We start from the raw sequence: 130,379 nt of genomic DNA on the forward strand, positions 1-130,379 counted from the left end.
TGATTTTGGCTCAGGCCCAAACCATCAGTCATATACCTTTACCCTCCTATGAAGGCTGCAAGTCCGGCTGAGTTTCTCCACATCTGATTTTACTGCAATTACAGCATCTGCAGACTTTCATGTTTCAGTGGATAGAGTGAGAATGGGACAACAGGTTTACAAGTCAATGGCAAAATAACTGCAAATGTTGATGAGGCAACGAAGGTGGAGAGATCATTTGGGAAAAATAACAGTTATTTAGGGTTAGGGTCAGATACAATGTTGAGAAATGTACAGTTGGAAGAGGAAATAAACAAGCAGATTATTATTTGGATGGGGAGAAAATTCAAAATTCGGAAGTACAAAGGGACTTGGGGGTCCGTGTGCAGAATACCTTAAAAGATAGCCGCCAGGTTCAATCGGCAGTGAAGAAAGCGAATACTCTATTAGCATTCATTTCAAGGGGAATAGTGTTCAAGAGTAAGAGGTGTTGATGAAGCTCTATGGAGTACTGGTGAGACCTCATTTGGAGAACTGTGTGCAGTTTTGGGCCACTTATCTTAGAAAGGATGTAATGATGTCAGAGAGATTACAGAGATTTACCGGGATTTAGCAGCTCTTGGACTGTATTCATTGGACTTTCGAAGAATGAGGGAATCTCATAGAAACATTTCAAATGCTGAAACGATTGAATAGATGTGAATAAGATGCTCCCCTTTGTGGGTGAATCCAGGACAAGTAGGCACAGTCTTAGAATGAGAAGGTACCCATTTAAAAGAGGAGAAATTACTTTAGCCAGAGGGTTGTGGATTTGTGGAATTCATTGCCACAAACAGCTGTGGAGGCAGGGTCATTGGGGAAATTTAAGGAGGAGATTGACAGGTATCTAATTAGTCAGGGTATCCAGGGATATGGGGAAAAGGCTGGAATTTAAACTAAATGTGAGAAAAGTTTAGCTCAAGGTGGATTTATGGAGCAGACCTGACAGGCCGAATGGCCTACTTCAGTTCCTTTATCTTGTGATGTGATCCACCTTTTACCAAAAGCCTCTGATAAATCTCACCCCTCAAATGGGAGGAACATGGACAATTAAGTGGAATGACACGTTAGTGCAATGAGATTTCTGCTTCTTCATGATGCTGCGGACAGAGCCCGAGCTGAGGATGACCAAAGGTGAACTGCAATTCAAGGCAGAGTCAAATCCTATTTTCGTATTTATTTTGCACGCTCAGACATACCATCAGCATCTAACTTAAGGTGCGAGCGCAGAACATTTCTGCTGTTTAAAATTAGTCAGGAACAATTCAGTTGATCAAAACATGTATAAAAATTACTTTATTACATCACAATAAAATATGTTTACATTGCCTCTATAACAGAAAAAACAATTAATTTCAGCACATCTGAAGAAACTTTACAAATAAATCAGATCATGAAAGCAAAACAGCAGAACAATTGAAATTGCATTGACATTTTTTCTTAAAAAAAGACATTTTTCACCACCATCTTTTATTCCGCAGTGAGCAGGAAGATGTGTTGCCGTTTTCCGATCTGTTTCTACTCCCCCTTGCATGTGAACGAGGGATTTACGAAGTATACTTTGATTAGAAAAGGGTTTTAAAGGAGAAAAAGGCAGAGGGTACATGGCTCCTCCTCTATCAACTCCCATCCAGTCCAGCAGCAGGTTCTGCTTGCATTCCCGGAATTGATGCATTTCCCTCTGCTTATCCCTGTGCATCCAAAGATGAAGAACATTTTCTCCAATGTTGGAGAAACTCATCACGTCAAACAGCACATTTTTCCATGGCTTGGCTTCGCGAATGAAGATTTAGGAAGGCGGTTGTTCACATCTGGTACAGGCTCGTTGGTGGCTGGCGAGACCAACATGGGACAGGTCAAACAGCATTTTTTATACAGCAAAGATAAATGTACATAACCAACGATTCAGGCTTGAGCCCTTGATCAAGGTATGGACAAAATGTAGGCAGGCACCCGAACAAAATGACGGGGGAGGAGGGGCAGGGGAAGGAGTACAGGCCAATAGGCAGGAAGTACTCACCCAGAGTCACTTCCACAGCCATGTGTCCTTTTTTCTTGACCTGCCTCCACTGCTATCTTATACACCGTGGCTCCCAGCTTCAGTTCTAGGGCTCCCAGTTTGGCCACTGCAACGGTCTGAGGTTCCTGCACAGCACTGAGAGCTGATCTCTTCGAACCTCCTGCCTGTGGGCCTGCGGACCTCCCCTTGCCCCTCACCCCATCATTTTGTTCAGACACCTTCCTACATTTTGTTCATACCTTGATGAAGGTCTCAAGACAGAAACTTGGGCTATGTAGCTTCACTCTATTAAGTGCACGGTTTGACCTGCTGAGTTTCTCTCGCATTGGGTTTACTTCAATCACAGGGTCTACGGACTTTTGTGTTTGACTCAAGAACATCTTCATTTTAACTGTTACCCGCAGGTGCAGTGGGACATTAAGTGGGCCTTTGAAGTTCTCTAATCTATAAATTCCAATCAAGTTCCTGATGCATTATTGGGCCACCAGTTTCATTCCATTTTTCCTATCCAGCAGGAAATGGTCATCAGAGAACAGCACTGGCAGCACCCGGACAGTATCCTTCAGCTGGAGTAGCCAAAAATTGCTTCTCTCGAGCAAGCTAGATACTTCACCCCTTTTCCTGTCTCCTTTCACACTCACACATAATCAAATCTCTCCTCTCCCCTTATCATATTCCCCAGCCGGAACTGTCTCCATTCTGAGATTTCCTGATTTTTGCTTATTCTGCTTCTTCCTTGAAGAAGGGCTCAGGCTCAAAACTCCTATGGACGCTGAAAGTCCGGCTGAGCTCCTCTAGCATTTTCATCTTTTCACTATGATCACAGTGTCTGCGGACCTTCATGTTTCACTCACATATTGAAAGTGTAATTTTGTTTGCCACTGATCACGATGCGAGTCGACCTTTGGTGTGCAAATGTGGAATATTCATAGCTGCTGAGATTCTAGTCTTCCAAAGGACAAGTCTGGCCAACAAATGCTCCATTCAATTTGATCATCTAGGTATTGTTGACAGGTTTGTGCAGGAAAGTACCTCTGACCACAAGCCAATTAAGTTGAGGCCTGTGGAGAAACGCTGAGGCTCTGTGTGAAAAGGAGATGATGGGCCTATTAGAGGCTCCTCGAGCAGATTGCCAAAATCATTGGTTAGAATCTCTCATCACCAAACCCTTCAAATCAAGCTCAAAGATGTAGCTTGGCAGTCAGATTGTTCATGCACCACCAGACGTGCCTTCGAAGGATTATAGCTATCATTCATCTTCCGGGATGTGTCTGCCAAGATCAGCAGTGGTCTTTGATGGGCTCATTGTACACAGCTCCATCACATGACCATTCCCAGGGACACAAACGGAGACAAATATCACCTGCTGCTGAAAGATTGCCAACTCAGTGACAGATGCACTTTGGTGAGCCCAAAACTGGTTCGACCATTACTGTGGAGAACTGGGTACAACTCAGTGTTGCAGCATGGCATGTTCCAAGGTCCAGAACTACCTGATAAGAGCAATGAGGAGAGTTTTGAGTGGCTCGGTCCAGTTGTTCATGGAAATAACGTGAGTCTTGTAAGCAAATGGAATGACACGTACTGTGGAAGGGAACATATGAACGAGCTATCGTACAGCTGTAAGTTTACTGGTGACTGTTCACCAGTATTTGTATTCAGTTTAAAGCAGTCAGAATCACTTCCATTGTTTAAGTGACTGAATTTTTCTTTTAAAAAATGTTCTGAAATTTTAATCATGGAGTATAAATTTTGACTTTAATAAAAATTTGCAACAAACTAATCTCCCATTTCCCAACTTTGTTTACTTAAAGTCCAAAATACATAAGTAGTTATATACAAAATGGCAAAAATACTTCAAGATTCAGTTCAAAAATCAAGTTTCTCAGATTGAGTTTTGCAGCTACATTTAAGTTGGAAAAATATAGTTTCATCATCAGTTTCCCAGCCATGTTAACCTACCATCTTTTCTTGATGGTCTTTGTACTCATTTCATACTGATTAGCACAGGCAAGAGTGGGTACACCATCCTTCCCATTTGAGATGTAAACAGAGCTCATTTCTCTTTGGGGGCAAGGGACAGATCGAGATAGCCTTTCCTCATCTCTCGTGCTAACATTTCTGACCTTCCCTAGTTTGGGGCGTTTTAATGGGTCCAATTCTGCAAAATATTTAGAAGATTGAACCATAATTTGAACATTTCAGAACACCTGGAAACATCACAGAGCAGCTATTTTATTGCCGCCGAGCTCTGAATTCTGAAACCTTTGTGAGACTTGCTCATCTGAACTTCCGTGTGGTCGAAATCAAAGAGAATTCTTCATATCAACAAAACAAAATACAAATGGTGGCAAGGTTCAATTTCACAAGATCCTGACAACATGCCAAAAAAGCAGTATTATAATAAGCACACACCCACACACAGCAACACATGCATGTAGTTAATAAAGATGTGTCAGGATTAAGACAGCAAATAAATCTCTCAACTTTAGCTGCCAGTATTTCCACATGTACTTCTGCTTATATCAGAAATGCTGGTTATATTGTTCCTTAGATTTGCTTTAGATTGAGAATTTAATCTTTGTTCTTGGTTTCTGTGATGTAACATAAAGAAATTACATGTGGTGGGAGGAGAGGAGGAAGGCAAGAGTCTGATCAAAGGAACCTAATGTGTCAAAATGCACTTGGAATTCAATGACAGCACACTGGTCTTGGGTCAAAAAATAAACATCATTAACCTTCGCTTAGAAATTCAAGAGAAAAGTGCACAGGTTAATGTTCATATTAAAATTACTTAATTTAACTCTATTCAACTTAAAATTTCAATGGAGAGAAAGAAATCTACTCAGTGACACCATGCATGGCTCCACAGCTACAATCCTGATGGAAGAGGTTGAATAATTCTGAGAGAGAATATCTGGTCCCTGCGTTCAAATGTGGCATCAACTGGTCAAGATCCAAACCAGTGGGTATTGTCCTATTGAACCCCATGGAAGAAGATACCTTTCATAGTTTGAAAAGGTGACAACAGAGGAATTCCAAATATTCTTCCTGATCTCTCCAAAATTGTCTCAATAAAACGAAATCTCTCTCAAAGGTGCTTCACAACTTGGGCCAAGCTGCTGCTCTAAGTGTGGGGAGTTGCTAATCTCAGCGTGGTTCTTTGCAGAGGTGAAATAAAGAGCAGAGGGATCAAAAGGACTGGCAGATGTTGGCAGAGGAGCAAAGGGTACAGGCAGAATCAGATTCTGGCACAGAAATGAATTAAATTCTATTTATTGATCTATTCAAATTGTAAATACCTCAACATCAATATGGAGATAATATTCTTATGGGGAGAGGTAACAGCAAGAGGTGAGGCAAGAATATGTACTTGTATCGCTGGCAAGCAGTGAGAAATTTAGCATTGTGTGTCACCTGCACAACACAATCCTATCAGCATTGAAACTCTAACTCTAACAAGTCAGAGCTCCTTTCAAACCAGAAACTGAACAAATCTTTGAGTGTTAACGCACATAAACAGAATAAACTTTAGATAATATAAAGGAAGCAAATCACTATTTTCCTTTGATATTTGATGGAAAGGCACAGAGCTGGTGGCAGGAGAACGATCACTGGTGAATCACGGAACTTGCCGTGTGCCGTAATGATTCATCGGCTCCGTTTCAGTCAAGGGAATGTTGGGTTTTCTCTCTGGTTCAGAAGCCTCCGATTCCTCCGAAAACTGGCGCCTCTGTTTGTAGAAATCTGAAACATAGCGGACCTGCCAAGTAAAGACATTCATCAGTGAGCAAATTCCAGGTTCATGTCAGCAAGGCCCCATTTTTACATCTCAAGAACAAATATGGACTTACAGACAGGAATCTTAGCTCATTTTGAGATTAAAATTGCAAGGGAATGCTGGAACATTACCAATTAATTACATTCCATTCTAAAGCCAAAAAGTTAATGATGCACAGAGGGGGGAGAGACAACACTGAGCAATGAACTGTATCTGAAGGGTGCAGCACCTGGCAAAGCTGAAAGGAGGCAAGGGTGGGGAGTGAAAGGACCATCAATAACAGGAGGCATGATTACTGTAGCACTTAGCACAATGCTGTTACAGTGCCAGAAACTGGGTCCAAGGTTCGAATCCCACACTGTCTCTAAGGAGTTCGTTCGTCCTCCACTTGTCTGCGTGGGTTTCCTCCAGGGGCTCTGGTTTCCTCTCCCCCCCCCTTCAAAACGTACTGGAGGTGAAGGTCAATTGGGTGTAATTGGCTCATGGGCCAAAAGGGCCTGTTACCGAGCTGCATGTCTAAATTAAATTTTAAACCCCGAGCCATTAATGGGTTCAGCATTCAAGACTCACAATTAAAATCGCCACAAGGGCTCCTTGGAGGAATCCTGCGAGAACATCACTCCAGTGATGTCTATAGTCAGAGACTCGTGTGTAGCCCACATATATTGCAAAAGTCAGCAAGAAGAACTGGATGGTTGGCCTCAAAAGCCTGGCCCATTTTCCCTTCAAACGTACCTGCAAATACAGCTGGGGAAGGGGAGCAGTGGAGAAGAGAATAAAGGATCATTCAGGTTTCATTTTCTTCTCAGCAGGAGTAGCACAGAATAATGTTTAAAATAAGGGTTTACAGAGGTGACTAACCCACACAAAAGGAATGGAATGCTTAAGCCCACAAACATGATAGCAGATGCCAGAGAAATGACCTCTACTTTGGAAGTATTCTTGTGCAGGCAAAACCTGGTCACATCAAACACAATGATGGAGAAACCAAACCGTGTACTTTATAGAGCAAAAATACAGAATCAACATTTCGGGCTTGAGGCCTTCATCAAGGTATGGATAAAATGTCGGCAGGCATGGTGGGGGAGGAGCACAGTCTCACAAGCAGGAGGTAATAGGTGGATAAAGGAGGGAGGGCTCACCAGCAAACAGGGGGAAGGGGGGGGAGGGGGGCTGCTCTGTGAATGGAGAGGGAAAGCGTTGGAGAGCTGGAGGAAAGAAGACAGAGGGACGGAGAAGAGGGGAGATGAATGGGGAACAGGCTAACAAAAACTAGAGAAATCAATATTAATGCTATCTGGCTGGAGAGGGGGAAGACTGATAATGAGGTGCTGCTCCTCCATTTTATGGATGGTTTTGGTTTGATAGTATACGAGGCCATGGACAGACATGTCAGCGAGGGACTGGGGCGTGAAACTTCAATCGCCAGTTTCTACGAGCCTATTCCTCGCTCTTCCTTTCTCTTCTCCATTCCTGTATCTTCATTCCTGATACCATATTGCAAGAAAAAAAACGTGGTCCTACAAAAGTGCAGTCAGTTCTTTTTGTAACATGTTGGTCTTCATTCTTCTGCACCTTCCCCTCACCCCCAAAGGTAGCAGAAGCTGGACTTAATGTTATGAACAGAGGCACATGTTTCTATATGTTATGTAGAGTCTATAAAAGGCAGAGCCTCAACAGAGTAGATGTGGCAAAGTTGTTTCCCCATGGTAAGGGAGTCAAGGACAAAAGGACACAACTTTAGAACTGAAGGGTGCCTATTTAAAAGGGAGATGCATAGGAATTTCTTTAACCAGAGCGGTGAACCTCTGGAATTTGCTGCCCCGGGGGGCTGTGGAGGCCGGGTGGTTAGATCTATTTAAGGTAGAGATTGATAGCTATCTGAATAGTCAGGATATCAAGGGTTATTTGGAGAAGATAGGGGCTGAGTGAGAGAATGGATCAGCTCATGATGGAATTGTGAGGCTGAATCAACAGGCCAATGGCTTACTTCTGCATCTACATCTCATGGTCTTAAATGAGAGATGATACCTCTGATAGAGTTAGCTCTCTGGTAGTCCTGCCCAAAACTGTTTCCATAGGCCAGGGGTCCCCGAACCTTTTTTAGACAATCGACCTCTTCATGGAATACTTGACCCCTCATCCACCTCTAGGCATGGAATTCTGGCATCCCAGTGCTGGACCAAGGGGGGCAGGAGGTGGGTCGGGAGTGCTGGACAGGGGTAGAGGGTGGTGGCGATGATAGACAGGTTGGGGGGTGATGGTGGTGGCACTGGATGGTGAGTAGTGGCACTGGATGTGGGGTGTGCTACCCAAGGTACAAAGAACACATACATCTTTCTTCTACACTCAGTGCATCCCCCTGTTCGCTCTGAACTTATTCAAAGGCCGAAGTCAAATACCACCTGGTGGCCACCAAGGCCCACTCTCATGAGAGGTTGGCCACTCCTGCCATAGGAGCCATTATCCGTTGATTCACTCGTGCTTTCCGCTGCAAAAGTTCAATTGACCCCTGCACCCCCCACCCCAGCGTTATCAACACCCTTTCGATCCTCTGGCATTTATTGACCCCTTGGATAGTTCCATCAACTGTGTCTGTGTTCAAATCTGGGAATGAGACAAACCAACTACCTTTGGATTCAGGAAAATTAGAACAATTGAATCCAGACTAAAACCTCTTCTTATTGCAATATACAAAATTCTACTGATCAAGTTCAATCTGCAGTTAACTTCAGAATTGTTAGGAGCAGAATTTAAGCAAGACACATTGAATTCACATGGCAAATAATGTGACACCTGATTTGCAGTGCTGTTCTCATGAGGGATCGCACAGATCCAGAGTTTGATGAAGCCATGGATTGGTTTCATTGCAGAGTTGGAAGACTTGAGAGTATTGTTTACCATGTGTTGAGGTGTTAGGCTCTACCGGGCCTGCATAGAAGAAACGTGGTCCAATAGGCAGAGGAAATTGGAATTAGTCAATCCAAAACTTCTTGACATTGTTAGAGGGAGTATCCATTTGTTTTCCTGCATACCTCAAGTATTGGTTGTCAATACATTCTACACTTTTAGGAATTTTTTTTTAAATTAAAGAAATTTTGGAAACAGAGTCTGTATTTACAAATTACTGCCAAGAAGGAAAGAGGTTGAACTTGGTGGAATACAATATTCTATTCTACTAAAAAAAGTACTATATTCAGGTGTACTCTGCAAGAAATTGTGAAAGAATTGCAGACCAATTGGTTGAGAATCTCACTAATATTTTGGAATTACCCAGTTCGCAAAATTGTTTGTAAAGAGGAAAAGCAACCTAACGAGGTTTTCAACAATGTATTTCACAAAAATTCCAAGCAATTGTTCCAATAAGTTAGGAGATTAGGAGGGGTTAGGGGAAGAGAGACCAAGTCCCATGTACTTCTAGCTCAATGGAAGATAATTATAGTAATTAATGTCTCCCTGTCAAACCCAAGGAGAAATTCTGACACTTAATGGAAGGGATAGGATAATTCATGGGATACACCAAAGCAAAAGAATTAATTCAAAAATGTGCTAAATTAAAAAAATCTCCCCCACCAATGGAAACAATGCATCTACCTCTACCTTATTCATGCCTTTCATAATTTTAAATGTTTCTATGAAATCCCTTCTCATTCTTCTAAATTCTAGCGAGTACAGTCCCAGGTGACTCAAGCTCTCATCATAGGCCAACCCCCTCATCCCTGGAATCAACCTGATGAACCTCTTCTTTACCGCCTTCAAAGCCTGTTCCTCAAGCAAGGAGGCCAGAGCTGCACACAGTCCTCCAGATGCAGCCTCACCTGTACCCTGTACAGTTACAGCAGAACCTCCCTGCTCCCAAATTCAATCCCTCTAGCGATAAGGCCAACTCGATAACTCTGCTGCACCTACAAACCGGCCATTTGCGATTCATGAACAAGCACTCCCACATCCACCACACTGCAATGGTTTTAATCTTCCATTTTTTGTAGGACAGAACTTGCCCATTTTAGGATCACAGATGTGAGGGTTTTTAACTAAACCACCATTCACAGGAAGAGGAAATGAGAACAGGATTATTGGGTTAAACATAACAATTTAAGGCCGAGGGGAAGCTGCAAAGAGGCAGTCAAGGAGCAAAAGATGAACATTGATACATTGGCCAGTTCACACTGACAAATTCAATTTTGTCTGGGCAAAAGATTTTTAACCGTAGCTGAAGTGCTCAAATCCTGTCAAGGTAACCAATCCCTAAACCATCTGCAGCCACAAACTACAAGATAATGGTGGTCAGTTGGCAAGATGGGCAGAACAATGGCATTTGGAATTAAACCCTGGGAAGTGTGAGGTGATGGCCTTTGGGCTCAGGGCTAGGTTGCAGAAAATGAATAGCAGGGCCTTAGGGAGTTCTGAAGGCAAAGGGATTCTGTGTGCAAACCCAAGAATCACTGAAGGTGGCAGCATCAGTGGAAATGTACACGAGATACATCCCTCCATTAGGCTTCCCAATAGATGCATGACTATGCAGGGAAGGGAGGAATATGAACATGTGCGGGCAGAAGAGATTTAATGATATCTGGCCCAACTATGGGCTGAGGGGCCTGTTTCATACTATTAGCTAAGGCACAGAACACAAGAGCAGGGAAACTATGATCCAACTTTACAAAACATTGGTTGAATCACAGTAAGAACACTGTGGACAGTTCACACTACACCAAGGACAACTTTTTATTAGGAGGGTGCAGAAGAGGTCAACAACTCATTGCATAGAATGAACTGTTTTGGACAATTTTTGATAGGCTGGGTTGTTTTGTTTGGAGCATATGGATTGTATGAGAAGTGTAGTTTGCAGAGGTATCTGAAACTTGAGAGTATGGGGTGGAGAGGATTTGAGGAACCCCCACCTAGAAGATGGCTTGAATCTGGAATGTACTGAGTGGTGGCGAAAGCAGACACTCTCACCACATTTAACTATTCAGATCAGCCCTTTCTCAGCTATGTCCCACTTCGGACTCTGCTCAAAGTTTACAGGCCTCCATCCCCGTGAAGCAGTGAAGTTTCGGTGCCTTCCATACTTCTCTCCCACTGACTGCATAAATTTAAAAAAAATTAGGTCGCATGAGGTGAAAGGAAACGAGGCTTTTACTTAAAGTGCTGTGGTCGATGTTGAAAACAGCTGGTCTAGATGACTACCTGAATTATCAAGGCATAGAACACACATGTCAAACTCTGGCCTGCGGGCCAAATTTGGCCTGCGATATAATTATATTTGGCCCGCAAGATCATTTCAAAAATGTATTAGAGGTGGCCCGCCCTGCAGCGAGAGCCGATGCTGTTTTTTGGTAATGTCACCCCCACCATCCTCCCCCTTCATTGCACATCCTTCCCCACCCCCTAACTATCCCCTCCCCCCTAAAACCACCCCCCTTAAAAGATGGCCAGAATATTCTCAAAAAGGAATCCAGAATGGTAAAGTTCCACAAACCTTCTGCTGGGAATCCTAACAACACCTGGGCATCAGATCCACGGGACGCGGAGGGAGCAAGAGTGTTGCAGGTTGACCGTGCAAACTTTGAGAACGGGGAAATCAAAATTGTAATACGAGAAGTCTGTCGATGTCATCAGCCGGCAAGCCAGTTGGAAGGCTCCCCGCACAACCAGTCACTTCTCCCACCTGTCGAGCAGTGCGGCGGATTGGCGAGCGCCTGTGATTTCCTGTCGGTGCGACGGACATGGCAGACTGCGCACGGTCCCCACTGTTCCGCAAAGGCTGATCGGCAGCGCACTGGGCCTGAGTGGGTGGGTAAGCAGGGGTGGGCAGAGGGTGTAGGTGAGGAGTAATGGGCAGGGGAAGTTATGGTGGTGCGAGGGGCAGTTAGAGGGAGGGATGAGTAGAAGTAGGGGTGGATAGGGAAGAGGTAAAAGGGGAGGGGCAGGGCGAGTAGGGGAGGGGTGATTAGAGGGTGAGAGATGGGTAGAGGGAGGAACAGGTTGAGGGGAGAGGCAGTAGAGGGGCGTGTATAGGATGGGGTGGGTAGAAGCAGAGCGAGTGGAGTGAGGGGTGAGTAGAGGTTGAGTAAAGAACTGGTCAGGTAGAGGGATGATGGGTCGAGGGTGAATAGAGGCCTAGAGCCTGGGGAGTGAGCAGGAAATGCTGAGTCCTGATGAAGGCCAAAATGGACACTGCCTGTGAATGCTGACTACATCTTCACAGGGACCAAATATGTTTCCCTCAGGTCAAGCAAAGGGTGAACTTGAGCTACCTACTCCTGACCTGTAACATTATCCTCCTAAAGTTATATCCTAAAGTTTAACATTACATATGTTGAAAGAAGAGAAAACATGCAGATGTTGTTGAAAATTTTCAATAAATATTTAGTTCAGCCCTCGACTTAGTCCAAGTTTTTAATTTTGGCCCTCCATGAATTTGAGTTTGACACCCCTGGCATAGAACGTTAAATGCCACGCACTGGAACACAGGATTAGGATAGATGATTTTTTGGTGTCGGCGTTACCATTTTGGTGAGCCAAAAAGACTTGCTTCAATGTTCTCTCACTCTCTCTCACTCTGTGTCTCAATATTTCCAAAGAATAAAGTTGCATATTTATCAATTAGTCACTAGAGGGAGGCCTCAGAAAATTAAACTTGCACATGAAATACAACTTGCCAAATAATTCTTTCTTTCAATATCCAAACTTCAAAACATAGTACCATATATCCTCCCTGTGATCAAGGCTACAAAGAATAAAATTGTTCTCTTTCTCGTGGCAAACGTAATATGGAGCAGCGGTTCTCTACACCAGCCATTCTCAACCTTTATTCAGCCATGTCCTTCCTAGGACTCTGCTCAAAGTTTATGGGCCTCCTTTCCTGTGAAGAAGTGAAATTTTAATTTCTTCCATACTTCTTTCCTAGCAACTACATAAAAAAAATTAAAAATATTTGTCGATGTCAAGTCCAATCAAGTTTATTGTCACCTGATTGCACAAGTACAACTCGACAAAACAGTGTTCTCCAGTCCTCAGTGCAAATCACGCAGACACATAACATACACATACAAACCATACACATGGGAGGATTAGCATCATACATTCAAATAAATATATTTTTTTTAAATTCTCGAATGGTTAGGGTGAACATGCAGACACACAACCAGACATAACACACAAACAGATAAATAATACATATGCAGGGCATGTATTTTAATCTATAAAAATAAATATTGTTTTGTACCAAAGAGAGTCTCGGATGGTTAGTGTGAACAGTTCCTTTGGTCGATCAGCATTCTCACTGCCTGTAGGAAGAACATGTTCCTCAGCCTGGTAGTGCTGGCTCTGATACTCCTGTAGCTATTCTCTGATAGCTGTAAGATGCCGTGTGCGAGGATGAAGGGGTCCTCAATGATTTTGCACACCCTTTTCAGACAATAGGCACTTTTACACAGCCACTGAACAGCAGAAAATTTCCACTCCGGTCGGTGGCAGTGTAAAAACGTCGGGATGGAATGTTTTAATGCAAATTCCATCCCGTAATTTTTCCACTTGTACTCCTGCACATTTTTATGGAGTGGCTGCAGTGTAAATTGACCACAGCCACTCCGTAAGAAACAGGGCTAACGAACACGACGTTCCCCCTTTGACAAACTCTACAACAGTGAGGCTGTGTAAAAGTGCCCCTGGTGTAAATGACCACATAGGGACACACCGGAGACAAGTATGCTCATTTCTTTTCAGAATAATTCTGAAGTTTCTGTGTAAAAGTGCACAATGATCACAGTAGATCACATTAATGGTGGGGGCAGGTTGGGAGGGAGACTTCACTACACTGCAGGTTCAACGAGTCAGGTTACCGCTCAGAGAAGCTGCAGGGATTCAGGCACAGTTCCCCAACCCCCAGCTTTGATAATTACTGCAACTTTGCTGGTAGTGTTTTCTCCTTCATTAAGCACAAAGTAAACCTTTTCTCTATTCACATCACAGATAAACCATTAAATTCATTTTTTTTTAAACTCAAGTTTTCAATTACTCATTTTCCAGTCCTGCTCCATCAATGCCATCCTCTCCTATACAGTTGTCTATTTCTTGCTATGTCAAACATAAGACATAATTGGCCATTTTCTTCATTAAAACCACCGCTATTGATGGTCACGTATCCTAAAACTGCAACATCATGTGGTGGAAATGAATTCAATCTTGGAAGCAGAATACAATGAACAGTCAATGTACATGAATACTTGGTACAAACACCTAATGTCAAATTTAAACCCAATATATTTACTCAAAATGTAAAGGAACGCAAGAGTCCATACAGTAAAAAAAAATCAGTGGACTCTCTTTATTGTAGATATTACTGTAGATCACAATCAAATACTCAGAGACATCTCAAAATAAATGCAAAATTAACCTACTAAATATAACATTTGGAAGTTATTCTGACCAGTAGCACAAAGATGTTTTTCAATTATCTACAATCTGCAGACTAAATACTCCTGCAGCTGTAATGGCCTATTTGGCTTCATATTATCACTGATCTATTACATTATACAGAACAACTTGTTTAAAAAAAATATCCAAATGCACCTTCCCTCACCATTCATAGCGGGAAGCAAATAATGGACCACAACTATTTGGTCAGATATTGCAGGCATTTAGGTGGGTACTTACTGAAAGAAACACCATGCAGTACATTCCAAATGACGAGTGGCCAGAATAAAATGATAACCTGCAAAATATTCAAAATTTAGATGGATAAAAGCACTTTTTTCGCATCAACACTGTACATCAGCCAAAGTACAACGCAGATCAAGGATTAAACTTTAACTTATTATTATACAAGATCGCAAAACGATTTCCCACTGTCACAAGCTGTCAGGTAAATGCTAGGGGAGTTGTGCTCTGAGCAGTACAGTGGGAAATAATTTTGATCCGACTTTGGAACAAAAGGGCTCTTAAAGATCTTGTTTCAATAGAGTTGGCCGCACTTCCACCTCTCAATCCAATGCGAATTTGCACGAGCAACAACACTTCTTTCCAGAGTAATGGATTTACAAAGGTGCCCAATCCGGACTGTGTAGAATCCAACAAGAGGGCCATCCAGAGATCAGGGTCAACATAAGAATTATTTTCACCCTCGTTATGACATCATGCCAATGGCATCATCACCATGGTCCCTTTCAGGCAAGTTTTATAGCTAACTTTTTTTCTGTTTAATCTTTCTCAGATGATTTGCTGATTTTAATTTTTTTAAAATTTAGACCTACAGCAGAGTTATCATGCCCTTGCAGCCCACAAACCCATGCCACCCAAATACCCCAATTAACTTACAAGCCACGTACGTTGTGAAGGGTGGGAGGAAACTGGCCCACCCAGAGGAAACCCATGCAGACATGGAATGTACAAGTACCTTACAGACAGCACCGTGCTACCCCTGTTTATATTTCAAGTCTTCAACACTGGCAATATTTTGTATTTTGAGACCTTAATTGATTCTCTCTTTCTGAGAAATAGCTCTCGGGGTTCACAAACATGCCTCTGATTACCGGTTTGGAAACAGTTTTCAGTGAGAATTGCAGCATGTTCCATTTAATTTGCAGAGGGAAAATATTTTAAGGACGGACTTGGGCTTTAGCTTGAGAGAACGGTATACATTCCTCAAAAGCTGGAAAATTTCAAAGGTTGTAGAGATGAGGTAAATCAGTGATTTTGCACAGCAACTGTCCAAAGCCATTCCCAACTATTTTTTTTGGTTATGGCCCCCTTAGGACTGTTCAAAGTTTATGGGTCCCCTTCCCTGTGAAGCAGTCATTTATTGGTTTCTTCCATACTTCTCTCCATTGACCACATAAAAAAAAATTTCATGACTTTTACAATGATTATTTATTGTCATATACAATGCACATATACAAACTTCTTACTTGCTGTAGCCATAGACTTTGTAAAACAGTACCCCATTACCCCATACAGAAAGAGATAAATAAATATTCACAGTTAACCTGGAACTTTGTTTCTCATTCCACAGATGCTGAATGACCTTCTGAATGTTTCCAACTTTTATTTCAGATTTACAGCATCTGCAGTTTGTGAAGATCGCTCACTTGTGAAAAGTTCACCCCTGACTTTGCTTTGCAAGTTCACGGTTACTCACTTGGATGCATTCAGCTATTGGCTGGTCACAGCGCACAGAGAGCAGCTGTTGGCTCCTTTAGTCAAGACACTACCAGCCTTGTAGAGGTGGTCAGGTTGTTCAATTAAATGACCAAATCCATACAGTTTCAAAAAGGAACTGGTTATACAAGCGAGTGCAACTGTTCTGTGGTATGAAAGGCAAATCTTTCACCAATGCAAAGGATGCAAATAAAATAACAGGATGCAGGTACTGCTGGTGAGGAGAACCTTCCCCAACAATGAGAACATCTACAGGGAACACTACCATCAAAGGGCAGCAGAAATCATCAAGGATCCACACCACCCAGCACACACTCTGCTCTCATTGCTGCCATCAGGAATGTCTATGAATCCCCTTCTAAGTTTGAGTTTGAGTTAACCTGGCGACCATTTATTCAATATTTTCATTTGTGGTGAGTTGATCTGGCTCTGTTTTCTTTCTATGATTATGTATGATAATTGGGCTGTAAGATGAGATCGGAGTGATCGGCGTGGTTTAGCTATACCTGTAGGTTTTTTTAAAAGTTTTTTTAAATTCAGATTTGTTTTTTCTTCTTTTTTGGGGTTTTTTTTTCTCTTTTTTCATATATTGTTATTAATTATATCTTTTTTTTAGAGATAGTTCACACTCTAAACTGATCTAAATTTTTTTTACGATATATTTTTATTCTGTAATATTATTGTTTAATATCTCTGTATTAATTCATTACTTACTATGTATTTTTTATATCTCTTTGAACTGTATGTGTTTATAAATTATAATAATAATAAAAAGATAGAAAAAGAAAGAAAGGAAAAATGTATCCATGCCACAAGGCTCTCACCACCAGGTTCAGGAACAGCTGCTACCCCTCCACCATCAGGATCCTCAACAACAAACTCAATCAGTACAGTTTTTAGCACGACATTCTCAGGGTTGTATGTGATGCCCATGTATTTACCCTGACAATAAATCTGAACTTTGAACTGAGAAGTCCTGATGAGTCACCATAGATATTTCAGAGGACAACCAAATTGTTGCGACTGAGGTATCACCTAGTAGGCTATTAATGGATATTAGTGAAGTAGATGGGATTTTACCTACAGTCCAGCAGTTAGATGGTTACTATTAATAATGATACCAGATTGATTTAATTTAATAAGATCTGGTTTCTCAGGAGTACCAGTCCTGAGTTAACCACAATAACCCCACAACCTACTGTTCAGCCATTAAGCAGAATCCTTCCAAGGGAACTTTAAGAATATAGTGAAGCTACGAGATAAGGAGTAAATGACATTTTATGCTACTTTGGAACATGTACCACTGCAAAAAGCTGCCATTAACTGCAGAGCCAGAACTCTGGTAGGTTTGCCATTCAGGCACCTGCCTACATTTTGTCCACACCTTGATGAAGGGTACAAGCCCAAAACATTGGTTATATATCTTTAACCTTGCTACGTAAAATACACGGTATGACCTGCTGTATTTCTCCAGCTTTGTGTTTTTACTTCAATCAAGGTATCTGCAGACATTCATGTTTTACATTGGAAAGGTGAAGCAGGATTATTTGCAAAAAAAAGATAGTTTTCTGTTTGGATAAGGTTTTTAAAATCAAAATAGTTCCACTGGGCCAGTGCCAAAGATTTAAGCATCTGTTCTCCACCCAATCCAGCAGAGCATCCAAATGCAACCAATGAAATCACAATGTTAGCTTATATCTATCTGACCCAACAAACTGTATTCTGCATGAAGACATGGGAAGACCAGTGGGGAAGAACATGGCCAAGAGTCACCAACGTTACCAGGATCAAATTAGTCTACAATTCAGGATCATCCCATATAACAAGCCTTAAATGAACGCGATGAATGGTAGAATGGGAATGTCACCCTGTTTATAAAAGGCACAAATTTGAACAATATTCATGCCAAATTCCAAAATCTCCCTCAGGAGGATTTACTTGGGCTAATTTGTCTAAAACATCACGATTTATTGAGTGTTAGCAAATAATACTGCCAAGTGTTCTCCAGAAAGTTTCAAACTCTTCTGAAAATGTGGGTCTCATTCCCTCTCTCTTCCCACCATTCTCCCCAATTGTGATTATGGATTACCCAAACATCCAGGAAATTCATCCCCACCCTCTCTCTTGACACAGAGGTCATGAATGGGAGATGCTCAGTCTTGAAGGTCCGAGACTTTGAAGCATAGAACATTACAGCACAGAAACAGGCCCTTTGGCCTTTCTAGTCTGTGCCAAACTATTATCCTGCCTCGTCTGACTGTCATGCACCTAGTCCATCGCCCTCCATACCCCTCCCATCCATGTACCGGTCCAATTTTTCCTTAAATTTCAAAATGGAGCCTGCTTCGGCCAGCAGCTCGTTTTACACTCCCACCACCCTCTGTGGGTAGAAGTTCCCCCGAACCTTTCCACTTTCACCCTTAATCGACGTCCTCTGGTTTGTATCTCGCCTACCCTTAGTGGAAAAGCCTAGATTTATTTACTCTGTCTATACCCTTCATAATTTTGTATACCTCCAAATCTCCCCTCATTCTTTTATGTCCCAGGGAATAAAGTCCTAACCTGCCTAATCTTTCCCTGTAACTCAGTTCCTGAAGTTCCGAGCAGCTGAGTCACAAAGGGTCACAGCAAGCAAGAACATGGAGAACAAATTGACGCAGGCACCAACACCAAACCCTTTGAGCAGTTAGTCTGTGCAAACTTGGAGCATGGTCCAGGCCTTCAACATCAAAAACATTAAGCAGCTGGAGTGATGCAAGTAATGTTGTTTGGATCGTTTAATCTAATGGCACTGTGAAGAATGCAGGTCGGTGCCTGAACTTCCTCTAGAGTTTGCAGAGGTTTGGTAGGACATCAGAAACTCTCCCAATTTCAAGATGTGTGGTGGAACATGTGCTGACTGGCTGCATCACAGTTTAGTACGGGGACACCAAATTCCCAGAGGGTATAGCCCTCCAAAAAGTAGTGGACACAGCCCAGGACATCACAGACAAAACTCTACCCACTATCTGGAACATCTGCAGGAAATGCTGCCGTCAGAGAGGCAGCAATCATCAAAGATCTACACCACCCAGCACACATGCTGCTCTTGCTGCTACCATCAGGAACGAGGTAAAGATACCACAAGACTCACACCACCAGGTGCAGGAACCCGCCGCCATCAAAATCCTCAACAACAAACTCAATCAGGGACTCATTTAAGGACTTTATTTAAATTTTTATTCTCTGATTTGTACAGTTTGTTTACAATTCTTTAATGGTTTACATGTATGCATTTTTTTCTGTGCTACCAGTAAGTGGTAATTCTGCCTCGCCCGCAGGAAAAAGAATCTCAGGATTGGTTGTGATGTCATGTACGTACTTTGAAAATAAATCTGAAATCTGATTGTGCTGAAGGCAGATGCCCATTATGTATGAGATAACAACATTCAGATTTGGTAAAAGATAGCAAAGAATAATTCAACAAGGACTGGATAGGAGAACAAGCGCTCACATGCAGGGCTGTAGGGCTCATATCCTGAACATAAAGACAACGGTGTGGGTTACAGTCAGGAAAATGTCTATAATAGATTTTGCTGATTACATTGGCACTCATGGGAAACCCCAGTGTCAACACTTGATTGGGTGAAAGCCAAATACTTCAGTGGCCTATTGATCAATTAGTGTTCACATGGCTAAAAAGTGATATAATTGTGGTTTATCACAGATGAAAGACCACATGGAGATTCAGAACTGTACTTCATATTCAGACATTAGAGTCAGGCACTTATACAATATTGCAAAGCCCAAATATGTGTGATTATTCTGGTTTACTAATTGAACCACATGGATACCTCTGCTGGGGGGGGGGGGGGGGGGTATAGCTCCAGACAACCCTGAAAGCCAATCTTATGCCAATGGGCAAGATGCCCTGTTCCTGTACCAGTCCATGATGCAGCGGGTCAGGCTGTGGGAGTGTTGGAGGCAAATTCATAGACACTCAATGTCTCTGTAGACATTGCTACGCTCAGCAAGACAAAGTGCACCAGGACAGGTACTTGTGCCAAAACCTCAAAGACCAACAGGGAGTCCTAAATTCAATAACAAGGTTTCTCCTCTTGGGAGGGGCTTTTTGAGTCAACATTCAGCCACTAATGCAGCATTTACAGAGAGTCAACATATAACAGGAGCAAACTGCAACAATTCATCCCAATACAGGATAGGAATTAATCAACAATTACATTTAAAAAATTTATGTGGATAAAGATAGGCATAAAATTCTGCATTGTTCCTATGTGCAATCCTGGGAGGGGGGGGGGGAAGGAAGAAAAAAAAATCCGCCCTCAAATGAGGCTGACATTTTCACTTGGCAGACAAGCAGGGTCAAAGATGACCAGCAATATTTTCTCACAATAGAATGTACCCGCTGTTCTACTGATGAGAAAGGAGGAAATAAACAGCACAAAAAACTCCATGGAGCTGGAGTTAAATTAATCTGGACCATGACAACGGAGGCTTTTAAATCTTTTTTTTCCACCATTTCTACACAATTTCTCTGCATTCTTGTTGAATACACAGCGAGCAATAACAGCAAAACACTTGAACCTATTGAGATTAAGGAATTCACTCCACTTGCAAGTTGGACAATAGCAGTTAATTTCAGGAAACTGGCAAGGCAAATAGATTACTGACAGTCATAATTTATAGTGAGGGGTCCATTGGGACTGAATTATTATTTATTGTGACATTTCCCAGTGCAAATTAATTACTAAATGCTCTTGTAAGACATCCAAAAAATTAAATGTTCAGCCTTTCATGGCTAAATGGTTTCCAGATCACACAATATTTAATAATGGATCAGAGGGATGGGGCAAGGTTAAGTGAGATAATAATTTAAAGTGTATCATTAACTTGAATGAACACTGTTGAAATATACCAAAACAGGGAAGAGTTTTTGACTAGTTATAGCAACCATCCAAAAACACGTTTTAAATGGATTTGTCAGGTGTTATTTAAATGGCAGAAAGTGAATGATAATGCACATCGAGTACCCGAGAAATAAATTAATCCTCCAATGACAAACACTAGATCAGTTTTGTCTGTCCACTGCAACCCCAGAGGCTTTTTTCACCTAATTAACCAAGAACAAATTTTGGTGCAAGATTCAATGACTCCAGATGCAGAGTCACAATTCCTCTGCTGTACTCTGGTAATCTGCGAGGGAGCCAACCTCAGAAAACCAGTCTTTACTGAGCCTGTAATTTTCCCAGAACCCCCTCCCCCCACCTCACTGACCTAGCTGAATAAATTCTGATAAATACATTTGAATTATTGCTCAGTATGGCACCGTTCTGCTCTATTAGTGCAGAGTTACTGGTAACAGGTGGCAAATAGAAGAGTTTTTGACCCAGATTTGAATACAAATCCAACACACTAGGACATCCAAGTTTCAAACATTACCTCATCCAAATTGGAAAGAACCACTATACTCCTTTTTCTGAGCTATTTTGATGCAGATTAACTTGTAATTAATTATTTTCAAAGATTAAAAGGGGAAGACAATAGACTTGTCTATCAGATGTTAAATTCATTATTTCAATTTCTAATTATTTATTGATTGGATTGGAATTCTGTAAAAACTACTTGAAGGGTTAATTGGAGGAATAACATAATCTCACAATCAGTCAAGTCTATCAAATAATATTTTCTTCTTCCAATGAGATAGCCTCCAAATGAACGGGTAAAGTAGGATTCAACAACATTGGGATCTCGGAGCAGAAAATTATACTCAAACTCATTCACTACTGAAATCCTCATCTGCACCTTTGCTACACCTCGATTTGATTATTCTTTATTCATTTACAGAAAACAAGTGTGACTGGCAAGGCCAAACACCCATTCCTCATTGGTCTGGAGATGACATGTAGCCTCCTCTGTGTCCACATGTTCAGAAGCAACAAGATACTTTTAAAACATTCTAATGGCTACTTACTCAATGTAAATTTATTACTACTGCCTGGATTGCGACCTGCACCAATCCTCATTCACTCTTTACCCCTGTTCCTTTACAACACCAAATCAAGAAATTAAAAATTTCTTATAAAGTAAAAACAAAAATTCTGGAGGAACATAGCAGGTCACGCAGCGTCCATGGGAGGTGAAGATTTAAAAGAAAACAATGTTTCAGACCCAAGACCTTGAAGAAGGGCTCAGGCCTGAAACATTGGTTATACATTTTTATCTATGCTGCGTGACCTGCCGAAATCTCCCAGCATTTCTTTGTTTTTACTACAATCTCAGTATCTGCAGAGTTCTGTGTTTCATATAACAATTACAGCACAGAAACTGAACTAAGTCCTCTCCTCTAGCCCCACCCACCTGCACCCTGCCCATAGCCCTCCATTCCCCTCCCATCCATATACCCATCCAATTTTTCCACCACTACTTCTCTCAGAAGCTCATTCCACGAAGCCACCACTCTCTGAGTAAAGTTCCCCCTCACGCTACTTCTAAACTTCTGCCCCTCAACTCATGTCCTCGTTTCAATCTCTTCTATTCTCAATGGAAAAAGCTGATCCACATCAACTCTAATTATCCCTCTCATAATCTTAAATACCTCTATCAAATCCCCTCTCAACCTTCTACGCTCCAAGGAACAAAAACCTAATTTGCTCAATCTTTCTTTGTAATCTAGATGCTGAAACCCAGGTAATTTTTTCGTAAATCTTCTCTGCATTCTCTCTACCTTGTTGATATCCGTCCTATAATTCGGAGAGCAGAACGGCACACAGTACTCTAAATTTGGCCCCACCACATTTAAAATTTCTTTACCTTTTTATCAAAACTCTTCATGCTGCTACTACCCTTCCCTGTTTTTAACTTCCACCGACTCTACAAACTGGAAATCATCTGTGGTCCACTCATTTTGCCCTCCCACTTGCTCCAGGATTTTATCACTCCCCTAACGACGTCCATCCTTTCAGCTGCTAAGACTCCCCCCTCCTTCACTGCTTATTTCCCTAAAATACCAATTTCATACTTTGCTTAACACAGTCTGAAAAGATGCAGATGCTACAAAAATAGAAGGTACAACATGCGCTGATTTATTTTTGAAAGTCAATATAAAACTCAACTCAAGCCATTTTGCATCTGAGGTCCCAAAATATATTATTTTTTAAATTCCTTTGAGAAATTACCAAAGTAAACCAACATAGAGTTATTGAAGGGATCAGATCTAAATGTCTTTTGGGTGCCTCAACCTCTTCAAAGGCACAAAACTGCTCCAAATTCAACATAAAATGGCTGATCACACTCCAAACAGAATGATATGAAACATGACTAGTCATGCAGGTTCAGTCAGAGGCAGTTTGGTATTTTGGTTCAAGTTACAGTGACCTTTACTCCACTTGGCTCCGCATAGATGAAAACTGAAAGAGTTCCATTTCTCTACACTAATCAACTGCATCACTATTCCTTGTTCACAAAACATTTACAAATATTAAGATTTGAGCAGTAATCCAAATGTCAGAAAGTCATTCATGGCTTGCCCATTAGTCGGCTACATACCTTGCCTCGGTGACATTGACATTTGACTCTGTGCACACATCCGATTGGACATACTGTGAACAGTCCACCAGCGACATATTGGGCCTGCACAACGCCAGAAAACTTGGCCGGAGACGCCCCACGGTGTACTTCGCAATGTCAGTCAATGATTGGCTCACTGCAGCACCAAAGATGAAGGTTCCCATCACCTTGTACAGGGCAGCAATGTAGTTGTTGAACGCTGATTTTGAATACAAGTGTTTCAGGCGAACCATAATGGCCTCTCCAACTGTAATCTAAAGAAAGCAAATAGGTAAAATGAGGGACAAAATCCTCAGCTGGATAAGGTGTGAACTAAGCCTTCCACCCAGGAAGATCCCCACTTAATATCCTTGATTCATTCGCACATGTATATTGGACTCAACACACTCAGTGCCTCTACTTCCTCAGGAGTTTGCAGAGATTTGGGATGACACCAGAAACCCTGGCAAATTTCTTTAGAATGTGTGGTGCTGACCCGCTGCATCATGGACTGGTACAGGAACACCAATATTCAAGTGTAAAGCCCTGCAAAAGGCAGTGGACACAATCCACGACATTGCAGGCAAAATTCTCCCCACTATTAAGAACATCTACAGGGAACGCTGCTGTCCGAGAGCAGCGGCAATTATCAAGGATCCACACCACCCAGCACACGCTCTGTTCTCGCTGCTACCATCAGGAAAGAGGTCTACCCCAGGTTCAGGAACAGCTGCTCCCCCTCCACCATCAGACTCCTCAACAACAAACTCCATCAGGGACTCTTCCTCGTGCACTTTGATTTTTAAAAAATTCTCTTTCTATATTGCAGTTTCTTTTTATTTGTTCACGTGTACAAATCCTGAGTACAGTTTTTCGCATGACCAAAAAGTGCTAATTCTGCCCAGCCCACAGGAAAAAGAACCTCAGGGTTGTATCTGATGCCATGTCTGTACTCTGACAATAATGTTGTTGGTGAGAGGGCATTTGCTGCTTCCCCTGACTGTCCAAACATCAAGGGTGGAAGGGCAGCCCGTGTCTGTCCATCTACTCAAAATGCAGCTAACCATGACTTTGTAAATGAAGAGTAGCATCAAGGCTAACACAGCACTCGACCTCAACCAGACTGTTGTGAGCCAGGAGTCGCACATCAATCAGATCAATCATGAATAGATTCCCTTTTAGGATCCTGGCCAACTTCCAGTCAATTAAGTTTTGTGAGCATCACTGGAGCTTTCTGCCCATCCTAAGCTGCCACTGAACTAGCAGAGGGTGAGCCTGCTGCACTGAAATGCTGCATTTCTGAAGTGGTGACTTCCAGGATTTAGACCCAGCGACAATGAAGGGCCAGCAATACTTTCTCCGAGCCAAGATGGTGAGCGATTTGAGAATAAAAATGCAGCTGGTGAGGTAGTCATCACCCACTGCCTTGCTAACAGCAGGCCAAAGGCTGCTCACTGTGCCATGGACCCCCAATCTTACAAACAACCCTCCACCACCACCCTCTGATTCCTACCACCAAGTTTGCATCATTCTTCTGGGATCCCATGCGATCCAACCTTCCAGACCAGTCTATCAGGGGAGACCTTGTCAAAGCACTTTGTAAATGTTCATGTAGACAGCATCTACTGCCCTGTGCTGTGATGGTCAACTCAAAGAATCAAATTTGAGAGACACTGACAGCCCAAAAATCAAAATGCAGGCAATTCCCACCTCAGAGTCCCCTCCAGTAACTTTCACGTCACTGACAAACCTATTGGAATTCCTTGAGGAAGTGATGAGCAGGCTGGATAAGGGAGATGCAGTGGATGTTGTGTGTTTGGATTTTCAGACAGCCTATGACAAGGTGCCGCACATGAGGCAACTTAACAAGATAAGAGCCCATAGTAAAAGAGAAACATACTAACGTGGGTAGACAGGAAGCAGAGTCAGAATATTCTGGTTGGCTGTCAGTTGCTAGTGGTGTTCCACAGAGGTCGCAATGGGGCCATTTCTTTTTATGATTTAGATTATGGCTTTGAGTCCAAGTTTTCAGATGATATGAAGGAAGGCAAAGGAGCAGGTAGTGTTGAGGAATCAGGGAGGCTGCTGAAGGACTTGGATAGATTCAGAGAATGGACAGAGAAATGGCAAATGAAATAGTCAGAAAGTGTACGATCATGAATTTGTTAGAGAAAAAAATAACTTGGCAGATTATTTTCTTAATGGGGAGAAAATCTGAAAATACCCAGATGCAAAAGGGTCTGGAGTTCTCGTACACAACTGAAAGTAAACTTGCTGGTTGAGGCGGTGGTGAAGAAAGCAAATGCAGTTCATTTCCAGAAAAATAGAATATGAGAGCAGGAATGTGATGTTGAGGCTTTAGGAGGCCCTGGTAAGACCTAGTGGGGTATTTTGAGCAGTTTTGGGCTCCTCATTTAAGAAAGGATGTGTTGACATTGGAGAGGGGTCAGAGAAGATCCAGAGGGATAATTGTAGGAATGATAGGTTTATCATAAGGGGTGCATTTGACAGCTCTTGGCTTGTACTCGTCGGAATTTAGGAGAATGAGGGGAATCTCACTGAAACATTTTGAATGTTGAAATGCACGGAGACAGTAGATGGAGAAAGGCTATTTCCCATGGTGGGAGAGACTAGGACAAGAGGGCACAACTTCAGAATTGAAGGATGTCCACTGAGAACAGAGAGGCTAAGAATTTCTTCAGCCAGAGGGTGGTAAATCTGTGGATTTTGTTACTAGAGGATGTTGTGGAAACAAGGTCATTGGGTGTATTTAAGACAGAGATAGATAGGCTGTTGACGAAGCCAGGACATCAAAGGTTATGGGGAGAAGGTCGGGCAGTGGGGCTGAGTGGGAAAATGGATCAGTTCATGATTAAATGGTGGGCAGGCTCAATGGGCTGAATGGCCTATTTCTGTTCCTATGTCTTGTCGTCTTAAGGAAACTCAAGTATCGATTAATGTTAGATTGTATTTTGATTTTAACAACAAGCTGAAAACCAAAATGGAAAATTCTGGAAGAAATTAGCATAATCATCTGTAGAAAGAAAATCAAGACAATGTTGGGTCTCTAACCTTTGCTCAGAACCAGATTCTTGGCCCTTCCACTTGTTGGTTACTCTTTCCACAGACTATGCTTGACTGGCCAAGTTCTTCCAACATTTCTGTTTTGATTTCAGATTCCATTATCTCCACCATTGCAAGTCGCAAAGCCGCGCCCATAATTTAGCTGCAAATAACATCCAACTTTCAGCATACTGTAAAAACACATAGAAATGCTGGAGGAAGTCAGCCGGTCTCGCAGTGCCCAGTGCTGGTAAAGATGTCTTACTGTTGTTTTGGGCCAGAGTCCTTCTTCAAGGTAGAAGCAGAAAAAAAACAGGAAGGTGTCTGAATGAGCTATGGAGAGTGGGGAGGAAAAAAGAGTCCAGACCAAGAGAAAAAGGTGTTAATTAGATATGATAAGAGGAAAGATGGGAATCAATTTCGGTTCTGTGAAAAAATGCAGAAACTGCAGTATCTTTACTTTTAGAAAAAAAACCAATAAATATTAGTGCCATGTTGGGTACGCTTAAAAATGAACTTTCTCTTGTATGCGGGCATTAGATTTTGAACAGTTAGTCTGACCTTACCCATAAAAGAGTTCCACTCTGAAAATGTATGATTCATCAGGGAGAGGCAATTCTGATCAGAGTCTGAATGACAACAGTCAACTGATTATATTAACAAAAGAGGGTGTCATTACTGAAACAAACGGTCATGTTACAATCAATCATTAAACAGCAGAACAACCAAGGCCAAAATGTTTATTCTCCCACAACCTTAAAGGAAATGTCTTACGATGCAAATGAGATACAAAGAGTTGTGCAATAACTTTTTTTTTGAACGTACATTTTAAAATGTTTGTTTTGGTCATAGAGAAATTCTTTCACTCACAATAATAATACAGGCTGGAATAATAACTGCTGCCATCATCCAGTGTGAAATGGTATCCTTCTTGTATGGATAGTTGATACTGTCATCATTGCAGTAGAATCCCCGTATCCTTGGCTTAGCTTGCAAGGTCAATATGACAAAGGGTAACGAGGCTGTGAAAAGTACACACAAACGTCAAAAGAAAGTGAAAGCAAATGGGTGAAACTGTACATTTTTGCATGGATCAGAACAAGACCATGCATTGTCAACTCTTCAGAAACCATGATGAGGTACACACTGAAGGCCCAAATGCACAAATGTAAAATAATTGTACAAGTGCTAAATCTGGGAGTGAGAAATGGGCACTCAGACCAGAGCAACGACAAAGCAGTGGAAGCTTAATTCTGCAGGGAAACTCATTCATGTTAATTTGGGTATCAGCATTGACTCTGATGCCAAATTTAATCCACATTTATTACAAAATACATTCCAATCAAAATCATACTGTTTCAGATAAATTTGGGGCAGTAAACTTGAATTGAGTGTTGAGGGTGAGGTGGTGCCAACCAAAATAGTGGTCAAGTCATTCGAATATCACCCGGAAACCTTGACTATTGGTTTCTCAAGTTCAATCCCACCTGAGGAACCCAAGTCAAGCAATGAACTAAATCTGGAATATTATATAAAAAAACTATCCAGGGTGGCGGTTAGCGTAACACTGTTACAACACCAGCGACCGGGCCTCAAATCCTGCGCTTTCATTACGGAGTTTGTACCTTCTCCCAGTGTCTGCGTGGGCTTCTTTCCACCCATCAAAACATACCAGGGTTGTCGTTCAATTTTGTGAGAATGGGCAGCACGGGCTCGTGGGCCGAAAGGGCCTGTTACCGTGCAGTTTGCCTAAATTTAAAAAAAAATAATTCTGATCACAAACTAATCAGATTATCTTCCAGAATTCAGCTAGTTCACGGAGAAGACCAGCCATTCATCCTTTTCTGCCCCATCAGCAACTTCAAAACTATGGCTGATCTCAACTCTGCTCCAAAAGGGTAGAGGAAGTCATTTAAGAATGGGCAATAAATCCCATCTTTCCAGGGACTAAATAAATGCCACAATATTCACTTTCAGAACTGCTGTAAAATTTCATCTCTCCACAACTCACCAATCCAACTACAAGTTCACCATCTCACAATGGTTAGCGGATAGGCAAATCTTAAAAATCCAGGAGCTCCCCAATCAATAAAAAGATGACCGAAAGCCAAAAAAAATTTGAATTTAGATAGAACTGCTCATATTAGCCCTCCAAGATGCTACTATTTATTAATATATGTATAGCATACAGGTACCTCCCGACTAATAAACCTACTTGACCAAATTTTTTTTTTAAATAAGAAAAAAATACAACATTTACGCTGTTTATGTTGCATTTGACAATCTATAATAGGAATGCAGGGCACGCAAGAGCCAAAATGTATGTACTTACCTTGTAATTCAGCGTCCCGGGGTCCAGAGGTTGGACGCGGCCATCTTGAGTCCTGTGTGCATGTGTTGGTCTTTGGTTGGCGCATGCGTGGTGGGTTTGCATATTGGAGTTTGGTTGGCGCATACACAATGGGCCCGTGTATCGGAGTTCGGTTGGTGCATGCGCGAGAGTTAAGGGCACAAATTCAACATCATCAGGTTGCTTAACTCTCAAGCATGCATCAACCAGATAACAAGTACACATATTTTGGCTCTTACGTGCCCTATATCCCAGTTATAGTTTGCCAAATACAACAAAAATCTACAAAGAAAAAAAGATTTGATTAAAAAGTTTGCTTTAAGACAGCGGTACTCCATATGGGCGGGCAAAATTCTGACTTGTATCCATTCTGAGATATGAACGATCCTTCAGTCCCAATTACGGTTGCAAGTCAGGGATGACCTCATTGCTTGCCTGTCTCGACGTTATACTTGGTTGTGTGTTTGCATGTGTTTTTTTTGCACCGATGATCGGAGTACGCCATTTTGTCAGATTGCAGGATGATTGTAAACTTAAACTTGATCTTATACCCTGAACATTCACTGGCCCTTTATATTTATTTAAAATCCCTGGCTCAAATTTTTGACATTTAAAGTGAGTCATCAATTAGGCAGCAAACAAATTAAAGCAAACAAGATACCACAAATTATGAAGAGATATTGATAATGTAATTCATATCAGTCATGTTGGTAAGGGTTGACTATCAGCCAGATCACTCCTAACAACACTGAGGGGATTGGCAAGGTGACAACTCATTCCAAAGCCATTTCCAACAGTGCAATGATCCATTCTGCTGACTGGTTTTCACCTATGTCTGGTTTACAATCCTCTCTGATCCAGAAGTAAAGGTACAATTATCAAGACATTTCTGACTCCCAAGTCCAGCTTTCCATGACAGATCTTTTATTTCCACAATAATGAGCAAGTGTGATTTGACCCAGAATTAAATCACTTCGATCCTAGGTTACAATCAGAAGGGAGAAGGAAGGAGTATTAATGCAAGTCAAGGACATCAGTCAGAAAACCCAAGCAGCTGTAATATAGCAGACTGAGAACTGAAGGTCAAGCCACTAGTTGGTGTTACTTCACAATGAAGGCACTATTTTCTGAAACCAGGAAATACTGTAGAGACACAAGGAAAATATTGCAATTTTCATTACATTATAACTAATTGCAAGCAAAATCTTTGGCTTGGCTTCGCGGACGAAGATTTATGGAGGGAGTAAAAGTCCACGTCAGCTGCAGGCTTTTTTGTGGCTGACAAGTCCGATGCGGGACAGGCAGACACAGTTGCAGCGGTTGCAGGGGAAAATTGGTTGGTTGGGGTTGGGTGTTGGGTTTTTCCTCCTTTGCCTTTTGTCAGTGAGGTGGGCTCTGCGGTCTTCTTCAAAGGAGGTTGCTGCCCGCCAAACTGTGAGGCGCCAAGATGCACGGTTTGAGGCGATATCAGCCCACTGGCGGGGGTCAATGTGGCAGGCACCAAGAGATTTCTTTAGGCAGTCCTTGTACCTTTTCTTTGGTGCACCTCTGTCGCGGTGGCCAGTGGAGAGCTCGCCATATAACACGATCTTGGGAAGGCGATGGTCCTCCATTCTGGCGACGTGACCCACCCAGCGCAGCTGGATCTTCAGCAGCGTGGACTCGATGCTGTCGACCTCTGCCATCTCGAGTACTTCAACGTTAGGGATGAAAGCGCTCCAATGGATGTTGAGGATGGAGCGGAGACAATGCTGGTGGAAGCGTTCTAGGAGCCGAGGGTGATGCCGGTGGAGGACCCATGATTCGGAGCCGAACAGGAGTGTGGGTATGACAACGGCTCTGTATACGCTTATCTTTGTGAGGTTTTTCAGTTGGTTGTTTTTCCAGACTCTTTTGTGTAGTCTTCCAAAGGCGCTATTTGCCTTGGCGAGTCTGTTGTCTATCTCATTGTCGATCCTTGCATCTGATGAAATGGTGCAGCCGAGATAGGTAAACTGGTTGACCGTTTTGAGTTTTGTGTGCCCGATGGAGATGTGGGGGGGCTGGTAGTCATGGTGGGGAGCTGGCTGATGGAGGACCTCAGTTTTCTTCAGGCTGACTTCCAGGCCAAACATTTTGGCGGTTTCTGCAAAGCAGGACGTCAAGCGCTGAAGAGCTGGCTCTGAATGGGCAACTAAAGCGGCATCGTCTGCAAAGAGTAGTTCACGGACAAGTTTCTCTTGTGTCTTGGTGTGAGCTTGCAGGCGCCTCAGATTGAAGAGACTGCCATCCGTGCCGTACCGGATGTAAACAGCGTCTTCATTGTTGAGGTCTTTCATGGCTTGGTTCAGCATCATGCTGAAGAAGATTGAAAAGAGGGTTGGTGCAAGAACAATAGCCATGTAATTAATAGCCAATTTATACATTAGTAAATTGCATTAATTATCTGGATGTAGCAATAAATTCAGTGTGAATGATTACTTGAGACAATGAAAGACATTAATTAACACATTCAAGAGGGGTGCCGATCAGGTTGATCAACATCACCAAAGATTGTGGCTCAATAAATATTCAGAAGGAACAAAACACAAGCAGGATAGAAACACTGGCTGAATGAAGAAATTGTTTATTTTGGAACTATTTCATGATTTATATTGACAACATTTCAAAGCCTTTATATCTGTGTGAATGCTCTTCACAAGACCTCCGAAAGATATAATCTATGGAAGAATAGATTGCTCTTTACAAAAAAATTTTCTGGTAGGACAAATGTTAGTCCCTTTAGAAAAATTAACAACAGTTTTGCTTTGCATCTATTGCCCAATTTCATTCTTAAAACAATAAACTAACATGTTCTGGCATCACCTTACATGTTCCAGCCTTGTATTCAATCCTTCCATGATCCTGGCCCACTCCTCCCCCATAGCCAACCCTGTAACCATCCACAATTCTGGCACACCACTTTGTGTCTCTTGTGAATTCCCTTCTTCATTTGATATTTCAGCCAACTGCATCACAAACTCTGCTTTGTTTTACCTAAATCTAACTCTCCAACTCTCATGCTCCAGAAAGCTTGCTTCACTTTGACCAGCATTTAGCCCCTGTATCTCCTTTTGTGGATCAACAGTTGGGATGGTGCACTGCAATAAATGTTATTGGCAAAATGCAAAAGCTAATCAGGTTGAAGACTGTTGCAGCTGTTTTAAAAAGAAAGCTGGCTCCACATCACTAAAGTCAAAGCTTTTTGTAAGTCTACAAGTCAACTGACTCGCTTTCTGAACCCAAGAGCTTACATTTTTTTCAACAGGACAGAGATAAACAGTTTATATCAACTAATTTGCAGTGATTGGTGTGTACTCAGGGTAGGAAAGAATTTAAACATCAATTTGGACAGCTTCTTCCCCTCTGCCATCAGATTCCCGAATGAACAATGAACCATAGGCACTGCCTCACTTTGTCTTTTTCTTGCACTATTTTTATTTATTTTGCAAGGTGGTTTATATAAACATTTGCAGTGTGATGTTACTGCAAAATGATGAATTTTGTGGCATGCTCATGACAAATTCCGATTGTAATTCTGAAATAATCTCAAATGAATATGGCAGAGCAGGTTTGAAGTGTCATCTTTTTCACTACCGTCACAATTTCACTAAAGTTAAAATTCGAACATCGTTGTTCAGGCAGTGTTTGTGGAACAAAATGAGAGGTGGTGCACTTTCTGATGAAGGATTGACCAAAAATCTTAACGGTTTCTCCCACCAGTTGCTATACAACTTGCTGCCTATAGCTAGTAACTGCTGAGTTTCTCCAGCACGTTTGTGTATTAATTGCTAACAATTTTTTTGTATTATTTGAGCAATTCCTTTTAACTCTATCCTGAGAGACCAATCAAACAAATGTAAAGGCTTTGAAATGTTGTCAATATAACATCACTTAGAACATGGCTTAGAGGAGCTAATGGGTGAAAATAGATGGTGTGAAGTCATTGTGTACAGTCTTCTTTTTTTTTTCTTTGGCTTGGCTTCGCGGACGAAGATTTATGGAGGGGGTAAAAAGTCCACGTCAGCTGCAGGCTCGTTTGTGACTGACAAGTCCGATGCGGGACAGGCAGACACGATTGCAGCGGTTGCAGGGGAAAATTGGTTGGTTGGGGTTGGGTGTTGGGTTTTTCCTCCTTTGCCTTTTGTCAGTGAGGTGGGCTCTGCGGTCTTCTTCAAAGGAGGTTGCTGCCCGCCAAACTGTGAGGCGCCAAGATGCACGGTTTGAGGCGATATCAGCCCACTGGCGGTGGTCAATGTGGCAGGCACCAAGAGATTTCTTTAGGCAGTCCTTGTACCTTTTCTTTGGTGCACCTCTGTCACGGTGGCCAGTGGAGAGCTCGCCATATAACACGATCTTGGGAAGGCGATGGTCCTCCATTCTGGAGACGTGACCCATCCAGCGCAGCTGGATCTTCAGCAGCGTGGACTCGATGCTGTTGACCTCTGCCATCTCGAGTACTTCGACGTTAGGGGTGTAAGCGCTCCAATGGATGTTGAGGATGGAGCGGAGACAACGCTGGTGGAAGCGTTCTAGGAGCCGGAGGTGGTGCCGGTAGAGGACCCATGATTCGGAGCCGAACAGGAGTGTGGGTATGACAACGGCTCTGTATACGCTTATCTTTGTGAGGTTTTTCAGTTGGTTGTTTTTCCAGACTCTTTTGTGTAGTCTTCCAAAGGCGCTATTTGCCTTGGCGAGTCTGTTGTCTATCTCATTGTCGATCCTTGCATCTGATGAAATGGTGCAGCCGAGATAGGTAAACTGGTTGACCGTTTTGAGTTTTGTGTGCCCGATGGAGATGTGGGGGGGCTGGTAGTCATGGTGGGGAGCTGGCTGATGGAGGACCTCAGTTTTCTTCAGGCTGACTTCCAGGCCAAACATTTTGGCAGTTTCCGCAAAGCAGGACGTCAATCGCTTAAGAGCTGGCTCTGAATGGGCAACTAAAGCGGCATCATCTGCAAAGAGTAGTTCACGGACAAGTTTCTCTTGTGTCTTGGTGTGAGCTTGCAGGCGCCTCAGATTGAAGAGACTGCCATCCGTGCGGTACCGGATGTAAACAGCGTCTTCATTGTTGGGGTCTTTCATGGCTTGGTTCAGCATCATGCTGAAGAAGATTGAAAAGAGGGTTGGTGCGAGAACACAGCCTTGCTTCACGCCATTGTTAATGGAGAAGGGTTCGGAGAGCTCATTGCTGTATCTGACCCGATCTTGTTGGTTTTCGTGCAGTTGGATAATCATGTTGAGGAACTTTGGGGGACATCCGATGCGCTCTAGTATTTGCCAAAGCCCTTTCCTGCTCACGGTGTCGAAGGCTTTGGTGAGGTCAACAAAGGTGATGTAGAGTCCTTTGTTTTGTTCTCTGCACTTTTCTTGGAGCTGTCTGAGGGCAAAGACCATGTCAGTGGTTCCTCTGTTTGCGCGAAAGCCGCACTGTGATTCTGGGAGAATATTCTCGGCGACACTAGGTATTATTCTATTTAGTAGAATCCTAGCGAAGATTTTGCCTGCAATCAAGAGCAACGTGATTCCCCTGTAGTTTGAGCAGTCTGATTTCTCGCCTTTGTTTTTGTACAGGGTGATGATGGTGGCATCACGAAGATCCTGAGGCAGTTTACCTTGGTCCCAACAAAGCTTGAAAAACTCATGCAGTTTGGCATGCAGAGTTTTGCCGCCAGCCTTCCAGACTTCTGGGGGGATTCCATCCATACCTGCTGCTTTGCCACTTTTCAGTTGTTCGATTGCCTTATATGTCTCATCCAGGATGGGAACCTCATCCAGCTCTAGCCTTAGGGGCTGTTGAGGGAGCTTGAGCAGGGCGGAATCTTGGACTGAGCGGTTGGCACTGAAAAGAGATTGGAAGTGTTCTGACCATCGGTTGAGGATGGAGATCTTGTCGCTGAGGAGGACTTTGCCGTCTGAGCTGTGCAGCGGGCTTTGGTCTTGGGGTGAGGGGCCGTACACCGCCTTTAGAGCCTCGTAGAAACCCCTGAAGTCGCCAATGTCCGCGCTGAGCTGTGTTCGTTTGGCGAGGCTAGTCCACCTTACAAAGCCGTCCTGTCCAGAGAAGAAACAAGCCTTCCGTCGCGCATGCAGCTATCTTGTGTACAGTAAGCTTTCACAATCAGCATTGAGATAGGGCCAGATTTTCTCAACTCTTTGACACAGCACCATAATTTATAACCTTATTAAAAGTTTGAAAATAATCCTATGACAGGTAACTTATTAAAATCAAGCTTCAAAGTTGATTGGATTGTATTCATGGTTGCAAAAGCAACCCCAAGATCCATTAAGATAAAGTAAAAACTCGACAGTGAAGAAACTCAGCAGGCCAAATGGAGTCCTTTAGACAGCAAAGAAAAAGGTACAGAACTGATGTTTCAGGCTTGAGTCCTTCATCTTTGCTATATGAAGGAAACTGTTTGACCCGCTGAGTTTCTCCAGCCTCGTGTTTTTACTTCAACCACGGTGTCTGAAGACTTTCATGTTTTACTTCCAATAAGATAAAGGTTTAATCAAAAAATCTGAAGGAAATGAGGCATACCATCACAACAAGCTGCTTTAATTGCTACTTTTAACAAACTTTTTTTTTTCCCTAAGTAAACTGTTGTTGTCTTCTAATTAGAAGTTAAAAGCTAAAATGTACAGACTCCATGGTTGAAATAAAAAACACATGGCTGGAGAAACTCAACTGGTCAAACAGTGTACCTTGACGAAGTCCTGAAACATTGGTTATGTTGTTTTTTTAATCTTGTATCGCCAACACCAATACAAAATATTAATTTTGCCACAGACATGGACTTTTCCTTTGTATGCGTAGCAAGCTGCAAGAGCAATGTCATTTGCAATGACTTTCCAAATGTATTAGTTCAAATGTTGCTATTCCAAGTACTGTATGTATCAGTTCCTTGAATTGTTCCTCCAAACAGAAGTTTGGTAGTTCACAGTTCTAACTCACTATGCACCTCTAATATCCTCCTGCATTCGAAGGTGAATCCACCATTTACAATGCAAACTCACTATTTTTGCTCTCTCCAGGTGCCTCTCTACCTGTGAACTCTCTCTCCCCACCTACCAATATTCATTCTAAGTAAGAACATCAGGAGAGCAGGAAGTGCCCTTGGGTTCCTTGAAAAGGATGACGACAGTGCTTTCTGACTGCAGAACCAGTTGGAAACACTTAGAGTAGGTTAATTGTGGAACCTTACCCGAAATCTCTAAAAACCCTGGTTATCGATACAACAACCATCCCACAAGCTCCAGGGATGAAATTTACTGCTGAACATACAAAGAAAAAAAACACTACTTGTGTAGAAAACGAGATGCCAAAGCATTATAGCTTCCACTGGAAAAACTAAACATGTAGTGGATTTATTCATAGTCCAGGTTTGATTTAGAAGGGAAAAGGAGAAAGTATAAAATGATGAAGGAAAGGCTGTGGATGTTGTCTACATGGAGTTTAGTAAGGCCTTTGACAAGGTCCCACTTGGGAGGATAGTTCAGAAGGTTCAGGCATCATAGAGAGATTAGGGTTTGGATTAGGATTCAAAATTGGCTGAATGGAAGAAGACCAAGTTGGTTCTCGGACTAGAGGCCTGTGACTAGTGATGTGCCTCAGGGAGCAGTGCTGGGACCATTGTTGTTTGTTGTCTATATCAATGATCTGGATGATAATGTGGGAAATTGGATCAGCAAGTTTGCTGATAACACTAAGATTGTAGACGTGGTGAACAGCGAGGAAGGCTTTCAATACTTGCAGAGGGATCCAGTCCAACTGGAAAAATGGGCCAGAAAATGGCAGGTGGAATTTAATGTAGATAAGTGCGAGTGTTGCATTTTGGAAGGACAAACCAAGGTAGGACATACATAGTAAATGGTAGGGCACTAAGGAGTGCGGAGGAACAAAGGGATCTGGGAATTCAGATACATAATTCCCTGAAAGTGGCATCTCAGGTAGAATGGGTTGTAAAGAAAGCTTTTGACATCTTGGCCTTCAAAAATCAAAGTACTGAGTACAGGAGTTGAGATGTTATGATGAGGTTGTATAAGACATTGGCAAAGCCAAATTTGGAATATTGTCTGCAGTTCTGGTCACCAAACTAAAGGAAAGATATCAATAAGATAGAATGAGTGCAGAGAAAATTTACTAGGATTTTGCCCAGACTTCAGGAACTGAGTTACAGGGAAAGGTTAAACAGGTTAGGACTTTATTCCCTGAGCATAGAAGAATGAGGGGAGATTTGATAAAAGTATTTAAAATTATGAGGGGGATAGATAGAGCAAATGTAGATAGACTTTTTCCACTGAGAGTAGGTGAGATACAAACCAGGGTACATGGGTTAAGAGTGAAAGGGGAAAAGATTAGGGGGAAATATGAGGTGCCAGCTGAGGTGGTGAATGTGGGCTCAATTTTAACATTTAAGAGGAATTTGGGAAGGTGTATGGATGGGAGAGGTATGGAGAGCTATGGACTGGGTGCAGTCAGCAGGACTAGGCAGAAAAAAAGGTTCAGCACAGACTGGAAGGGCCGAAAGGGCATGATTTGTGCTGTAGTGTCCTATGGTTCTACCATTATCATCAAGTGCATTCTAAGTGCACCCCTGTAACCTAATCTACTCAATGCATGGATGGCACAGTTAGTGTAGCTGTTAGCGCAACACTATTACAGTGCCAGCAAACTGAGTTCGAATCCTGCACCATCTTTAAGAAGTTTATATGTTCTCCCTGTGATTTTTCCCGGTTACTCCAGTTTCTTTCCATCCTCAAAAAAAAGGTACATGGTTTACAGTTTAAAATGGATGGAATTGGGCAGCACTGGTCTCAATGGCCGGAATCGGTTTCTGCCGCGTTGTACATAAAATTTAATTTTAATTTAATGCTAGTTCCACTAAAATATTAAACTAAGACAAAGTCATTCAGACATTTTCTTTCTGAATAAAATGCTCTAAAGTGCTGAAGAACATCAATGTAGTACAGTAGTGGCACATTGGGGTACCTTTCCATAGCCTCCCTGACTAAGAACCATACCAAGGCAATGACCATTAGCTCTCCATTCAATCATCCACGGTTTGCAGCTCACAATTCACAAATACGCATCGCCTCACGGGATACAAATCGACTGTGGAAAATACAGTTCACAATAACAAAAATTATTCCCTAGTTTTAACAAAGTTGACTTTGATATATTTATTACCCTCCCAGCTGAGATCAGCTAACAACGTCATGGAGCCAGCAGGTCTTTCAATGCACTTCCCGTCATTTTAGATCTGACATAATTAGCTCACAATCTGTTGCTTGGCAAAGCAGTATCACAGCCTTGCATGCTTCCTGCATCCAGTGGTGAATCATGTTTCAAGCTGTGCAGTCAGTGCAGTAGGACCACAAATACAGGCCAATAAATTTATCAATGTCCTCCAAGTTCCTATCAGTTGCAGCAAACACGTACAGTATTTACCGTGATCCCATCCAAATAACTCTTCGCCAATTTCACACAGCACCATAAACAAGTCTCCAAAACCGATCTGTAAAAGTCCATTCCCATGCCCTTGAACAAACCTATCCAAATATGAACTCATTAATGGAACTGATCCAGTACTTAAGCAGCATTTGCCTGTCACTACACTGTCTTCAATGATACATGGCTTCACTTCAAAACTGGGTAAGTGAGAGAGAGAGCATTTTTGGACATGCTCAAGCATTCCAGGTCATTGATGACACTAACGGCCAGCATAGCTGGGACGATCAAACCCATTGAGAGTTAGGAGACCAATGTGTTCTGGGAGGCCCTGTGCAGCAGTGGGCCACAATCCTCCACAGTAAACTGTACAGGGACCACTCTGGTTTCAGAGCAGATTACTGGGAAAACCTTGGTAGCTTGTCAGAAATCAGAAAATTAGTCTTGCACATGTAGCCCAGCTCATTAACACAGCTTTGCACCCATTTTCAACGTGCTTCTTACGCAAGTTGAGTGCATTGAACTAACTTGCAGTCTGTGACTTTACCTTCTGAAACAAAAATTGTTGAAGATCAAAATAATAGGGGCTTCGTGGCCCGTGTTCCTGTGCCCTTACTCAAATAGACTCATGGATAATTATTTACTTCACCTCCAGCTTCTAGATTCCTGCCATGTCCTGAAATCATTCCATGCCCAAGAATCCACCCAGCTGTTCAAGTTTGTCTATTATTATCATACAATACAACAAGTATAACTGGACAAAACAGCGATCTATGGTGTTAAAACATGCAAACACATATATCGACATAGCGCACATATTTACAAATGATTTATATGCAGTACATATATAAAAATAAATAAATATTGCAAAATAAATAGTAGGATCTCAGAGGGATTTTATGAGAGGTTCAACAGTCTCACTGCCCATGGGAAGAAGTTGTTTCTCAGCTGCTGGTTCTAGCTCCTGATCCTCCTGCATCTTTATCCTGAAAGGAGTAGCTGGAAGATGCTGAGATCCTTAATGATTTTGCGTGTCCTCTTCAGACAATGATCCTGGTAGATCACGTTGATGGGGTGGGAGGGAGACCCCAGTGATGCTTTCTGCCATTCTAATGTACCTGTGGATGGTCCTCCGATCCGGTGCTCTACATCATTGTTCAATTATACAAATAATTTTATTCAGCATTAACCAATTGAAAAATTACTCCCCTCCTCCTAACTACCCCGTCAATGACAGCGTCACATGCCCCAATCCTTTTCTCCCATCACTGAAGCATCTCAAAGGGTAGATAGAAGCTCAAGCTGTCATTTAAGAGTTTTATTGTAGAGCAAACTTACAATCTGTTCTTACAAGCATTCCAAGCCCACCGTCAAACAGGACCAAAAATAAATTAAAATAGTTTCAGCTTCAAGACATTATTATTGGGACTTGAATCGGGGAAGGTAGAAATGACATTCCTGAACTATTCCCAAACCGTGGACAAACCTAACCTCCCATGAGCTCAGCAAATGGAACAAATCCAGCATTCAGGTCAAATTTGCAGGTCACTGCATCCTCCTCAACTATATATGGTCTGGCGGACACTGATAAAGCGAAGGCAGAGAATATTTTTGGACATGCACCACATTCCGTATTAAAGTGATTGGCCTTTTAAATCACAAGATTGGATTTGGGCCTTGATTACAAAGATCTTCTTAAATCATCTACTTTTTATTTGCAAGTTAAACATATCACATAATTTAACTAAGCAATTGAACCATGGTCAGCTCATTCAAGCTTTACATATTTCACATTCATTCAGCGTGACCTGGTTTATCTTTTTCTAGTACTGTAACTGGAACATAAACCTACACAGACCAATTTCATTTTCCATTTTCACTTCTTGCAATTAGAATACGTTACACAATTTAAGAAGCTGAGACCCAACCAGGATTACCATCACTGCAGCCTGAGCTAGAATCACTCAGCCATTGAGAGAAGACAAAGTATTTGCAACATTACACTAGCAACAAGGAACAATATTTTTTTTAATGAAAAGATCTGATCTAGCAATAGCATTGGTTTCTAACACGTCATTTCTCTCGACAGGTATAAAGAGATACGCTATTAATTTAGTCCCCATTTCCAGCGAGTCCAGATAAACCTTCCTTCTGATAATTCATTGCATCAAGGAGGACTGCCCTACCTTCAGAGGTAATCCAGCAGTGTAGACCCAGAGAGGCCATTTCTTCTGGCTAGAGTTGAATTTCTACAGGTGTACCGTGGAGTGCATTCTGACTGGTTGCATCACTGTCTGTCTGGTAAGAAGGTGCACAGAACTGGAGTGGTGAATGCAGCCAGCACCATCATGGGTCTCAGTCTCCATTCCATTGAAAGCTGCCTCTATCCAAGGACCCTCTTCACCCAGGCCCTGCCTTCTTCACACTGCTACCATCAGGAAGGAGGTACAGAAGCCTGAACACACCTTAAATGTTACAAAAACAGCTTCTTCCCCAGATTTCTGAATGGACAGTGGACCAGAGGCACTTCCTCCCCATCTCTTCTTTTGCTTTAATTTTTTTTTACCCCATTGCAGTTGATCATAAGATTTGCAGCTTTAACACTGTCACAAAACAATGAATGGTGTGACATGTTCATGACACAATTCTGATTCAGACTCGGGGAGGGGGGGTGTGGGCACAATCTCAGGACAAGCCCTTTAGATCTGAAAGGGGAAGAAATTTCTTTATGTAGTGGGTTGATAAAGCATTGTGAATGGACAGTGGATCTCAGTCACGAGAGATGTCCCAAGCTGAAATCGAACAATTTTTGGACACCCAAAAGGGTAAAGCAAGCTACAGGATCAAACAGGAAATAAAAGATGGATGGAGAATCAGCTGAGATGTTATTAAATGGCATTGCGGCCGTGAAGTGCCATATTGATGGTTCTGGCTTCTATTCCTTGTGCTCTCACAAATAAATGAATTAAAGAGAATTTTCCGTCTTGTCAGGATGAAAACTTGGAATGCATAACTGGAAAGGCTCTTCTAGTGGGATGATGGAATTAACCATGTTTGTTAGCAAAGTTATCGCATTGCTCTACATCATTAACTATTCAACAGCAAGTCCATATTTACTTTTACAAAAGACAAGTTACACACTGGGTTCGTGGTGTGTGAATGCATGTGCTGGGGGGTGTTTTTTGGTTTAGTTCACAGTTCATCTGAAATAGCAACAAAATTATTGTTCACATTCAACCTAAATTGGTCAAGAACTCCATCATCCATTCGAGAATTTCTCTGCAAGAACTTGATTAGAAATAGTCAGCTTGGCTTTGTACGTTGTAAATCACATCTTACTGCAGTAAATTCTCCATCATTTGGAATTCAAGCAACCGGCAAAAAATTTGTGGAAAATAATTTAGTAAAAAATACGCAACTTTTTAATTGGTGCCCCTAGGCAGTCAGTTCACCATCATGCAACACGCAATCTCAAACGACCAGCAGCTTCACTTGTCTGGCATCTATCAATCCCCATAAATGCTGGATACCAGGGTTCACTTTTAAAAGAGTATTCAAAAGGGCAGGGTTGTAGACTTAGCAAGGCTTTTCACAAGTTGGCTGGTCCAGAAGGTTAAATTATATGGGGCCCAAGGGATGCTGGGGAAACTGAAATGAAAAATTGGCTTGTTGGATGGAGTCACGAGAGTGGTTAGAGGAGGGTTTTTTTTTCCTGATTGGAGGTTGGTGATGGGCTGGATCACCTGTCATTTATGAATGAGCACGTAGATGACTAATGACACCAAAATTGTCAGTATAATGGGCAGTGAAGAAAATTGTCCAAGGTTACAACAAGATCTCAATCAAAAGAGAAAGTGGGTCAAGGAAGAACAGATGGGATCTAACTCATGGTGCAAAGGGAAGCATTCTGTTTTTTAACATCTTATTTCAAAAATTATACATAGTAACATTTTAAATATACATTAAACTTTTTCTCACAAACATAAACAAAACAGTTCCTCATTCCCTCCTTTCCCCCTCCCCATACATACAGATCCATTCACCATCAAAGCGTACATATTTTTTAAGCATATATTTTATACTTTTTTTTGTTCCTTTTTATTACTGTATCTGGGAAAGAGCAGCATTTTGATCGTTAAACCAGGGAGGATGTACACAGAGAATGAAAAGGGTCAAAGGAGTGTAGTAGAACAGAGACCCAAGGGAACAAGTACAGGTATGGAGTTTCCTGAAATTGGAAAAGTCAACTGTTACAGAGTATATAGATGTATTTTTGGGAGATAAATTGGGAAAGGTTTGTTAGAGTAGGTCAAATACAAACACTTTAAAACAGATCTTATTTAAAATACTGGAGCTCTGCCCCATGGTAGACATATCAGATCCACAGCTTTTGCAAGAGCTTTGGAGAGTGCTCAAGAGACTTCACTAATGGATTTTTGTTTACAAAAGGCAACAGATGAAAGAGCTTGTTAGAGTCACTGCTATCTGAGAGAGAGCCATGTGGCTTTGCAAGCAGAGAGAGTTAAACAGGTTTTCTCTCAGAGAGAGTGAGAGAGCGAGATCACTTGTACAGTGTTACAGCCAGAAAAGTAACTGGGAATGGAACAAGAAATGCTGGCAAGCTTATGGAAAGCCCAGTTGTAAGATGAGCTAGTCAAAGCCCTTGTGGTTTATGCAAGAGGAGAGGACTAGCTGTCTAATATTTCACTTGGAATTAGAGAAACAAAAAGGAACTCTGTGGTGACCTGAAAGAAAGAGGTCATCATCTGGAAAACCCTGAGGGGGCAAGTTTCATCAGCAAGACACTGAAGTGGTTGATTAAAAAGGAACAACAAATCTCTCTCTGAAAACAGACAGGAACCTTACTGAGCAGTAACCTTTTATCTTTCAAGCACCAAAGCCTGGTGAAATTCATAAATGTTAAATTCTGTGCACAGTATAAGAATTGCCTGCAACCAGTGAATGTGGAAGAATGAAAAGTGAGATTAGACTGTGAACCAAAGAACTTTACTGAACTTATACACACGTGCATTTAGAATTAGAGGGGGTTAAGTTAGGTTAATTAAGTCAATAGAGATAAGTTAAAGTTTAATTCTGTTTTCATGTTTAAAGATAATTAAAAGTAACTTTTGTTTAAGTAACCATTTGTCGTGGTGAGTATCTATTGCTGCTGGATTTGGGGGGTCCTCTGGGCTCATAACACAACTAAGTAGTGGGGGCTGATGGCATACTTGCCATCATTGGATTGGGCATCAAGTACACATGTTGGAAGCCATGTCACAGATGTTGATGAGATTGCATCTGGAATACAGAATGCAGTTTTGTCACAACACTATTGACAGGATGTGATTAATCCAGAGAGGGGGTACCAAGGTGATGCTGGGGCTCCATTACTTGATTTACCAGGAGACACTGGATAAGCTGCAACTGTTTTCCCTGGAATGAAGGAGTCCAAGGGGCTTTGGCAGATCTAGGTATTGGCTCCATAATGTGCAAGGGAGCTAATGGTGAACAGCACTCCTGAAGGGCCTTGGGCATTAACGGTTTCCTAATCACGTTGGGGATTCAGAACCAAGGGCTCTGAGTGACTTGGATGCTTCAAGCTCAGGCTCAATTAGGGTGGTCATTTCAAACTTACTAACCGGAAAAAATGCAGGGTCAGCGTCAGACACCCTCTCGGGTGGGGGGCACTGCCACCACATTTACCACTCATCACGCATGCATCCAAGCAGAATCATGGCTGCGCACACCGCATTTAATAGGTAAGTGCTTTTTCTGCCACTTAATTTGGGGGGTGGGGGGGTGCAAGGCCTACAGCCACAAATGGAGGACAAATGAACGTCCAGCTCAAGGTAGCTCCAAGAGGAGGACAGAGGGTTCAAAAGCCGGACCATTAGACCTAAAGCCAGACGTCAGCCACCCTAGGTTCAATGCTAGACCGGACATGAGGCCCTATGTCAACAGAGGTTATGGGGCCACAGGAGATGGCATAAGAGGAAATGGCAGGAATTATAGACCTAAAGGGGCTTTTTTTTTTGCTTCTCTTTCTTGTCTAGATCGTTGGGTTGGATAGTCGCACCTCTGCTTGCCTTCTGAAGGAAAAGAGTTTTTGTCTATTTTGCATCATTGATTTTTCTCAGGGAACCAGAGTCTAAAACAAGAGGACATTGGTTTAAAGTGAGATGGGTAAAAACATTTTCTCTCCCTGCCCTCCTCCACAGAATGAGTACCAGAGGAACATTTTTACATTGTTTAAAAGACATTTGGACAGGTATACAGATAGGAACAATTTGGTGCAAAATGGGCAAAATACAGAATAATGGAAGTAGCTCAAGTAGGCACCTTGCCACCACTTGGCCGAAGGGCCTTTTTTCATGCGGTACAATCAATGCCACAACCCTACAAGCCAAATATCTTTAAAATTTCTGTAATTATCTTGCCTCTGCCATTCCAAATTAATTAAAATGCTTAACGACAAAGGATTAGAAATTCACTGAATTTGGCCAACAGCAACACCTTGCTTCACCCTCTGAAGAGGATTTCCATAGCAGAGGCCATGCTCAATGCACATTCTCCTCGAAGGCTCATGCACAGTTGACAAGGCCCTTCTTCCTGGGGATTGCCACTTATTCCTTTATATTGTGCGATAACCTTAGCTATCAGTTATACGCTATTCAATGCAAGCGTAATATTTCTTGGAGGCACTCGGAAACACGGTGATCTGAATATTAACTTTTGCCATCACCCAATTTTATAAACTGACCAAATTTTATGAATGGTTGGGTTATGGAAGTTGGGTACACAAAAGGTAACATTAATCAAGACACAGTCTCTTCGGAAAAAGTGGATAAATGAGAAGCAGAGCGATTTCTGTAAATAAACACAGGGTAATCTCCCCAAAAACACGCATGGGGGGGGGGGAGAGAAAAGCTAAAAATAAATTGCATGTAGAAAAATCAGTCAGCATCGTGATGCCGAACTGGAACAGGATGCGTCATACTATCCTTATTCCAACTTGAAATGCATGGCTAATATGTGCAGCCTTGAATTTAATAGCTGACAAAGATGTTCTGTCTTTTATACAGTAAAACCCCTGGTATCTGGACTGTTAGATGCCAGTTAAGCATGTTTTCTGGTTGCTTGAGACTGGGTGTTGAGTGAATGGAGAACTAGCAGTGAGGTGAGCCAGTTTTAAATTTTCATATATATTTTTTTAAATACACATTCATTTTGTGATTTTTTTGCTGGTTGCTTGAATCTAGGCAACAGGGATTTTACTGTATTTTATTAATATTTTTATTGCTTCAATGCCTTTGTGCCTCCTTTTATCATTCCTAAAGTTTAAGTTCAAGTTTATTATCATCTAACTGTACATATACAACCAGACAGAAGAGCATTTCTCCGGACCACGGTGCGCGCACGCGCACGCACACACACACACACACACACACACACACACACACACACACACACACACACACACACACACACACACACACAATGTACATAAATATTTCGGAATGAATTACTCTGTTACGGGATGCTATTCATCACTCACATTCTGTGGAAAGAAGCTACATCCTAGCCTGGCAGTCCTGATTTTAATGCTCCTGTACCCCTTTCTATATGGTGGTCATCCAAAGATACTGTATGCTGGGTGGAGAGGGTCCCAAATAATTCTTTGAGCCCTATTTATGCAACACTCCAGGTGAATGTCATCAGTAGAGAAAAGGGAGACCCCAGTGATCTTTTAAGCCATTTTGACGATCATCAACTTTCAGTCCGATGCTTTGCAGCTGCCGTAATGACGCAGCCAGACAGGACATTCTCAATTCTTTTACCCTCCCATGATAACAATTTACACTTTATTTAAATCATGACTAAATTCTTTTTCAGAGCATAGTTATTGGCCAGTTTGCCTATTTCTCAGCTTAAGGTGTTGCACTCAAACACCCGTCCACTTTGACTGATGTACAATGAGTAATTAACTATCCCCTGAGGAAACAGGAATGATGCGAGTTTGGCTTTGGCGATACACCAGCCTCAATCTCCCCTCCGAATGTGATAGGAAGCTGGCATCCACACGGTGGCTGAAGGGTTTGCTTATATGTACCAAGTAGATGCCTTTTCAGCCAAATACGTACCCCTCCCCACAATGTGATTTGATCCCTCCTCAGACATCCTGTGTAACCCCAACTATTGCTGAGCCTTTCTATTTTGGACGCACAATGACCATGTTCTGAGACCTCTTGACCGCCATTACTCACTCTGCAGTTGTGGAGTAAGTAGGCAGAGGAAAGGTCTGTCTGCAAATTAAACCTACCAGAAATGTTAAATGTTAAAATTTAGACATTCAGCACGGTAACTGGCCCCTCTGGTCCAGAAGCCCGTGTCGCACAAATACCCCAATTAACCTACAACACCTGCACGTCACACACCCTTCTTGCCATGGGAGAATTTCTACCCCTTGTCGCACAAATACCCCAATTAACCTACAACACCTGCACGTCACACACCCTTCTTGCCATGGGAGAATTTCTACCCCTTGTCGCACAAATACCCCAATTAACCTACAACACCTGCACGTCACACACCCTTCTTGCCATGGGAGAATTTCTACCGCTTGTCGCACAAATACCCCAATTAACCTACAACACCTGCACGTCACACACCCTTCTTGCCATGGGAGAATTTCTACCCCTTGTCGCACAAATACCCCAATTAACCTACAACACCTGCATGTCACACACCCTTCTTGCCATGGGAGAATTTCTACCCCTTGTCGCACAAATACCCCAATTAACCTACAACACCTGCACGTCACACACCCTTCTTGCCATGGGAGAATTTCTACTGCTTGTCGCACAAATACCCCAATTAACCTACAACACCTGCACGTCACACACCCTTCTTGCCATGGGAGAATTTCTACCCCTTGTCGCACAAATACCCCAATTAACCTACAACACCTGCACGTCACACACCCTTCTTGCCATGGGAGAATTTCTACCGCTTGTCGCACAAATACCCCAATTAACCTACAACACCTGCACGTCACACACCCTTCTTGCCATGGGAGAATTTCTACCCCTTGTCGCACAAATACCCCAATTAACCTACAACACCTGCACATCACACACCCTTCTTGCCATGGAGAATTTCTACCTTGAAACTTTTAAAAATGCCTAGATTTTAAAAAAAAAATGGTTTGACAGTCAGAAATAAGGGCTGCTGTAAGTGAAAAAAAAGTTTGAAAAGCCAAATAGTAACTGTATCAGGATTCAGATGTAAACATCTCTAGAGATACAAGGATACATTTTGTAAACATTTTTTAAATTCATCACACTGTGCACTGGTCATTTGGGAAAAAGACTGACAATACCCCAGAAACATACACCTCAAATGTAAGCACTATATAATAAATTGGCAGCTTGCCCCCATTTCTTGATGGTTGAATGTTAATTTTTCTTTGGCTTGGCTTCGCGGACGAAGATTTATGGAGGGGGTAAAAAGTCCACGTCAGCTGCAGGCTCGTTTGTGGCTGACAAGTCCGATGCGGGACAGGCAGACACGATTGCAGCGGTTGCAAGGGAAAATTGGTTGGTTGGGGTTGGGTGTTGGGTTTTTCCTCCTTTGCCTTTTGTCAGTGAGGTGGGCTCTGCGGTCTTCTTCAAAGGAGGTTGCTGCCCGCCAAACTGTGAGGCGCCAAGATGCACGGTTTGAGGCGTTATCAGCCCACTGGCGGTGGTCAATGTGGCAGGCACCAAGAGATTTCTTTAGGCAGTCCTTGTACCTTTTCTTTGGTGCAACCTCTGAATGTTAATAATCACTGGGGGAAAGGCAAGGAACTGGAGCCTTTGGATGGCAAGTCACTGTTAACAGCATTGTAATCAAAAAGGCTGGGAAGAATATTTCCCTCAAAAACAAAGTTCTTTTGCATTTCAATGGACTTGTTTGCCACAGACTATGTCTTTGAAGATGAGTGGAGTAGATTGAAGCACAAAGGATCCAAGCAGAGTTTGTGCCACAGGCTCAATTGACAAGGTGGGCAAGTTCAAACATTCCATCTGTAATCTTTTTGCCTCATTGACTATCAGTTCTACGTAGCGTGAGAGCGAAGACACAAGTTGGCATCCTTTGCTAATCAGGAGAGTGTCAGCCAAAATTCACGTTCTCGTTATTCACTGAACTCAAATGAGGCCTGTCACATTTGTGGCCCGAAATGTGAAGTTAATAAAACATCAAACACAAGTTTTATCAGGTAAACTTCTCAGAGTCTTTATTTTCCAGTTTCCTTTGTTCTCCTGCTTGTGCTCTTGTCTCCCTCTCATACCACGTGACTTCCGGTACATCTCATACATATTCATTATCATGACAATGCCCAATGAACCAAATGCTTTGGCTCAATTCTCACTGAACCAAACCATCACCAGAAACCGAAGCTGGGAGTGGACACAGAGCCTTTCCTACTCCCTAGTCTTCAACGTGGCTTCTTTAGCACAACTATTCAGAAGTTGTTCGGAGGAGGCCCAGTCCAGACCACTGGGCGGAACTAGAATTCACATGCCTTCTTGTGCACCAACACGATGAACTGACCCATAAGGGAAACTGGATTGCCATGCAAAGGAAATGTCCAACATAATCAACAGTTAGGGTGTTGAAGTTTTCAAAAGCCCTGACACTTGGTGCCGTTTTAAAGTTGTTCAGGACGAGAGATAGTACGTTGCTAAGTAGAATGAAAAAATGAACCTAAGGTTAAACCTTTTTGGATAGAAATTAAAATATTTTTGGAGGAAAATATTAAAAGGTAAAACTCCCATTGGATCCGATGTTATTTTTATTTGGGTAATATTAAAATGGTTAGTCTTAAATTAACATTAACTATGCACCAAGTTGAATTTTTATGATTAGCTTTAGTTATCTCTAGAAAGTGTGTAGCTATTACTTGGAAATCGGTGTGGATTTAGAAATGCAAAGATGGCAGACAGTGTTGAGATCTTGAATTCCACAAAAAAAATAACTTATAGTTTACATGGTAAATATTTCTTTTAAAAATATGGAGCCCATATCTACAGTATGTTGGTTTTAAGATTTAGAACTCTCAGAAACTTGTCCTGGTGGTGATTTTCAGCTCCACAGTAGTTGATTTGAAGTTGTGCATGTATTTTTGATAATCTCCTTCTTTCTTTCTTGGGAGTTAGGGGTAGCATGGGAGGGGGCAGAATTAGGGTCATATATACCACATGTATTGCTTTTCTATATAATTTATTATCAATTGATAAATGTAATTTTAGTTTAAAAATTAAAAAAAACTAAAAAAAGTTGTACAGTAGAAGTGTCAACAGTTTGCAGATGACACAACAGTAGTTCACCTCATGATTGACAACGATGAGTCACACTATAGAAAAGAGGTAGAAAACTTTGTGAAATGGCGCCAGAGTGACAACCTGAGTCTCAATGTGGACAAGACGAAGGAGATGATCGTGGACTTCCAGAGGACCAGGAACAACCACCCTCCACTACACATCAATAATGCCGTGGTGGAGAGAGTGGAGACACCAAGTTCCTTGGAGCTCACTTAACTAGTGACCCATTGTGGACACTCAACATCTCCTCATTTGTCAGGAAGGTGCAATAGCAACTGCACTTCCTGAAAAGACCAAAGTGGGCATGTCTACCAGCCACCATCATATCAACCTTCTACAGGCTCTATCGAGAAAGTCGTGGCTAGCTGCATCACAGTGTGGTATGGTTGCTACAGAGATCAAAGGTCAATCCACATGACCATAAGAGTGGCAGAGAGGAGCAATGGAGGTTTCTGGCCCACAAGCTCATGTCACCCAATTACATCCAATTAACCTACAACTCCCGGCACATTTTGAAAGGTGGGAGGAAAACAGAGCCCCTGTGGAAAACCCACGCAGACACAGGGAGAACATACAAACTCCTGTCAGACAGTGCAGGTTTTGAACCCCTGTCCCAATTGCTGACGCTGTAACAGCATTCTCGCTAACCGCTATGCCAACCGTGCAGCCCTTTACTAACTGCTAATTTATCACAAATTGTTTCAACCTTCTGCTGGTCAAAGGAATTAGTACAGAGGGGTGAGTATGGACAGAGTGGGCCAAAGTGCCTCTTTCTGCGCTGTACAACTTTGAGCAGCAGAACTTAACCTCTATTCTTTACCTGGTGGAAGGACAACTTGGGGAAAGCTGGAGATGGGTGTTTTCTCTTGCATTCCTTATCACAACCGATTCCTCGGAGGATCTGATGGCAGAGGTTTCCCTCTGTCCAAGGCACCTGCAAGATCCAAGACGTAAGAAACATGCACACTTTGGACTTGCAGGAACTGCAACCCCTCTCTCTGTCCAGATGCTTACTTTGACACCAGTAGCAAATCAACCTCCACTACTGAGCTGTAATTTAAAACAACACAGCAGAGTAGAATTTACCACATCCATCAACAACTCCACTGACAGACAGCATCCACTGTAGCTTCTTTCCACAGAATGTGAGTGATGAATAGCATCCCGTTACAGAGTAATTCATTCCGAAATATTTATGTACATTTGTATTGTATCTTTATCTGTACATGAGATTACAAGGCGCTCTATGTGTGTGTGTGTGTGTGTGTGTGTGTGTGTGTGTGTGTGTGTGTGTGTGTGTGTGTCTGCGCACCGTGGTCTGGAGAAATGCTCTTCTGTCTGGTTGTATATGTACAGTTAGATGATAATAAACTTGCCTTTAGCTAGTCAATGGCTATTTAAATAACTAACGCTCGTCTTGAGGAAAACAAAAATAGCCATAGACAAGAAAGGTGAAAGATCTTGTTCACTGTCCAATGTCTCCTCGCTGATCTTATGTGCACGACATCTGCCTCACCCTGAACAGTTTAACTGTATTTTTCTTCTGCCTTTTTTGTTTTGTGTGATGCCATCCCCTGTCCATTTGGTTTTTGTTTTTATACTCCTTGTTGTACTAAACATGGGCTGACTTACCTGGATAGCATACAAAACAAAAATTTCCCCCCACAGTATCTTGGTACACATGACAATAAGCAATAATTTCATTGGCTGAATGTCAGTTAGGAAGCAGCACCTCTCGAAAGGAGATGAGGGATAAATGTTTCCTCTGAAATGTTGCCATCAAACATCACAAAACAAGGACAAGATTAAGACTTCGGCATTAAATATTCTTTGTTTGGGTAAAGGAAAATCACTATGGAGAAAAACCAGGTCAGAGCGCTGCATAAGAATTCAAAGTTGGTCTATTTTGGGAACACACAGGCACACATGAAAAATCTTCAACCAGTACTGGGATGGGCCCAATGTCGACTCAAGTTGCATACATTTCCACTCACCCACATAACCCCTTCCCAGCCTTCATCACATTCCCATCTGAAGCCTCTCCTTTAGCTGGACAGCAAACCTCAGCCCCCCCGAACCATTATACTTCCAAAATAACTCATCTTTTAAATTGCCAGAATGAGTGTTCATTTCAGGGATAGATTTGAGTGAGATTATTCAGGACTAATGTCCTAAATTTTCCATTACAATTTAAAAATTCTTTGCATTGCAGCTTTAAGATATCCACCTTGACTGATGGAGAATTTTCTGGAAATAATCCTTCAAGAATCTAGGGTTCTGCATGCTTTGGTAACAGACGACACAAAAATACAGAACACAAATCTACAGCACAGTACAGGTCCTTTGGCCCAGTGTTATGCTGACCCAATAACCTAATTGAACAGATGCCCAAAATTTCTCTACTGCATAGCCCTCCATTTTTCTGTTCTATGTACCTAATAGTCGCTTACAAAGTCCAATTGCACCAGCCTTCATCAAACATTGCCAACAGTACATTCCATGCACCCATCACACTCTTTGTTGAAAAATTTACCTCTTACACCCCTCCAAGCAAATTAAAACTATGCCCCCTTATATTAACCATTTAAGATCTGGGAAATAGTCTCTGGCCATCCACACGATCATCTAAGGTCATCCCTCATTCTCCATTGTTCAAAGGAGAAAGGTCACATTAATTCAACCTATCCTCATAAAGCATACTCTCTAATCCAAGCAGCATTGAGGATGTCCTCTGGACCCTTTCTAGAAGGATCCCCATCCTTCCTATAGTGATGTGACCAGAAGAAAACAATATTCTAAAAGGGGTCTAACTAAAGTGCAAAATGACCTTGCAGCTCTTGCACGCGATCCCATATTTATTGAAGGCCAATGCACCATGTGTCCTCTTAACACAACCAACCTATAAATGGGCTTTCCATAGAGAGTAGATGAATGCAAAAGGAGTCAGGACCAAATAACTTGCATGTATCTGTTGGAACCAGGAGCATTTACTATCATGAAGAGAAATGTTATCAGATTTCCTGAAAATCTCAGCATGTATGGAATGAGAAACAATTAGCATTTTAGTACAATAACTTACCCTATGGGTTCATTCAAAAAAAATAATTGATCCAGTCTTCTCTCTCAACAGATCATGCTTCATGAATATTTCCAACAGATTTGTTATTCTGAATTCTACACCTGCAGCATTTTTATCTGGAACACCCCACTGGTCTTTGACCAACTTTATTACAAAGGAACTGCTTACACTAACCATTCGAGACTCTCATATTTCAGAAACAATATTTACTTATTGTATATATGAATACTAGGCCACATTATGCATTGTCTGTCTGTACAGGTACCCCAACTTACGATGGGGTTTGGTTCCGCGACTCGCATTGCAAGATGAAATGATTGCAAGTCGGGGACCACCCGTACAGGCAGTTTCCTGAGCTGCTTTTGCTGGGAGGCTGACGTCCCCACTGCTGCCGGGAGCCCGAGATGGCGCCTGGTAACCAGGGGCAGCGACATCACTTCTCAACCTACATTGTGATTTGGAATGCATCCCCAGATTGCCATCTCTCTCTCTCCCTCCTCAATGACGGCAATCTGCACGTGTTCCAAATCACCTCTTAAAAAAAAACCTGCACTGGGCCCAACAAAGCACATTTCCTTGATGTCACTACAAGAGGACCACCAAAATGATGGCTGGGAGGTGGGGGGGGGGGGGGGTGGTGGAGGGGAGGGTTGGCAGTGGGAAGTGATCTCCTTCAGAGAACGAAAAGCAACCACTGATACAGGTACCTCCCTGACTTACTTTTATTCAAAACTAATTCTGATGATTGTAGCTTCAAAATGTCAAAAGTTGGAACTTGGTAAGTCTGAGTCTATCTATATGTGGGTTATGTTGGGGTGTGTGTCTATATATTTTGAACTGAGGACTGGAAAACATTATTTTAAAATCGGATTGTGCTTGTGCAATCAGATGACAATAAACTTCACTTGTCTTCATTTAACATTCAAGCTTTATGAACTCCTACAATGGAGAACAAAACTGCTGAGTTTTGGTTTTTGATTCAATCACTTCCACTCAAAATGCTCTCAACTTCCAATAACTTACAAGTACGTCCATGTCTTAAAACTGACTGGATAATAGGATTTTTCACCATCCTACTTGTCTCGGGAAGATTTCAAAATATCCCTTGACACTACTTCAACATAAACCAAGAAGTCTTTCCTAATTAGCAGGTCAATTTTAACCTTGACCAGAATCTTAGTGATAGCAGGTGAAGTTGTCACGTGGGAAAACACACACAGAAGTGTTGGAAGAATTTAACACGTCTCACAATGTCCATAGGAGGTAAAAATATATTACCGATGTTTCAGGCCTGAGCTCTTCCTCAAGGTGTAAGCAAAGAACAGAAAGATGTCAGAATAAAGACTGAAGAATGGAAGGGGGAAGACTCTAGACCCACAAAAGGTGTTAATTGGATACAAGAGGAAAGGTGAGAATTGATTTAGATCTGTGAAAAGAATCAGAGGGAAAAGGGAAGTGAGAGAAAGACAAAATTGGGGGAGGGGGTAGGAGACAGGGGCAATAAGATGGGAAGGGATGGGAAGTTTAATAGAAACCGATGTTAATGGTATCCAGTTGGAGGGTGCCCAGAAGGAAAATTAGATGTTGTTCCTGCAGTTGGTCTCAGTCAGGCAGTGCACGAGACCATTGACAGACATGTCCGCAAGGGAAAGGGGCAGGAGATTGAAATTGGTGGCCACTGGGAAATCCACACTATTGTGGGGACAGAGCCCTGGTGCTTCACAAAGCGATCTCTCAGATTCCAATGTAGAGAAGACCACAATGGGAGCACCGAATGCAGTAGGTGACCCCTGCAGATTCACAAGTGTTACTTCACTTAGAACGACTATTTGGGGTTCTGAATGGTGGTGAGGGAGAAGACATTATGTGAGACTGAGCGGGAAACTGCTGGACTCCCACATTTCCTTCTTTCACAACGCTGAGTTCACAAAACACTTTGTTCCAGTTGGTGATCATTCCATGGTTGCGAAAGCCTCTGTACAAACATAAGTATTTTTTTCTTCCCTCCCGAGTAGATCCTGAGTAGAAGAGAGAAAAAAAACCACTCGACTGATGATTAAGGGAAATGCTTTGTTGCAGCAAGTATTTTTTTCTAATGTAAAACCACAATTCTCATTGTGATTCTTGGATCAAATTAAAGTTGCCAAAGTTTTAGATGATCAGTGCAGGAATCTGCATTGTGTCCTTGTCATAAAGATCATTATCTCTAATTTAAAATCAACCCACATATCCAGATCACTTTGTGTTTGTCAACTGCAAATACGCATTGTTGCTGCCAGAGATTCCTCCTTTTTATGACCTTATGGAGTAGGAGTTTAAAGAACTCCTACAAAGTGAAACCCATGTTCTCGCAGGCCATGAACCAGACACTGATTACTTGGTTTAATTATCATGCATATATCCATTTTTGCAGGTGGATAGACAGTAATAATTAGTTGCACGAATAGATAGAAAGCAGCAATGTTACAACAATATTTTGAACATGCCAGTTGAAAAAAAATGTTTACATAAATGGCAAAACGAAACATTTGATCCCCTGTTAATACTGGAAGTTCTCAGGGTGCAGTCTTCATGTTCAGCTCCAGGAGACTAATCTGTAATAACTTGCAGTTTACAATGAAGTTCTTGATGCCACTCTTTTTTTTACCAATTAAGAAATGCTGGGCTAAATCTGAAGACCGTCTTACTAGGACCTTGCAGACTGCAGATTGGAATGGGGCTGCTTAGCCACCAAAGGGTGACATTGAACAAATCGAATTCCTAAGATTTGCCTGCTCGAAAGCATGTTCCTTCACAAATCGAAAACAAGTAATAACGGGTAAAATGTGCATCATCTTGACTGTAATCTGCAAACACAGACAAGATCTGCTGCTTCACCTCCCAGCCTCGTCTCTAATCGTGTTGAAACACGCCAAGCCTGTGCGGCACACCCTTTGAAAGCCAAAGCAATGTTGAACAAGGCAGGCCTAAGTAAATATCCTGCCATGACACACAATGCAGTCTCTGCGGCACAAACTCCATTCTGTGTGCATTTTTACAACTTTGCAGGATATTCAAACAGGAAGCAGCACAGAAGTAAAGCACACTGCACGAGGTTAGCAAAGCAATCGCAGAAGAACCCAAGTCCCAGGCTTCCTGACTGGCAGAGAGCTTCCAGATGAGGGATAGCTCAAAGCTGGCTCAGGCCTAGATTCAGCTGGATTAGGACCTGATTTCCACATTACTAGCAACCAGACGCAGAAATGGCATCAAACCCTGATGGATTTAACCATGGTAACTGTAATTAAACATTAAAGTTGTGCCTGACAGTGGGAATGGCTGCTTTTTTGTTCCATTGCCCTGCCCAATTACTGGGAATATTCAAATGAGGAAGTATGTTTCTTACTAAAAAGGAAATGGATTGATATTTATTAGTAATAAACTCAAATACCAGAGCGAGCACCTGTTCGAGAGGAAAAAAAGTGAGCTGGCACAGACCAATTCGTTGATTTTCACAGATAAATGAGTTTCTGAATTTGTTTTCAAGAGGGAAATATAAGGCATCAATTTCAATCTGAAGATTGCCCCAACTCAATCCCTTAAACTTTCTTTACTTTAAAAATTATGAGCTAATAAATTATTAAGCGGGTTCAGAGGCCATAGATCAGATGTTACAGCAGCAAGAAATTGTCAATAGATGTCTCAGAAAGAAAGCAAAGGATTAATCGGTGATCAGGGTGACAGAGGAAACAAAAAATAACCAGAGATCTGTAATCATGAGGCATTGACGGTTGGAGGAAGCACGGAACATGGGTACAAAGGTAAGTGAGGAACTTCTCGGAGAGCAACTCTTAGTCTGACGCAATACTCTGAGGGACAGTGTCCACGTTCCACATCAGAGCTCCACAAAGTGGATCGAGAATTATACCCTGGAGTGGGAAATCAATTGGACGATTCACACTGATTAGTTCACGTTCAAATTTCTGGAAATGATGCTTACTTAACAACTCAAAAAGGTCATCATCACATTTCACTTCAGAAAATACAGAGCCCTCCATAATGTTTGGGACAAAGATATATTTTTCCCTTCATTGGCCCCTGTTCTCTACACTTTTAAATTTATAATCAAACAATTAACATGTGATCTGAAGTGCACGTTCCAGGTTTTATTCAAGGTGATTTGTAGACATTTGACCATGTAGAAATTACAACACTTTCTATACATAGTTCCCTCATTTCAGGGCCCCATAATGTTTGGGACATTTGGCTTCACAGGTGTTTGGGAATACTCGGGTATGTTTAATTGCTTCATTGGTGCACGTATAAGAGAGCTAGGCTTGCTTCTCAGCTTTTGATCTCCTTTGGAGTCTGTCATTTTTCAACGTGAGGAGCAGAATTGTGCCCAATGAAAGTCAAAGAAGCCAAGGGTTATTGTCCATAGAGGACTTCAAGAGCAAGTTGCAAACCACTAATTAGCCACAGAAAGGACAGCCAGATTACAATTTGTCAATAAGTGTTTAAAAGAGCCTGCAGAGTTTTGGAAAAAGCTCTTATGGGCAGATGAGACCAAGATTACCTGGTATCAGGGTGATGGCGAGAGCAAAGTGTGGAGGTGTAAAGGAGCTGCCCAAGATCCAAAGCAGACCATCTTTGGCATATTTTGCAGTGTAGCCTCTTGTATTTCTGTTTGCGAAGTCTTCTACTGACAGCAGTTATTGACACATCCACACGTGCCTCCTGAAGAGTGTTTCTGATCTGTCGGACATAGATTTGGGGATTTTTCTTCATTATGATGAGAATTCTTCTGTCACCAGCAGTGGAGGTCTTCCTTGGAATACCAGTCCCTTTGTGATTACTGAGCTCACCAGTACACTCTGTCTTCTTGATAATGTTCCAAAGGGCTGATTTTGGTCATCCTGATGTCTCTTACAGTTTTATTCCTGTTTTTCAGCCTCATCATGGCTTCTTTGACTTTCATTGGGCACAACTCTGGTCCTCACGTTGAAAAATGACAGACTCCAAAGGTGATCAAAAGCTGAGAAGCAAGCCAAGCTCTCTTATACCTGCACCAATAAAGCAATTAAACATACCAGAGTACTTACAAACACCTGTGAAGCCAAATGTCCCAAACATTATGGTGCCCTGAAATAAGGGGACTATGTATAAAAAGTGATGTAATTTCTACATGGTCAAACCAAAATTTATAGAAGTAACCTCGAATAAAATCTGGAATGTGCACTTCAAATCACATGTTAATTGTTTGATTATAAATTTTAAAGTGTGAAGCACGGGGGCAAATAAAGGTTAAAAAGTGTCTTTGCCCCAAACATTATGGAAAGCTCTGTTAATGTTCAAACATTGCATATTTTTTTAAAATTACATCAATTTCTTGCTATTAACATTTTAGCCATCAGCCCTTCACCAGTAAACTTCATGGTTACAGCAATGATAAAGATAAATGTGAGTGACTATCTCTTGCCAAAGATCTTTTTGCTCAGAGAATACAAATCATTTTCAGATACATGACAGCACATTTAAAAACTTTCACATAACTAGATTTCACAGTTACTAACATCAAAATTGCCTTTATTTGGATATGTAATCTGCTTCCTACTATACTTCCCCTACACTCACCACTGCACAGACAAATAATGTTCCAACTCTTGCAAAGTTGCTGAGGACTCCACAGTAGTGGGCCGAGTATCAAATAATGATACAGGAGAGATTGAAAGTCAAGAAAATTTGTCAAGACAATCTCTCTTTCTCCACACACAAGGCAAAGTAGATGATCACTGACTTCAGTAAAGGGGACAAAGTCCATACCCCTGTCCACATTAAAGGCAGTGAAGTCTTGCTTCAGGTTTGTAGGAATAAATATCTCAAATGGACTGAAGTGGGAGAAGCAGGTTGATGTTACTGCCAAAAAAAAACAACAGTTCAACTTTCTCAGAAGACTATAAAAAATTTCAGCATGTTACAACTCTCCTCCCTCCCCCCAACCCCCATATCCCTCAACTTCAGCAGGGGCACTATCGAAAGCAAACTTGCTGCATGTCGTACGGGAGGTGATCGGCTCAGATCCGGAAGAAACTACAGAAGGCAGTGAGGTGCGGCTCAGAACACAGTTCAAACTTCTCTCCACATGGACTCTGTCGACATTACCCACCATCTAGAAACAGCAGCCAACATAGTGAAAGATCCATCACATCCTGGACACACTCTCTTCTCCCTCCTCCCACACCTATCAGGCTCTTGAATGAACCCCACAACAGTGCTACCCTTAGTTGATGCTCATTGATCTTCCTTTTCAATGTAATCCTAATTCTGTAAATGGTGCTCTTCACATATTAGAGATAATTTATGGTTCTGTTCGCAGAAGAATCCTCTTCTCCGCACTTGGTATTTTAAGACAATTAAACAAACAAATCATACTGGCTCACTTCTGGAAAAGTGGCCCTCCATTCTTAGATTAATGCTGGTTGCATTGAATTCAATGTCCTAAATGGTCTAAGCAAATGAGTATTAAGGAAAAATTAACCAGAAGAGCATTTCTAAATAATGTGATCATGATAGGGGAAAATGCCACAAGGGTATTGGCGCAAGAAAATAATCCACAATCTCTCTAATCCATCTATTATCAATGGAGGCCATACGCCCCATTTGCGGCCACAGCACATTTAAACACCATAGACTGATATCATAGTCGGTAGGAGAGAAGTACGGAAGAAACCAATTAAATTTGACTGCTCCACAGGGAAGGGGGCCCATTAACTTTGAACAGAGACCTAATAGGCCCACAGCCAAACACACGAAAGTCTGCAACACTGTGGTTGAAGTAAAAATACGATGCTGGAGAAATTCAGGTCAAACAGCGTACTTTATATAGCAAATATAAAGATACATAAATGACGTTTCGGGCTTGAGTCCCTCTCCAAGGTATGAAGAAAAAGGTTGAGAATGGCTGCTCTAATCTATTAGTTCAGAAGATTCTTCGTTCATGTTACATTCAGCAATGACTGCCCATGCTAACTGTTAAAGGGAAAGTTATCACAAGGAAGATCCCTTTCAATTACTTCCTCTCCTGGCCAAACAGTCAAGCTCTGAATTGCAGTTTGATTCCACACATTGAAGGTCACGAGGCAACAAATCCAGAGGAACCACAACTGATGGCTTTATTAGCCTCACAAAAGCATACAACTCTAATAGTTGTGAAGGATAGTGGAGTGCCCTTTTCAACTCAGCTTCCCACAGAATATATGACAGAATGCAAGTTGTGATTTTAATGATCAGGACCCCAACAGACCTAGCGTCCAAGCAAACAAACTGTTACACAAGGCTGTGGAATCACTGCAACAACACTTCTTTCACTACAATACTGCCTTATCTCTAAGAAGATTCCCAATAGAGGGAGTTAATCTATAGAATAAACATTAAACTGTTCAACTTGCATCACCTCTGCTCTCGAATCAAGGTCACTGGGACCTCAGCCATTGGACTTCAGTACAGGGTACATGGACAACGTTCTTGCAAGAGAACAAGTTCAAAATCATTGTTGACTCGTTCATGGAATCTTTCAAGGGAATGAATCAGATATTAAACATCTACAAAGACAAAAGCCCTCTCCCAACTTGCCTCAGACCATAAGCATACACAAGGAAACACTGAAGAAAGTCGACGGCTTTCCATATCTCAAGAACCATTTCTCAGTGAAGGCAGATATTGATAAAAGAATATCATCAGCCTTCAAAGAAAAAGGCCTCAAACCCTGCAGAGTTCATGTTCTACCAGGGTAGCAGGGCTCTTAATATTTTACATGCTTCTGATTCTTATCTATAGCATTAGGAGGCATCATGAATGCTAGTTCTACAAACCAAGCTCAGCATCCTCTCGCAATCCACAATTGAGGCTCTATGTTCATAATCCACTCCTTACAGCGCCGGATTCAAATCCAGACCACATTGTAAGCGTGCCCATTTTCAGGCTCGTGAAACAAGCCCAATATTCAAATTTCTGTCACAACAAGAGGTTACAGTTCAATGACACTCAAAACCTTTTTTGATATTGGACTACATTGACTAGAATATCCATCTGCATTCAAAATGGAGAAGGGGCATTTAGAAGGGCACTGGGACCCTCAAAACATTTATGAAATGGTTCAAACCTCCCCCTATTCAAGTATGATCTATTTCATCTGTGATGGAATTTGCAGATCCTAATTTTGATTTTCACCCCAACTAGGAAACCAGAGATGAAACAAAGAGTGGCATGTTCAGCGCGATGGCATTACAGCGCCAGTGGTCCGGGTTCGAATCTGCAACACAGACCTGCGTGGGTTTTCCCCAGGTGCTCCAGGTTCATCCCACCCTCCAAAACATACCGTGTTTTAGATTCGTTGGGTGAAATTGGGCAACAGTGGTTTCAATGGCTGAAATCGGCTTTACGGTGTTGTAAATAAAACTTTAAAAGATCATCCCTGTGGACACTGCACAAGAGGAAGTGGATTACATTTCAGTGTGTAACTGTTTGTCCTTGTTTACAAATACAAACTCGTATAGTGTAATGATACAGCGATCGCCAGTAAACAAAAGTCTGGATTTTAAGGAAGAGGACAAGCTAGTTTAAGCAGGGCTCTCAAAATATTTTCAAGGAGAATAAATGTCATTTTTTTAATGTTCTGAAAACGGACTATTTTGACCATCAGTATGCTGATGAGTTTATGTGTGCAGGAGATTTAAGGGATCCGAGCTGCAGTGGAAACTCAACATTGGATTTTATGTGGAGATGATTCAAAGGGAGGGGAATCTGGTAGGATTGGAATCATGGCTCTTCGACCATTGTTTACCACAGGAGCTTCTGTGTCCTGTTTATCAAGATTAGTTTTCCCTTAAAATAAAAATATGCCATTTGGGACCACTACAGAAAAAATGCACATCATATTCCAAGGATCTTCCAAAGCCAATAATTATTTAAAGCATTCTTTCTGCTGTTCTATGGGAAATTTATACGTTCGTGCCTGGTGTAAAAAGCATGAACAGAAATTCAACACAAACACAGCAAACATAAAGACATTGAGGAAAGAATTTGATCAAGTTGCCAGAAAAAGTGCCAACCCTACAGATTGGGAGGGGGCTTATTAAAAGCAAAGGTAAACTTGCAAGAAACAGAGAATTGGCTGTAAAAGCTTCTTGCCGCAAGTAAAATAAAAGTGGACCTCCAACAGTCAGCAGCGGGAACATCTTAGAATTGGGTACAAAGAGTCGGCAGACCGACTAAACACAGATTCCAATTCTGTCCTCACAGAAGAGGATTCTGGTAACTTCTCAGAAATGCAAGGAAACAATGAAGCCAGAATAACAGGAAGTTAAAATGAAATTAGTGGCAGCATAAAAGTAGTGGAGAAATAAAATGGAATAGAAAGGTAATCGCGCCCCCTCCCCCCCAACCCAGGGTCTGATGATCTGCATCTTAGAGCACTATCATTTGGCATCTTCCAAAATCTTTTAGAGTATGGAATAATTCCTGCCGATGCGCTATTTAAAAAGGCGGAGAGACAACAGGAAACCATAGACCAGCCCAACGTCTGAAGAGAAAATGCGGGGTATCAAGTAAAATGAATCTGGTGCAGGCAGAGTTTTTGTTTAAAACATCTTTCTCAATCAGTCTTGCTGACGAAACATGTCCCCTTCAGGGTTCTCCAGATGATCCTCTTTCCTTCAGGTCACCTTTCAGATCGCCAGTCTTCTCCTTTGACCAAAGTTTGCCAGCTTTGTCCTTCTGGAAATAATTTCTGTGACTCCTCTCTCTGTTTCGCACCCTCCCTCTCTGAGAGCAAAACGCTTCTCCTCTGCCTGCAAAGATCACATGCTTTCCCAGGCAAGCTGCTGTCGATACTTTGTTGCCTCCTGCAAAAAGCATTCTGCAAAAGTCCTGCAAATAATCCGTTTTAAAATGTGTGTGTGCAAGCTGCGCTAACAATTCCTCCCAAACCACCTCTAAATACTTTGTCACACTCCATTACCCCTAATTTTCATAAATGCAAAAAAATATCTAACCAACTGGGTCTTAAAATATATTAAATGATAGCCTCTACTTTCTTGAGCAGAGAATTGCATAAATTCATGACTGAGAAAAACAGTTTATATGCATCACCATCCTGCATCTATTCTCCCAAGTCTTGAGGCCAAATCCTTTAGTACTAATCTCACGAACCAGTGGAACCAACTTTACTGCCTGCCCCTTTCATAATTTTATGTTTCTATAAGAGCACAGTCCAAATTAACAATCTCTACTTGTAAGTTAGCACCTCTGAAGTCAAACTGGTGCACTGCTCCACCTCCAGTAAATCCTTTCTCATGTACGGAGACCAGAACCAGATGCAGTACTCCAAGTGCAGCTGTACAGAATCTCCCAACTCTAAATTCAATCTTTCAAGAAGCAAAGATCAACATTCAATTTGCTTGATTACCCATTTACATCTGTACACCAACCTGCTGCAATTCATGAAACAGCATTCCCAAGTCAGTCTACACTAGCCACTCTCAATCTTTTTTTTAACCATGGCCCTTGAAGGACCCTGCTCAAAGTTCATGGGGCCCTTCCCTGTGAAGCACTCATGTTTTGGTTTCTTCCATAACTTCACTCCTACGAATTGCATAAAGAACAAAGAAAATATTTGTTATGAGGCAAAACGAAAAGGCTTTTACTTAAATGCACTGTTGTCCCCAGTTGAAAATGGCCATGAGCATACAACACACTTTCACATTTAAATAATAATCCGATTATCTATTTGACATTATACTCCATCTGCCGACCCTTGGTCACTCACTTAACCTATCTCTATAATCGTTCTGCAGACTCTCTGCATCTTTTGCACCACTGGTGCTTCAACTCAATTCAGTACAATCAGCAAAGTGAGATATGTTACACTCTGCACTATTTCCAAATTGTGAATGTATATCATGAACAGCTGCAATGATAATTAATGTTATCAGCCCATACATGGCCCATTTGCAATATGTAATGTAATTTTCAATGCAATGTCATTTGCATTTTTAAAGTAAGAAGTACAAGCTCAGGAGTTGCCAGAAGGGGGTGAAAGTTTTCCTGGAGGTTGCATGGCACAATTTCTCCAAAAAGCTCCATCTCCCACCAGTGATCAACCAATGTCTCATCTCAATCCCACATCTCATCAATTGGGCAACCAATGTCTTCCCAGAAGGATGATTCTTGTTGGTCAAATGGATTTCATGTTCTCAACTCCAAAATCTCTATGCCCTGGCTCAGGGTCTGAGAAAGAGGAAGAACAACCTGACCACTAACCAGCTGGGAATCGAAAAGGACAAAGTAAAGCAGCAAGAAAAGCAAACAGGTGAAAACCTGGGAAAACTATTAACTGGCTGATCTCATTTGCAGGGTGTTGCAACTTTCACTGCACTTTATCTCTGGGCTATATTTCCTGAATATATTCCTGTTTCCTGCAGTTTCACTTGAAGTGCAACAAAGTCTATACCCATCAAAGGGGTAGGATGGTTGTAGCAGCAGATCCCATTGTCCTCTCACATAGTGCGGCCAGACATCCAATTTTAAGCCGGACAGTCCAGCTTTTGAATCCTCTGTTCTCCATCCATGCCGTCTCGAGCTGGATGTTAATTTGTCCCAAATAGAGGACAAATTTAGGGGCAGAAAGGGCACTTATCTGTTAAAATACAGCATGTGTGGCCATGTTCCCTCTCATTCGCGAGTTGCAGCCATTTAGTCAAACATTTTGGATCTCATCTTATAGACCAGAATCCTGTGATTCTTTCTCTGTCTTTACTAATTGGAAATGAGGAACTCATTGACTGGATTATCACATCCCAAGTGCCCTGCTGTCTTATAAAACTGGTTGGAAAATCTGCTCGCTTGACCAGAGATTCTTTTTAAAAAAAAAGCAGTTTCCAAAAGCAGCAAAAGACCACACCTGCTGGAAAGAGGCGTCTTACAAAGTGGTTAACGGCATTTTTAGTTGCAACCACAAAACATTATTAGTTATTGCAAAGGCATATTAATCAAAGCAGTCTAAGATGAGGTGAAGTGGCAGGTGAGCCTCCCTTCTCTTTCCTACACCCCCCGAGCTGAGAGAGTTTTCTAATGCTGACCCTGCAAGCAGGGGTCCCTCTAAGCTGCATGTGTACATGCATGTGCGCACTGCTTAGAGGGACCACTGCCCGCACATCCTCCATTTTGGACATTTGGAAGTGGCCAGCCTACTCTCACATGCACACAGTTTTAAACAAAGTCACTGGGTTGGAATGAACTGCATAATGATTTATAAAATCACTCACCACACCCCCTCCTCCACACAACCTGGGGTAAAAAGCAGAGTAAGGGGTGAGAAAGAAGCAAGAGACACAAAAGATAACTAGCCCAGAAGAAGACGACCAACATCAAGAAACCATGGAAAAAAAAACAACAAACTGAGACAAGCAGCTCGACAAGAAAGTCAGAAGAGACACAGATACAAGGAAGAGAAACTATAGAAGACACAAACCCAAGAGCAGACACAGAAGAAGAAGAACACCAAGCTCGGCATAGAGAAATAGGAGGTAAAATGAATGGACAATACATAGATAAAAAAAAATTTTCAAGAACAAATGAAAGCATTAAAAGAATGGTTGACACTAGAATTTAGTGAAATGAAAAGTACAGAAGAAAAAGTGAGTAGAATAGAGCTGGTCATAAAGATGTAGGGAAAGGATTATAAAATGTGGAAGAACGTGTAATGGCGGTAGAAATGGAAGTGAATGACTGAAAAAGAAAATTGGAAGAAAGTGACAAAAAAAGTTAAAGAAACATAAGAGTTGTTAGCTCAGAAGATGGATATAATGGAAAACTATAGTAGGTGAAACAATATAAAGATAGTGGGCCTTAAGGAAGATGAAGAAGGCAAAGATATGAAAGAATTTATAAAAGAATGGATCCCAAAAGTCGTGGGAATGCCAGAAATGCAGGAAGGAACAACAAAAACCAAGATCCGTTTTAGTAAAATTTCTGAGATACACGACAAGAGAAAATATATTGGAGAAGGCAATGAATAAAATGAGAGAAGACAAAAAGCCACTGGAATACAAAGGTCAAAACATTTTTTTCTACCCAGACATAAGTTTTGAGCTCCAAAAGAAGAGGAAGGAGTTTAACGCAGCAAAATCAATCCTATGGAAGAAAGGCTATAAATTTATGTTAAGATATCCGACGGTGCTTAAAATAGTTAACCCGGGGCAGCAAAACAGACTGTTCTCAGATCCAGAGAAAGCACGAGAATTTTCAGAACGCCTGCAAAACAGAAAGAGAAATGAAGAGATGTAACAAGAACAAAAAACGATGAGAAACTACATATAAAGATGTAAAAATAATGTATAAGTAAGAACTAAAGCAGGGAAGAAAAGGGAAGTAAGGGAGAAGGGGGGAAAAAGAAAGAGGAAGGGTTAAAAAAAAGAAAAAGAGAAAAGAGGGGGAACTTTGTTGTAATGTGAAGATTAAAATCTTTTCTGGAGGGGGTTGGGTGGGAGAGAATAACAGTCACTGCAAAATCAGTTGACGCTTGGGAACGAGTTTGCAGTCCAAATAGAGAGGGGAGTTGTGGTTGCCCGCCAAGGGACGAGGGGTGATTCAGAGAGTGGGGGGGGGGGGAGGGACATTTGGGGTTAAGGGAATTTTAGATGTGGGAATGGTTGAAAAATTTTATGTTTTAGAAGTGTTGTCATACAGTGGGTTCAAACAAAGAAAACTGGGGAAAGGCGATGGTGAGGAAGCGAAAATGAGATGTAAACAGAGTATGAGATGGCCACGTTGAACTATATGACTATAAATATTAACGGAATACATAACCAAATAAAAAGGAAGAGGTTATTAAATTTGCTGAAAAAAGAAAAAATAGATATAGCATTCGTGCAGGAAACGCATCTAACTGAAGTGGAACATAATAAATTAAGGAGAGACGTAACGGCAGCATCATATAATTCAAAAGCCAGAAGTGTAGTTATATTAATCAATAAAAATGTACCAATCAAAATAGAGGAGGAGATAATAGATCCAGCAGGGAGATATGTAATGATAAAATGTCAGATATATTCAGAATTTTGGAATTTGGTCAATATATATGCACCTAATGAAGAGGATCAAAAATTTATGCAAGATATTTTTTTTTGACGATTGTAGACACGCAGGGGAATATATTGATCGGAGGGGACTTTAACCTTAATTTGGATTCAAAGATGGATAAAACTGGACAAAAGACTAGCAGAAAGAACAAAGTAGCCAAATTTATGGTTAAATCAATGCAGGAAATGCAACTTTTGGATATATGGAGGAGACAACACCCAAAAGAGAAGGAATACTCATATTATTCGAGTAGATATAAAACATACTCAAGGATTGACCTGTTCCTGTTGTCAGCCCATATCCAAGGGAGAGTTAGGAAAACGGAATATAAAGCTAGATTGTTATCTGATCACTCACCCCTGTTATTAGCAATAGAACTGGAGGACATCCCACCAAGAAAATATAGATGGAGATTAAACTCCATGCTACTTAAAAGACAGGATTTTAGAGAATTCATTGAACGCCAAATTAAAATGTATTTTGAAATAAATACGGAATCAGTGAAAGATAAATTTATATTATGGGATGCAATGAAAGCCTTCATCAGAGGGCAAATAATAAGTTATGTAACTAAGATGAAGAAGGACGACAATCGGGAAATAGAACAGCTGGAAAGGGAAATAACAAGTACAGTAAAAGAACAAGCAACAAGGGAAGATACAACAAAAAGATGAGAACTGGTGGACAAAAAAAAATAAAGTACGAAACATTACAAACGTATAAAGTGGAGAAGAACAAAATGAAAATAAAACAAAAGTATTACGAGCTAGGAGAAAAAAAATGCATAAAATACTAGCCTGGAAACTTAAAACAGAACAAGTTAAAAGAACTATATTGGCATCAAGGAAAAAGGAGAAACAAATTACATATAATCCAACAGAGATCCATGAAAACTTTAAGGAATTCTATGAGCAATTATACTGAACTGAGATTGAAGGGAAAGAAGACAAAATAGACGAGTTTCTAGCTAAAATTTAACTACCGAAATTGCAAGAAGAGGAGCAAAACAAATTGATAAAACCATTTGAAATAGAAGAGATACAAGATGTATTAAAAAAGCTACCGAACAATAAAACGCCTTGGGAGGACGGACTCCCAATAGAATTTTATAAAACATTTAAAGAGTTACTAATTCCCCCTCTCCTGGAAGTAATGAACCAGATAGAAGAAACACAAAACTTGCCAGATTCATGTGAAAAAGCAATAATTACAGTAATACCAAAGACAGGGAAAGATCCACTAAAGCCAGCATTGAATAGACCAATATCTCTACTTAACTCAGATTATAAGATAATAGCAAAACTATTAACAAACAGATTGGCCAACTGTGTACCAAAAATAGTAAAACTAGATCAAACTGGATTTATTAAGAAAAGATCAACAACGGACAACGTTTGTAAGTTCATTAACTTAATCCATGCAGTACAAGGAAATAAGACGCCAACAGTGGCTGTTGCTTTAGACGCAGAGAAATCCTTTGACAGGGAAGAATGGAATTATTTATTCAAAGTATTACAGATGTTCAACCTACCAGAGAAATATATTAATTGGATTAAAGCATTATATAAGGATCCAATGGCGAAGGTGACAGTAAATGGATATACATGTTGAACCAATTTAAATTAAGCAGGTGAACTAGGCAGGGATGTGCACTATCTCTCTCACTGTTCACTTTAGCAATAGAACCACTGGCAGAACTGATAAGAACAGAAAATAAAATAAAAGGGGTAAAAATAAGAGAGGGAATATAAAATCAGTCTATTTGCAGATGACATCATAGTATACTTAACAGAACCAGAATTATCAACAAAAGAATTAAATAAGAAATTAAAGGAATATGGAGAAGTATCGGGGTACAAGATCAACGCAAATAAAAGTGAAGCGATGCCAATGAATAATGTGGATTTACATAGATTTATGGTACTATTTACCATAACTCCTAAATCCCTTTGTTGCTCTGCACTCCTCAATTGTCTAACATTCAATGTATATGACCTATTTAAATTTGCCTTTCCAAAATGTAGCTCCTCACATTTATCTGTATTAAATTCCATCAGCCATTTCTCAGCCCACACCTCCAGCCTTCCTAAATCACCTTTTAATCTACAGTAATCTTCCTCACTGTCCACAACACCACCAATCTTTGTATCATCCGCAACCTTGCTTATTCAATTCTCCACCCTTACATCCAGATCGTTAATATATATAACAAATAATAGTGGACCCAGGACCGAACCCTGAGGAACTCCACTAGTCACCGGCCTCCAATTGGACAAACAATTTTCTACCACTACTCTCTGACACCTCCCATCCAACCACTGCTGAATCCATTTCACTACCTCCTTATTTATACCTAATGCCTCCACCTTTTTTCCTAACCTCCTGTGGGGAACTTTGTCAAAAGCTTTACTAAAGTCCAAATAGACAACATCCACAGCTTTCCCTTCATCAACCTTTTTTGTAACCCCCTCGAAAACTCAATCAGGTTTGTCAAGCATGATCTACCCCTGACAAAACCATGCTGATTACTCCCTATCAATCCCTGTACCTCCAAAAATTTGTAAATAGCATCCCTCAGAACACTTTCCATCAACTTCCCCACCACAGACGTCAGACTAACAGTCCTATAATTCCCAGGTTTGCATTTGGACCCTTTCTTAAACAGAGGAACCACATGCACCACCCTCCAATCCTTTGGTACCACTCCCGTGGCCAGCGATATCCTAAATATCTCTGTTAATGGCCCCACTAACTGTCCACTAGCCTCCCTGAGTGTCCTAGGGAATATTTTGTCCGGTCCGGGAGATTTATCCACCTTTATCTTTTTTAACACAGCCATCACTACCTCCTCGGTTATCCTTATATGCTTCATGACCTCCCCACTATTGGGCCACATCAGAAGGGCCTCACCTTCATGCAAAGCCAGGTAGAATGCAAAAAGGAACCAACATCTACACCACACCTAAAACACATCTCTGATATTTTGGGTCACATCAGAAGGGCCTCACCATCATGCAAAGCCAGGTAGAATGCAAAAAGGAACCAACATCTACACTACACCTAAAACACATCTCTGATATTTTGGGTCACATCAGAAGGGCCTCACCTTCATGCAAAGCCAGGTAGAATGCAAAAAGGAACCAACATCTACACTACACCTAAAACACATCTCTGATATTTTGGGTCACATCAGAAGGGCCTCACCTTCGTGCAAAGCCAGGTAGAATGCAAAAAGGAACCAACATGTGAGCAGAAACTCATACAATTCCAGGCTCAGCCAACATATTTCCATGAGTCGCACATTCTATGTCAAAGAGCCGCTTGTGGCTCACAAGCTGAAGTTTGGCCACCTGAGGATAATATTTTTCCCTCTCTCCAGAAGAGAATATTTTTAATTTCGGTAAGTCAACCTTGAAGGAGGTTATGCAAAACTATAGAGGCTACGACACATGTGAACTAATTGCATCCATATTGGCATTGGACATGGACACAATCACTAACTAATCTGGATGGGGGACACAAACTTTTTTTTCTTCCCAATGCTGTGCAAGTTTTTAGTATTCCCATATTTAATCCATTGAGGCCATCCAAATCAGAATTTTTTTCTAAAAATATAGCAAAGATAAGCCAGAGAATTTCTACGACTGATTCCACCTGCATTGAATTCATCCATCGTTATTGAATGAAGATCTACCGGGACCAATGCCTGAAGAGGGCGCACAAAATCAGTGAACCGGTGTGGACTCGAAAGGCCAACGAGGCCTGTTTCCGCTCCATAAATGGTTATATGGTTATGGTTATATCTACACCACACCTAAAACACATCTCTGATATTTTGGGTCACATCAGAAGGGCAAAGCCAGGTAGAATGCAAAAAGGAACCAACATCTACACCACACCTTCGTGCAAAGCCAGGTAGAATGCAAAAAGGAACCAACATCTACACCACACCTAAAACACATCTCTGATATTTTGGGTTTATACTGGTGTAATTTCTGTGGGGTGAGGAGGAGAAAATTGATGTTGATGGAGAAAATTATAATGGATCAGTCTGTATCTGACATTGATGGCAGTGAAATCTGACCAGAGTTTTTCATCAATTGTTGGGTCTAGGTCTGACTCCCATCTCATCCTAGACTTACACAAATCTGGCTTTGGGCTCTCACTCATCAATAAAAAGTGCATTCTCAAAATAAACTTGGAGTAGTTTCTCCTTTTCTGTGAGTAGATGCTGAATTTTTAAGTCACTGCCTCAGTACATGTCCTTGATGGAGTGAAGTCTGGTGCCTGTGAAGTTGCAGGCCAAGTTAACGACCCTCTGGAGTTTATTTTTGTCCTGGGAGTTGGCACCTCCATACCAGGCAGTGATGCAACCAGCCAGAATGATCTCCACGGTACACTTGTAGAAGAGTCTTCAGTGACATACCAAACCTCCTCAGATACCAGATACACAAAGTTTAGCCGTTTGCGAGCCTTCAACATGGAGGCTCCAGGACAGATCCTTGGAGATGTTGACAGCCAGGAATTTGAAGTTCTTGACCCTCTCCACTACTGAGCCCTTGATGAGGACTGGGTCATGTTCCCCTGACATCCTGCTGAAGTCCACAATTATCTCTTTGGTTTTGCTGACATTGAGCGCAATGCTATTGTTGTTACTCCATTCAATGACCTGATCTATCTCCCCCCTCTACACCTCTTCATGGCCGTTTGTGATTCTGCTGACAACTGTGGTGTCATCGGCAAACTTGTAGAAAGCATTGGAATTGTGCCTGGCCACACAGTCGTGGGTGCATAATGAGAAGAGCAGTGGGCTAAGCACCCTCCTTGGGATGTGCCTGCGTTGATGATCAGTAAGGAGGAGACGCTGTTTTCAATTCATACGGACTGTGGTCTTCCGATGAGAAAGTCAAGGGTCCAGTTGCAGAGGGGGGTACAGAGGCCTAGTTTTCAGCTTCTTGACCAGTACTGAGGGAATAATGGTGTTGAAGGCCGAGCTGTAGTTAATGAAGACCAACCGTATGTACGAGTTGCTGTTTTCGTAATGACCCATAGCTGAGTGGAGAGCCTGTGATATTGCATCTGCTGTGGAACGATTAACCATAGCTGAGTGGAGAGCCCGTGATATTGCATCTGCTGTGGAACGATTGTGACGATAGGCAAATTGCAGCGGTTCCTTCACCAAGTGAAATTTAATCCTGTCCTTTAGAATTGCTTGCAGTAATTTTCCACCATTTACTGATCTATAATTATGTCTTAGCCTTGCTGCCCTGTGGCTTCCAGGATATTCATTGCGAAAATTGATGCCAAAACCAATAGCTACTCAGAGCTAGTAACCCAGTATCAAACCCAGTTACTTGGAAAATGATAAGTCAAGTTTTTTATTATTTGATTGTACAAATATATCCTGTCGAAACAGATTCTCCATCCTCAGTGCAAAACAGACACATAGCCCGACATACAGACAAATAATATATGCAGGACAAGTATTTTATCTATAAAAATAAATATTGTTTTGTTCAAATGAGTCTCGGATGGTCAGTGGGAGCAGTTCCTTTGGTTGTTCAACATTCTCGCTGGCACCGATATTCCTGTATCTCTTCCCAAACGTAAGCAACTGAAAAATGCCATGTGCAGAGTGGAAGGGGTCCTCAATGATTTTGTGCACCCTCTTCAGACAATGATCACATTGATGGTGATTGGGGTGGGGGAGGAGAAGAAAGACTCCAATGATCCTCTCTGCCATGCTTATGGTCCTATGGATTGACCTCCAATCCATTTCTCTGCAGCCACCATAGCACACTGTGCTACAGCCAGCCAGGGCACTCTCAATAGAGCTCTTATAAAAGGTTGACATGATGGTGGCCAGTAGCTTTGACCTCTTCAATCTTTTTCTCAGGAAGTTCAGTCGCCATTGTGCCTTCCTGACTAATGAGATGTTTAGTGTTCACGATAGGTTACTAGTTAGGTGAACTCCATTCTAACATTTGTCCACATTGAGACTCAGGTTGTTAGGCTGACGTCACTTCAAAAGATTTTCCACCTCTTCTCGGTAATGCGACACATTGTCGTTGCCGTCTCATCTGCAAACTTGATGACACAGTTGAAGCTGGATCTGGAACAGTCGCGGGTCAGTAGCGTGAACAGGAGCTGCTGAGCTCACAGCCCCGAAGTGCACCAGTGCTCAGTGTGATGGTGTTTGATATCAATAAATTCACTGCTCCTGGGTCAATTTTGCAATTACTTTACATGATTTGTAAACAGTATCTCTGTTGACGTGGACGATAGCAAGCGGCACATAGTTTTGAAAATAAACTGGTTTATGAGCTGTGTAATACATTTTGCCCCAAAATCAGAATTAAGCAATGATGGAGGACAATACAACTGCAATTAACATGCCTGAAATTGAATGAAAATCCAATTTTAATGTTATATTTTATACTTCACCAAATGCACTTTCCAATGAAGTCCCTTTGCCAACCACAAGGGTTGGGGCGGCGTGGTTAGTACAATGCTATTCCAGCAGCAGCGAATGGGTTCAAATCCCATGCTGTTTGTAAGGAGTTCGAATGTTCCCCCCATGACTGCGTAGGTTTCCCCTGGACACTCCAGTTTCTTCCCTCCCTTCAAAATATATGGTGGGGAGGGGGGGGGGGGTTTGTAGGTTAATTGGGTGGCACGGGCTCAAGGGCCAAAATGGCCTGTTATCGTGCTGGATGTCTAAATTTGAAACTAACAGAGAATTTTTCTCTTCATGATAGCAAGTCCAGAAAGAAGCCCTCATTGATATGTTGAGTGCTTGTCACAGCTTAATTGAACAAGATCTCATAATCTGCAGGGCATGATCACGTGCATAATTAGTCATGGGAGAAGTAAAGCTAGTTGTCACTTGGTTTGATATAATAAGTAAATTGTCTGATGCATGTACACATATTTCTTGGTCTGCCTTCCAAATCCTGTGGGACTTGCTTTGAGGATTTTGAAATTGGTTCAGGAGTTTGCGTGCATACATCAACACCATCAAACTGAAATCCACAAATGCAGCCACCTCTTCCAGTGTATCACAAAGCAACAAAACTCCGATCACTTACTCCAATTGCATTGGAAGTAAACCATTTGACATACAATTACTTCATAAAAATTAGGTAATGAACAACAGATGGAAATACTGAAGAAATCAACTTCTCCAAGCTCTGATTTTCAACATCGGTGACAAATCTCTGGGCTTCATAGCACAAAATTATGGCTTGTTTGAAGAAACAAATCCTGCTGCCAATCTCAATCAGTGGACATTCGTAAATGAGTACTAATATAGTAGATTTCTCCTCAGATTACTCCCTCCCAGGCAGTGAAATACAAACATTTCATTCTCTGCATCAACAAAGCTTTGTGGGGCTACAATTTTTTTGATGCTTTAAATCGCATGAAAATGGCAGCAGGCCTCATTCAGGGCTAGAAGAACTGTTCTCTCACCAGCTTACCATGCACAGGCCTTCCTCGTCAACTGTTACATAAACTCGGTTTTGGCCAAATAATGAAATTTCTTGTCATTGTAGCAGTTCCCGCTAGAAATACTCTAGATCAGCATTTCTCAACCTGTGGACTGGAGACCACGGGTGGTCCATTGGTTTTGATGCAAAGATAAAACAGTAAAACCCCTGGTACCCGAAATCTATGGGGATGAGTAAAACATCTTTTTAAAATTTAGATACAAGACATGGTAAACAGGCCCTTTTGGTCCATGAGTCCGTGCTGCCCAACTTGCACCCAATTAACCTACACCCCCAGTACATTTTGAACAGTGGGAAGAAACCGGAGCCCCCAGGGAAAACCCACCCAGACACGGGGAGAACCTACAAAGTCCTTACAGACAGCTATGACAACCATGCTGCCTATAGAAGTCAGAAAAGTGCACTTTCCAGTTACTTGAGACTCATTTTTAAATGCCTAACCAATACACCTGCAGTACAAGAATAAACCGTTTAAAAGACAAAAATACTCTACTTAAACTGAACAAACTTCACTTGCATGAATTTAGAAACCTTAAAGCATTTTACTTTATTTTCAGTCACTCTTTGAAAACATTGAACTGTCGCTGCATCTGCAGGTTCCTCGTATTATGTCGCAAACCAGCAGCAATAGAAGATGCAATCAAAAAAGGCTAAATTTTAACTTATCTTATGACTATTAACAATATAATATTTTAACACAATTATCCCCATTATAAGTATCCATAGCAAATATACAGATATATTTATCAACAGTTTGTATGTGAAAACCCAAACCATTACAGTCTGGGCCCAATATTCAAAAAGGGGAAATCCCCAAAACCCCCCCAGATGATTCAGTCAGTCTGGCCAAAACAAAAGTCTACAGAATTCAATCTCAAAGTTCGATGTCCAAGTACAGTTGTTTAACTGACAACAAAGGACGTCATATTGAACGTTGGAGAGAGAAACGACTGATGTTGCATTGCAGCAAACTTACAAGTCTCTTCTCCACTTTGTGCACAAGATGTCGACATGATGCTTTGCAAGATCTCCTAGCTGTGGAGATACAAGAGGCTTGAAACGTAGGTGGTTGCAGTTTAACGGAACTGGTGGCACTGTTGCCAAAGCCATTAACGTAACACTGTTACAGTGCCAGCAATCGGGTCTGGGGTTTGAATTTGTACTTTCTCCCCATGTCTGCATAGGTTTTCCCCAGGGGCTCTGGTTTCCTCCAACCCTTCAAAATGTACTAGGATGTAGGTCAGTTGGGTATAACTGGGTGGCATGTGAAGGCCTGTTTCAATGCTGCATGTCCAAATTTTTTTAAAAATTAACAAAATCTCCTGTCTATTCCATCATACAATTAGGGTTTCTATTGAGTATCCTGCTTGGTTTCTTGATGGTGGTCAGAAATGCATTTGCATGCACGACTCCATCATTGTCAAGGATAGGGATATTGTTCGAGCCTCCACCTCAGAGTTGCTGTGTTAATGGCCACCACTAGATGTGGTAGGATGACTGAGCTTTGATCCAACTCTCCTCATCGCATGCAGTTTAACACTTAAGTAATTCTTTCTCTTTAATTGACAAAGGATGTACTGGAGGGTAGAACGAGGGGACACAGCCTCAAGATTCAGGAGTGTAGATTTAGGACAGAGATGAGGAGGAACTGCTTTACCCAGAGGCTGGCGAATCTATGGATTTTGCTGCCCATTGAAGCAGTGGAGGCGACCTCAGTAAATACATTTAAGACAAGGTTGAATAGATTTTTACATTGTAGGGGAATTAAGGGATATGGGGAAAAGTCAGGTAGGTGGAGATGAGCCAATCATCTGATCAGCCATGATCTCATTGAATGGTGGAGAATGCTCGATCAGCCGGAAGGCTGACTCCTGCTCCTATTTCTTAGGTTCTTATCTCATGGCTTCTTTACATTGACACCTCCTTGTTTTTTTGAGATGTCTGGTGCTGAACGTGGTGCCAACTTTATTCCTGAATCAATGAAGGAACTCCCTCCAGCTTGACAGTATGGTTGAGGTTACAAATAAATAAAGTAGAGTACATTTTTATTGCTGCTGATGGCCGGTTGTCGAAGACTATTCCACTGAACACAAAAGTGATGGTGTACGTCATCATCTATTTATTATCAATGCTGGCTCTCGTAACAATCAGGTCAGTCCCATTTCCACACTATTCCCTGTTACCTCTCTCATTCTATCTCTCTCTTTGGCTTGGCTTCGCGGACGAAGATTTATGGAGGGGGTAAATGTCCACGTCAGCTGCAGGCTCGTTTGTGGCTGACAAGTCCGATGCGGGACAGGCAGACACGGTGGCAGCGGTTGCTGGGAAAAATTGGTTGGTTGGGGTTGGGTGTTGGGTTTTTCCTCCTTTGCCTTTTGTCAGTGAGGTGGGCTCTGCGGTCTTCTTCAAAGGAGGTTGCTGCCCGCCAAACTGTGAGGCGCCAAGATGCACGGTTTGAGGCGATATCAGCCCACTGGCGGGGGTCAATGTGGCAGGCACCAAGAGATTTCTTTAGGCAGTCCTTGTACCTCTTCTTTGGTGCACCTCTGTCACGGTGGCCAGTGGAGAGCTCGCTATATAACATGATCTTGGGAAGGCAATGGTCCTCCATTCTGGAGATGTGGCCCACCCAGCGCAGCTGGATCTTCAGCAGCATGGACTCGATTTGTGGAAGCGTTCTAGGAGCCGTAGGTGATGCCGGTAGAGGACCCATGATTCAGAGCCGAACAGGAGTGTGGGTATGACAATGGCTCTGTATACGCTTATCTTTATATATTTACCACAAACCTTTGGGATGTCGATGAAACTCAAACACCTGGAAAACTCACAGTCATAAGAAAAACGTGAAAACTCCACATAGTCAGGATTGAACTAGAACCATTGGAACAAATGGGGACAGCAGCACTACCCTCTGCGCCACCCAACATGATGGAAGGCGTCCTTTGCATTGTATTTGCTCAGAAGGCATTCAGCAAAGCATGCAACTGTATCAGCTTCACATCACAAGTATTCTTCTTCCCCAATTCTCTTGTGGACATCTGAGCAGAGACAGTTACCATCCCTGGGAAGTAATACTGTATTTCACAACACAGTCCATTCACATTAATCGCACAGTTTGAACCCTAGGTGTTAAGTTAATCTACAGGCTTGAAACCAGAAATTGGGGGCATGTTAATTAGACTGAGTCCCTGAAGGCATCAAGCAATACTTCAAACATCCTCCTTTTCACACACATCTTTAGTTATCAAAGAACGAATCTTTCAGACCACTTACCGACCTCAAAGACCAACCATTGGCATTGCTAGCTTACCCCAAATCATTATAGAATTTCTCGTTTTAAAATGGTCTATTTCAAATTATAAATATAATTGTTTATCTCAATCAACAGCTGACAGAAAAGCTATTTTTGAATATCAACAGTTAAAATAAATGGTACTTAAACTGGTATTTTAGATAATTCTCAGAATTCGATGCCTCGCTGCACCTACCGGTCAGTACGCCCCACTATATGAATGGTCCTGCCAATGGATTATTTCTCCCCATTATTGTTTAGTAACACAAGTAATAAGGAGTTTATAACCATTCCTGATTTATTTCATTGATGGTAAACATTCACTATTGACTGCACAATACACCTCAAACAGTGTCTCTCTCTCCACCCCCCCCCACCACCCCCCCACAGTTGGAAACCAAGTTGCTTCACAGAGTACCTTTTGTGATCAGAGTACTCGCAATGTGTGATATGCCAATTCCAAGCAAAACCACAATACATCAAAGTTAAAGATTTTGAAATCCCAAACCCAACAGCAATTGAGGAAAAGAAAAAGGCTTCATTAAAACCATGAGTCATGCAGGGTTTCTCCTCTTCCGTGGCATTTCCCAGCTTCCTCTTCCTGGAGAATGACAGAACTGATGGAGCAATGGACACAAGGGAGCAGAAATTTATTCTGTTAGACGCACGAACTGCATAAATTGGTAATTTGTGCTCCTAAGACTCACTGACTTGAGTGAAATTACATGTCAGAAGCAGAGTGTGATGGAAATCATGCGTTTTTCCAGATACATTTCAGTATTTTACCTCACCCCTTTGACAGTTCAGATGGCAATAGTTCCACCAGCAGAACAACGTCAACGCATGGGGTTGGCAAATGATTAGAGTCTTCTGCAATTTGACTCAAAAGTGCCATCACAATACATTTGCAGGGAAGAGTACTGGCACACCCACATAAAGTGAGAAATGGTTCATATCCATTTATGAATTACTTTCTTGCAAACCATGAGGAACATTTCTTGCCATACCATAGATGAGGGAATATAGTAAGCTCAGCAAGAATACAATTGTCCCTTTATTGGTGAATGATCCATTGACCAAATAACTTGCTGTATATGGGCCACTCAACCAAATGTGCAAGTTAAACGACCATCATGGAAGCTGAGAAATTTAAATTCAGGTCATTTACTAGTAAAATTACAATGCCTTTGTTCTGTACAAATTGATCACTTCTTACAACCTTGCTCTCCGGTAGTGAGTTTTACTTGCTGTACTACGCGTGGGATGTCTAACTGTACTGCTCGCAAAATGAACTTTCATGTGTGCCTTGAGCACATCTGATAATAAAACTAAGCTTTGACAAAAAAAGCTGTTGACAACAATGAAACAATTGTTCATCAAGAACACTAGGTACATCTCAATTACAATATATTTAATGTGATTTTTCATCTTGGAGCCTGGTGATTTAAACAGAAACATGCATTGATGTGCAATATAACTAAAACCTATGCAAATTCATTGCATGTTGAACATACACCCAAACGTAATAATGGATTAGTTCTATGTGGCAAGAAGCACATAATTCGAACTCTGTGGGTTCAAGATTATTTCATGCAAAGTGACACTAACTGAAGAGGAAGCCACAGCACACATCCAATGTCATAGTCTGATTTCTGGCAGCTTCGTAATGAAGTAGGGTTTAAATACAGACTTGTTCTTTGAAATTTCCTTCCCTTAATCGAAACATACAGTATGCTCCAAGTAAAAAAAAACTAGCTATTGTGACTTTATAGATATGTTTTTGGGAGATAAATTGGGGCAAAGTTTGTTAGAGTAGGTCACAAACACACACTTTAAAACAGATCTTATTTGAAATACTGGAGCTCTGCTCATGCTAGACATGTTGGCCTCAGCCTTTGCAAGAGCTTTGGAAAGTGCCCAAGAGACTTCACTAATGGATTGTTGTTTACAAAAAGGCAACAGATGAAAGAGCTTGTTGAAGCCCCAGATTGACTGGAGCGGTTCTAAGAGAGTCATGTGGTTTTGCAAGCAGAGAGTGTCAAACAGGATTTCTCTCAGAGAGAGGGGAGGGGAGGGGGACATAGAGATCAGTTCTACAGTGTTACAGCCAGTAACAGCAGCTGGGATTGGAACAGGACAAGCTGGCAAGCTTGTGGAAAACCCCATTTGGAAGATGGGTCCTTAGTTTAGCCTAATCAAAGCCCTTGAGGTTAATGCAAGAGGAGAGGACTGGCTGTCTAATGTTTCACTTGGTATAAGAGAAACAAAAAGGAACTCTGTGGTGACCTGAAAGAAAGATCTGGAGAACCTTGAAGAGGGCAAGTTTTGTCAGCAAGACACTGAAGTGGCTGATTAAAAAGGAACAACAAATCTCTCTCTGAAAACAGACAAGAACCTTCCTGAGCAGTAACCATTTACCTTTCAAGCACCAAAGCCTGGTGAACTTTATAAAGGTTAAATTCTGTGCACAGTATAAGAATTGCCCACAACCAGTGAACTTGGAGGAATGAGAAGTGAGATTGGACTGTGAACCAAAGAGAAATGCACATACGTGCACTTAGAATTAGAAGGAGTTTGTTAGGTCAATAGTGATAAGTTAAAGAGTGATTCTGTTTTCATGTTTAAAGATAATTAAAAGCAACTTTTGTTTAAGTAATTACTTGTCTTGGTGAATATCTATTGCTGGTGGGTTTTCAGGTCCTCTTGGCTTGTAACACTATTTAAATGTTGCCACTTTAAAAAAAAACACACAATTCTATTTTCAACACTAAGACAGTTAAAAAAGTAAGCTCTCTCATAGACCAAAGGCAGTTGTCCATCTTTCTCTGTTTACTTGTTGAAATAGAGACAAATCAATTATATTTGTCAGCAAACTTTACAGCAATGTTGATGACCACATGATCAAAGAACCTATTCAGTTAAATAAATTCTGCAGAGACAAAACTTATTACAAGTAATTTGAGCAAAGTCCTTAATATAAAGATCAAGTAATCCTGTAAAGCAGTCAATGAAGTATCAAACTAATTAATCTCCAACTGTAAACATTAACTCCAACTCCCTTCAAAACATGAACCATAGGCAGCAGGTTCACCGTAAATATGCTTTTCTACGCTCTAGTTTTGAAAAGAAAATATCAAAGTTCAACAAAGTCAAGAAATAAATGAATGTTGAACTTTCAAAGGAAAATAATTCCAACTCCCCCCAGGATATGTCAGAAACCACGCAAAATGTGTCAAATGTCTATTATGTACCCGTTGCTTCAATGCGTACTAAGTGCAAGACTCCCAAATTCAGATATGATCACTTGAGTACAAACATCAATTGTGGCAAAGATTGTTCTTCAATCTCTTCAAGGTAAACATCAAATATAAAATTTGCCAGCCAAATGAAAGCTGCAATGTTAAACCACCGATAAGGCTAATGGTAAGGAAGACCACTTCAAAAAGAGAATATTGTACCAATCTGACATTAATAAGTCATTTAATACCAAAGTGGTTGATACAGAATTCAAAATGGCACAATTTTCACTTAAATTCTTCATTTTGTCATTCAGAGTAGCACAGAGTTGGGTCTCCATCTTGGACCTGCAATCCACACAAAACCCTTGCCTCATCAGGGCTGCTTTTTTTTTGCTGGATGCATGCACCAAGTTCTAACCTCCAGTAGAAATTAACTAGAGATGCCCATCAGAGGCTTAATTTGATCTAATTCACATTTCTAGCCTGGCATGTACAAATCAAATAGCAAGAATTAAAATCCAAGCAATTATGTACAAAATCAAAACCCCAAAAGTGGCTCAATTGAGATCATCCAAGTGGAATGAAGCCATCAACATCCATACTGGGGAGCACAGTTAGTGAAACACTATTACAGCATCAGCTGCGTCCAAGGAGTTTGTATGCTCTCTCCATGGGGATTTCTCCATGGGATTACTCGCCAGGTGCTCAGTTCCCTCCCATTTTGCAAAGACATACAGGGTTAGTCTGTTAATTAGTCACATGGGTGTATTTGGTGGTGTGGAAGGACCTGCATCTCCAAATTAAAAAAGTTATGAATAAACAATACACCTCCTTAATGATATGCCAACCATGACCTGGTACAGGCAGATAAAGATCCTTTATTAAATAAAGGAAGTGCCCTTTACTGCTCTTTAACATGTGTTAAAGCATAATCCACACTGCATAACGTGGACTCCAATTGTTGATAAACGTGTGGACAAACTTGTTCCAACTCCAAAGCAATCCCCTTTAGTGCACAGGTTTTTCCACTGAAGAGATGGATAATTCAAATATTGCCCCCCCCCTCCCCATTACCTGGATGTTTTACTCTTTTAAATTATGTTTTACTCTTTTAAATTGGCTCCAACTTCTCCTTGACCCATCCAACCAACAGTAAAATCCGTCAAATTGTGCAGGAGTCAATAATAGTGCAACTTTTGGTTTCTCATGTTACGTTTGAGTTTTTTTGCCAACTTCAGTAAATCTATATCCTTGTCTTATGTGGAGATGAACTACTCTCACGGTGCATATTAAACACAGTTGCAGGAGGTTTGACAAAGTTCACGCAGGACAAAAGACAAAGAGTTTAAAAATTTTAAAAAGTAGGAATTTCTCCTCTGAAGAGCAGTGGTTCTCAACCATTTTCTTTCTACTCACTGACCACTTAGTAATCCTATGCCATAGGTGCTCTGTGATTAGTAAGGGATTGCTTAAGGTGGTATGTGGGTGGAAAGAAAAAGTTTGAAAACCACTGTTTAAATTGTACCTAATTGACTTGTTATGTGCACGGTTTCAGAACTCCAAGGAAATGGGCCAATGACAATTTTTCTCAAGCCAAATATTTCGGTAACAATTGGGTCTCGAGCAGTGATTTTCAACCTTCCATTCCCACTCACATCCCACCTTAAGCAATCCCTTACTAACTACAGAGCACCAATGACATAGGGATTACTTAAAGTGGTTTGTGAGTGGAAAGAAAAAAGTTGAGAACCACTGCTGTAGAGGAACCAAGGATTAGGAGGATCAGGAAAGTGGGGTTCAAGCCAAAGGTCAGATCATTAACAATGCTATTATATGGTGGAGCAGGTTTGATGGCTCAATGTTCTGCTTCTATTCCTTATGATCCACCTCTCCTCAAAATACAATGCAATTCTTCAGCTTCTGACAATGTTTTGGACAGCCCCAAGTAATTCAATTTTCATTTCAGAATTTGTTTAAATATTTTTTTCTCTGCTTTATTAAATGAAAACACACTTTCACATTGGCTGTGGTGCCAACTAGAATCTTTGGCAGAACTGATCTGAGCCACAGTTTCCAACAAAACAAGCCATTGAGCTCGTCTAATTCATTAAAAGGGAGGCAACAAGTTGGCAAATCATTGAAGAAATAGAGTCACAATTGACATCCATGATGTTGGCTGCCAGCAAGTGGATGTGGGCCATACCACTGCCTGTCCAAATAGCCAGAGTGTAGGTCCTCAACTGCCAGCAGTAACAAAAGAAAAAACCTCAAGTTTACTCACATCTATTGGAGGGAAATTGTTAAAGTGCCTTTTCCGTTACTGGATGAAGCACTCTCATTTGATTTGGAAGGTTGTGATCCAAAGCCTAAAATACATGGCCAGCAGAGAGGTCCAGAATGGTCAGAGGTACTGCAATTCCAAAGTAAGACCAAGGTGAAACATGATCACTGGGCTAATTCAATAAAGAAAAATAACAGCAAGATGCTCTGCATGGTTGTCCGGCCAATATTTATCCCTCAACCAAATCAGAGAGTAGATCATCTGATCATTTGTGGGGCCTGCAATTGCTATATTACCACAGTGACAATACTTCAAAGTATTTTGTTGGCTATAAACCATTTTTATATGATTATGAAAATTCTTATAAAAATACATCCCAATATCAAACACTTATCTACTAAACTCCAGTGGCCAACATGGGAGGACCATGAAGAGACAGTTTTGCAGTTAGCAGGAGTCTAACGACCGTTACTTGGTCCACAATTCATTTGCGTTTACTTACATTCCATTTTCTTTGAGCGTTATTACTGGCTCCTTAGCTCTTCACAGAGTGTTTAAATCCGAGGACTCAACAACATAGATCAAAGGATCAACATAGCACTGTGGGAGTGCTGAACAATTGGTGACGACTTCTTTTGGATATAATTCCAACACCTTTCCTTCCTCACTAGTGAATATATTGCAGTATTGGAGGAAGAACAGCAAGGTTCTCAATTTACAGGCCATTATTTATTGACCAATTATGAACAGTGATAAAAGCAAAAATATACATGATCATTTATTCAAAAATAACTCTGTGGGACTTATCCCAAGGTACAAATCTTGCCACTCATCCACAGATACATTTACCAATGTTAAGTGTTTTGATCAATGAAGATGTCATAAATTGTACTTAAAAAAAAAAATCAGTTTAGTTTTCTACAAGAAATTGAACATTTCTAAAAGTTGCCAGGCAACTGAGTAAAGTGACCTATGTTTTATCGATAGTTTCTATGCAAATTAGTTAATTCATGAAGAAAAGCAGCACATTCATCAATTATCCCAAGTGTGCAAGTTATAACTATATCCTCAAGAATCAAAATCCAAGTTTAACTAAATCTAAGTTCCAAGTAAAAACCTAAAATTCACTAAATAAATCAAAGCCAACATTCAACCAACATCCAATTTGAATTTTGCCAGGAGCATTGTGCGCCAAACGTCATCAGACCCAAGGCCAAGTTCTGGAGACCACTCGTTGGAGGTACTGGCCGTGAAAACAATTGCTTCCCATATACCCAGGACTCCTGGTGAGAGGCAACTCCCACAAAACTTTATGGAGAAATTAACAAAATAAATTCGGGAGAGCAAGCTAACATCAGTAACAGTGTAAATAAAACCGCTGGACTGACGTGAAAGTTCACTTGGTTTACTCGTGTCTTTCAAATACCGTCCGTATCCCAGAATAGTCTATAGGTCTTGTAATGTATAGAAAAAAAAAATGTATGGATAACCACTAAAGGCCAGGGACATTCATATCCCATAAGCAAATAAATTAAAAGCAGTTTTGGCGACTCTTGCAACAAAGATTTTTAAAAAAATAATAAAGAACCTATCAATCTTAAACCCACAAGGCAACAGGGAACCCATCAAACATGTCTACTCAACCTTCACACTCATGTCTTTCACATCCATCAGCATAATTTTATAACGTTACCTTTGTCTAAAGTACCTAACATTATCTAAAGTGACCCAACTTCATTAGCCTTACCTTAGCTCCCCCCCCACCCACACAATGAGTTCCGTGCATACACATCAAACATTTCTTCTGTCGCCTCCTTCTCCAGGCACACTTCCACAACCATGACTCTCCACCAACACCACCCCCCACAAGGACTGTGACTCTTCACCTCTTTCTCCCCCTTCCCCCCCCCCCGCCCCTCCAGGACTGAATCTCCACCTCCCACCCAATACCCCTTTTCCCACCTCCTCCTCTTGGAAACCTCGTCCTGGCCAACTGGCCGCTCTGGATCTTTTTATTTCTAATTGCTGCCAAGACATCAACGTCGCCATTCAGCAAAAACCAATGTACATAATTTCTTTCACGCAATACAAAAAAAGGTCCAAGGTGCTTCAATAGCGGAAACAACCTGCTGTAACACGCAGAGAGTTTAGAGGAATTAACAAAATGGTTGGGCTCAGAAAAGATCTTAAGAAATGGATTAAGAGAAAAAGTGAGATGTGGGATTGAGGAGGTGAAACTAAAACTTGGTGTCTTGGCAACAGAGGCATCGTAGATCCTGAAACAATGATTAAATTGATAAAGGTTAATCAAAACAAGGGGCATCTAACGCGGAGCCAGAGTGCTAGGACACAACAAGGGCTTTCAACACAAGGATACTATTAAAATGGAGGCAGAGTTCAACAGGAAACCAACAGACTAGTGAGCATCTTAGCTCCATGTACACAAGGCACTGGCAGCATTTAATGGTTTCATATGATGTGGATAGAGTGAGGAAAGCAGCCCAAAAGAATTTTGGTTTTCATTCTTCCTAAGGTAATAATAAAGGGTTCCAGTGGACGATTTGAAATAGGATGAGCTGGGTCATTTTATAAAAGTTTCTTAGTGTCATTGACCAAAGCTCAGAGTCAAATACAACTCCAAGACTGTTCACATCTGGATACTTGCTAGGGAGATAGGGATTTTTTTTTTTTAAAAGAAAATCATTATTTTATTCACTCAGGGGATAGTGTCCATCCCTGATACCAAGATGTTAATGAAGGATCAATTACATTGATAAGTCAGGTATGAATTCGAAAAGTTCTGATATGCCATCAGGCAAGAGGTCTAGGTGCAACAAGACTCACACACCAGGTTCAGGAACAGCTGCTACCCCTCCACCATCAGACTCCTCAATGACAAACTCAGGAACTAATTTAAGAACTCTTACTTTGCACTTTATTTATTATTGAATATTTTTATACGTCTCCACAGTGTGTTTACATTTTTTCTTTTTCTTTGTTTAGATTTCTCTCTTTTCCTTGAGTACAGTTTATAAGTAGAAATTCTACTTGGCCTGCAGGAAAAAGAATTCTCAGTGTGGTATGTGATGTCATGCACTTAGTCTGACAATTTATTTGAACTTGAAACACAAAAGTCTGCAGATGCTGTGATTGTAGCAAAAAAAAGCACAAAAGTGTTGGAGGAACTCAACAGGTCACGCAGCGTGCATAGGAGGTAAAGATACATAAAGAATGTTTTGGGTCTGAACCCCTTGTCAAGGGATGATAGGTCAAATATCAAATGTTGCCTGACAAAGGTCTGATGGAATTTGAACCTTTACCTCTTAATTAATGATTCATGCTTTAAGCCAGTCACTGAACAACTATGTGACTCAGCCCAAGGTTGGGGAACAGAGTTTATAGAGCTAGTGTGCAGATAAAGGAAATCTTTCCTTATCTGGTACTGTATGCAGAGAAGCATTCCGAAAATTAGGACTCAAGGGAGGTGGAGAGCTAGAAGGGAAATCGGCAGCAAAGACACGGAAGCTACAACCCGGGATGAAAAATAGATAAGTGAGAAAATAAATAAATTATAAGATGGAATAATCAGAAACCACCAGGATTGTCAAAACTACACAGGAATCGGTTTTGAAATGTGATCACTCATCTTCACTTTGTGCGAGGCAATCATTAATACAATTCAAAGTAGTCCATCAGGCCCACTTTTCGTTCAGTTAGCTGAATTTTATCCTAATCTTTCTTCTAAATATGATAAATGCAGTACTGAGGCACTTTGTATCATAGGCTTTGCTCATGTCCTTCTCTCTTTAAATTTTTGGCATGGGGTATATCACACCTTATCATTAGTTCTTAATATTAACTTGACTCCCTTTTGTTGCTATTTTTGGAGTGAGTGGGCCAAATGGATTTAATACTGACTGTTTCACAATCCCATGCAGTGGCTGTTGCTTCCCTCAATACTGGGAGGGCCATTTTACTGAGATGGAAAGATGCTGTCCTTCCCACTCATACTCAACAGTTGTTGGATGTGATGGCAGGTGTCTCTAGAGGGAACAAAAAAAATCAGGTGTTCTATTACTTAATTCTGAGGTGTATGGAAACATCATATCTGTTCAAGTAAATGGCTCCAAATTCATTGGATGGTTCTTTATCCTAAGGCAAGAAAATGATCCAAAACATACTGCTGAAGCAACAAAGCTAAAAATGGGAAAATCCTTGAATGTTAAGTCAGTCACCTTCCACATGCTGAAGAGAAAACAAGAGAACACCCCCCCAAAACAAGCAGGAGCTGAAGGTGGCTGCAGTGGAGGCCTGGCAGAGAATCACCAGAGGAGATAGAGTTGTCTGGGAAATCACAGACTTCAAGCAGTCATTGAGTGCAAGGCATATATAATGAAATACTAAACATCATTACTTTAATATACATACCATCACGATGTCCCAAATATTATTGTCCCCTCATTTCAAGGCAGCATGTAAAAAAAAAGCCCTGTAATTTCTACATGGTCAAACCAAAATTTTCACAGATATCACAGATATCCTTGAATAAAATCTGGAATGTGCACTTGAATCACATGTGAATTATTTGATTACTAACTTAAAACTGGGCAAATAAAGGAAAAAAGTGCCTTTGTCCCAAACATTATGGCAAGCACTGTACATAGAACTTTCACAACTTTGGGATATTACAAAATGTGTTACAAGCCTGTTGTAACAGTGGAAAAGTAGGTTTCCGGTTTATTGTCAGCGTATGTGCACAACATCAGATACAATCCGGAGATTCTTTTTTCTGTTGGTGAAGCAGAATTACCATTCATTGGTAGTGTAAAAAAACTGTATACAACATATGCATGCAAACAAATTGTGTGCAATATGAAGAGAAAAAAAATCAATAAAGTCCAAAAGTAAGAACACAAGTGAGTCCTGATTGAGTTTGTCATTGAGGAGTCTGATGGTGGAGGGGTAGTATCTGTTTCTGAACCTGGTGGTGCGAGTCTTGTGACACCGAGACCTCTTTCCTGATGGTAGCACCGAGAGGGCTGGGTGCTGTGGATCCTCGATTATTGTTGCTGCTCTCCGACGGCAGCGTTCCCTTCGACATTCTTGATGGTGGGGAGGGTTTTGCCAGAAGCAGCTAATTTGTACACAGCAAATTCCCTCAAACAGCAATGTGATAATGACCATATAATCTATTGTCAGTGTTATTGATTGAGAGAGAAGGGTTGGCTGATGCAAAGAATGAAAATGGACAACTTACAGTCCGAACAGAAGTATGCCATTTCAGACAATGACACTCCTCTAGCACTGTACTAGTGAGTCAGCCTGAATTTTATGCTAACATGTCAGTGCAACAGCATCTGAAGGCCAGTAGAGTGCTTGCACAACTCTTCCTTTGAAGGGTCAAAATTACCAGGAAGTAATAAAATCTTTTACTGGGATTCATGAAAAATTGTCAACAGATGAACTGAGAAACACAATAGAGAAGCTGAAGAAAAGAACATGGAAAATGCATGGTTTCATCTGAATGTTAATTTGCTCACATCTTTCAGAAAAAAAATTCTTAAAAAAACACATTAAAAATTTGCTGCAGTTTCAATTTCCAAGAACTATTAAGCTTTCAGTTTAATTCAAGACCATGACAGTTGGATTTGAAAAGTTGGTGACAGACTGGTTGAGTTAATTAAGTTTTTAATAGATCCATGAGGTGCCTTGAACAGATGGTTAAAGGACTTGTAAAGCTAACTGGGGGTCTCATTGAAAGCTCAGGGCATATTGGTGATTATTGGTACAGGAGACGAAAAGACTAGAGGGTTGTGAACTCAGCCAGCGCCATCAAGGGCATCGGTCTTCACTCCATTGAGGACATCTACAAAAGGGGGTGCCTTAAGAAAGCAGTCTCTATCCTCAAGGACCCCCACCACTGGGGGATGGCCACATGAAGGATCAAGACAGAGGCATCTTGGATGAGCTCTCCGTGAAGAATATTAAAAAGAAGTTTAAAAGTTTTAAAATATATTTTTTTCCCCACTGTGAATGAACAAAATGATCACCAAGAAGCCAAGACAGCAAAAAAACAAAACAAAATCAGAAGAAACATGGACTCAGCCAGGAACATCAAGTGAAAGCCCGAAAGGGAGTGGCACAAGGGCATCCTTGGTAGCAGCTGAACCCACCAATGCTGGGGGGAAGGGGGGGAAGGGGGCGCGAGGCCTGAATATAATCCTGGATAGGTGTTGAAATCGCAACTGGAGATAGGTCAGAGAAGATAACGGAATTTAAAGAGGCAATTGAGGATTTAATGCAACAAATGGGCCAAATGGAAGTCGACTTGGTTAACGCACAAAAAGCTTTAGAAAAGGACCCAAATAAATGGGACTTGGATAAACAAGCTATGCTGGACAAGATCAACCACATGGAGAATTTTAGCAGACACAATAATGTTCGGATTATTGGAAGGATGGGACCCAGTGAGCTTCTTTGAAACTTGAATCCGACGAGTGTTGGGAGAAAATAAATTCAACAAAAAAAAACTACAAGTAGAAAGGGTTTCATCAGTCTCAGAAGATCTGACGAGCAGCGACCACAGTGGGTCCTGGTAAGACTCGAGTTACCAGGAATGGGAAGTAGTTTTTGGAGCAAGATTTGATTATTTTAAGCACACAATGGGCTGCTTGAAATCGATGATGATTTAATCAAGACTTTAGCCCAACTTTGATTAAGCAAGGGAGTTTGATGATGTAAAAAGGCAATTGCAGTCAAAGAATAGAAAATATTCTATATGTCCTGCAACTCTGAGGGTCAAAGTAACGGATGCTAATCGGTTTTATCAAGACTAAGGAAGTGGAAGAATTTCTACGAAGATTATGAAAAGATTAAAGATATTAAACAAGAAGATTACAAGAATGTTTAAAATGGGACTAAATAAAATGTGCACTTTTTGAACTATCTTGCATTTATGGTTAAATGTTATGGAAATTTGCACGGAGAGCTCAATAAAGAGCAAGAACTTGGAAAAGATAGCAGCAAGGTAGAGACGCCCATCAAAGGGGGATAATGGCACCAGGAGGGAAGCAGTTTTGCAAGATGGTGCTAAAGGGAAGGGTCTTTTTCCTCCCCTTGGAAGATTGCACGGGCGTTTTTCGTGGGCTTCTGGAATTTTTTGTTTACTTCACCATCAGAGCAGGGGCACTATATATGTTTGTTAAAGGGGAAAGATCACTATTATTTGAATAATTAAAAAGGTTTTATTGCTGAACAATACTGGTTTAAGAACTGGTATGGATAGAATGTTAATTAGTCTGAATGCTAACAGACTAAACAGACCAGTGTAAATGAAAAGGAACTTGACATACTTAAAAAAACTAAAGGCAGATGTAGTTTTCCTGCAGGAAACACCTCTTAATAAATCGGAGCATGCTAAGTTAAAAAGAGGATGGATAGAGCAAATTACATAGACTTTGTTTGCTCAAAGCGAGAGGAATAGAGTTTGAATTAATAAAAAATGTACCAGTAATAGTAGAAGATATATCGATTGACCAAGCTGGAAGGTTTGTAATGGTACATAGTAAAATTTATGCAGAATCCTGGACGTTTATGAATATTTACGCTCCAAATTATGAAGAAGCCTTTATAAAGGATATCTTTTTAAAAGCAGTAGAGGGTAGACAAAATTTATGGGTCGGGGGGGGGGGGGGGGGATTTTAATTTCTGTTTGGATCCGATATTGGATAAATCTACAAGAATGGTAATGATGCTACCATTTCTGAAGGATTTAAATTTGATTGATATCTGGAGGCAGCTCAACCCCACAGAGAGAGACTACTTGTTCGACTCAAGGGTCCATAACTCACATACAAAGATTGACTTATTTTTAATGTCTGCACAGTTTAAAAAGTAGAGGGGTAAAAACAGAATTCTTGGTGAGGCTATTATCAGATCATTCACCATTAACTATTGAGATAGTGGAAAAGCAAAAAAAAATCGTGCATAGATGGCATCTTAATGCCACATTGTTGAAAAGGACAGACTTCTGAGAGTTGATTAGGAGGCAGTCAGAATTATTTGGTGAGACAAATCTCCCTTCCACCAATAACAGATTTTTTTGGCATGGGATATGTCATGATAATGAATATGTATGAGATGTACTGGAAGTCACGTGGTATGAGAGAGAGATAAGAACACAAGCAGGAGAACAAAGGAAACGGGAGAATAAAGCCACTCAGAAGTTTACATGATAAAACTTGTGTTTAATGTTTTATTAACTTCACATTTCGGGCCACAAATGTGACATTGGCGACGAGGATGAAAGAAGCTTGAAGAAAATTAAAGACTAAACAAGATTACAGAGGATTACAGACAACTTCAAGGTGATAAGAATTTTCTCTTTGTCTCAGTACTTTTGGGGCTGGAATATTTCCTCATGGCTGGTGCAGACGGTGACTTTCTAACACATAGTGGAATTGCTCATTTTGACCCAACGGGTGATGCAAGCACTGTAAGTGTGAAGTGGAAGGCATGGCTGGAAGAATTTGAATCCTACGCCGACAGTCGTGGCCTATTTCTAGATACTGGTACAGTTGAACAAAAAGCGCAGAGGAGGGCTTTACTTCTTTTCACTCCTGGTCCTGCAGTTCGGGAAACATTTAAGACACTTTTAAATACTGGAAGAAAGGATGAGTACCGGAAAGTGGTAGATGCATTAAATGCACACTATGTAGTGACACCGAATGCTACATTTCAACGCCATTTGTTTCGGAGAACGAGACAGGAAGATGGCCAGACAATTGCTCAGTACGTGACGAGACTACACCAGCTAGCTGTTGGATGCAATTACATGCCAGCTGATTTGGACAACCAATTACTGGATCAAGTTGTACAGCACTGCAGATCAGATAAACTCAGAAGACGTCTACTGGAAAGAGGGAATGAGTTGGAACTCACCGATGCTTTAACCATTGCTGCTGCATTAGAGGCTGTTGAAGGGCAATTTCATACCATGACCCTGAAAGACAACTCAAGCCAGCAAATTAAGAGGCTCTCACATCGCCATAATCAGCCAAGATATACGTCGACACAGGACGTGGAGTGTTATCGATGTGGAAACCGAGGTCACTTTGGAAAAGACCCATATTGCCCGGCCAAAGGCAAAGTTTGCAGAAAGTGTGGAGGCAAGCACCACTTTGCAAAGAAGTGCAAAAGCAAGTCCAATGCAGACCAGAAGAGGAAGAGTACAACTTCCAAAGGCAAAGTCTGGGGGAAAGGAAAGTATCCTGGAAAGAAAGATACCATTCGCCAGATAGACGGTGACGATGATGATACCCAGGAGGAACAGAGTTGTTACCAATTTACGTTGAATGAAGTATGTCATGAGAAGGTCCCAGTGATCATTGGTGGAGTGATAGTGCAGGTCATTGTAGACTCTGGCAGTGACAGTAATGTGATTGATTGACATTTATGGGAGAAGTTGAAAAGGAAAAAGATCATCTGTACCTCAAAGAAGTGTTCCAAGAAACTGTATCCATACACAGCAACCAAGCCATTGCAGACCATTGGATGTTTTACTGCAACTGTTGAAGCTGGAGATAAGTACACCGAAGCAGATTTTATGGTCATAGAAGAGAGGGGAGAACCATTGCTGAGTAGAAGCACAGCGCAAGACCTGGCAATACTTCATATTGGAGCTTGTGTCAATTCAATTCAGTCATACGAGGATATGAAGCAAGAATTCCCCGCAGTCTTCCAAGGAGTAGGAAAGCTGAAAGGTCGACAATTGAAGCTAGTGGTAGATGAAACTGTCAAACCCAAAGCACAACCAATGCGCCAAACTCCGTTTGGACTTCTTGGGAAAGTCGATGCCAAAATTAAAGAATTGATCGAACAAGACATTATTGAACCTGTGGAACATTCGACACAATGGGTCAGTCCCGTAGTGATTGTGCCCAAACCAAAGGGTGACATAAGACTATGTGTTGACATGAGAATGGCCAATGAAGCTATAATTAGAGAACGACACCCTATACCAACAGTGGAGGAAGTACTTCAAGAACTAACTACCAGCAAGGTATTCTCAAAAATTGATCTGAAATAGGGCTATCGTCAATTAGAGCTAGATCCAGGTTCCCGAGATGTAACAACATTTGTGACTCACTGTGGATTGTATCGTTACAAGAGACTATCATTTGGAATTAATGCAGCTTCGGAGATCTACCAGTATGAAATCCATCGAGTGATTCAAGGCATTCCTGGAGTTGCCAACATTTCTGACGACATCATAGTCCATGCACCAACGAAGGAAGAGCATGACAAACGGTTGAGGCGTGTACTATCTAGACTACAGGAGGCAGACCTTACCATGAATGGAAACAAGTGCCAGTTCGGTGTGTCAGAAATGGACTTCATGGGACACAGACTTACACGGGAAGGACTAAACCCTGCAGAGGCCAAGGTGAAAGCTATTGCAGAGGCACGTGCACCTCAGAACGCAACAGAGGTGAGGAGTTTCCTGGGATTGGTCAATTTTTGTGCAAAATTCATTCCTAATTTCGCTACAGTGGCAGAACCACTAAGGAAACTAACCAGGAAAGGAGTACCATTTCATTTTGGATCGGAGCAGAAGAAAGCGTTCACAGCGCTGAAGTAAAGCCTGACAGATGCAAAAACTCTTGGATATTACGATCCGGCGGCATCAACCAAAGTCATAGCGGATGCCAGCCCGGTTGGTTTAGGAGCCGTGTTGGTCCAGATGCATGATGGAGGACCAAGAATCATTGCCTATGCCAGCAGATCGTTATCAGATGTGGAAAGAAGATACTCTCAGACAGAGAAAGAAGCACTCGGACTTGTATGGGCCTGTGAGAGGTTCCATGCATATTTATACGGCATTGAATTTGAACTCATCACAGATCATAAGCCATTAGAGGTGATCTATGCACCTAGATCCAAACCATGTGCCAGAATAGAGAGATGGGTACTCAGACTACAACCCTACAAATATAAAGTAATCCACATTGCAGGGAAAACAAACATTGCTGATCCACTGTCCAGATTGGTGAAGGATGGTGGTCCACAATCCAAGTCAGAATTGGGAGCAGAAACAGAGAGCTTTGTACGCTTCGTAGCTATTCAGTCGACACCGAAAGCTGTGACTACGAAGGAAGTCGAGAGAGAATCCGAACGTGATCCAGAATTCATGGAAGTAAGAGAATGCATACAGAGTGGACAATGGGACAAGTGTACTCACAAGGCTTACATTCCCATTAGAGACGAACTTTGTTGCATCGGACAGTGTGTATTAAGAGGTTGCAGGTTGGTGATACCACAAAGATTGAGACCGAAGATCGTATCCTTAGCGCATGAAGGACACCTAGGTATTGTTGGTACCAAGCAAAACCTCAGGACCAAGGTTTGGTGGCCAGGTTGTGATAAAGACGCAGAGAAATTTGTTAAAACTTGTCACGGATGTCAAATCACAAGTAGGAGTAATCCGCCAGAACCGATCCGGAGTACGTAACTCCCGACAGGACCATGGATTGACGTAGCTGTTGATTTTCTTGGACCTTTACCGACGGGTGAATCAATTATGGTAGTGATAGATTACTACAGCAGATACTATGAGTACGTGGTGTTGAAGTCCACAACCACTGAAAAAACAATACAAGAGTTAGCAGAGATATTCGCAAGATATGGATTACCTGTTACAATATACTCTTGACAATGGTCCACAATTCATTTCAGAGACATTTACGGAATACATGAGGACCACAGGTATCCACCATCATAAAGTAACTCCGATATGGCCGCAAGCCAATGGAGAAGTAGAGAGACAAAATCAATCCATTGAAAAACGATTGAGGATTGCACACGCAGAAGGACAAAATTGGCGAAAAGCATTGCTATCTTATGTGGCTGTCTATCGAGCAACACCTCATGCAACCACTGGAGAAAGTCCTGCAGAAGCATTTTTTGGGAGAAAAATCCGCACAAAAATGCCAGAAATAAAGGAAATCCGAGACGACCAGGAGATGAGGGACCACAATGCTGAAAAGAAAGGTGCAGCAAAGCTGTACACAGATTCGAAACGTGGAGCCAAGTACTCAGACATCATGCCAGGAGATAATGTTCTAGTGAGGCATGAAACTGGTGGTAAGCTAGACACACCTTATTACCATCAACCCTATACTGTCGTATCCAGAAGTGGCAGTATGGTGACAGTCAAGTCTCCGACTGGAGTCCTGTATAAGAGAAATGTATCAGGTGTAAAAAGGTACCAGTCCAGAGATACATCGAGCGAAGAGGTTGAAAGGCCAATACGAGATGCTGAAACTGAGAGACCTGATGATGTTCCAGAGGCAGTTACCAGCACTCCTGATGAAGTGACTAGAGCGCCAGAAACACCCGAAGCCGTGGCGAGCAGTATGTTCGACGCTGAGAGTGAACAACCGAGAAGCGACGACAATATCGCAGGCAGGCCGAAACGAAACCGGAAAGTGCCCAAACGATACGAAGACTTTGTGCCATAGTTTTAATAAGAACTTTGGGACAGTATTTAATCTTATATCATAAAGTGCATGTATGAATGCTGTAGGAAGTAAATTTTATGTAGTTGAGTTATAGTATTACCATTAGTTACGATGTTTGTATGTTTCCGAGGGATATTGGTAAGTGAAGGTAAAGTTTATTTCTGATTAAAGGAGGGATGTCATGATAATGAATATGTATGAGATGTACCGGAAGTCACGTGGTATGAGAGAGAGATAAGAACACAAGCAGGAGAACAAAGGAAACGGGAGAATAAAGCCACTCAGAAGTTTACATGATAAAACTTGTGTTTAATGTTTTATTAACTTCACATTTCAGACCACAAATGTGACAGGATACACTTAAAGCTTATATGAGAGGTCAAATTACTTTTTTGTTTAAATACAAAAAAAATCTTAAAAGAAAATAATATGGAATTAGATGGTTTGGAGAAACAGATAACAGAATGGTGAAAGAATCAGAGGATGGGTTTACAAGAAAATTATAAACTCTTAGAATTAGCAAAAATATTATGTTAGGAGAACAAGCTCATAAGGTTTTGCCCTTTCAAGTGAAATCAGAGGTCATTGAGAATGATAAATGCAATTAAAACAGAAGCCAATGTTATAATATCAACCAGAAAGAGATTAATGATATTTTTAGACAATATTATACAAAGCTATACAAATCAGAATTATTAGAAGATGATAACGAGATGGACAAGTTTCTAGTGAAGGTTGAGTTTCCAAAATTAGAGATGAGAGAACAGACAGAGTTAGATGTCTTTTCACAAGAGAAGAAATTGAGAAGGCTCTGAATACTCTGCAGGCTTATAAATCTCCAGGGGAGGATGGGTTCCCACCCGAGTTGTATAAACAACTTAGGATCTGTTGATGTCTCTTATAATGGATCCGCTACACCAGGCAGTGGAGACTCTGATTCTCCCACTCTTTTTCAACAGCTATTATTAGTGTTGCCGAAAAAAAAACAGGGGCCATTGAAAACATCACCATATAGACCTATCTTGCATTTGAATGCTGATTATAAGATACTGGCGTTAGCTAATAGACAGACAATATTTATCTAAATTGATAAGGTGGGATTTGTCAAAGGAAGACACTTTTCAAATAGTCTGGGTAGGCTATTCAACATAACACATGACTAAATCAAAATTGATTTCCAGTGTCACAGTCTCCCTCAACACAGAAAAGGCATTCAACAGCAATAGATTGGCATTTTTTATTTAAAACTCTGGAGAAATTTGGAACAGGCAGAACATTCATAAATTGGATAAAAACTCAAAACCACAAGCCAAAATTATAACTAATAGTCAAAAGTCAGTCTAGACAGGGATGTCCCCTGTCCTGAGTGCTTTATATCCTTGCGATTGAACTGCTGGCAGACATTACAAGGAGAGATTTGAATATAAACACTTCAAAATTAGACAAGAAGAACATAAAGTCAGCCTATTTGCAGATGATGTGCTACTATATTTATTTGACCCAGGTGAGTCTTTGGAGAAATTACAAACACCACCAAAAAAAAACAGGAAGAGTTTCAGGTTATAAAATTTATATGGATAAAACTGAGATAATGCCATTGATGAACTTTGATTATGAAAGAGATCAAAAAGGAAATCAATTTAAATGGAAAGTATAGGGAATTAAATACTTAGGAATGATGACTGATAATATCCTACAGAATTTGTACAAATTAAATTGTACTCCCTTGTTAGGGAAGATAGAGAAGGATTTGCAGAAATAGAATAACTTGGCGATTACTTTGGAGGGAAGAGTTAATTGTATAAAAATGAACGTGATGCCAAGATTACAATATCTTTTCCAATGGCTGCCTATTTCTTTATCAATTGTATTAGGCAATTCCTATGGAATAACAAGGTGCCAAGAATTTCACTGGAAAAATTAACTTTGGATTTATAAGATAGGAGGACTTTGGCTACGAGGTTTTAGATAGCACAAGCCAGATTTCTTTCATCTTTCTTGGAAGAAGACAGCCTCCCTCTTGAATGCAAATTGGATTATACTCAATGAAAGCAGGGGCAGCAAAAGATTATAAGTAGTGTTGTCAATAACAAAAAAGACAGATAATCCTATATTAATACATATGATTAGAGTACAATAAGAAATCAATTAGTGTATTGAGGGAAAAAAAGAGCAGGGATATCATTAAAAGCATCATGATGGAAGAATGAACCGATGAATCTAGGTAACAGAATATGGGCCAATGTGGGTCAGATCTGAAATTAGTGAAATGGAATGAATGGTCTGGCTGGGGAATACACCTAAATTTATAACAGAAATGTGCTATGCTGTCCAGAGTTAAAAACCAGGTTCACAGAGGTCGAGGGAGAGATGGGAGTCAGACTTGGGTGTTGTAATATCAGAAAGATGTTGGTCTGGCTGGTGCTTGGATCGTTATGACATCAATTATAAATGCAAGATATGGATGGGTTTAGTATAATTTCCTACACCAATCATATCTTGCATCACAGAAGCAACGTAGGTCAAAATCTGAAACCTCATAGATGTGTTTTAGATGTACAATTGAAACAGGAATGTTCTTACATGCTACGTGGTTGTGTGTGAAGGGAACACCTTTTTGGCAGGATATTGCAGAATCGTTAACAAGGATAACAGGGGTGGTCTTTTGGGTTATTTTATTGAAATAAGTAATAAATGAACTAAATTCAAAATTTCTTTTGTCAAAGTAGCTTTATCAGTGGCTAAGAAGTATATTGCAACTACTTGGAAGTCCTACTCTCCCTTACTCGTAACATTATGACTTGTTGTATACTTATGGAAAAAAATGACATACAACTTAAAGAACAAGTATGAAATATATGTCAGGATATGGTAGCCAAATTTGGATTATATAGGGGCCAATTACAATATAAAAATAAGGATAACAACATGTTGCTATAGTATTGTGACTTCCCCCGTTTTTATTAAATGGTTAATATAGGTGTGAGCTCTGACAGTATCTGGATTGTAATATATTGTGATATTGAAGATTTTATGATATATATTTATGAAAAATCAAAAATATTTTTTAAAAAAGGACCCTCACCACCCAGTCCATGCCTTCTTCGCACTGCCACCATCAGGAAAGAGGGACAGGAGCCTGGAGACAAACACCCAGTGACACAAAAACAGCTTCTTCCCCTCCACCATCAGATTCCTGAACGGGTAATGATTTACAGACATTAGCTCACTTTCTTTTTCTATTGCACTAATTTATTGATTTAAAATGTAATTTATAGCAACATTTTCAATTGTGACACTGCCACAAACCAACAAATTTTCTGACATGTTCATGACAATGAATTCTGATGTTTCTTGAAGTACTTGTAAAATCTAACCAGTAGGAATAGAGTCTACGTCTGATGCATTGTGAGTACAGAATTACAGTAAAATCATGAAATGTAAACAGGGATTACAGACTTCCCAAAGATAATTGCAGCAGTATGGAGTGATAATCAGACACCAAATGACCCACTTCAAGTCTCTGGAAAACATTTGTTACCCCAAAATAATTTCCACATCACCACTGGTTCATCCTTCATTATCCTTCATTATCCTTGCCCGAATCGAAGACTACAAGTTGTAGCTTCCTGTCAGAAGCCTTGTGGTCTCCTATTCAATGAAGGGCGAGAGAGTTATCTGCAATGTTCAGCGCACATTTACCATTAATAGAACAGATCAATCACACTTGTGGGAGGTTGGCGTACACAATAGTGACTGCACTTCAGAAGTGAAATGGTTGTCAAATGCTTTGGGTATCATGAAACAAATGAAAAACACCTACTCCAAAGCAATAACTTATTCCACTCGATTAGACAGTTTGCAAGAATATTGCCCAGAATCCACAAGACAAGCAAACCACAAAGTCCATTTTATCTGAATGTTACAGAGTATTAACAGTGCTTTAGATAGTCATCATGAAAATCTAGAGTTTTATCCTTTTGCTGCTAACAATTCCCCACTTGAAGTGCTGAGGCTTCTAGAAGCTTCTACTGAGAGAGTGACCTTCCCAACTTATCAACCCTAACCTGCAATACCTCTCCTCAGAACTTTGATAAGTATTTATAATTGTACTTTTATTAAAAGGTTTTTACCAATTTAAATAAAACAAGCAAACATTTATTTCAACTTTTTTTTGGTGGCAGTTACGTCAACTACAATGAAGGCTGAGACATGGGTGAGCAAGTTTGGAGGCAGCAGTGGTAGTGACGCAGCCACAGGGAGGCAGGGGTTACTAGTAGAATGGGAGGAGATGCTACGGCGGTGGAGACTGGGCTCCCAGGGAGAGTGCAATGGTTATTCAGGAGGTGCCAGGAGACAAGACACTTATGGACATCATACTCTGCAGGATTACAATTTGGATTTGCCGATACATTAAGATGGCAGAAACTCAGTTTGAATATTGTTATGGCTTTTTTCCCCCCTCAAAACCTGCTTGATATCCATAATTTTTTTAATTCAAAAATGGCTCAAAAGAGCAGCAACATTGTTTGCGAGTTGGCTGAGTAGCATGCAAAAAACAAACCTCATTGTATCAATACATTAAACTCCAACACCAAAGAGTAACCTCAAACCAAACCATGTGAATTGGAAAATTAAGTTATTATCAGCTGGAGATGTAGCTACAGATCATATTGCAATTTTGTTTGCTGCATCTGTAAAGCTTAGCACATTGGTTCAATTATCTTCAGCTCAATTGCGGTTCATTGTCTGGTAGTGGAAAATCTGAACCATTGAAAGTGAATATGTAAAAATACACCAACACAGATCCCACCAGTTTACAGACCACTGCTGCAATCGGGAACTCTCTCAACATACTGCATCACTTCAATGTCGAACAGAATGAGAAACATTCACAGAATAGAGCCATTTAGCAGATGGACTCTGATGCAACAGGCTCTGTGGTGTCTAAAACTCTGCTTAGAGATACATTTTAAATTAAACCCCAATACTCTTCTAAAAAAAAGCCTCAATAGCAAAGCATTTTAGTGAAAGACTTGCATCTCCTCCAAAATGCTTTAAGGTACCCAAACTGCTTTACAACCAATGCATTTTTTTCCCCCCAGTCTGCACATTTTCTTCTGGTCTCTCTCACTTTTGATAATTTTAAATTGATAGAATTCAAAATGTATTGGGGGCATCAGAAGAGATAGGAAATATGGTTCGAAGGATAGAAGATCGACCATGATTGCATTGATTGGTGGGGTAGGATTGGAGGACTGAATGGCCTACTCAAATTTTATGTTAATGTTAGCGATCATTCTAAATTGTGGAAATGGTTTCCCCATTCACACAATGACGATAGACCAAAGTATCCCTTCAAATGTTGATATACTTTCTGAATTGGACAAGTAATAGGAGATTTTAATTCCATCTCAGAATTAGGGACTCCAAGCTCCTCAGGATGACAAAGCCATCATCTTTTTCCCTCCAATATTGTATTTATTCTTTACTTTTTTTGTTTCTATACAACTAAGGGTGTCATACAATCTACTAGGCCAAAGCATTTTTCACTTTGCCTTTTTAATACCAGTTAAAACACGATTTCCATTCCAGGAATATTGTAGATGATTTGTTACAATGGATTAATTGAGGGCAAAAGTATGGAGAGTCCTCAACAATGATTGCAATGACCTACAGCTTTATGAGATACTGTCCTGGATAGGACACTTCCATACCATACGGAGTAAGAATCAGATTTATTTTCATGAACAGGTGTCATGAAATTTATTGTTTGGCAGCAGCAGAAATGTACATTACAGAAGCAAAATTGCTATAAATCTAATTCTGTAAAAACAAGATTTAAAAAACTAAATAATTAGCATTAAAATAGAGAAAAAAAATGAACACAGGTTTACTGTATGTTCAGAAATCTGTTGGCAGAGGGGAAGAAGCTGCTTTTGTGGGCATTTTCACACTTCTGTACCTCCTTCTGGGTGGCAACAGTGAGAAAAGGGCATGGCTTGGGTGCTTTCTTGAAATACCACCTCTTAAAGATGACCTTCATGGAGTGAAGATGAATGCAGATGTACCGTACATGCTGAAGATCAAGGGTAACACCCATACCAAGGTACTTCAACCAGTCCTCTTCATGAAATCATAGCCTATCCAGATTGTGGCACCAAATGCCGGGAGATCCACTCACGTGAAAGATTCATCGACAGAAACAGTTCCATGACTGCATTATCATGTGTCAATCCTTGAAGCAGATGGACATCATTTGCCCTGAACATTTGAAGCTGGACACAATGTTTCCCATTAAATATTTGTTTACTTTGAGCCATCTGCATAGCATTAAATATTTTGCGGTCAGGAAAATTAAAACTAATTGAAAAATATAGCTGCCAGCCTCAAATCTCAATGCCCCTCCCATAAAAGCCATACTCTACATTCTGCGCCAAATTATTCTCCCCAGCACTAGATGCAACTCTCCAATTTGATTGCCTATTTCATCTACAATTCTGACCCTTTAGAATATTAAAATACAGGGTATTTACACCTCATCTCTCTCATTCGGTGTTTTAACCGAAATCCCACACATATTCAGACAAAGAAATATTTAAACTTAATTTAAATAGATTGAAAGTAGGACACACTTTGGTATTCCTAAATGTGCTTTAATGGCATTAGTTAGGCCTTGAAGCTGGGATTGTAAACCTGGTCCCAATATTAAACACGTGTTCAATAACATTGATGTAATAAATAGCTGTGGCCACTATTAAGTATTGTTATTGGCTGTTCTACTGCAGCTGAAGGCAAAAATCCAAAATGCCACAATGGAAAACAGATCAAGTTAAAAATGGCACAAATCAGGAGTGCAAAGCATTATTCTCCATTTGCCTGCATTGAAGCGGCAGCATCAAAGCACTAAAGACTCCAGTTGATTCCTGGTTCATTGGCTATTATTGTACTGAAGCTGCAGTATATTGTTCTCACAAGATACACAGCAACAATTCCCCAGACTGTCATTGCTAGCAGCTGCCTCACTCCAGCTTTGACACCTTTTGAGGATCAGGACCATAGTGTACACAGAACGACCACCATTACCATGTCAGACACTTTTCGATACAATTCACGAATCGTGTTGGCCCATATTGCTCGCACGCTACATCTACATCCTAGCAGTTCAAGAAAGGGTGACACGGTTAGCATAGCGGTTAGTCTAATGCTGTTATAGCTCCAGTGACCGGGGTTCAATTCTAACACTGTAAGGAGTTTGAACATTCACCCAGTGTCTGCCTGGGTTTCCTCCGGATACTCCGTTTCCTCCCACCCTTCAAAACATTCCGGGTTGGAGGTCAATTGGGGGCAATTTGTTGGCATGTTACCATACTGTATGTACTGCATATTTTGGTGTACAAGTCGAGTCATAAAACCCTTATACGCTAGATATACTTTTGAGACCTTAAATTCACCCAAAACAAAATTGATATCGATTCGGCGTACAAGTCAATGCTGGAAGCACCTCCCCTCTGTCGGCGCTGCGGCTCCCTGACACCTCCCCATCACTGGGCGCTGCCATAACTGATCCTACCTGGGACCTTGACGTCAGCGCTCCTGCCTGGTAGGCCAAGGTACCTGCTCCCACGGGGAGCACGACGTCACCCTTCCAGTTCCGTCGCCCTTGCTATCTGAAAGGCTGAAGTTATTTTTATTTTTAAACTAAATTTGCAGCTTTGTTACTTGCGACTGGGGTGTTTAAAAAAAAAAATAAAAAAAATTTGGGGTTGTTCCTGGGAGGCCCGGACAGCCCAAAAAAAGAGGGTCGACATATGCTTGATATACTTTTGAGACCTTAAATTCACCAAACCCATTAAAATGAGGCTGAAAAAAAGGGTGGAGAGGGGAGGTCGACCTATCTGCCGGTCGATTTAAACGCAAAATATATGGTATGTCTAATTTAAATGTAATTACTATCACCCCTTCTGAAGGGTAGTCAGAAGAGGCACAAATTCTTGGTCTAATAATATCCATGTTAAGAAAGATTAGATTACAAAACAGGCTCCATACAAGGCAGAACTAACACTGTTATGGACATTTCTAAATCATTCCAGAAGGAAGGGAAAGAAAGCTAAGGTTGTTGAGGAACTTCTCAGAAAACAGCACCAGGGAGCATGCTCCAAACATTATCTGGCACCGTTGCATCCATTCTCAATAAATCCATAGGATTCACCACCTCCTGGTGACCGAGCTGGAGAATCAGTGGACACACAAGAAACCAAACTAATCCTTTGAAACCACAGTCAGCAGATTGGATACATGCACCCCAAAGTGTCCAGCTTTTACAATATCTGCCTTCCGTAATCTATTAAGTATACAGGTAAAAGTGTAACAGTCATGAATACATATAAAATTAATCTTTCTCCCAGTCCATCAAGAGACGCACACTTTAAAGCAACGCCAGCAGTTGACGTTGATGCTTACAGCTGTTAGATGACCAGAGATACCTGAATCATCGAATCAGAAACTAAACAAGGCAAAAGGTACCTCTTTTATTGCAAGGGGATTGAGTAAAACACACTTTTTAAGAAGGGATGTAGGCAGAAGACTGTAAATTATCGGCCAATTAGCTTGACGTCTGTAGTTGGAAAAATGCTTGAAGCCGTCATTAAAGATGAAATAGTGAAACTTTTGGAACATAAGGGTTCAATCAGGCAGACGCAGCATGGTTTTAGAAAGGGAAGATCTTGATTGACAAACTTGTTAGGATTCTTTGAGGATATAATGGGTGCGGAGGATAGAGGGGAACAGGTTGATGTTGTATATTTGGATTTCCAGAAAGCGTTTGATAAGGTGCCGCACAAGAGACTTATCAGTAAGTTACAGGAAAGTGGAGTCCGGGGAAGTATATTGGCCTGGATTGAAAATTGGTTGTCTGACACGAGGCAGAGAGTCGGGATAAATGGGAGTTTTTCAGGTTGGCAGAGAGTGGTAAGTGGGGTGCCGCAGGCATCGGTGTTAGGCCCACAACTGTTCATCATTTACATTGATGACTTGGGAGGAGGGGACAAAATGTGGTGTAGCCAAGTTGGTGGATGACACCAAATTGAGTAGAAGAGCAAATTGTAATGAGGATGTGGAGAGTCTGCAGAGGGATATAGTTAAGCTGGATGAGTGGGCAAAAGTCTGGCAGATGGAGTACAATGTTAGTAAGTGTGAGGTTATCCACTTTGGCAAGAAAAATAAAAGAGCTGAATATTATTTAAAGGTTGAAAAACTTTTAAATGCTGTTGTGCAGAGGGACTTGGGAGTGCTTGTGCATGAATCGCAAAAAGTTAGGTTGCAGGTGCAGCAGGTTATTAAGAAGGCAAATGGAATGTTGGCCTTCATCGCTAGAGGAATTGAATTCAGGAGTAGGGAGGTAATGTTGCAACTGTATAAGGTACTGGTGAGACTGCACCTGGAGTACTGTGTCCAGTTCTGGTCTCCATATTTGAGGAAGAATATACTGGCTCTGGAGACGGTCCAGAGGAAGTTTACTAGGTTGATCCCTGTGATGAAAGATTAAATCGTCTAGGATTGTATTCGCTCGAGTTCAGAAGAATAAGAGGAGATCTTATAGAAACATATAGGATTATGAAGGGTATGGATAGGATAGATGTAGGAAGGTTTTTTGAGCTGGCCGGGGAAACTAAAACGAGAGGACACAGTCTCAAGATTCAGGGGAGTAGATTTAGGACAGAGATGAGGAAAAATAGTTTTTCCCAGAGAGTAGTGAATGTTTGGAATTCTCTAACCAGGGAAGTGGTTGAGGCTGCCTCATTAAACATATTTAAAATTCGGTTAGATAAATTTTTACATGATAGAGGAATTAGGGGATATGGGGAGAAGGCAGGTAGGTGGAGTTAGGTCATAAATTAGATCAGCCATGATCATATTGAATGGCGGAGCAGGCTCGATGGGCCATTTTTGGCCTACTCCTGTTCCTACTTTCTATGTTCCTATTCCAATGATATACTTTTCAGATTTATTGTCAGAGTACATACATGACATCACATACAACCCTAAGGTTCTTTTTCCTGTGGGAGAGGCAGAATTACCACTTATTGGTAAACTGTACATAAAGTACACATGTAAAGAAATAAATGTAAGCAAATAACTGTGTAATACGGAGAGATTAAAAAAACAAAAAAATAAAATGAATAAGTCAGAGTCCGTAAATGAGTCCCTGATTGAGTTTGTTGTTGAGGAGTCTGATGGTGGAGGGGGAGCAGCTGTTCCTGAACCTGGGGGTGCGAATCTTGTGGCACCCAAGCCTCTTTCTGATGGTAGCAGTGAGAACGGAGCGAGTGCTGGGTGATGTGGATCCTTGATAATTGCTGCTGCTCTCTGACGGCAGGGTTCCCTGTAGATGTTCTTGATGGTGGGGAAGGTTTTTCCTGTGATATTCTGGGCTGTGTTCACTACCTTTTGGAGCGTTTTATACTCAGGGGTATTGTGTTCCCATACCAGACCGAGATGCAGCCGGTCAGCACACTTTCCACCACACCTCTATAGAAATTTACTAAGGTTTCCTTTTTAAAATATCTTTAAAGAGATAGAGATATATAGGAAAACTTGAATATTTAATAAAAATAGGAAACAAAGGGTGATACTGAGACCAGACAGCACTGCTCGGGAGTGTCCAAACACCCCCAATCCGTTAAATGATTGAAATACTCCGTGAACCAGCCCCACGTCTTAAAGTCCACCTTTACATCTTTGACATTATGTCTGATTTTATTCTAAGGTGTTAAAAAAAATCAACTATAATAGGATGTGACCTCTTGTAACCATCGAGTACAAGTAGGTGGAGTGCAGTTTTAAAGCCTCAAAAAAAGCTATATTTATTACATAATGGATCAATATCAGAATTGAAGTGAGATAGTTTAACTTTTGAAATATGTACTCCATGTACAACCTTAAATTGCAAGAAACAATGTTGTGCACAGGAGGAGGATTCATTAATCAAATTTAGAATGATATCTTAGTCCTCATCTGGAAGTGACAAATTCAAGTCACGTTCCCAATCACTCAATCTTAGCTAGCTAAACTATTTTCAAATCTATCAAATCACTATACATAATTGATATTGAGGAAACAGTCAAAAAGTGAATCAAGTGTTTCAGAAATTTGTGGGAAAAAAAAATCAGAAAGCTTGAAATGAAGAAAATGTCTGACTTGTAGATATCTGGGTTATTTAAATTTTACCCTCAGTTGTTCAAAAGAAGCAAAATTATTTGAATAAAAAGTTATTTAAAATTATTAATCCCCACTCTACACCAGTCTCTGAAACTAGCATGTGATAAAGAGGTAAAAAAATGATTAGCTATAATAGGACTGGCAAGAGAAAAAACTATCGATTCCAAAAAAAATTCTAAATTGTGCCCCTATTCTCAACCTATGTCTCACTATTGGATTGTTTGATAATTTAGAAAAAGGTAAGAAAGACCCCAGGACTGCCAACATAATTTTTTTTTTAAATTCAATTCCATTTCCACCCAAAAAGGGCGCTCAACTAATTTATCAAATTTTAATAAAAGAAGCAAATGATGTATATTGATAGTAGAATTTGAAATTTGGAAGTGACAGAACTCCGCACTTTTTCTTTGGACGAAGCACTTTATTTAAACGAAGTTGTTTTCCTTGCCATATATACAATGAAATAAATGAGTCAAAAAAGATCTAGGTATAAAAATTGGTATAGACTGGAAGAGAAAAATTTTGGTAACATATTTATTTTTAATCAAATTATTACATCAGAATAGACAAGGGCGACCATCCCAATAATAGAACTTTTGTGTGATTAAATGTTGGAAGAAAATTTTCCTTCAATAAATTCTAACAACTCTTAGTGATTGTAATTCCAAGATACCAAAACTAACTTTTAAGTTAGTGAATGAGAATATCTTAAAGATAACCAGTTTAGGGGTTATGGAGATTTATTTTTCCTTCAGAACTGGCCCATATGGGCAAATAGACTTAATATGTTTGGTATAGAAACTTCTGGGTTAGAAATTAAAAGCGAAAGATCATCTGCATATCGAGACTTTATGTTCAACAACATTCTTAATTAATCCTGAAAAATCTCTAAACTCCCATAAATCTATAGCAAGGGGTTGCAATACCAAAAAAAAATCAATGGACTTAAAGGGCAACCTTGCCGAGTTCCCAGATAGAGCCTAAAAACTTTTTGTCTTCTGAGAGTTTGTAGCCATGGGACATAAATATAGTAATTTAACACATTTAATAAAATCTGGGCCAAAGTTAAACTTTTTTAAAATAGCAAAAAGATAGTCCCATTCCACCAAAGCCACCTAATGAAAGAACATATTCAAGAGCTGAAGTCGAGACTAAATACAAAATGTTCAATAATTGATGTATATTGTAATATGAATAACTATTTTTAATAAAACCCATTTGATCTGGATCAATAATAAATGGTTAAATATTCTCTAATCTATGGGCCAAAATTTTCGATAATATCTTCATGTCTACATTAAGTAATGAAATAGGGGTGTATGAAGCATATTTGACGGGATCTTTTCCTTTTCTCCCCAAAATAAGAGATCTATAAGCCTCATTAAAAGATAACAGGAGTTTTCCATCTTTAAAAATTCATCAAACACCAAACTTAAATAAGGTAAAAATCATTTTAAGAAAGATTTATAAAATTCAACTGCTACCTCCTGAGAAATAGGAGCTTCCAGACTTGTACGACTATTTTGAAAAAGCGAAGGTAAATTAAGGTGATCCAAGAAGTCCTACATTGAAGTGTAATCTTTATTAAATTCAGAGGTGTAAAGGATGGAGTAAAATTCTCAAAATATAATTTTTTAAAAAAATCAGTAGTGGTCTTACCATCTCCCATTCGAACCTTATTAATTTGTTTTTAAGCAGGCAATGCCTTCAATTGTCTGGCCAGCAATTTACCTGATTTTCCACCATGAATGAAAAACAAAATAACTTGCTCCTCAGCATTTGCTGTTCAATAGGACAGGTAGAAAGGTCAAATTTTAATTTTAGATCTACTCTCCTTTTATACAAATCCAGATTTTTAATCTTGACCAAACTGTAAACCAATTTATTTAATCTGATTAATTCCAGCCTTTCCCTTTTGGTCTTCTTAATATTAGCTGTGTAATAAATAATTTGTCCTCTCAAATAAGCTTCATTCTGACCCAAATGATCAAGTTACACATCGTTGGTGAGGAGTTATTATCAAAAATAAATAAAATGTGAAAATTGTTGGTTTGCCAGAAGGTATAGAAGGACAAGATCCTCTTCGTTTCTTTAAAGACTGGATTCCGCAAATATTAGGGCAAGAATTTTTCTCTGGGGGATTGGTACTGGAAAGAGCCCATAGAGCTTTAAGATGAACACCCTCAGCTGGTCAACCACCGGGACCGGTAATAATTCAATGTTTGAATTATTTGGACAGAGAAGCAATACTTCGACTTGCAGTACAAAATGCGAGACAACGACAAACCCCATTATTGATTGAGAATAGGAGAGTCTTTTTTTTATCCTGATTTGAGTCAAGAGGTCATTCAACACCAACGTCGATTCAATCCAGTTAAAGAAGTTTTGTGGCGTAAGGGTTATGTCTACTTTTCAATACCCTGCAGTGTTGAAGGTGTTTTATGGAGACTATCAATTTCGGTTTTTTGAGACTGATCGTGAAGCAATGATTTTTGCTGATTCATTGCCAGATATAAGAGGACAAAGACGTAGTCCACCATTATCTCCTAAAGAAAAATCTGGTTGCTCTGGAAATGGAAGGAATGGCACAAGTGGGAAAAAACTGGAACGGAAAGAGTCCAACTTCTTCTGAAATGGGATCTTCGAGATTGGAATCTTCTGGATGAAAAGAAGAATTTTCTTATTCTATTTTTCTTTTGTTATTATGATATTTTGATGTTATTGACTGTTTTGCTGAGAAGGGGAGATTTGCACTAAGTTCTTTACTAATCATCAGCCACTGGTGGGTGACTCACACCCAATTTTTGTTTAGGGGATTACTACCTGTTGGTAGTTTTTTTTGGGGGGGGGGGGGAATTTTCTTTTTCAAATTATTTATTTATTTATTTAGTTAGTTAGTTTATAATTTGTGATTTTTTTATTGGAGGGCCTATATACGTTGATTTGAGTTTTTATATAAAGATATTATTGGTATTTAGTAATAATAGTAGATATGTCAAAGTTGAGGTTTGCTACTTTTAATGTTCAAGGATTAAATAGTTCGATTAAGCATAAGCGAGACTTGGTGTATATTAAGGAAATGAAAATTGATCTTGCCTTTTTACAAGGAACACATTTGAATGTGAAGAAAAGCGTGAAATTAAAAAGGGACTGGGTTGGGCATGTATATTCTTCTTCATTTAATTCTAGAGCTAAAGGTGTAGCAATTTTGATACATAAAAATTTATCTTTTGAATTACAATCAATGGAGTTGAAAAGGCAGGATGTATTCTTAAATTGAATTGTAAGATTTTTAGTGAATTTTGGACTTTACTTAATATTTATGCCCCAAATGCAGATGATGAAATATTTATTTCAGATGCATTTTTATATTTGGGTCAGGCTAATGATAATATTTTAGTTGGTGGTGATTTTAATTGTGTTTTGGAACCTTTATTAGATAAATCTCTGAAGAAAGTTAAAAAATCCAAGATGGCAATTCAGGTCCAAGCGTTGATGAAAGATCTTAATTTAGTAGATAGTTGGAGACATCTTAATCTGACAGAGAAAGATTTTTCCTTTTATTCATCTGGACATGAATCGTTTTTTAGTATCGGCACATATACAAGGGAAAATACAAACATAGGGTGATTTCAGATCATTCTCTGTTATATTTTACATATGAAATTTCTGAGAAAATTCAAATAGCTTATCGTTGGAGATTTAATACAATGTTGTTAAAAATATGGAATTTATTGATTTTTTGAAAAAAATAATTTTTTTAAAAGAAAATTCTAATTCTGTTCAGAGTAAGTTTGTATTATGGGATGCTATGAAAGCCTCTTTGAGAGGACAAATAATTATTTATACTTCTAAAATAAAAAAGAATCAATTAAATCAGTCTTGAATTAGAGAAACAGATTGATGAGTTAGAAAAGGAATTTCAGAAAGATGCTACAAAAGATCAGAATATAGGATTATCTAGGCCGAAATTGAAATATAATACTTTGCAATCTTATCAATTTGAATGTGTGATTAATAGGACTAAACAATGGTATTACGAATGGGGAGAAAAAGGACAAAGTATTGCTGTGGCAATTAAAGAAAGAACAGATATCGAGGACAATTTATGCTGTTAGACGGAATTCTCTTATTACTTGTAAACCTCGTGAGATTAATGATGAATTTTATTCATTTTATAAGAAGTTGTATACATCTGAAAGAAAACAGCAAACTGGATCGAATGAACTTTTTTTTTTAATCACAGTTGAATTTACCGATATTAGAGGATGCAGATATACAGGAGTTAGAAGAACCATTTACTGATTTGGAAATTAAAATGGCTATGCTGGAAATGCCGAATGGTAAATCGCCTGGTGATGATGGATTTTCGGTTGAAAGTTATAACATTTTTTATGATGATTTATCTACAGATTTTGGGGATGTATTACGTCAAGTTGGAGAACATTATGAATTACCTGAGTCTTGTTCTAGTGCTTTAATTACAGTAATTCCTAAAAAAGATAGAGATCCTTTGAAAGTATCTTCAAATAGACCAATTTCACTGTTAAATGTAGATTATAAAATAATAGCTAAAATATTAGCGAATAGATTGGCTAAGTTTTTAACCAAAGTTGATTCATATTGATCAAACAGGTTTTATAAAGAATAGATATGCTTCAGATAACATTTTGCGTGTGATTAGTTTGATTAATAGATTTCGATAATCTTTAGATCACCGATGGTGATATCCTTAAGATGCAGAAAAAGCATTTGATAGAGTTGAATGGAATTTTTTGTTTAACGTTTTGGAGAAATTTAAGTTTGGTCTTTCTTTTATTGGTTGGATTAGGGCTCTATATAGTAAACCGGTAGCTAGAGTATTGATGAATGGTTTGATTTTGGAATCTTTTAAGTTAACTCGATCAACTCATCAAGGTTGTCCTTTATCACCAGATTTGTTTGTGTTAGTGATTGAAACTTTAGCACAGTTGATATAAAAGTTTTAGATGAGGAGTATAAAATTAATTTATTTGCTGATGAGTATTGGTGTATTTAATAAACCCAGCTCAGTCACTTTTTCACTTGAAGGAGTGTTTAATACAATGTGGATGTCTTTCTGGACATAAAGTTAATTGGGAAAAAAGTGAAATATTACCGGTAAGTGAAGGAGATTATTCAGTTTATAAGAATATTATTAATTTGAAGTGGACTAATCGAATTAAATATCTGGGTATAATTTTGAATGTTAATTATCAATCTTTATGTAAATTAAATTATGCTCCGTTAATAAAAAAAATTAAAACTGATTTGATTAAATGGAAAGATTTACCTATTAATTTAATGGGAAGGATAAATACAATTAAGATGAATATCTTTCCGCATATACAATATTTGTTTCAATCTATTCCGTATTTACTTGATAATTTTTTTTTCGAGATTTGAATAAAATGATTAGGGAGTTTTTATGGAGGGGTAAATTTTCGAGAGTAGCTTTGAATAAATTAACTTGGAAATATGAGTTAGGGGGACTACATTTACCACATTTTCAAAATTTTTATGAGGCAGCCCAACTTAAATTTATTAGTTCACTGATGGATTTGGTACGGTCTCCTAGTTGGGCTAAAATTGAGATGGCAAGTGTTTCTGAATTTGAAATACATCAATTTTTGTTTAGGTGGAATATAAATTTGTTACAACAATACAATGTGCCTATACTAAAACATTTAATGAAGTTATGGATAAAGAAAAATAAAATGATAGGCTCTAGGGATAAATTATTGGCTTTGACTCCATTGTATAATAATCAACTTATTTCTTTTTCAATACATAATCAAAGTTTATTGCATTGGAGATTTAAAGGTGTGAAAAATTTGGGAGATTGTTTTAAAGAGGGTAAGTTTTTATCTTTTAATCAGATGAGGGAAGATTTTGGTACTGGTAAGAATTCTTTTATTTCTTTATTATCAAATTCAATCTTTGGTAAAATGTATGTTTGGTAGAAAGATGATTTTACCTAAAATGACTAAATTTGAGACTTTTCTTATGAAGGTACCGGAGAAGGGTTATATTTCATTGATGTATCAAATATTATAGGATGGTATGGATAAAAAAGGTTGGGATGGATCTAAAATTAAATGGGAAGCAGATATTGGTTTTATTTTTTCTGAATATGATTGGTTAGATATCTGTTATGATAGTGTAACTAGATTGATAAATGCACGTTATGCAATGATTAATTACAATTTTTTATATCAATTATATTTGACACCTGAAAAATTAAAAAAAAATATGGTTTTAATGAACCAGATTTGTGTTTTAGATGTGGTGATACGGTTGGAACTTTTTTCATGCTGTTTGGTCATGTATACATATACAATCTTTTTGGAAGAAAATTCAATCGTTTTTAGAATATCTGTACAAGATTAATAGTTTTAGATCCAACAGTATTTTTATTGGGTAGTTTGCAACCTCTGAAAGGTTTGGGATTAGATAAATTTCAACTTGCTTTTGTATATTTAGCTTTATCCGTAGCGAAAAAATGTATTGCTAGTACGTGGAAAGATACAAATGACTGATATTAATAGATGGCATAATGAGATGAAATATTGTTTAATAATGGAAAAAATTACATGTTTTGCACAATAATTATAATTTTTTTATTAATAAGTGGTTGTTATACTCAGAATATTTACATTTCCATTTATATTGATTAGATTTTAATGAACATTTAACTTTTTCTTTAATATTCTTTCTTTTTTCTTTTTTATGGCTCTCAGGAGAATTGGCTGAAGGGGGGGTTCTTTTCTTTTTTTTCTATATATATATAAAAAAGCATTCATGTTTAATTGCTGTATATGTCATACATTATTTGTTTTTTGAACAAATAAATAAAGTTCAAAATAAATAAATAGAATTGTATTTGCTTCTCCATAAAATTGAATTATTTGTCTGCAAGTAAAGTGGGGTTAAATCTCCGTTGCCTTTTAGTAAGAGGAATATAAAATAATTCAAAGTGACATGAGCACGATCAGATACAACTATTCCTTGCTATTATGGTTTCCTCTGTGAACTCCTGAGGAAGTAGTGGCATTGACGTGCTTTCTTCATGAAGCCATGAGTGTGTTGGCTCCAGGAAAGATCCTCTGAGTTAGTGACTTCCAAGAATTTAAATTTGCTCACCCTCTCCACCTCTGATACCCAATGATCACTGGATTGTACACATTTGGTTTTCCCCTCCTTAAGTCAATAATCAGCTCTTTAGTTTTGGTGACATTGAGTGCAAGGTTGTTGTTGCACCATTCAGCCAAGTTTTCAATCTCTTTCCCATTTCTTTTTATATATGCAATATTGTGCTGTCGTCGTGAATTTGTCGTTGGTGTTGTTGCCTAATGAGCCACACAATCATAGGTGTAAAGTGAGTACAGCAGGGGGCTAAGAACGAGCCCTGTGGTGCTCCGGTACTGATGGAGATTGTGGAGAAGTTCTTACCAATCCTCACTGATTATGCTTTGGAGGTAAGGAAATCCAAGATCCAATTACCCAGTGGGTATTAACTCCCAGGTCTTGGAGTTTGCTGATCAGTTTTTGAGGGAATGATGGTGCTAAACTGTAGTCGATAAAGACCATCCTGATGTTTGTATCTTTACTGTCCAGATGTTCCAAGGCTTTGTATAGAGCCAGTGAGATGGCATCTGCTGCAGAGCTGTTGCTACAATAGGCAAATTAGAACAGATTCATACTGCTGTTCAAACAGGAGCTGATCTGGTCAACGCCAGACTTTTCAAAACACTTCATCACTGTTGATTTGAGTGCCACTGGTCAATAGTCATTTAGGCAGGTTACCACACTCTTCTTGGGCACTGATACGAAGGATATCGGTTTGAAACAGGTAGGTACCACACCCTGCCGGAGTGAGAGGTTGAAGATATCTGGTAGTCTGGAAATACTGCACCTGGAAATATTTTGTACCCATGGGTCTCTCAACTGAAGGAAGGACAGAGTTGCAAAAGGATAATGCAGTGAAGGGTCTCCAGTTTCTCCAAATCCAAAGTAGATCAGTGGTTGTTACATGAATTGAGACTGGAAGATGAAGCAAATGGTCTATACTCTCAACCTTCAGGAAAATAGGTGATCACATTGAAACAGATAGGCAGGAGAGGTTAAATGCAGAGATGCTCAGGCTGGAGTGTTTCGAACAAATGATCAAAAGTTCAAACCAAAGTCAGCTTCAGGGTTGAGAATTTCTTCAACAGGGCAGCAAATCTTTGGAATTCTCTAGCTAAAAGCATTTGCTCATTACAACATCCAATAAAACCATTGAGAGGTAAAAGACTAAAATCTGCAGACACCGGGGTTGAAGTAAAAACACAAACGCTGGGGAAACTCAGCAGATCATACAGAGTCCTTTAGATAACAAAGATACATATCCAAGGTTTCTGGCCTGAGCCCTTCATCAAGGTATGAAGCCATTCAGCCTACCAGATCAGTCCCACTTCCCCTACAAGAATTTCTTGTCATATTGAACCGTTTTATTATAGGACAATAAAGAATGAAGACATCAAATTCACCTTGGTTGCCCAGGACTCCACGACGGAGTGGGATCGGGTGCTTTATGACCCACCTGCCCATCTCTGGGAATGTGGGAAGAAACAAATCACTCAGCAGAAACCCACAGTGACTAAGAGGACGGGCACACTTCATTCAAACAGACCCTGGTTCAGATCTGGATCCTTGCAACTGCACAGGCTCAACCACGGGCTGCATTGGGGTTAGGGTTAGGAACATTTGGAAATCAAGGGGTTATTAGAGAAAAACAGTAACGAGGTAATGATCTTGTTGGAAGGTGGAGCTGTCGGGGAGGGGGATGTTCCCTTCCCCTGAGGCTCGCAAGAGCCAGCGTTCCCTGTCTGGCAGGGAGTCCGTGGCAATACCTGGGACCAGAGAGGCGCTGAAACCCCGCGGGGAGAGCGGATCGTCCCGCTCCACTGGTGCCCGTCAGTGTCTTTAGAGAGGACTCGCCTTCTGCCGGGAGGTCGGGGGAAAATCACAGCGTTTAAGCAACTGGTCCAATCCTCCAGGTTCAACCCCCCCAACCCAGCAGCGAGAAACTCACCCACAATCACACACAGAAGGTCCAGCAACACGAAGAGGTTCCTCTTCTCGAACATCTTGCGATGGCAGCGCCAGGCTCGCTCCTCTCTTCAACCTATTGATGATACACGCACACATTTAAAAGCGCGCACAGGACGGGCCATAATCACCCCCCGACTCTGCACCACGACGCACCAACAAAAGCAGCGACCTGAATTTCCAGTTCTTCCGGAATCCAACGACCTGTCTCGATCTGCTGCGCCGTGGACTCCCCCCCCCCCACCCACCCCAGGCTCCCGGCTTCCTTGTGGGAGCGCGGCTGGTCAATTGCAGCAGTGGGGGGGGGGGGGGGGGCTGGTCCCCGGCACATGACTGACGCCCCGAGCCCGGCCAGCGAGCGCCTCGCCCAGGACCGACCCTCCTTTTGTTCTCTTCCTCCCCGCTCCCATCAAGGGGAGGAGGGCACACCCGCCTTGAATCCAGACCCCTCCCGGATCCGCGGGGGGAGGTTTACAGGGACCTGGCAGGGGACGTGCGCCGGGAAAGTTGCACCCCTGCCTGAGCCGCTCGACCCTCCTGAAACAAACCTCAACTCATGCCAAACTTTTCCGAGACAAGCGCAAGAGTTGTTATCTGCAACGTGGCGTTTACAAGCTCGGACTTATTGCCTGAGCCTCGGATAATAGAGTTGGGCGTGTTTTAAAGCAACAACTTCCAAGTCACAAGCAACTCGACAGGGCGAGCAGTGCCCTTTATAGACACATCAGCAACGTTTCGGACCTGAGCCCTTCACCAAGTTCACGCATTGCGACTTTTAAAATCTCCCCACTCTTCTGACCCAACTTTGCCCTATTGTAATGTCCAATGTGCGGCCGTGGAAGTTCAAATGACCGGTGTTAGTCGCCACCCCCCAGGGGCGAGTTCCAGTTGTGCATGTTACTTGCTCAGACCCGCTGGAAAACACTTTTGATCATTTGTACCCATGGGTCTCTCAACTGAAGGAAGGACAGAGTTGCAAAAGGATACTGCAGTGAAGGGTCTCCAGTTTCTCCAAATCCAAAGTAGAGCAGTGGTTGTTACATGAAGAGAGACTGGATGAACAGGACTGTTGCAAATGATTTCTTTTTAAAGTCCATCCTTCTACATATCAAAAGAAACCGCATGGGCTTAACCATGCATATGGTTGCATAGGTCAAATTCAGTGACCCTCTACCAATTTCCTTTCACTTAAGGAGAGATTTGTGTGGATAAAGAGATTTAATTGGTGTCATTCTATACCAAGATTTCAGTTCAAACACCTGTCCACCTTTTGCTTTGATAATTTAGCGCAGAGGGAATACCATTCCAATAAGCAATACGATCTTGAAAGAAAACTTCCCTGAGGGATGTAAATCAGTGGTTCTCGACCATTTTTCTTTTCACTCACATACCTTTTTAACTGCTCCCTAGGCCATTAGCGTATACAGAGCCGTTTGTCATACCCACGCTCCTGTTCGGCTCCGAATCATGGGTCCTCTCCCGGCATCACCTACGGCTCCTAGAACGCTTCCACCAGCGTTGTCTCCGCTTCATCCTCAACATTCATTGGAGCGACTTCATCTCCAACATCGAAGTACTCGAGATGGCGGAGGCCGACAGCATCGAATCCACGCTGCTGAAGATCCAGCTGCGCTGGGTGGGTCACGTCTCCAGAATGGAGGACCATCGCCTTCCCAAGATCGTGTTCTATGGCGAGCTCTCCACTGGCCACCGAGACAGAGGTGCACCAAAGAAGAGGTACAAGGACTGCCAAAAGAAATCTCTTGGTGCCTGCCACATTGACCACCGCCAGTGGGCTGATCTCGCCTCCAACCGTGCATCTTGGCGCCTCACAGTTTGGCGGGCAGCAACCTCCTTTGAAGAAGACCGCAGAGCCCACCTCACTGACAAAAGACAAAGGAGGAAAAACCCAACACCCAACCCCACCCCACCAATTTTCCCTTGCAACCGCTGCAACCGCGTCTGCCTGTCCCGCATCGGACTTGTCAGCCACAAACGAGCCTGCAGCTGACGTGGACATTACCCCTCCATAAATCTTTGTCCGCGAAGCCAAGCCAAAGGCCATAGGTGCTCTGTGACGAGTAAAGGATTGCTTAAGGTGGGATGTGGGTGGGAAGAAAAAGTTTGAAACCCACTGTTTTAATCGTCCCTCTGACTCATTATGTGCATGGTTTCATCGCTCCAAAGGAAATGGGCCAATGTCAATTTTTCTCAAGCAAAATATGTCAGTAACAATTGGGTCGAGAGGTGTGGTTCTCAACCTTCCCTTCCCACTCACATCCCTTATAGGGATTACTTAAAGTGGGACGTGAGTGAGAAGGGAAGGTTGAGAACCCACTGAATGGTCCCTTGGTGCTATTCAAATAATTGCTGAAACTTTTACTGATATTTTAGCCCAAATTTATTTTTGAATCGGCATCTCAAAAAACAAATGAGCTATTTCATTGGCAAAGTTGAACTTTGCAAAGCCGTGGATAAGATTTGAGAGGTAGGATGTCAAAAGATATTTTTTTTTCCCTGAATAGAGTGAAATCATTGGGTTGAATATTCAACATCTGTGCCAATCATTTCAATTAAATTTAGATTTTTTTAAATGTTCTTCATTAGTATAATTGTTAATCCCTCTGCCTTTCACTCAGGAGACTGGGCTTCAGTTCGCCAAAGTGGAAGAAAAAACACCAGACAACAATGTTTTTCAAAAGGTTCGTTTCTTGAAAAAAAACATTGGGGATTATGATAGACAACTTCAGGCTGAACAGAAAGATAATTTCAGATTTGCTGTCTCACATAGGGAGTTGGATAAATATTAAATGAACTTTTATTGAATTTAGTATGTTTAATTGCATATTGATGCTGACACATGACGTTCGTTCAACTGACCTAAAAAGGTTTTGCCACTGATTTTCCTTTGTACTCAGCATCTGATGCCTCTCCTGTCGGTGTCCAACAATCATCGGCCGGCACTGATGGATTCCAGTTGCCCTGATACCGCTTTTCCATGGTCACAACGTCCTAGTGAAACCTGTCACCGTGTTTGTCACTGACGGCACCAAGATCAGTGGAGAGGACATCCAAGTGCGAATGCAGAAAATGAATTTTCAACGACACGTGGAACTACATTGGTTGGAATAGACTTAAAATATGACAGAAAATCTCAAACGTGGGTAATAGCTTGAAAAAAGGTATGTGATAGAAAAGTCTTGAGGTGATTTTTAAAAAATCAGCAGTCCAAAATACTTGAAACAGACCCCAAAGTGTTCACGGAAGAAAAATCTTCATTGTCCAATGTAATTAGTAAATGAAGAATGATGAGGGTCAGAATGGTCACCTGGGCTACGAAAAATATTTTGATTTTATGCTGCTTGGCTCTGAATTATTTTAACCACACTGAAGATGTAAAACATACTATACAAATACAATTTATTTGTATCCTCAACAAAGATGCTTGGCTTCGAACTAACCTGACACCAAGTCCAATAGAGGAGGAGGGAGGGAGCTATGAATTAGAGCAATGCAAGTTACTGATTTCAGTCATGAAGAAAGCGACCTCCTACATGGTCAGTTCATCATGTTTATTGTCATCTGATTGCACAAGAACTACCTAACGAAACAGCGTTGTCCAGTCCTCGGTGCAAAACATGCAGACACATAATCAGACAAGTAGTACATTTGCAGCACAAGTATTCATATGTACAAATGAATAAATAAATAGGGTTTCTTGAATTTAAGAGTATCAGATGGTTAGTGTGAGCAGTTCCTTTGGTTGTTCAGTATTCTCACTGACCACGGAAAGAAGTTGTTCCTCAGCCTGGTGGTGCTGGTTCTGATACTCCTGTATCTGTTTCCCAACGTGAACAGCTGAAAAATGCAGAGTACAGAGTGGAAGGGGTCCTCAATGATTTTGCACGTCCTCTTCAGACAAGGATCCCAGTAGAACATGTCAATGGAGCAGGAGGGAGACTCAAGTGATCCTCTCTGTCACTCTCATGGTCCTGTGGATTGACCTCTGACCAATTTCTCTGCAGTAACCATATCACTGTGATACAGATGCTCTTGAGAGAGCTGCTGTAGAAGTTTGACATAATGATGGCCTTACCAACTTCAGTCTTCTCAGGAAGTGCAGTTGCTGTTGTGCCTTCCTGACAAGTGAGGAGATGTTGAGTGTCCAAGATAGGTCACTAGTTAAGTGAACTCCAAGAAGCTTGGTGCTCTCAAATCCCTCACTACAGAGTTGTTGATGAGTAGTGGAGGGTGGTCGTTCCTGGTCCTCCTGAAGTCCACGATCATCTCCTTTGTCTTGACCACGTTGAGACTCAGGTTATTATTCTCTCAGTTCCCAGGTCTCCCTGCTGTATGGGACTTTAATGCTTTAGTCCAGTGGTTCTCAACCTTTTACCACTCACATCCCACTTTTAGTAATCCCTGTGCCATCGGTGCTCTGTGATTAGTAAGGGATTGCTTAAGGTGGGATGTGAGTGGGAAGGGAAGGATGAGAATCATTGCTCTAGACCCAATTGTTACTGAAATATTTTGCTTGAGAAAAATTGTCATTGGCCCATTTCCTTTGGAGTTCTGAAACCTTGCACATAATGAGTCAATTAGGTACAATTAAAACAGTAGTTTTCAAACTTTTGTTTTCACCCACATACCATCTTGAGCAATCCCTTACTAATCACCGAGCCCCTATGGTATAGGGAATACTTAATGTGATATGTGAGTAGAAAGAAAAAAGTTGGGAACCACTGCTTTAGATAATCAGAAAAGCCATTTTGTATGAACTGTCAGTTTTGCCATTAGGTTCTTTACTGGGTGGTTTCAGGGTTAGATTGTGTTTTCCTATTATCATGTTTTCATTACCAGAATCTATAACTCCAGAGAAACATCATCCAACTATATTTATTAAATCTCCTGATCTATGTTATTTCTGATCTTCCATAGCCAGGGCATCAAATCCACCCTGAGATTCCTTTTCCTGTGGGTGAGGCAGAATCACCACTTATTGGTAGGACAAAAAATAAACTGTACACAGCGTGAACATGTAAACGAACAAGGAACTAAACAGATAATGAATGTGAACAAACTGACTGTGCAATACAGAGAGAACAAAAAGAAAATCAACAAAATGCACAAGAGTCCTAAATGAGTCTCTGATTGAGTTTGTCATTGAGGAGTCTGATGGTGGAGGGGTTAGCAGCTGTTCCTGAACCTGGTGGGTGAGTCTTGTGGTACCTAGACCTCTTTCCTGATGGCAGCAGCGAGAACAGAGCAGGTGGGGTGGCGAGGGTCTTTGATGATTGCTGCTCCTCTCCGACAGCATCATGCCCTGTAGAAGTACTCAATAATGGGGAGGGCTGTGCCCACTACCTTTTTCAGGGCTTTACACTCAAGGGTATTGGTGTCCCCATACCATACCAGCACACATTCCACCACAGGAATGCCAGGGTTTCTGGTGTCAAACTAAACCTCCACAAACTCCTGAGGAAATAGAGGTGCTGACGTGCTTTTTTCATGATGCCATTATGTGTTGGATCCAGAAAAGAACTTACGAGATAGTGACTCCCAAGAACTTAACTTTGTTCACCCTCTCCACCTCTAATCCCCCAATGATCACAGGATTATAAACCTCTGCCTTTCCTTTCCTGAAGTCAACAATCAGCTTCTTAGTTTTGGGGTGTGTGTGTGTGTGTGTGTGTGTGTGTGTGTGTGTGTGTGTGTGTGTGTGTGTGTGTGTGTGTGTGTGTGTGTGTGTGTGTGTGTGTGTGTGTGTGTGTGTGTGTGTGTGTGAATGTACAATTATTTCTCCTAAAGTAACCCAATCAAATTAGTGATGGCATTGTTAAAAATTTACTTCAGTTAGGGAACCTGACCAGTCACAAAATGTTCTGCATTATCCTGGTGTGAATGTCACGAAACAATGAATATTTTCCCAAAGGGTTTGGTTTTGATGGAAGGTGGACAATTAACCATTTCCTATCTGTTATTGTTCATGCGTGAATCAGCAGTTAAAATTAGAATTCAGGAAATTTCCGATTTCAGCTTATAGACAGAGAGGCAGCCTTCTTCTAATGGCGCCAAGAAGGGGATGCTTAGGGTTGCCAAAGACCCATATTGAAGAGTCTGCGATGTTAAATTAGCTTTGCTGTCAAGGACAAAGATGTTGGCGGAACTTTGAAACCTATGTTTGACTCCACATTTGATTTCAAAAATACAATGACCTGAGCAATCAGAGGAAAAGCACGTTCTTCACAGACACATCACTTCCTGCAGGTCTGAGAAAGAAAATGGGACATCTTAATAATGTTGGAATTTGGGGCATTGAATGGACAAATACCTTCAAAAAGGATAAATTAAACATTTTATAAATCCGTAAATTGTTTGAGCAAAGGAAATAGTCAAGCATTAAGTGAACTAAGACTCCTTAAATACATTTAAGAAGAGCCATCCAGTTTTTTTTGAGCCAGCTGGAATTCTGAAAGCATTTGAGACGACGGATTGAAGCTCAGCTAACATTTGAATTATTGAATTTATCTCAACATTTCTGGAACAGGGAGCATATATGGGACGGGCAGCATTTATCTCAACATTTCTGGGACAGAGAGCGTACATGGGGCAGGGAGCATTTCTGGGACAGGGAGTGCATATGCTAGAGTTGTTACTTTTGATCAGTTTAATGATTCTTGTGAGGGTGGCCCGGTTAGCTCAACGTTACAGCAGCAGTAATCCAGGTTCGAATCCAGCAGTGTCTGTGAGGAGTTTGCACATTCTCTCTGTGTCTATGTGGGTTTCCTCCTGATGCTACAGTTGCTTCCCACCCTCCAAAAAGAAAATGTACAGGGTTTGTAGGTCAGTTGGTGTATTGGGGCAGCATGCGCTCATGGGCCAGAAAGGCCTGTGGCTGTGCTGTATGTCTAAAAGAAAAAAAAAATCTAGGACTCTAATGGTCACTGTGGACAAATATTCAGCTAACATCCATTGCCCGGACCTGTTCTAGGAATGTTGGTAAAAGTGTGGAACATGCTGTCCCTCTAGTCGATTCCACTGTTAATTCAGATGAAGGTTGAGAGGCACCTTGACCCTGCTCGGGTCAATAGCCTTCAAGAGCCTTTGACCATCTGCATCAACATTTGCTTGGTGAGAGAGAGAGAGCTCCAACTTTCCACCCTCCTTCATGGGAACAAGACCTATGTGAGATCATCTCTTGCTTTGCGCTCTGCTGCAAAAGAAGTTTCCCTCCATCCATCTTATCAACCCTGTGAATCGATTTTAGAAAAACTCAAGGTAGATCACCTTGAATCTTTCATACTCTTAAAGATTACAACAGTTTTGTGCACCTAAATTAACATTGGTGTCAGTTTGCCCATATTTTTCTGCATCGTGACAAACACTTGTCTGAGATAATATTGAGATTGGTATCATGGTTTCACAAGCAGAAGAAAATGAGCGGGTGTGGAAGGAGGGAAAAAAAGGGTTGAGTGAAAATATGTATTTTGCATATGAAATAAATATCAATTATCAGATGATTTATTACTCAATCCCTAGCTTTCTTTTCTTCCTTGTTCTTGAAATATTGTTGCTTCTTCCCTGTGAAGTGTAAACCTTTCCTATGTAGCATTATAGGGTGGTTATAGACAAAATCCAATCCTAAATCTACCAATATCCTGAATTAATCTCAATCAAGTCTAAGTTTAAGTTTGTTTATTGTCATCTGATTGTAAAAGTAGAACCCGATGAATCAGCATTCTTCAGTCCTAGGTGCAAAACACACAGACGTGATATACATTCAGACGGACAATACTTCCTTTTCTTCTTCTTCTTTGGCTTGGCTTCGCGGACGAAGATTTATGGAGGGGTATGGTCCACATCTGCTGCAGGCTCTCTGGTGACTGACAGGCACGGTTGCAGCGGTTGCAAGGGAAAAGTGGTGGGTTGGGGTTGGGTGTTGGGTTTTTCCTCCTTTGTCTTTTGTCAGTGAGGTGGGCTCTGCGGTTTTCTTCAAAGGAGGTTGCTACCCGCCGAACTGTGAGGCGCCAAGATGCACGGTTGGAGGCGAGATCAGCCCACTGGTGGGGGTCAATGTGGCAGGCACCAAGAGATTTCTTTAAGCAGTCCTTGTACCTCTTCTTTGGTGCACCTCTGTCTCAGTGGCCAGTGGAGGGCTCGCCATAGAACATGATCTTGGGAAGGTGATGGTCCTCCATTCTGGAGACGTGACCCACCCAGCGCAGTTGGGTCTTCAGCAGCGTGGTTTCGATGCTTGCGGACTCTGCCAGCTCGAGTACTTCGATGTTGGTGATGAAGTCACTCCAATGAATGTTGAGGATGGAGCGGAGACAGCGCTGGTGGAAGTGTTCTAGGAGCCGTAGGTGATGCCGGTAGAGGACCCATGATTCGGAGCTGAACAGGAGCTAGGAATGACAACGGCTCTGTACATGCTGGTCTTTGTGTGTTTCTTCAGGTGATTGTTTTTCCAGACTCTTTTGTGTAGTCTTCCAAAGGCGCTATTTGCCTTGGCAAGTCTGTTGTCTATCTTGTTGTCGATCCTTGCATCAGATGAAATGGTGCAGCCGAGGTAGGTAAACCGGTTGACCGTTTTGAGTTCTGTGTGCCCGATGGAGATGTGGGGGTGAGGGGGAGGCTGGTAGTCATGGTGGGGAGCTGGCTGATGGAGAACCTCAGTTTTCTTCAGGCTGACTTCCAGGCCAAATATTTCGGCAGTTTCTGCAAAACAGGACGTCATGCGCTGGAGAGCTGGCTCTGAATGGGCAACAAAAGCGGCATCGTCTGAAAGAGTAGTTCACGGACAAGTTGCTCTTGTGTCTTGGTGTGAGCTTGCAGGCGCCTCAGATTGAAGAGACTGCCATCTGTGGGGTACCGGATGTAAACAGCATCTTCATGGCTTGTTTCAGCATCATGCTGAAGAAGATAGTAAAAAGGGTTGGTGCGAGGACGTAGCCTTGCTTCACGTCATTGTCAATGGAGAAGGGTCCGGAGAGCTCATTGCTGTATCTGACCCGACCTTGTTAGTTTTCATGCAGTTGGATAACCACGTTGAGGAACTTGGGGGGGCATCCGAGGTGCTCTAGTATTTGCCAAAGCCCTTTCCTGCTCACAGTGTCGAAGGCTTTGGTGAGGTCAACAAAGGTGATGTAGAGTCCTTTGTTTTGTTCTCTGCACTTTTCTTGGAGCTGTCTGAGGGCAAAGACCATGTCAGTAGTTCCTCTGTTTGCACGAAAGCCACACTGTGATTCTGGGAGGACATTTTCGGCGACACTAGGTATTAGTCTATTAAGGAGAATCCTAGCGAAGATTTTGCCTGCAATGGAGAGCAGTGTGATTCCCCTGTAGTTTGAGCAGTCTGATTTCTCACCTTTGTTTTTGTACAGGGTGATGATGATGGCATCACGAAGGTCCTGAGGCAGCTTTCCTTGGTCCCAGCAGAGCATGAAAAACTCATGCAGTTTGGTATGCGGAGTTTTGCTGCCAGCCTTCCAGACCTCTGGGGGGATTCCATCCACACCTGCTGCTTTGCCACTTTTCAGTTGTTCATTTGCCTTATATGTCTCTTCTCAGGTAAGGACCTCATCCAGCTCTAGACTCAAGGGCTGCTGAGGGAGCTGGAGCAGGGCGGATTCTTGGACTGAACGGTTGGCACTGAAAAGAGATTGGAAGTGTTCTGACCATCGGTTGAGGATGGAGATCTTGTCACTGAGGTGGACTTTGCCACCTGAGCTGCACAGCGGGCTTTGGACTTGGGGTGAGGGGCCGTACACAGCCTTTGGTGTCTCATAAAAACCCCTGAAGTCGCCAATGTCGGCGCTAAGCTGGGTTCGTTTGGCGAGGCTAGTCCACCACTCATTTTGGATCTCCTGGAGTTTGCGCTGAAGATGGCTGCATGCGAGATGGAAGGCTCGTTTTTTTCTCTGGCCAGGAAGGCTTTGCAAGGTGAGCCTGGTGGGCAGATCGCTTCTTTTCCAGCAGCTCCTGGATTTTCTGGTTGTTTTCATCAAACCAGTCCTTGTTTTTCCTGGAGGAGAAGCTCAGTACCTCTTCAGTGGATTGCAATATGGCCATTTTCAGCTGATCCCAGAGGGTTTCAGGAGACGTGTCCGTGAGGCAGTTTGCATCCTCGAGCTTTGCTTGGAGGTTAGCCTGGAAGTTTCCTCTCACTTCGTCTGACTGCAAGTTTCCATCATTGAACCTCTTTCTGGGGGCTCCACTGTTCTTGAACTTTGGCTTGAAGTGAAGGTTGAGCTTGCAGCGAACAAGCCGATGGTCAGTATGGCATTCCGCGTTGGGCATGACCCTGGTGTGGAGCACATCTCGTTTGTCTCTTCCTCGCACCAGAACGTAGTCCAAGAGGTGCCAGTGTTTGGATCGGGGATGCATCCAGGTAGTCTTCAGGCTGTCTCTCTGCTGGAAAAGGGTGTTAGTAATGACAAGCCACTGTTCTGTGCAGAGCTCCAACAGGAGGCGCCCGTTGTCATTGCACTTGCCGACACCATGCTTACCAAGGATTCCTGGCCAGGTTTCTGAGTCTTTGCCAACGTGAGCGTTGAAGTCGCCAAGGATGACAACCTTGTCGGCTGTAGGGGTGTGATGGGACGAGGTTGCGCAGATCAGTGTAGAACTTGTCCTTTTCTGCTGGTTCTGCCTGAAGGGTTGGAGCATAGACACTGATGAGGGTGATGCGACGCTTGTTTTGAAGGGGGAGTCGCATGGACATGATCCGGTCAGAGTGGCCTGATGGAAGGTTTTCGAGTTTGGAGGCAATGGAGTTCTTGACCATGAAGCCAACACCAGATAGGTGTCGTTCAGCCTGAGGCTTGCCAGACCAGTAGAGTGTGTAGCCCGTGCCGTGTTCTTGGAGGCTGCCTACATCTGCAAGGTGGACTTCGCTGAGAGCGGCTATGTTGATGTCGAGTCTGAGGAGTTCATGTGCGATGAGGGCAGACCGACGTTCAGGTCGGTGGCTGTCAGCCTTGTCTAGCATGGTTCTGATGTTCTAGCATGGTTCTGATGTTCCAGCATGCTAGCTTGAGTTTGTGTGCATCTTTTGAGGAGGAGGACATGGACATGTCCTCGAGCCTGCGCAAAGGAGCTTTTAGGTGGAGTACAGTGTGCGCAGTACTGGCCCCACCCTTTACACCCATGGATCGTGTGCCGTGGCCAAGCAAGCTGGGACGTGGCAGCGAGGTCCTTGGGTTGTAGGTTTTAGATCGGAGGGTCCTTCTCCTATGCAGGTTGCTTAACCCTGCCGGACGGACAATACACACACAGAACAAATAGACATGTATAAATATAAATAAATAAATATTGCTTAGTAAATATTAGAGCCTTGTGAGCAGTTCCTTTGGTCGTTCAGCATTCTTATTGCCCGTGGGAAGAAGCTGTGGTGGTTTTGATTCTGATACCCTGTTTCTCTTTCCTGTTGGGAGTACTGTAGCTGAAAGATATTGTGAACATGGTGGAAGGGGTCCTCAATGATTTTGCAAACTCTCATCAGACAATGATCCCAGTGGATCATATCGATGGGGTGGAGGGAGCCCCAGTGATCCTCTCTGCCACTCTTATGGTGCTGTGAATTGACCTCCAATCCAATTCTCTATGGCAAATGTACCACACTGTGATTTAGCCGGCCAGGACACTCTCGATAAAGCTCCTGTAAAAAGTTGACATGATGGCGACCAGTCGTCTTGCCAACTTCTGTCTTCTCAGGAACTGCAGTCGCTGTTGCGCCTTCTTGTGTATTCATGATAGGTCACTTGTTAAATTGACTTGGACTGCAAGGAATTTGAAGCTCTCTACCCTCTCCACTACTGAGTTATTGTTGTCCACAAAGGTCCTCCTGAAGTCCACGATCATCTCCCTCGTCTTGTTCAGATTGTTATTCTCACAGCATATCACAAAATTTTCCACCTCTTCTCTGTAGTGCGACTCATCATTGTTGCAACTTTTGTGTCAACTGAAAACTTGATGACCCTGTTGGAGAGGGATCTGGTGATGCATTTATGGGTCAGTAGCGTGAAGAGGAGGGGGCTGAGCACATAGCCCTGTGGTGCGCCAGTTGATCAAAATGATGGTCAATGTTCTGCTACTGACCCAGACAGACTGGTCTGTCACAGGCTACTTATTTTTATCACCACAAACCATTGGTAAACAGAACTTTTTATTTGAAATAATGGATTGATTTGGGATGCCACATCATAATGTTATGCAACTTGGAGTTTGCTGGTAATGATGGCAAGTGAAGAAATTTCCTATTTAAATATTTTACGCAAAAATGCTGCGGAAACTCAGCAAGTCACACAGCGTTCTGTTTGTTGCAAAGATAAAGATGTATGACCAATGTTTCAGGCCTGAGCCCTTTATCACGGTGTGAGCAAAAAGCAGACAGGCATCTGAATGAAAGGGTGGGTGGAGCGGCGGGGGAGGGATATAGGCCCATGGGCAAGTGATAATATGGGTATGGGTGGGAGGGCTCAAAATAAAAACAGCTGTGGTGATGGGGGGAGGGGATCACTCTCTTAATGGAGAAGGAAGGCGGTGGAGAGCTGGAGGAAAAGCGACAGGGGGATAGGGTAGAGACGGATGTAGGGAAGTGGCCAAATGGAAGCCTGAGAAGTCTATGTTAATACCACCCAATTGGGGCCAGACTGAATAAATAACTGATTTCATCGCCTCAGCAGGTCTCAATATTTTTCTATAGCCAATTATATAGTTTTGAAGTGTTATCATTATTTCATTACAAGAAAAAGCAACCAATATATGCCCAATAAGAACCTATTGGCATATCTGTTTTAATTATAATTACTGGTGCTATGGGACCTTTTATGTCTATCCAGTCATTGGACAGGCTCCCAACTGAAAGACAGCACTGATAGTTTGACACTCCTTCAGTAATGCACTGGAATCCAGGTCTTGATTTTGTGTTTAAGTTTTAGGATTGGAATTAAAACCCTCCACCTTCTGCCACAGAAGCAAGAGAGCTACTTGCAAGGCTGACAGCTTGTTATTGTTAGCGCTAGAAAAGAAATCAATCTAATAAAACATAGTAGTGGCAGAGAAATCTCAACACAATGAGACATAATGGAGGGTTTGTACAGATGGAACACTTACACAGGAAGAAAATGATTGGATTCAATATGGTTTCGGTCAGCGCGATATCTGTTCTGGATTGATGTTGGCTCAGTTCTTAAGCTGCCCAAGCAGAAAAGTATTATTTATGCTTAAAAAAGGCTTGGCAAAGTGGAGGACTTGTAAAGATACAGATGAACTGACAGAATAAATTACTGTAAAACTCCTGGTATCCAGAATCCAAGCAACCAGCAGCCTCAAGCAATTTGGCAAAGAAAAAAATCGAGGAAATAACTTAAAAAAATTAAAATAAATGTAGAGCTCGTCGAAGAACCAAAGACTTGTTGATCCAAACCAAGGCTTTTGTTAGCAAAAGACAGGAGCTCTTCACAGGTGGCCGACCAATCCGGAATGATTCGACCTGGCAAGGGACACAACCCTTTAAGGCCCAGACAGTAGGCATGGCTAAGCTCTCAGCCAATCGCTGTAAGCACAGTCATTACATACTCTAGATACTGTAACTATATACACTGGGTATAGGTCTGTACTATCACAATAAATAAGAATAAAACAATAGGTAAAAAATGCATAAATTTAAAATGGTAAATATAAATGTTCTCTGAAGTAACACTTAAATCTTTGGTGAAGATGGGAACAAATATTCAGCCAGCGGAGTGCCTTGGTCAGGCTGAGCTTGTAGCAGCTGTTTAAATAACGTTCTATTTGAATAAAATGGTGATGCCCAGGATAAAGAGCTGGTTGATGCTGCTTGCCATTGGGGTGACTCTCTTAAAATGTCTCCTTATCCCTGCTTAGTAAGAATCGCCTCGGTCAGAGGCTTTATCTGTAAACTTGGGGGAGGGGGATTAATTATCTATAATGTTATTGTCTGTCTTTCAGGCGGCTCCGTGGAGGGGAAGGAACCTACAGATGCAGCGACGTTTAAATGTTTTCAGAGAATGTGTCTGAAAAATAAAGTAAAATGGTTTTAAGGTTTATATTTTCATGCAAGTGAAGTTTGTTCAGTGTAAGTGTATTTTTGTCTTTTAAGCCAGTGGTTCTCAAACTTTTTCTTTCCACTCACATCCCACTTTAAGTAATCCCTAGGCCATCGGTGCTCTGTGATTAGTAAGGGATTGCTTAAGGTGGGGTGTGAATGGGAAGGG

General features: G+C 41.1%; 1 protein-coding gene across 6 annotated transcripts; it reads right to left on the minus strand.

The window, feature by feature from the left end:
* Nucleotides 1–1,287: 1,287 nt before the first annotated feature.
* On the minus strand, nt 1,288–116,849 carry LOC138758773 (phospholipid phosphatase 2-like). 6 transcript variants are annotated; one of them, XM_069928146.1, is made up of 7 exons: nt 116,688–116,849; nt 116,123–116,215; nt 27,459–27,610; nt 23,526–23,800; nt 14,481–14,538; nt 6,390–6,566; nt 1,288–5,801 (listed from the first exon to the last, which is right to left on the minus strand). In XM_069928146.1, the coding sequence occupies exons 2-7, from the start codon at nt 116,175–116,177 to the stop codon at nt 5,661–5,663; spliced, it is 858 nt and encodes a 285-aa protein (XP_069784247.1). In that variant the 5' UTR covers nt 116,178–116,215; nt 116,688–116,849; the 3' UTR covers nt 1,288–5,660. The 6 variants fall into 6 exon arrangements, with proteins under 6 accessions (XP_069784247.1, XP_069784251.1, XP_069784250.1 ...); XM_069928150.1 differs by lacking the exon at nt 116,688–116,849 and adding an exon at nt 116,621–116,645; XM_069928149.1 differs by lacking the exon at nt 116,688–116,849 and adding an exon at nt 116,518–116,573.
* Between the last annotated feature and the right edge of the window lie 13,530 nt (nt 116,850–130,379).

Source organism: Narcine bancroftii, chromosome 3 (genome assembly GCF_036971445.1).
Source record: "Narcine bancroftii isolate sNarBan1 chromosome 3, sNarBan1.hap1, whole genome shotgun sequence".
In the NCBI taxonomy this organism is placed as follows: Eukaryota; Metazoa; Chordata; class Chondrichthyes; order Torpediniformes; family Narcinidae; genus Narcine; species Narcine bancroftii.

Bases quoted from the DNA above. Each gene is read 5' to 3' on its own strand.
- LOC138758773 (XM_069928146.1), bottom strand. From the start codon at position 116,177: ATGTTCGAGAAGAGGAACCTCTTCGTGTTGCTGGACCTTCTGTGTGTG. The intron at 23,801-27,458 runs GTGAGTGAAAGA...TGCTTTCTTTAG, and splicing joins TTCCAGCCTGTATTATTATT to ATTACAGTTGGAGAGGCCAT. The intron at 14,539-23,525 runs GTATGTAGCCGA...AATATTTTGCAG, and splicing joins GTCAATGTCACCGAGGCAAG to GTTATCATTTTATTCTGGCC.